General features: G+C 40.6%; 1 protein-coding gene and 1 long non-coding RNA gene across 16 annotated transcripts; one reads left to right on the forward strand and one right to left on the reverse strand.

Moving 5' to 3' along the window:
• Positions 1 to 12648: 12648 nt before the first annotated feature.
• Positions 12649 to 79982, forward strand: LOC112446717 (uncharacterized). Of its 6 annotated transcripts, none has more exons than XR_009494557.1 (7): positions 12649 to 12976; positions 17053 to 17234; positions 22151 to 22343; positions 31959 to 32082; positions 33607 to 33708; positions 33901 to 35359; positions 49372 to 50215. It is a non-coding gene; the product is annotated as an uncharacterized lncRNA (long non-coding RNA). The 6 variants fall into 6 exon arrangements; XR_009494560.1 differs by lacking the exons at positions 31959 to 32082; positions 33607 to 33708; positions 33901 to 35359; positions 49372 to 50215 and adding exons at positions 61028 to 61093; positions 63540 to 63699; positions 78790 to 78916; positions 79954 to 79982 and having other exon boundaries at positions 12665 to 12976; XR_009494556.1 differs by lacking the exon at positions 31959 to 32082 and having other exon boundaries at positions 12651 to 12976.
• Positions 25011 to 103048, reverse strand: IGF1 (insulin like growth factor 1). 10 transcript variants are annotated; one of them, XM_059886094.1, is made up of 5 exons: positions 102787 to 103033; positions 98155 to 98314; positions 46713 to 46894; positions 45035 to 45242; positions 31398 to 31483 (listed from the first exon to the last, which is right to left on the reverse strand). In XM_059886094.1, the coding sequence occupies exons 1-4, from the start codon at positions 102847 to 102849 to the stop codon at positions 45081 to 45083; spliced, it is 567 nt and encodes a 188-aa protein (XP_059742077.1). In that variant the 5' UTR covers positions 102850 to 103033; the 3' UTR covers positions 31398 to 31483; positions 45035 to 45080. The 10 variants fall into 10 exon arrangements, with proteins under 10 accessions (XP_005206554.1, XP_005206556.1, XP_005206557.1 ...); XM_024991342.2 differs by lacking the exon at positions 45035 to 45242 and adding an exon at positions 31575 to 31621 and having other exon boundaries at positions 31408 to 31483; XM_015471064.3 differs by lacking the exons at positions 31398 to 31483; positions 102787 to 103033 and adding exons at positions 31602 to 31621; positions 100966 to 101109 and having other exon boundaries at positions 98155 to 98311.
• Between the last annotated feature and the right edge of the window lie 18848 nt (positions 103049 to 121896).

Below are 121896 nucleotides of genomic sequence, written 5' to 3' on the forward strand. Positions count from 1 at the left end.
GCAGAATATTAGCTATATCCTAGGAGGAAAAGTCGGGAGAAATATCAATAACCTCATATATGCAGATGACACCACCCTTATGGCAGAAAAAGAGCCTCATGATGAAAGTGAAAGAGGAGAGTGAAAAGTTGACTTAAAGCTCAACATTCAGAAAACTAAGATCATGGCATCTGATCCCATCACTTCATGGCAAATAGATGGGGAAATAGTGGCAGACTTATTTTTTGGGGCTCCAAAGTGACTGCAGATGGTGACTGCAGCCATGAAATTAAAAGATGCTTACTCCTTGGAAGGAAAGGTATGACCAACCTAGACAGCATATTAAAAAGCAGAGACATTACTTTGCCAACAAAGGTCCATCTAGTCAAGGCTATGGTTTTTCCAGTAGTCATGTATAGATGTGAGAGTTGGACTACAAAGAAAGCTGAGTTCCAAAGAATTGATGCTCTTGAACTGTGGTGTTGGAGAAGACCTTTGAGAGTCCCTTGGACTGCAAGGAGATCCAACCAGTCCATCCTAAAGGAGATCAGTTCTGAATGTTCATTGAAAGGACTGATGTTGAAGCTGAAACTCCAATGCTTTGGCCACCCGATGCGAAGAACTGACTAATTTGAAAAGACCCTGATGCTGGGAAAGATCGAAGGCAGGAGGATGAGGTGGTTGGATGGCATCACTGACTCAATGGACATGAGTTTGAGTGAGCTCCAGGAGTTGGTGATGGACAGGGAGGCCTGGTGTGCTGCAGTCCATGGGGTCGCAAAGAGTTGGACATGGCTGAGTGCCTAAACTGAACTGAACTGAAGAGAAAATGTCAGAAGACTAGAGTTCTAATCAAGCTACCACTAAGTGGCTAAGTGAACTTTCTGGACCAGTTTTCCTCATTTGTGGATGAAGAAGTTGAACTAAAGCCATTTTTCCAACCTAAAGTTCAACAAGTAATGTACTAATCACACTCAATAAGCAATTGGAAGAGAGTAACAATCTTATATCTGTCAAGGAAGTCATAACAGCAATGTATAAGGATAGGGCGAGAGGTAGGAGGGAGGCAAGGAATATATGTATACCTAAATGGCAGCCCACTCCAGTGTTCTTGCCTGGAAAATCCCAGGGATGGGGGAGCCTGGTGGGCTGCGGTCTATGGGGTCGCACAGAATCGGACACGACTGAAGCAACTTAGCAGCATGGCTGATCCATGCTGATGTATGGCAGAAACCAAGACAATATTGTAATTATCCTTCAATTAAAAATAAATAAATTAAAGGACATATAAGGGACTCCTATAAATCAGTAAGCAAAAAAGATATACAACTCAACTAAGAACAGGAAATATGCTGTGTGTGTATGTGTGTGTGTGTGTGTGTGTGTGTGTGTGTGTGTGTTGCTGTTGTTACAATGGAGGAGAAATCTGTTGAATGGGAAATCTTGAGGTGCTATGATGATGTAAAAATTGTTTAGACACTCAGAAACATTTGTTATCTACATGCTGCAGAGGCTGATTTGTTAAAAAAAAAAAAAATCCTTTTGTATTGTTTTCTGTAAGGGAGACACCGTGTTTTATGTTAACGAATGCATGAAATGCACATAAAAGGCTTCATAAACTGTAAAGCTTTCTGCGAATGAAAGGCATTATTATTATTCCCAGATACAATATGAACGCAGCTGACATCAACCGCCATTCATCCCAGTTGCAGGTGTAATGACCAACACGAGTATTTTTCTTTGTTCCTTTGCCATGGCCATGGGAGAATGTCTGAACCCAACACACAAATAACAGCTGTGATTTTAATGGAGAGTTCTGAGAGGATAAGCAAGGTGTACATGGAACGCATAGCAACAGATAGATTTTCACTTGGGCAGCCACATTATTATTTCCTCAGACTTTGAAAAGGGAAAGTTTTAACAGACCTCTTGGAAGCGGCCCTTGTTTTCCCCCCACCTGTTCACAGTTACTGTCACAGCATGCGTCATCTCTCTCCCACGCGCACAGTGGGAAACAACTTTGCCATTCAGAGCAAAGGCAGTGTTTTGCTGTGTCAGGGATATGGCAGTCTGCATATGGTTCATTGTCCGTTTCTCGATTAGGCTCCCTCCCTGAGCACTGGAGTTTCCTACCCAGAGAGCCTACCTTGGATCCTTATCTTTTCAGCAGAAATAAGTCGGTGTGAGAGGCGATAGCAAACCAGAATTTTACCAGAATGCTTGTGGTCTCTGCCTTGCCCTTTTGAAAAATATTTTGCAACTCTGGTTTTGCCTTAGCAGGGCGGGAAATCATCCCAACAACGTAATCAGCCCAGATTGGTCAACCAAAGGGAATGCGGTTATTTGTTCACAAGTGCTGCCTGTATCTTCTTGGACCAGGTGGTCCCTGAGCTCTGCCCCTCAACTGGGGTGTCTAACTGTTGGTATTCTCTTTCCAGTATCACGCACAGATGTGTTTCAGACTTTGTATTTGCCCATGAACATTTCCCCTGTGATGGATTTAGCAGCTCTGTAGTAACATACACACACACACCCCTAATCTAAATACTGTAGTCAAACACACTGCTATACTTAAAATGGATAATCAAAAAGGTCTTACTGTATAAAAAGGGAACTCTGCTCAATGTTATGTGGCAGCTTGGATGGGAGGGGAGTTTGAAGGAAAATGGATACATGTGTAAGTATGGCTGAGTCCCTTTGCTGTCCACCTGAAACTATCACAACATTGTTAATTGGCTATACTTAATACAAAGTAAAAAGTTAAAAGATACTATAGTTGTGGGGGTCTTTCCTGGTGGATCAGATGGCAAAGAATCCAACTGCAAGGCAGGAGACCTGGGTTCGAACCATGGATCGGGAAGATCCCTTGGAGAAGGAAATGGCTACCCACTCCAGTATTCTTGCCTGGAGAATTCCATGGGCAGAGGACCCTGATGGGCTATGGCCCATGGAGTTTCAAAGAGTTGGACAAAGTTGTAGAGTGTAAAGGATCTTAGAGTCTAGAAAACCTTGGTTTGGATCCTGAACTTCTCATTACACCCGATGATAGGCCTTGGCTGCCTTATCTGTGAAATGGGGATAAAAATACTTCCCTTGTTTCCAGGATTCTTGTGATGTCAAAGGAGGCAATGCATGTACAGCTTCCCAGAGAGGTCTGGTCCATAGTAATTGTCTCATAAACGGTGGTTGAGATGAGTTTTCTGTAAATGTTGCTTCTGAGACTGTCACCCAGGACACAGAAGTGGCCAGCCCAAGTTTTGCAGTAAATTAATGGCGGGCACAGGACAGGAGCTAAGGCTCTTTTCCACTCCAGAGCAAAGGGGGCCATGTCCAAGAATTGCTTCTGCAGGTTTGGGGAGAAGACAAAACAAAACAAAACAAAATGGAATGAAATACACTTTAATGAGGTGAGTTATGAAGCTTTGGTGATTTCTTAAACTTAGTGGCCTGTAGTTGACTGTCTTGAAAGAGAAGTTTTTGGTTTTGTTTTTGAAATACTAATCTCTCTTTAAGTTTCAGTATGTTTTCCCTAATACAGCCAGTAATCTGTATTACTTTGAGGAGAGCTAGGATTCTTAGATCAGGAAAGCAAAAAGGAAGAAACTGGTAGGTTTCTAGTGGGCTGCACAGCTTATAACACAAGTGTGGATTTCAGTGCCAGAACTTTTGATTTTGAAGAATCAGGTTTTGAGAGAGGAAAGAGTCACTGAGAATCTGAGATAAAGGTTCTTAAGGAAACAGACTATTGAATCCATGACATAAAATTTGCTGACGTAGAGAATAGGGAAAGAACCAGGTTACTGGGCCCTGAGCCCCTGCTCTGAACTGGCAGGTGGTGGTCCGGTTAGCTGATTAGGAAAGGGAGAGGTGATGTGGGGGGCTGAGGGTTGGGAAGAGCCAGCTGTACCTGAGGGGACCAGGTAAAAGGGAGCTGGTGGGCACACATGGGTGGGGTGTCCTCCAGACTGTGCATGGCCATTTAAGGGAGGGCCATGTTGGCTGTTTCTTTAAGTCTTTTCTGTTGAGGACCTTCTGTATAAACAGCTGCTTGCACGGCACTCATGTATTGTCATCAGAAGTGATACCCCACGATCTCCCAAGATTTTGCTAAACTCCATATGAGTTACCTATTTGGACATGATTCTCTTTAAAGACCAAGGATACTAATAAAAGGCTGTGAAACACAGGCATAGTCCCCAGAAGATGGATGGAGATGTGGTGGGGAAACCCCGAGCACTCATCCCCAGCCATCTTTGTTAGATTTAATTTCTGTCCATGGAATTCTCCAGGCAAGAATACTAGAATGAGTAGCCACTCCCTTCTCTAGGGGATCTTCTCAACCTAGGGATCAAACCTGGATCTCCTCCATTGCACGTATATCCTTCACCATCTGAGCCACCAGAGACACCTCAGTTATTAGGATTGTGGTCTCTGGAGTCAGGCTGATTGCCTTATTTCCTGGTTCAATTCCCTGATTAGTTGGGAAATTTTGAAGAAATTTATGCAACTCTTGGCTTCCTCATCTGCTAGAGGACATAATCACAATGTCTGCTACATAGGTCTGCAGTGATCAAATGAATTAACACACACGGAAGACTTGGTTAGAACAATGTCTGATACATAGTAGGGTTCAATAATTGTCACTGACAGTTGTTCTCACTGTCCATGTTTAGCCACACCAGGGCAAATGTGTGTGTGCGTGTGTACGTGTGTGTGCGTGTGTTAAAGAGCTGGCAAACTCTGACAGTATTTTATAATAATCAAGAGAGAAGTTACATTTTAACTCTCTTGACTTTATCGGGTTGTTCACTTGATTTTCTGTGCATTCATTGTATATGCTTTCAAGAAATATTGGGTTGGCCAAAAAGTTCATTCGGGTTTTTCTGTAAGATGGTATGGAAAAACCCGAAGGCACTTTTTATCCAATCCAATATTTATTGAGCCCTTTCTATATGCCTGTCAGGCACTATGAAGGTGCTAATGATAAAATGATGTATCCTTCACATATCCTTGTCCTGTAATTTGTAACCCCAACTATTCTCTTTCAGTAACCCTTTTCCCGTCATCTGATCTGGGGGCCAGGGCAAGTTTCTTGAGCACAGTCCCTAGTGCTGGCAATCTGGGGTCCTGCAACAGGCCATAAAATGCATGGTATATGGGTTTAATAATGTCAAGGGAAATTTTCAGTTAATCCCTTGGACTGTGGGTACACTCAGGATTCAAAGGCCAGACCAAAACGGCACGAAGAGAAACAGAGAACTGGTAATTATCTGGTGAATTTGGGTCATGTGGAAAGCCAAACCAAATTACTTTAGCCAAGGAAAAAATGATTTTTTTTCTCCTCGCATGAATTAGTCGTTTTGGTAAGATTTTGCTGGGGTCTCCCTTCCCCTTTTTGCTTTATTCCACCAGATATTTCCTAGAAACCAACTCATTGTGGGAAATATACAAAGACGGGATTTAGAGGGAAATGACCACCATCCATTCACGGGAACCCTGGTTTTATTTCCAGTGCATTTGTAGATAGGAAGATTGAAGCAGGATTCTTTGTTGGACTAAGCTCTAAGTTGGCAGTGCTAGCATAAGCCCAGTCAACTGTTAGGTGCTCGAATTTTGAACTACATCTGACAGCTTCTCTCACTTTGTGAAACAAATGTTTTGAGTTAGACGCTCTCTTATGTCTCTTTTAGTTCCAAATTATCTTATATTATGAATTTGTGTTTTTAAGGCAAAAGTGAGTGAAGAGAACATGCTTTAATTTTTATGTTTCAAGTCATTTATTACCCTTTTAATAGAAGGTTTCAATGTAGTCCCCATCCAGGAAATGGTAATGGAAATTGCCTACTTCCAGGTGTAATCTATAAAATCTCGTTAAGTAGTATAAAGAGAATTTGTCACTTTGTCACCTAACTGACCTTTTACAATGCTGAGACCCACAGTGATGTGACACCCTCCCCAACTCAGATGAAATGCCCACATATTTTACTGCGTTCTCACCAAGAAAAGCCTTCAGCCAAAATTTCAGCTAGTCCAAGTCAATTTTCAAGCAAAGTGCATAACCAGAAATTGGCACAAACATTTGTGTATCATCCTTTCCATATTCAAAAGCTGTCTGAGACTCATTTGATTAAGCATAAAAATAACTCTGTGAATGTCATTAGAAAGGCTGATGAACATTCCATGTCTGGTCCCTTGAATTTGTATTCTGGAGATGTATTATTAAGTCACCACTAAATAGCTTCTCTTGTAAGAACCTGATCATGCTCTCTAGAGTCTGAAGGAATTATTTTCATATTGAGTTTAGAAGGTTTAATTTTTCTATTTCCACTCAACAGAAAGGAAACAGCTGGTAAATTAAGGAAGGCCAGTATAATTTATTTGGCTTTGTGGCCTCCACTGGCTTCTTCGGTTAACAGAGCATCTTTATTCCAATGAGGGTCCCCTTGCTGCCAAATCTCCTCATTAAACTGAGTTGTGATTAGAAAAGAATAAATGACATTTTATTTCATATGTGATTCCTTCCAAGCTTCCGTACTCCTCTTTAAGTTTTCCTCTTACACAACTCTTCCTTTGCCTGGCATTTCTTCTCCCTGGCAGCTCTTCAACACAGAATGTGCAGAGTTCTTGTCCAGTCCTGTAGATGGCTACTCAAGGCAGCATCTCCTCAGCCCTTCCTTGGGTTCAGTTGTTATCCATTCACTTATTTTTCCCATAAACATTAATTCTTACACACAATATGGCCTTGTATTCTTCAGATGCAAGCAGTCACCTCTGAAGATCAGGTATTGGTTCAGAAATGGGAATCTCATTTCACTTCCTCAGATTTCTTTCTCTGTCATGTGGTGGTGGTGGCGGAGTGCGTCTTTAAAAAGTCAGGAAACACCAAAATACACCTTGCATGTGGCAGTGTATGTTCCACATGTGGGCTGATGTTGACTGAAAAAGTGCCACTTGAGGAACTTGTTAAAAATGGGGATTGTAGGATCCTAATTTTCAGAAGTTCTGAACCAGTTTAGGTAGAGCTCTGAGAATTCTTATGTATAGCTGGCTTTGGTCCCTGTACTGTGTAGGGCCAAAGCAATAGAAGTGGTTATGGAACAAGAGGACACATTGCGAAAGGATGGTCCTAGAAGGTAGAATGAATGGGAGGGCTTGACGCTTACAGGTGGTGAAGGGGGTGAAGAAGAGAGAAGAGCCTTTATACATATTGTCCTCAGTTCATTTATAAAAACAAAAGGGTGCTTCTCATTTAAGAGATGGAGAAGCTTCCAGAGCAGTTTTAATGAAATCCTACCAAGGAGCATTCCCCATGTAATTCTTTGATCTCAAAAACAAAATACCAGTTAGAATGCACACTTTTTAAGAAGAATTTACTATTAATTGAAGTATAGAATACACATTTTTGACTGACTGTAAGGGGTTTACTGGTGGTTGAAGAAAGTAAAATTTAATGCTGTATTTAACAAAGAATTTGACCTTTTCCTCTAGTATATGCAACTGATAGCCACAGACAAGTGGTCACACTGGTATCGCTATATATTTGCAATCCTCACCCTCAAATAGACATTGTCTGCTAATGCGTTTCTCTCCTGTATGACCTTCTACCCTCTGCAACAGATAGATATCTCCTAATTACCCACCACAATGAATATATTTTTTACCTTTTATTCCCACCTCAGACTTCTACCTCCCCTGCCCCTTCTCCCATCCCACACTGCCCTCAATTTAAATGATGATCTTGAATCCTACTTCATGGAGAATGTAAACATCATCACATAGGCACACCTTTTTTTTTTCCTACAAATTTTTAAACCTGCCTGTAGCTCGACTTCTTTTTTTCTTTTTCCCCGCATTGTTTCCCTGTATTGTTATCATTGAGGAAGTATCCTTTCTCCAGTCAAAGACCATTTTTTAATTTTAATCTGTTGGGGTCTGGATCTCATCTTCATGTTTTCCCTTTGGTCTCTTTTCTTTTTTACTTTTACCTTGTTTACTGGGTCATTTCCATATGGCTGCCTCAAATTCATATGATGAAACCTTAATGCCAATATGATAGTATTAGGAATTGGGGCCTTTGGGAAGGGCTTAGGTCATGAAGCCCTCATGCATGGCATTAGTGCTTTTATCAAAGAGACTCCACAAGGCTCCCTACTCTCTTATGCCATGTGAGGACACAGTGTGCAATATGGAAGAGATCCCGCACTTGACCATGCTGGCACTCTTATCTCCGACTTCCAACTTCTAAGACTATCAGAAACAAATTTCTGTTGTTTGAAAGCCACTCAGTCTATGGCACTTTCTTATAGCAGCTCAAATGAACTCAGATATCTGTCTGTCTATCTATCTATCTCTCAGGTTGTTGCAAAAGTAATTGCAATTTTGCATTGCTGAAATTCACTGTTCAATATTGGAATATATTCTTAAATAAATGTGGTTATATTATACATCAATTTAATGCACATTTCTTGCTTTATGTTTTTTTCTGATGACTTATTACTTGCTGTTTGTTCTATATGTAATTTAGACTATGGAAATGATGTTAGGCAAAAAGCAAATTTGAGTAATTTTTTTTATTCGAGTTCAAAATGGGTCATAAAGCAGTGGAGATAACGCATACATACAACGCATTTGGCCTAGGAACTTCTAATGAATGTACAGTGCAGTGGTGATTCAAGAAGTTTTGCAAAGGAAATGAGAACCCTGAAGATGAGGAGTGTGGTCACCAGCCACCAGAACCTGACAATGACAAACTGAGAGCAGTCATCGAAGCTGATGCTCTTGCAACTACATGAGAAGTTGTTGAAGAACTCAGGGTTGACCATTCTTTGGTCATTTGGCATTTGAAGCAAATTGGAAAGGTGAAAAAGCTTGATAAGTGGATGCCTCATGAGCTGACCAAAAATCAAAAACATCATCATTCTGAAGTGTCTTGTCTTATTCTATTCAACAACAATGAACCGTTTCTCTATCAGATTGTGATGTGCAATGAAAAGTGGATTGTATACGACAACCAGCGATGACCAGCTCAGTGACTGGACTTAGAGGAAGCTCCAAAGAACTTCCCAAAGCAAAACTTGCTCCAAAGAAAGGTCATAGTCACTATTTGGTGTGTCTGATCCATTACAGCTTTCTGAATCCCAGCAAAATCTTTATACCTGAGAAGTATGCTCAGCAAATCGATGAGACACACTGAAAACTGCAACGCCTGCAGCCAGCACTGGTCAACAGAAAGGGCCCAATTCTTTTCCATGACAATGCACAACTGCACATTGCACAGCCAAGGCTTCAGAAGTTGAACAAATTGGGCTACGAAGTTTGCCTTCTTCTGCCATGGTCACTTGACCTCTCGCCAACTGACTACCACTTCTTCAAGCATCTCAACAACTTTTTGTAGGAAAAACGCTTCCACAACCAACAGGATGCAGAAAGTGCTTTCCAAGAGTTCACTGAATCCTGAAACATGGATTTTTTGCTATAGGAATAAGCAAATTTATTTCTCATTGGTAAAAATGTGTTGATTGTAATGGTTCCTATTTTGATTAATAAAGATGTGTTTGAGCCTAGTTATAATGATTTAAAATTCATGGTATGAAGCTGCAATTACATTTGTACCAACTTTAACATCTAACATCCATCAATCATTTCCATAGAAAATGTATTTTTTGCTATTGTATACATGATATGTTATTACACATATCTTTCTAAATCTTGCTTTTTTATTTAGCATTATGTCTTGAAAATCTGATCATATATTTCACAGAGATCTACCTTATTATTTTAACGGTTTCATAGTGTTCATGACCATGAATACATTCACTGTTATGTAATTGTTCCTCCTACTGTGGACACTGATATTATTTACAGATTTTCGCTCTAACGGACAACACTTCAGTGAATATCCTTGTTCTTTCCTTCATGTACCTACGGGTGAGAGGACTTCTCTAGGGCAGAAGTAAAATCGATGGATCACAGGATATGGGCATTTAAAATCTTAATTATTATTACCCACTTGCCCTTCAATGAATCAGCTTATACCATCCATAAGCAGGATACTCATGAGAATATCTGTTTTCCCATACTCTAGTCAATACTTGGTATTACCAAACTTAAAAATTTTGTCAATATGAGTAAAAATTCTATTTCATTGCTTAATTTTTTATTTTTCTGCTTATAAATGAAATTGAGCACTTTTTTTTCAAACACTTTTTTTTTCAACACAGAAAAGACAGCCATTTGTATGTTTATTTCCATGAGTTCTATGTTTATATCTTTTGCCCATTTTTCTACTAGGTTATTTGTATTTTTATATTGACTTCCAGGAATTTTATATAGATACTGGATACTTCTACTTTTTTACATTTCATATTTTATTTACTTATTTTTAAAATTAATTTTATTGGTGTATTGTTGCTTTACAATGTTGTGTTCATTTCTGTTGTGCAGCAAAGTGAATCAGATATACATATAAGAATACATTCTTTTTTGGATTTCCTTCCCATTTATGTAACTATAGAGCACTGAGTAGAGTTCCCTGTGCTATACAGTAGGTTTATATATAGTAGTGTATATATTAATGTTAGTCCTAGTCTCCCAATTTATCCCACCCTCTTCTTCCTCCCTTGGTAACCATAAGTTCTCTGCATCTGTGACTCTATTTATGCTTTGTGAATATGTTCATCTGTACCATTTTTCTAGATTCCACGTATGAGTGATATTATTAAACATTTGTTTTTCTCCTCTGACTTGCTTCATTCCGTATGATGATCTCTAAGTCCACCAACATCTCTGCAAATGACATTATTTCCTTCTTTTTTATGGCTGAGTAATATTCCACTGTTTATATGTATCACATCTTTGTTATCCATTCCTCTGTTGATGGACATTTAGGTTGCTTCCATGTCCTGACTATTGTAAATAGTGCTGCAATGATCGGGGTGTATGCATCCTTTGGAATTCTGGTTTTCTCCAGATATATGCCCAGGAGTGGAATTACTGGGCCATATGATGGCTCTACTTTTAGTTTTTAAGGAATCTCCATACTGTTCTTCATAACGGTACCAATTTACATTCCCACCAACAGTGTAGGAGGGTTCCCTTTTCTCCACACCTCTCCAGTGTTGATTATTTGTAGATTTTTAGATGATGTTCATTCTGACTGGTGTGAGATGATACTTCTTCATAGTTTTGATTTTCAGTTCTCTAATAATTAATGATATTGAGCATCTTTTCATGTATTTGTTGGCCATCTGTATGTCTTCTTTGGAGAAATGTCTATTTAGGTCTTCTGTCCATTTTTCAGTTGGATTGTTTATTTTTTAATACTGAGCTGCACAAGCTGTTTTATATTTTAAAACATATATAAAGATATATGGGGCTTCCCTGGTGGCTCAGTGGTAGAGAATCTACCTGCCAATGCAGGAGATATGGGTTCAATCCCTTGGTCAAGAAGATTCCCTGGAGAAGGAAATGGCAACGCACTCTAGTATTTTTCCTGTGAAATCCCATGGACAGAGGAGCCTGGCCAGCTACAGACCAGGTGTGTGTATGTGTGTTAGTTGCTCAGTCATGTCCGACTCTTTGTGACCCCATGGACTGTAGCCGGCCAGGCCCCTCTGTCCATGGAAATTTCCAGCAAGAATACTGGAATTGGTTGTTATTTTCTTATTTAGGGAATCTTCCTGACCCAGGGATTGAACCCACATATCCTGCATTGCAGGCAGACTTGTTACCATCTGAGCTACCAGAGAAGCCCATGGGGTTGCAAGAGTTGGACACAACTTAGTGACTAAACCACAACCACAACTACAACATGAGGATATATATATGCAGATAGTGAGAAAGCGAACTTGGGATATATTTGTACTGGAGAGGTAATGGGGTTTGCTGATGAATTTGATTGGAGCGTGCGAGACAGATATAAAAAAGGACTTAAGTTTTTTTACCTGAGCCCCTGGGTTAGTAGTGGTATCATTTCCTGATATGGAGTGAATAGCAAGTTTAGGGGAACAGGATTATGAAGACTTTCCCTATTCACTTTGATAATACAGCATAGAAATTAAGAGCAGGGCCTCTGGGGTCAGATAGGCCGGGGCTCACAACTGGGTGTTGTGTTTTGAAGCATTTACTTCATGTCTCTGGACCTTGGGATCCCTATCTGCAAAATGGGTGTATTAATAATATCTCCCACATAAGGTTGTTGGAATGATTAAATGTGACTGTACATGTACCGACTCAATGGACATGAGTTTGAGCAAGCTCCAGGTGTTGGTGATGAACAGGGAAGCCTGGTGTGCTGCAGTCCATGGGTTTGCAAAGAGTCGGACATGACTGAGTGACTGAACTGAACTGAACTCACTAATACATGTGAGGTACTTAAGTGTTCATGGCAAATAGGCAGTACTCCCTCTATAACACTTATCTATTCATTATTTTGAAAGGATCCCACAAGGATGCCCAGTGTTCCTTCAATTGTAACATTCTTTGATTCTGTTATCAGTGTGTTAGATTTGGAAAACTGATATAGTATCCATGTACAGGTTAGATGGGAATGGGGAGATTTGTTGTTGTTTATTTGCTAAGTGTGCTCTGATAAGTGTGTCACTCTTTGTGACCCCATGGACTGCAGCACACCAGGCTCCTCTGTCCTCCAGTATCTCCTAGAGTTTGCTCAAATTTATGTCCATTGAGTCCATGATGCTATGTAACCATCTTACCTGCCATCCCCTTCTTTTGCTTTCAATCTTTCCCAGCAACAGGCCTTTTCCAGTGAGTCAGAAATGGAGAGAGATGGAAGGCCTTAGCACACGGCTGTGGCTGTTCACGGTTACCGACCCCTCACCCGTTACCCGGCAACAGTTACCCAGTACCATTAGTAGTCCTGCTCTGCCATTGGTCCATGCCTGTCAGAAGACCCCTCCCACAAGCAACCAACTGTCAGTGAGCGACCATTAGTGGTCCCATTTGTTGGTGGAATAGTGGTCCTCAAGCAGAGAGTGAGGTAAGAGGCAGATCCCGACTTTCTCCCCTGGGGCCCCCAGCTCCCCGGGCCCTGGGCCAGCAGGTGAACTGGTGTTTCAGGGAGCAGGCTGGGGACTGCATGTTCCAGCAGCAGGCAGCCCACTGGCCTTGGCCCAGGTCTTGAGGGAGCGGTGAACTTCTCTTGCATCCCTGTCTCTGTGACCTAAGGGCAGCAGTAGTCTGTCTCGGTTGCAGTCTGTGGGATCTGGCCATCCCCCACCTCCCCTCCCTGTGGGGTGGCCTGTGGAGTCTGAGGGCCAGTTGGGTCCTAGGCGCTGTTACAGTTGGGCAGGGTCTGGGGACCTGGCCCTGAGGAAGCTGCCAATTGAGATCTGCCTTCTCTTAGGACTGGGACATTGTGGGGTGAAAGCTGTCCCTTGGAACCTTGCCCTTTCTTGTTAGAACAGAATAACATTTGTTTGGTGGAGGTTTACAGGAACATCATTACCTGATCATGACCTGACCTCAAGAACAAAGGATCTGACAGGCAGAAGTTTACAACTCATGTGCCTCCCTCACCTTTCCTAGAAAAGGGCTTTGCTGAAAGCTTGTGGGGAGTTCAGGGGTTTCTAAGGCATGAGCTACAAACCTCCTTGCAGGGCCTTGTTGTAAACTTTCTCTGCCCCAAAGTCGGATGTTTTGGTATTGCTTGGCCTCATTGTTCGTCGGGCACACGGACTTGTGTTTCAGTAACATGAGCAGCGTGCAAGCTAAGTTGCTTCAGTCGTGTCTAACTCTTTGTGACCCTATGGACTGTAGCCCACCAGGCTCCTCTGTCCATAGGGTTCTCCAGGAAAAATACTGGAGTGGGTTTCCATGCCCTCGTCCAGAGGATCGAACCCATGTCTCCTGCATCTCCTGCATTGCAGGCAGATTCTTTACTTCTGAGCCACAAGGGAAGCCCAACAGGAGCAGAAATTTTACTAAATTATTCTTTGAGAGGCATCAACAACAGTGGTATGAGAACAGAAGGGAGGGAGGAAATAGAGACTGTGCTAAAGAGGAAACATGACAAGATTTGGCAAATGATGAGCTGTGAAAAAAAGGATAAAGATACCTGACTTCCTAACTTGGAAAAGTTGGGACAGAATCATTAACAAAGGTAGGAAGGCCAACATATCAGCTTCCCAGGTGGCACTAGTGGTAAAAAATCCACCTGCCACTGCAGAAGATGCAAGAAATGAGAGTTCAATCTCTGGGTAGGCAAGATCCCCTGGAGAAGGAAATGGCGACCCACTCCAGTATTCTCCTTGCCTGGAAAATTCCAAGAGCAGAGGAGCCTGACAGGCTACAGTCCATGAGCCTGTGATACAAAACACATATAATACACAGGAAAGCCAACATACAGAGTACCTTGGGGAAAGGAAAAGACACCTTTAGTTTGAACTGAAGTACTAGCAATACTAGAAGTTAGGTATCAAATAGAATCATGCCTAGTATACAGTAAGTGCTCAATATCTTTTGAATGTTTCATAGATCTTCTGGGTAAGCACTGTCTGATAGAAATATGATGAAAGACACAAATGTAAGCCATGTGTCATTAAAACATTTTCTAGCAGTCACATTTAAAAAAGTAAAGAGAAACAGATGAAACTAATTCTGATAACATATTTTACTTAATGCCAAAATATTATTGTGCCAATACTTAGTTAATATAAAAATGCCAAAAATACTAGTATATTTTCATGCTCTTTGAAGTCTAGTACATATTTTATACCTACAGCATATCCCAATTTCAACCTGCTGTCCAGTGGCTGCTGTACTGGACAGTTCTAGGTGGAGGTGATTGTCAGGCAGTGGATTATAATGACTGATTTCCAGAAAAGAGATCAGTCTAGCATCATCTTCATGGTGGAGAAAACCAGATGACAGGATGGACTTTGTTAAGGGAGAGAATGCTAGAGGAAAAGTGAACCCAAAGCAAAAGGGGATAGTAATTTGTTTTGTAAGAATTCGACTTCTCCATTGAATTGCTTGGCCCCAGAAAATAGATGAATTAGTAATACTGATTCAATCCATGTTTTCTTGAATTGCTCTCTAGTTTTCTCTACTATTTGAAAGTATCTTTTTCATATATTTGTCTACTGTCCATCTTCCTCTTATAGTGTAAGTCTCTTTTGTTCATTATTATATTCCCAAGATAGTATTGCTCATACATTAAGGCTCAGTAAATACCTGTGGGTTAAAAGCCAAATCTCTGCTTTCAGAGATTTACAATATGATTGATAGACAAGTGTTCCATAGAAGAAGAAATAACATCATGATAGATTATTAGAGAATTAAAGTCCTAATGAATAGTACTGCTAATGTAGGATCCAAGAGTTCAAAAGAGATAGATCTATAGGGTTTCAAGTAGCCTAGAAAGCCAGAAGTGAAATATGCACTGTGTCTTTAATGGTGGCTAGCCTTTGGATACTTAGAAAAGAGGGGCATATGCAAAGATGGGGATGAATAGAAATAGTTTAGTTGTAATAGATTTTGGGAAAATATAAGATATCAAGTTGGAACAGTAGCCACTGAAGTTTCTGAGAAGGCGTACAAAGCAGAATTTTACAAATGGTATATAAAATGGATCAGGGAAGCAACAGCTGGTAGGCAGTTATCATAATATCCAGAAGGTGATGAGGTTTGGATTGTGGTGATGCTTCTGGGGATAGGCAGGAGAAGAGATATGAGAGATGTTTAAATAAAGGCCTTAATGAATTTTGTTTTGGACTAAATATGCATTGGATGATCAAATGTGTTGCTAAGGACAGCTCCAAGTTTCTGAACTTGGTTGACTGAGTGATGGTGCCATAAACTGAAAGTTCCAAATGGTAAATTCCTTTCAGGGGTGGGGGCTGAGGGAGGAAAATGGTTGAAGTCAAAATGATGGAAGATATCCAAGTGGAAATTTCCAGTAAGCCATCAGATGACTAAGGGATTCAGAAAACGTAGGCACTTTCCAAAACGTCTGTTCTTTTTGCCTATATACAAAGTGTTTACTTTATGTGTTTCCCTGTGGCTCTGTTGATTACATTCTTAAGTGTGGTTTGAAGTTCCTCTGGCTTCAAACTTGTATTTGTTTTGGGCATGGTTGTAGTAGAGTGCTAATGAGCACAAGGTCATAGGTTTGATCCCCAGAAGGGCCAGTTCATTTCACGGAGAGGAAAATTGTGTTCCATGGTTCACAGACCTTACCCTTAATCCTGTTTGCCTGTCTCTAAACTATGTAGCATGGGTCCCCAGGGGGCCCAGTGAGAAAGTGTGAGTGGTTGTTTGCAAGTCATTAAAACTACTGGAAGAATGGCTCCACGTGGGTTTATCTGGGGTGCTTCTTCAAAAAGCTTAGTCTTCCTTCCTCCCTCAGCTCATGGGACAGAGACCAAGTTTTCAGAGGCAATAGCCTGACCAAATGCACATGAAACTGTCCTGTTGATGGCCACCCACATCTGGTTCCCACATTCATTGACTTCTTAGGTGAAAAGCAGTGTACTGATCCAGGGATATGTGGTACTTCAGTGCAAGAGTTTACTTATGAGTTTTAGAGTTTTATCTGTTTGACTTTTAGAATTGGCTTATTAACACTATACAAATAAACCCTGGAGGGCTTAAACATGCCCCAGAGCCTCTAAGCAAACCTTTCACTGACTGATTTTCCTTATCTTATCCAGCTGCTTTTAGCTTGCTATGTACTCTTTCTGGGAAATACAACTCTACACTCAGAATTCTTGCAATGGTCATACAAGGATACAGCATAGAATGTGCTGTGTTTAAAAGAGTGATGGTCTCCACAGACAGCCGTTGGGCAAACCCACAGAAGGCATCTTCCACAGAAGTGTAGGGTTGCCAGCATTTGCTGGGATAGCATCTGAGGTCTGTTTCTGTGGATACTGCATTTTCAAAAATCAATCCCAGAGATTCTCAAGTTGCTTTTCCAGTGACTGATACACCCCTTGGGTCCTGCAGGAGTAACCCCAAAGAGGATTCGGAATAATGTTACACACACAATGAAAGATAAAAAGTAAATTCTTACAACTTAAGAAGAACTTAAAAATATATTGTCTTCTCTTTCAGGGATGTGTTTGCCTCATGAGGGATATTTCTATTATTTGATATTATGGAAAACTGAAAAAAACTGAGAAGAGACCAGACCATCAAACATCATTTAATAGCAATTGCTAAGAATAATCGTGATGACTTAGAAGAATATGGATTGGAACAAATATGACTAAAACTAAAAGGCAGAATAATTGAAGGTATGTGCTGAAAAAGCCAGTAAAACTGGTTGAGAAATTATTGAAAAATACAAAGCCAATGGAGATTTTGCATGATGACAAGTAACTGACTTATTTGCATTGTTTCTTTGAATTACTTATATTAAATGTTTTGGTATTATTTAGGAAGGGCCTGAAAATATCATATAATAGTTAAAAATCATTATATGGAAAATTTGTAGCTGTGCTGACTGGGATGGGCTGGGCTAGGGAGAGGAAAGACAAAGGATTAAAATGACAAGAAAGGATTAAAGTGACACAGCAAGAAAATGCTAGACTTGAACTTTTACATTTGCTTTTGTAGTATAAGGATTTTTTTTTTTTTTTTGGCTCAAACATTACTTTCCCCCTGAAATGCTAAGTCAGAGTAAAATTAGGGGAGGAGGTGGTCACTTGTTCAGAATACTTGGGGCCATGAGTCAGAGTGTACATGGAAAAGGGTGTGACAAAGCCAATGGAGAGAACTGTGCCTTGAATAACTTATATCCTTAATAAGTACTGTCATTCCGAATAATAATAATAGAAGTAGTGACAACAAAAGTATCAACAAGAACTGAGGAGCTGACTGTGCTGGACTGCGCCAGTGTTTTCAGCCATAGAGAAACCAAAAAGACGAAACGGATCCATTGAGATGATGTGATGAGTTTACCATAAAGATTATTTTATTACATTTAGGAGACTGCTCTTTAGCCTAAGATTATATTCATGTCATGTTTTCAAATGATTCCCTCTGAATCACATGGTGATAATGATTGGTTTTTTTAAATGTCCTTACTTTAACCAAATAAAGACTTTGCCATCCTATTTCAGTTTCTTGAAAATTCTACTCTTATTTTTGGAAATTTTACAATTTTGAGAAACCTAGAAACTGAGGAACGGCTGCATGATAGTGTTTAATCCTCAAATACCAGTAGGAGGTAGATATTGTTGTTGTTGTTGTTATTATTAATACCATTTTACAAAAGAGGAAACTGAGCCTCACAGAAGTTGTTTGTCTAGAGAACTCAGCTAGAAGGGTCAGAGCCACAACACACACCCACATCTGCCTGATTTTAGCACTCATGCTTCTTACCTCTATGTTTTTCCTGTGCCTTGGAGTAAAGAATGAAGCAGGGCAAAGGCTAATAGAGTTTTGCCAAGAAAATGCACTGGTCATGGCAAACACCCTCTTCCAACAACACAAGAGAAGACTCTACACATGGACATCACCAGATGGTCAACACTGAAATCCGATTGATTATATTCTTTGCAGCCAAAGATGGAGAAGCTCTATACAGTCAGCAAAAACAAGACCAGGAGCTGACTGTGGCTCAGATCATGAACTCCTTATTACCAAATTCAGACTGAAATTGAAGAAAGTAAGGAAAACCACTACACCATTCAGGTATGACCTAAATAAAATCCCTTATGACTATACAGTGGAAGTGAGAAATAGATTTAAGGGACTAGATCTGACAGACAGAGTGCCTGATGAACTATGGACGGAGGTTCGTGACATTGTACAGGAGACAGGAATCAAGACCATCCCCAAAAGACAAAGAGATGCAAAAAAGCAAAATGGCTGTCTGGGGAGGCCTTACAAATAGCTGTGAAAAGAAGAGAAGCGAAAAGCAAAGGAGAAGAGGAAAGATATAAACATCTGAATGCAGAGTTCCAAAGAAAGTAAGGAGAGATAAGAAAGCCTTCCTCAGTGATCATTGCAAAGAAATAGAGGAAAACAATAGAATGGGAAAGACTAGAGGTCTCTTCAAGATAATTAGAGATACCAAGGGACCATTTCATGCAAAGATAGGCTCAATAAAGGACAGAAATGGTAGGGACCTAACAGAAGCAGAAGATATTAAGAGGTGGCAAGAATACACAGAACTGTACAAAAAAAGAGCTTCATAACCCAAATAACCACGATGGTGTGATCACTGACCTAGAGCCAGACATCCTGGAATGTGAAGTCAAGTGGGTCTTAGGAAGCATCACTACGAACAAAGTTAGTGGAGGTGATGGAATTCCAGTTGCGCTATTTCAAATCCTGAAAGATGATGCTGTGAAAGTTCTGCACTCAATATGCCAGCAAATTTGGAAAACTCAGCAGTGGCCACAGGACTGGAAAATGTCAGTTTTCATTCCAATCCCAAAGAAAGGCAATGCCAAAGAATGCTCAAACTACCACACAATTGCACTCATCTCACACACTAGCAAAGTAATGCTCAAAATTCTCCAAGCCAGGCTTCAGCAATATGTGAACCATGAACTTCCAGATGTTCAAGCTGGTTTTAGAAAAGGCAGAGGAACCAGAGATCAAATTGCCAACATCCGCTGGATCATCAAAAAAGCAAGAGTTCCAAGAAAACATCTATTTCTGCTTTATTGACTATGCCAAAGCCTTTGACTCTGTGGATCACAATAAGCTGGAAAATTCTGAAAGAGATGGGAATACCAGACCATTTGACCTGCCTCTTGAGAAACCTACATGCAGGTCAGGAAGCAACAGTTAGAACTGGACATGGAAGAACAGACTAGTTCCAAATAGGAAAAGGAGTACGTCAAGGCTGTATATCATCACCCTGCTTATTTAACTTATATGCAGAGTACATAATGAGAAACGCTGGGCTGGAAGAAGCACAAGCTGGAATCAAGATTGCCAGGAGAAATATCAGTAACGTCAGATATGCAGATGACACCACCCTTATGGCAGAAAGTGAAGAAGAACTAAAGAGTCTCTTGATGAAAGTGAAAGAGGAGAGTGAAAAAGTTGGTTTAAAGCTCAACATTCAGAAAACTAAGATCATGGCATCCAGTCCCATCACTTCATGGCAGATAGATGGGGAGACAGTGGAAACAGTGAGAGACTTTATTTTTCTGGGCTCCAAAATCACTGTGGATGTTGATTGCAGTCATGAAATTAAAAGATGGCTACTCCTTAGAAGGAAAGTTATGACCAACCTAGACAGCATATTAAAGAGCAAAGACATTACTTTGCCAACAGAGGTCCGTCTAGTCAAGGCTATGGTTTTTCCAGTGGTCATGTATGGATGTGAAAGTTGGACTATAAAGAAAGCTGAGGGTTGAAGAATTGATGCTTTTGATCTGTGGTGTTGGAGAAGACTCTTGAGAGTCCCCTGGACTGCAAGGAGATCCAACCAGTCCATCCTAAAGGAGATCAGTCCTGGGTGTTCATTGGTAAGAGTGATTTGGAAGCTGAAACTCCAATATTTTGGCCACCTGGTGTGAAGAACTGACTTGTTGGAAAAGACCCTGATGCTGGGAAAGACTGAGGGCAGGAGGAGAAGGGGACGACAGAAGATGAGATGACTGGATGGCATCACCGACTCAGTGAACATGGGTTTAGGTGAACTCTGGGAGTTGGTGATGGACAGGGAGGCCTGGTGTGCTGCGGTTCATGGGGTCGCAGAGTCAGACATGACTGAGCAAATGAACTGAACTGAACTGATTAGTTAAGGTCCAGAGAAGGAAGCAGAAATGATTCTAGGTATTTTAATCAGAGGATATTTAATACAGGTGATGGGAGAAACAAGTAGTTAAATAAGAGAAGGGAGTCAATCCAGAGATCAACATCATCAGGAAGTCACTACCATCTCTAGAACTGGGGAGACACAGAGAGGAAGTCATGTTCCCATCTGAGAAAAGCCATGGATGGATTTAGGTCTACCTGGGGGACAGTGTGCTGCTCCAAGTGGGAGGCAGAGCCTGCAATTACTGCTGAAGATGCTACTTGAAGCAGAGAAAAAGGGAGGAAACACCCTGGCTTCTTCCTTCTTCCTGATCTCTCTTGCTGTTAGTGCCTCCTGTTAGCCAAACCTACCTGGAAATCAGAGAAACAGGAGCTAGAAAATGTAGCTCCTTGTGAAACAGAGCAGATAAATAGAACGTTGGGAAATGGATATGAGAGCAAATAGATGAACATCCAGTACATTCTAGCATAAATATATATTAAATTATTTCACTGTATCTTTTACTACCGCAATGAAGACTAGAGATACCAGAAAAAAACTTTTCAATATTAACTAAGAGAATGGCTCAGATGGTAAAGAATCTGCCTGCAATGCAAAAGACCCAAGTTCAGTCTCTGGGTCGGGAAGATTCTCTGGAGAAGGAAATGGTTACCCACTTCAGTATTCTTGCCTGGAGAATTCCACGGACAGAGGAGCCTGGCGGGCTACTGTCCATGGGGTCGCAAAGAGTCAGACCTGACTCAGCAACTAATACTTTCACTTTCACTTCAGGAAAGGAATGGAAATGTTTCCATTTCCAAAAGATCTTTAAAGGAGAGAGAGACAGAAAAAACAAAAAAATAGGGAGAGAATATTGGTCCTGGAGTAACCCTATCTGAATATTTTAGATTCTAGAAGAGTGGCTGAATTAGAAGATCTGTACAATCCTGACTATGATTTCTGCCTCTCTTACTGCTGTCTCCTTCCCTCTCTAGGGGGGCACTTTCTCCATCTCTGTTTGTCTATCACATCCTTTAGACACTTAGACTCGAGTTCTGTGTTTGTAGGATAGAATGGAGGATTCAGCCACAGCACTTATGTAGAGAAGTTGCTGTGATTACAGACTATGAATCCCCCAAATTTCCACTTGGAGAGCCTCTCCCCAGTGTTCCCTCAAGTGGAGGAGTTTGGGGACTAGTGGGAGCCACTGACTTCAATAAATGCAGTAGAGTTAGAAAGTCATAGGACAGTTACTTACTCTTAACTTACCTGGTAGTAACCATTATAAAGAGAAACCTCCCTTCTAGGCCACATTTCCGACCTTGCTTGAAATCCAAGGTCAAATTTTACTTCTGATGTATTGCTGCTATTGTCTCAAATCCAATTTACATATGTTTCTGTTTTCACTGATTGCTTTATTCTTTTCCAAATCATCTCATCCCATCACAGGGTGAAGGAAAGAACATTTAGAAAACAGATGTTGTATTAACCATAACCATTATCCTTTATTGGATCCCAAAGAGGTTTATCTCTATCCATAAACAGGTGAGGGAGATACAAGCTTTCAGCTCAGCTCTACACTTTAAATGCCTCCCTGGGAAGAAGGCAAAGGCTCTGCCATCCATCTGTCATCATGACTCAGGTAAGATCATAATTGTTGTATTCAGCCGTATCATACCCAAAGCTCCCCTTTTTATAGCAAACTTTTATGATATACTCTTTAATATCCCAAAATGAAATTCATAGATAATACATACACAAGTTCAACAAAAATAAAAGTGATGCCTGAACTGTAATATAAAGTAGAGTGAAAACAGTTTGTAGCAAAATAACATGCACTGCAAAATAGAAATGCTAAGGCTGAACTCTATTAGAAAACATAGTGAGTGGTCAGATATTCACCCCATGTGGAAAATTATGAACATGACAGCTGTAAGAGGACTGATACAGGTAGAGAATGAAGAGATTCAAATAGCACAGTTAGCACTGCCATCAATGATGCTTTTTCTGGAACAGTGGACAATGCTTGATAAAGTTACAAATGAAATAAGTTACCACCTTCCACTTAGTTTACAATGGTAGCATTCCTGGAAAATTCAATTTATGTTAAAATCATGCTTAGGTAATTATAAACAGGTTTATCATCTGCATGAAGTGTCTGGAACTCTAACCTCTGCCCAATAAATATCCATAATACCCCCTAATCACTGTGATTGACAACCCCAAATGTCCCTCAACATTTCCCAAATGCCATCTAGGGCTAGAACTATACCCACTGGGAATCCCTAGAGTGGGATAACCAAGGCCTTTTAGAAGGCCAGGGATATAGAAACTAGGAACATGGACTCTGGGAGTCCATATTTTTGTCTGTGGAAGCCTTGCTTCAACCATGTTTCTTGAGACCTCACTGACTTTGACAATCTGTCACGAGAACAATAGGTGTATTGTTGCCGGAGCTCTTGGCAAGATTCTTTGTGATCAGTTTCTGGTTTTACTTTTTTAGAAAGAGTTTATTTCTGAATTATGTAAGGACTCAAGACATACCTTTCCTGGCTGAGACTGATTCACCCTTGGGTATTACATGCATGATGGGAAGGGCTATCACAAAACGACACTGGGACGTGGACTGTAGAGGAATGGCCGTAAAGGTTAAAAGCCCGGTTAGATATATTGATTATTGAGCAGAAATGCTGATTCATCTTAAGTTCATATTCAAAAATAGTTTATCTCTCAAACATCCAATTAGCTCTATTTCTGCCTCATAAAACCAAATATGAACAAAAATGCATCAGTGTATCGAATTGTCTTTGCATCTGGATTGGGGCATGAATGATGAAGTAGTGAAAGCACATGTTTTGAGGTCTTCAAACCCAGCTTCGAGGCTGCTCTGCCTGTCTCTGACTTTCAGCAAGTTAAATAATGTCTTTGAACCTCCATTTCCTCGTGTGTATAATAGGGCTCATAATAGTGCCAGACTCATAGGGTTTTTATAAAGACTAATGATAAAATATAGGTGAACTACTTAGTGTAGTGACTGATCCATAGTTAGTGCTCAGAAAATATTAACCATTGTTGGGGTGGTGATAATTTATCACTCACACAGATCTTATAGGAAGGAAAAATATAATTTTTAAAAAGAGACTATAATTTGACCTTGATGATCTTGAAAGAAGACAATTCTTTGGGGACAGAATTGCTCTTTTGTTGAGGAAAGAAACAACTTTGGGGCATATGCAGTGATAAAAGGTGAGCTGGCCTGCCCCAGTTCCCACTACGGGCAAAGCTGTGGTGGAGAACTGTAGTAGAATTTTCTTGCAAGTTCTTTCAAGGGGAGAAGATGAAGGGTTGGAAAGGAAGTAATTTCTGAGAGAGTTTGCAGAAGAGAGGAAGGGAACTTACTAAGATGACAGTTATGTTTGACGTCTTTCTGCCCTCTTACTTCACCATCCACAAAACTTCTAATGAAAAGGCTGTACCCAGATGAGCCACACACGTCACATGCTGTACACAATGCACTTAGACGCTTATGGTCACAGGAGGCACAGTTCTGAGCACAAGCAGAATGAGGAAGTTTAGTCTTCGCTTTGGTCCTAGGAAGAACCATGGAGACTCTGAGTGAATGAAATTGGGTGTAAAGGTGAGCCCCATGTGGGAAAATGATACAGGAAACTTTAGTAATATTATTAGTTTCTTAAAATCAAGTGTAAAACTTGTGAGCCTTTTTTACATTTAGGTAAATTTCCCAATAATTCATGGAGGGTTTAAGTAAAGGAAAACAGAATGAGATGCTTTCAAACAACAAGAGGGAAATTATCAATACTAATTTCCACCTGGTGCTTCCACAAATGCTACTGTGAGCTTGATATTCACAGCGTCTATTCAGTGAAGAATGAGATTTATTGAAACAAAAATTCAGTGTTAGGAGATCACATTCTTATAACATCTCTCCATATGGGAGTGTATTAAATGCTGCTTGTATATTATGTACCCTGTGTGATAGAGAAGTTTTCCCCAAATGCTTGGTATTTATAACTCACTGTTGGATTCCAGTGAGTGGGATGGCTTACTTAAACTGCTTTATTGTTAATGCATCTATCGTACAATTCATACATCTCTGACATAGTTTGTACAAGTTCTTTGAAACATTTATTTTTAAATATAACCTGTAAATTTTGTAAGATATCTCCATTCTGGGTGTATGATTAGTTTTATTTTCTGGGTAAGTTTTCATGTTTTATTTGCTGCAATGATCTTAATAAAAACGCTACATTACAATATAGTTCTTAAGGAATGACACATTACACCAACATTGTCCAAAAGAACTAATTAATCAAACATGATTAATTTTAATGTAATTACTAAAGAAAGATATATCATTTTATTATGACGCTCTAGCCATACATTTTCAAAATATGCTTATTAAACAGTAAATGTCAGATAATGATTCAGTTAGTTACATTTTTAGAAGTCATTAGGATCGATATTCCTCTGCCATAAATGAATTGAATAATAATTTCAAATACAGAGTTAATTTAATAAAAAATATGTTTTGAACTAAGACAGATATAATGAACAATAACCAATCATTTTCTGGTTTCAGAGTAGCAGGGAAGATTAATTCAGTGTCTATAAGTTTCCTTATCACACTTGGCCTATAAATGTGATAAAAACAAATGAAGCAAAACACATGAAGTAATCCCAGGTTTCAGCTTCATTAGCTCTTTCAGCAAAAAGAGATCAGACATAGTACTTGGGGCCTTTGTATAAACTGAATACAAGCTGCATGATGTTTGAAAGTTTTTGATATTTGAATAGACATTTTAATAATACACAGACACAGATAAGAGATGTGAGTAGGTGGCTTGAGGTTTCAGAGTCCCTCCTGCAGTGTGTTTAGCAGCAGGTACAAGATAAATATCCAAAAAAATCAGATTAAGGGATTAACAGTAGTGATTTTGCTATGGGTAAGTGAGCAGGGCCAGTGGGTGGTTTGGAAGGGATTTTTGAGTTCTTCTTTCATTTTTCCTACTTTTACATCAGTGCATTTAGGCCTGGGCAATTTAAAAAAAAGGTATATCCTAAGGAGAGTGAAGGCCATTTGAAGGTGACAGGTGAGATTCAGCAGGGGTTAAATAGAAGAAACTATATCTTAATTTACATTTCAATTGGGCAGTGACATACGAAATTTTGTGTTCTCTTTTTAAGTGGTTTTTTCTTGAAAGACCTTATCAATGACAGTTGAAGAATGGGGAGAAATAGGGACCATGTTTAAGATCAATGTGGCTTCATAAATTAAGAAAACAGGTGAAATGTATATTTTGAAAGAGGTCCCTTTCATTTCAGGGTTTCAGTTTGGTCAGTCCTCTACAAAATTTTGAGACAGATACTAAATGAATAAGGACTAAGAGGAAAAAAAGAGTTTCAAAACTTCCCTGGGCCTCTGTCTCATCTATGAGAGGTTCTCTACAAAAAGTATTGCTCCAGATAGGATTTGATTGTTTAAATTTGTATCTTTATCCTGTACCACACGCACTTAAAGCTCAGACAGTCATCTCATCTCCTTTTTTTTTTTAAATAGAAATCACACAAAAAAGATATCTATGTATCAGTTTCTAATACCTAACAGAAAAGTCTTTTAAAATATTAACATAGCAATAAGCAAATATGTACTATAGGATTAAACACTAGCATCAAAAACAAACAAACCCAAAACAAAGAACCAACAAAATTTTCTCTTGTTTTTTGCCCCTTTCAGATTTTGGAGTTTATGAGCATTGCAGGAGAGGGGCATGAAGAATCACTTATTTTATTTTAAAATTTTAAAATAAATGATGCCATAATGTTGCATAAATCAGATTATTCTTTCAAAAACATCGATGGGAAAGCCCAGGTGATTTGAAGGGAAATGCTCTTTCTAATGAAGAGAGCCAAATAGGATCTGTCTCTAATAAATTAGTACAATCTTTTAAGATTAAAAATAGCAAACACATTTTTAAATAGTCTGATTATAGCTTCAACAAGTCAAACATACATTTCTATCTAGCCTATAGTTTTAAAAAGTCAGTCTATGTGGGTTTAACTTATCATCCCTTATTCCAATATAAAAAAAGAAGAAAAAAACAAGTCATTTTTGAACATTAAGATATTCATAAAGACTGTATAAAGTAAAAAACAAAAACAAAAAAATCTTCACAGATTGTTAGCCATCTCTTTCAACGATTTCTCATAAATTCTTCTCTGTCCTTATCAGTAGATAACCCCCATCTCAGAAGGAAATACTTTCCAACACTTCCCAATGAGATCAGTGATTGCTTTTATAAGAGCTACTGCTCTTTGAGATGTTTAGGTAAAGGGAGAATATCTTCTATTAAACCAGTCGACGCCAAATAACTACTCAAGGGGGATGTGGCAGAAGCTATTTTTAGCAGGTGAATCTATGCATTTTTCTCTTTGTTTTTATTTTCTCCACTTGCTGAGTATGTTTTAGAGCAGAGAGCACACACACACACACACACACACACACACAAAGCAATGAGTAACTCAATCATCTTTTCAATTCTGCCATTTGCCTATAAGGTCTTTTTTCTTTTTTCTTTCCCTTTTATGCTCCATGCTCCTGAATCAAAGTGTTCAGATTGGATAATATATTGCTAATTTTGTTGAGTTTGAGAGCCAACAAAACAATGGAGCCTTCTAACTTAAAACAATTTTCATCTTCTGCCTTTGCACCCCCAAACTCACAATTTGGTGAACAGTACACTACTTGCAAGTGATAAAAAGTTGAAAGGTGGTGGTGACTAGACCTAATGCTATTTTCTTATGCCATCTAGCTATAGAATTGTTGTTTTCATACTTTAAAAAAATATGTCTATGCTTTCTTTTTTTTCTTTTTTTCTTTTTTTTTTAGTCAAGTACTTTCTTAAAGAAACATTAGCACCACATTGGCATAGCTGGCCAAACAATAAATGGGAAAGCAAAATGTGCTACATCTTCCATTTTAAAGCATTCTCCCAAGTGCATAAACTAGTAACAGAAACCCTGAAGCCACAGTGCATGAGATGGTTTCATCTACACAAACATTGACATTCCAAGGAGGGGAAGGATCCTCAAGGGACACCAGGCTTTTTTTTTTTTTTTCCAAAGATTTTTCAAGGAAGTGATTTCTCCTCAATATTCCATTGGACTCTTAGGATGAGTGTGTGTGTGTGTGTGTGTGTGTGTGAGTAGGGTGAGTATTGGAAGAGTTTTTCCTTATCTCTAAATGAGTGGATTCTGATGGAAAGATGCTTTCACTTTTTTAGTGGGTCTTCCTCATTTTAAAATGTTCTAATAATACAATTATACTATTTGAGGAATTGGGAGTGGACATTTGACCTAGGTATTCAGTGTTGTCAATTAAACTGGAAATCAACCCATAAATTGGAAGCTCACTCTTACACGTATTTATAGTTCTTTTGTAAATATCTTGATATTGCCTCATCTTAAAATTCTAAAGTAAAGCTTACAAATTGAGTTGTAAGATTTTATGTGCTTCCTTCTGTCAATACTGGGTCATTCTGCTGTACTATATAGTGATCAGCTGGCTTTTGGAGTTGACAGCAATTTGACTTCTAGTTTTAAATCATTTGAAAATAAGATAGAGGGTTAGCATAATTAGCTAATTTTTAATTAGCTGATTTATGATACAGTTGAATAGGACTATGTGTTAGAAAAAATTAAGAAAAGTAATATGGCTTTCCATATTTAAACTTTCCTCACTGGGATATTTTTGGTTATGAATAGAATTATTAGTGAATCAAATAAGTCAAAAGACACTCTTAGAATTAACATATTCACCTATGTCTGGAAACATATAAGTCTGTAGAAGGTTGCATGTAACATGTTATTGGTAGCCAGTAATTTTAAAAGATATACATTAGGAATAAGAAATAAAAATCAAAAGTGCCATTTTGGGAAAATGGATCCATTATCTCAACCCACAGAACCCATATGTCTAGAAAACAGATGAAGAGCAAAACCACCTATGGTTTCTTTTACATTGTCCACAGTGATCAGAACATAGCTCAGCATGCTGGAGGTGCTGAATTCAAATAACACTGTGGACTGATGTTAAAATACCGGTTGGCTGAAAGGGACATCCATTAAAGAGGCCTCGTTTTGCATAAGTTTGGAGATACAAGAAATCTGTTTTTTTCTGGCCTCTGAACCTTGAGGTGAACCAGAGGGATGAAAACTAAAGATGCTATTTTTGTTTTGCATGAACACTCTCCAAGAATAAAAGGGATATAATTTACATGAAATAATCAAGTCTGCTTGCTTTTTACCAAAAAATTCTAAGGCAGATAAAAAGATATGAATGATGAATGATTTGTTGTTTTAGTAAGAAAACCTTGATATATAGACAGGAAATATTTTTCTAGGTCAGCATGGACTTGTTCTTATCATTGGGTTTTCTTGATACCAATTTTCAACTGAATGGATAAGATACATCCACGGAGGACTAGAAGCCACTCTTCTAAGCAGACATGAGTTATGAGCTAGAAAATTTCTAGCTGTGAAAGGAACTTTTGCCTCTCAATTTGCAACACTAGTTAAGCATATTTTTGTCAAAAAAATTTAAAAATATATGTTTATGGATATACTTCCAAGGATAGAACAAAATATATTCAGGAAAGTAAATTTGTGACTTTTTATTAGTTATTATTTCAGGATTTGAAATCTTGGGCTTAAAGAGAGGAAATAACTGTGGCTTTCAAAGTGAATAGTCTCATTTATGATATTAAAATAAGTATTATTAGATTTGGTTTCCCAGGTGGCTCTGTGGTAAAGAATCTGCCTGCCAAGCAGAAGATGTGGGTTCGATCCCTGGGTTGGGAAGATCCCCTGGAGGAGGTAGTGGCAAACCCACTCCAGTATTCTTGCCTGGGAAATCCCATGGACAGAGAAGCCTGGTGGGCTATGGTCCATGGGGTCGCTAAAGAGTAGAACTGATTGAGCGACTAAACAACAACAAATTATTCGATTATTAGTAAATGCCTGGAAGAGTCAGAACGTGCTAACAAAAGGAGTAACCATCCTTTCACTTGTAGAAATCTTTGTTTTTCTCCTTTCTTTTCCTTTCTCCGCTTTCACTTTATATTTATAAATCCAAATGCAGAATTCAAAATCAAATTGTAGATTCAAATGTTTCTAAGTTATTTTGCAAAGTGTTTTAAAAGAGATTGAACTGTTAGCTTTTAACAGATAGTTAGTTGGATAGCCTCACTGACAAGAACTGGCATGTCAAGAGCATTCAGCTTATCAATTTTCTAGCTATACTGTGAATGGGTTGTTTATAGAATTCTTTGCATCCTAGCAACTCAAGGGCTCTGATCTTGATGCCCTCATAGCAACTCAGGATAAAAATCTGGAGCTTTATCTTTTTAATCCTCATACCACCCCTGTGAGGTAGGTAGATTACATATTGCCCCCATTTTGCAGATGAGGAAACTGAGGCACAGAGAGGTGAAGTGACTTGCCCAAGGTCACACAGTGGTGAGTCCGTGGCAGAGTCGTCAGATGTTTGTTTCTTCAGCGAGAATAAGAAACCAGGATTATTAAATTCCTAGCCTTCTGCTTTTTTCTACTCCTCTCTGGACTCGCCAAACAAATTTGTATCAGTGGACTTTGTGTCTTATTTTTCTTGGAAGGCATAATTGGGGAGCTTTTCTTTCCCAAATGTTTGAGTTTTGAGTACCCATCCCCTCTGTGTCACCTTTGGCTCCAGGCTCCCTCTTTAGTTTTGCTTTCACCTTTTACCGTTTTGGCCAGACTCTTTCATATAACAAACTACAAAATAGCACCATTGTACTAAAAAACAGAGTTTTACATACTGTTTGATATATCTTGTATTATTGATATGCTAAATTTACATAGTGCTCTATATGGAAGAAATAAAAAGAGAGAAGTACTGATCAGGTCACACACTAACTCATCTCTTGAAGGAACCATTCAGAGTTTGAGACTTTCTATGCTTAAAACATACACCTAAAATGATTGGCCTCAAAGTTGTAACTACTTGCATCTTTTAGCAAGATGTGGAAAAAATAAAGCTTTGTGTCTAAAATAAATGCATCCAACTTATATTTGGTACAAATGCCACAGATGGAATCTTGTGGGTTAAAAACTGGTGTGCTACTTAACTGCTTGCTGCTGCTGTTTAGGAGGCCAAATTCAGCAAATATAAAGGTGATGGAGAAGGGAGTGGGATAGAGGAACAAGATTATCAGACACTGTAAAACAAACAGCCTGTGTTGCGTAGAAAGAAGTGCAAATAAAAAAATTAATAAACCACTTAGACAAGCCTGCTGAATGAATGTCTCTAGCAGCCAAGATTCAGAGATAAATTTAGTGCAACTGGATCTATACAACACCCATGCATTTGTGGCTCTTGAGAGGCAGGGACTAAGATCTATATATATATTTTCTCTATAGAACATTATTGATAAAGGATCAACAGCAATCTACCAACTCCAGGGTCATTTTTGCAAGGTGCAAAGCTTTGAACAATCACTCCTAAAGACAATGTTGGAATGTTTACTTATTTCATTGGGGGAAATGCCCATCTTTTGAAATGTTATCAAACTTATTTTTGGTAGGTCTTCTGGTGTTTAACAGGTAACTCGTGCAGAGCGAAGGATCCTGCCGGTGGCATGTCATTCTTCACTCTTTAGGAAGGTCTTCCTACATTCTGTAGTTCTTGTTTCCTGCACTCCCTCTACTTGTGTTCTTCAAATGTACTTCCTAAAAATAAGCGAGAAAAAGTGACATTAATTTGATGAATTTTTATGTATCCAACCCATCTCTTTCTAACATTGGATCTCAATCTTCATACCTTATGTCTCACCAGTCAGTTTAATAGACAACTTGGGCCAGGGTTTTCTGAGAAAGACATAAACAAGTGGATGACCATGAGTTTTTAATTTAGACAAACCTCACTAAAGCTACTTCTATTTTCCCTTGATGGCATGGGGACCACAAATTGCTTTGTAATCACACAAAAATATGTGTTTATTCATCTGCCACTATCACAGGTTCCTTGATAGGAAGGGGATCCTTTAAAATCCAGTCTTCTGGCTTGGAACGTCTTTTTCCTAGTGGAAAAAAAAAAAAAAATCACATCCTGGGATCATCCTCCATTGTTTTATTGCTTTTGGTTCTGTTTTAGTTTCTGTAAAAAGGAGATAACTTTTCATTTTTTTCTTTTTCTCCTCTGGAGAGAGGCAGAGGTTTTGAAGTAGAAGATTGGGAAGTTTTGTAGCTGATTGGAATCTACAAAATCACAGACATTCTGAGCTGTGCTCAAATCCTGGTTCTTCTGTTTTCTAGCCATATGAACTTGTGTAAGTGACAATCTCCTGTGTCTCAATTTCATCCATAAACTGGGATAATAATAGTTTCTACCTTTTAGGATTAAGGATTAAAAAATTAGGATATAAAATCACTTATAATAGGCCTGGAACACCGTGAACACTACCTAAGTATTACCAATTGTTATTTACTATTATTATTCAATCTTTATTGGAAAGGAACTATTCTTGGATTAAACATTCTGGGTTCCTTGTTTTGATGCTACCATTCACCCATCAACAACCAGTTCTGTTATCCAAGGAATACTGAGTTTTGCTTAGAATAGAAGCCCTATAATAATAGGGACATGTCTCTGCTCACTGTTACAGCTCCATGTCTACAGCAATGCCCAAAACATTTCAGGTGCTCAATAAATACCTATTGAATGAATATAATGAACCCTCTGATAATGTGCAGGATCAAGTCATTATACTTCTTCTGTAATTATTATTTTATCCTTGAACCTACTTAAATACCAACATTTATTTAGACAAATAAGCTGTAAAATAAAATCCAGAAGGAAATGACATATACATGCAGAAACATCAGGTGCTGCTTCTCTTGATTTTCCTTCTAGTCAGGAGGCCCTTAGAGAAGGATGTAATGGATAATTATTGGTACAGAATGAGGTTTAAGGATTCCTTTTTCCCAGGAACATTTTCCATCCAGACCAAAACCAAGGGTTCTCATCACGGGCACTGGAATCTCCAAATCCTTCCTTCTGGCTAAGGAAATGATCACTCTCACAATCACTGTAAGATGTTTAAAGACCCTTGTGAGGGAGCTTGCAGATCACTCAGACCTGAGAACTAGAGAGGGTGAGAAGCTGGGGCAGAGTCAACTACTAATCCCTGGAAATGATACCTATTGACTCAGACCCATAGGGATTTGATCATTTTTCTTACACATATTTTCAGCTCTACCTGGAACATTAGAGTGATCAACAAGTCCTTTATAAAAGCAAGTTAGTACTTTGCACGTTGATGGTGAAAATATCTTATACCTCCTGAAAAGAAGGAGGATGACATCATTGTGTAAAAATGTTTATTAAAATATCTAGCTCAGTGGCCACTGAAAAAATCTTTGTGGGAAGAAAATGGGCATTCATGTAGGAGAGCTTGAGATGCTATCTGTTTACAATCCTGGCACTTTCCCCTCTAATATCATACAACTTTTACCAGGTTCACTAGACATGCATTTGTTGCTCTACAAAGCATCAGCTGTTAAGCTACCGGTAAAGTTTTTATTTCTAACCTTACACCTTATTCTGCTTCTTAAAGGAGTTCTCTGGAAAATGGAAGAAAGACATATGCAGCTACAGAGTAGACATACTATTGTCCCAAACTCTTTGAAACATTTCTGTTCAGTTCTCAATAGACCCTGCTGATGGTATATGGCTCATCAAACCCCCTTAATCACTATTATTAAGGACACTATTGCTCTATCAAACTAGTAACCAAGTTAACAGGACTAAAAATACCCTAATTTGGGTTTTAACCTCTTTTTCTGTTTACAAGGTATGACAGCTTAGAAAAAGGATTTTAAAGAATCTGAATAAAGCCCATTCTAAGGAAATACTCCAGAATGAAATGGTTACAAGCAACAAGAAAGCACATGAGGTATTTAATCTCCAGTCTTCTTCTCAAGCCAAATTAATCTCAGGTTTCCAGATAAAAACTTCAGGTATCTTCTATACCTCTCTCTTCACATTCATGATCGCTGTAGCAAAAAGAACTGAGGTTAGTTTGGCCAATCATATAGATCTTATCCCTTTCCCCAATTCAGAGATTCTTTCTTTTCTCTCAAAGCAGAAGTGTAAGGTGTAAAGTCTGAGTGGAGGGATCTTCTGGACTCTCTTCTGGGACTGTCTCTGCATCACAGCAAAGTCCTGGGCAGAAACTCACTTGATAAAGCTGACACTGCTCCAAGTAGCATGGTTCCCATGCACACAGGCGTATGATGGAGGCCATTCAGAACCAGCTGGGATGTCGTCTGGTTTGCATTTGGCTCTCTTCCCAGGCTCTCACATGTGACTTCTTTGTTGCAGACAATGACAGTGACAAAACAAAAGCACTCAGGGATTTAGTCTCAGTTGCATCTGTTGCTTTGCTCATTGTTTTAATTTAATGACGCGGGCCACCCTTGACAATGGGTGGCAAGTGGAGGCCTGCTAGAAGCAGCCGTCGGAGCTGGCACCCTCCTTCAGTGCACTTCTTGAACGGGTTATGAAACTGTCCCACATTCAGTCAAGCAAAAACTTTTCACTTCAACAGCCTGTCCAAGACAAACAAACCAGCTAAAACTGTGTCTACTATGCAACTAGACAGATTTTTGAAAGGAAAACAGTAGTGAGTAAATACTGTTTCCTATTGACACCAGAGAAGGTAAGATTATTTACCAAAAAAAAAAAAGTTGGTCCTCAAGCTCACTGGGGTTGACTGAGGAAACATACCCTCTGAAGGAAGGGTTAACTGACTCATGAGGGAATAGGTTTGATAGGGGTTAATTTGTGATATACATTATTACACAGTGTATGCCATACACAGATATATAGGAAGCTGGAAAATGCCATGAAGGGATCATTCACATTCCCCCATTTTTCTCTTGGCGATCCTAGCTCTTAGTTTTCCAATGGAAAACTGTCCACAAACTTAAGTTCCCTGAGAGCTAACGACAATGGCAATAATAGTTATCTTGATTAAAATTTGCACACATTTTACAGTTTACACAGTAATCTCCATGAATCCTCCCAACAACCTCAGGAGATGACGTTGTTTGCATTGGTATCATTCACAATCTAAGGCTCCTGAAGATTTAGTGACTTGCTTGAGGTCACATAGGAACAAACTGATAGACCTAGAACTAATAGTAAAACCACCTATTATTTTCATAAAAGAATAACAGTTCCACCAGTTGAACATGTGTATGTGCTGGTCACTGTCTTGTAAGTGCTAATTGTAGACATTTTCTTATTTAATTCTCATAGTTCTCTCAGAGATGGGTACTACTGTCTTAGCCACTTTACCTTCATGAAATATGAATAAAAAACAACGTGCCTGATTTCTTACAGTGAAGATGTGACCATGTTTGGGATTTGTATCAGTCACTTCTGATCCTGGAGCTCACCAGATAGATACTCGACCATGATGCCTCCCAAAGAGGTAGACCAGTATCTGGTGATGCAAAACCCAAGTCTCTTTCCAGTAACAGTAATTGATCATGTCATGAGTTGCCCATGATCCCAGATGGTGGCAGATGCTGGTTTAGAAGGTAAGGCAAGACTGTAAACTAGGGAAGTAGGTACCCTCCCTTATCCCAGTGTGAGCTGAGTCCCATTTGTATGCTATTAATGGAGGTCTAGTAGCACAATATTCATTTAGCAAAAGCTAACCATGTGAATATGATAAGCCCTTATTTTCTCCCCGCCTATCTTTGTAAGACATTGCCTGAGAGGCAGAATCTAAAAGGATTATAATAGCCCCTTTAAATTTTAGGGAGGAAGCATTGATGTTTTCAATAGACTATGTTTCCATCTCCACCCACTACAAACAAGTTAAGAATTGTATGACATAAACTCTAAGAAAAGCCTGGAACCCCATAAAAAATGCTGGGAAAATACTGCCCATCATGGAATGTTAATAGCCTATTGTACAGCCTAAAGTTCTAACTCAGCATTGACTTTCTCCTAAAAAGGGCAAAATAGAAAAAAAAAAAAAAAAGGCAATGGATGATTGAAGAGATGGCCCAGATGTCAATTTGTTGAAAAGGATTTGCCCTGGCTATTTTGCTTGCTTAGCCTGGAGAAATGTGAAATATTGGATGATGATTTAAATGTCCTAATATCAACTTTGATATCTCATTATTTCGGGGGATTATAAGTCCGAATTCCAGGAGAGTGAGGTCAGTCTTTCATCTCTGGGAGCCAAGTAGAGTGAATGTCATGAGATCAACTCAGTGCTCTGGGATGTGACTTTTAAAACCGAAGGACAAGGTATACTTTTCAAGAGATGTATGCTCCTGGTAGAGTAACTGCCTCTTCAGCAAAGAGATAGGTGTAACAGTCTGGGCACAGTGTTGGTCTGCCCAGCCCCCTTTCTATTTATGTTTTTCTGGAAATGACTTCACCCTATCTTTTATGTGGTTAGAGTGGGAAAGGACATTTTTTCCAACATGATCGTCTCCTCTGACCATGCATGGTAGATGGGCCCCACAGCCCCCTCCCATAGCTCAAGAGTGTAGTGGGGACATCAGGGCAGACCCAATTTCTGGGAAACCCAAGACTTCTTTATTGGCCATCTTTGGCTCAAGGACTCCTCAGTGGCTTTGCTGACTTTTCTTTAGACAGTACAGCCATCTAGGATGCTTCTCCCCAGTCATCTCTCCTCCTCGGTTTCACTGAGGTCAGACTTGCACTTGCATTCTGCTGGCTTGCTCAGGCTTCCCTGATCCTCTCCTATTGCTTTTCACATGGGTATTTCCCCTCATCAAACCCTTGCTCCTTTAACCCAGTATCATATACATTTCTCAGAGAACCTGGATTTATATACCTAGCTTGGATCCCAGCTTCCAACACAGAACTGTGTGACCTTTGGCAATTGTTACGTTGTCCTCGCCTTCTCAGTTTCCTGCTGTAAAATGAAAGGGGGGAGTAAGAGCACCCACCTCATAATGTTGTGATGATTACATGTGATCACCCTTACACATCTACCTACCGTAGCTGTGTGCAAGAGAGCCAGCTGTTTCAAGGGCCCTTGGTTTAGCTCTCATTTGTGAACTTGATGGCAAGAGCTGTCCTGGCTTCTGTGCTGTCAGAATCCACTTTGGGTCTGCCTTTGTTGTGGAATAAATTATTTAAGTGTTTGCTTTCCCACTAAAAAGTAAACTCCTTGAGGGCAGGTAGCATAGTCCCTTCACCTCTATCTCCTCCTTGGATGTGTGAGCAAAGTGGCGAACCAGGAAAAGCTTGTTAAATTGATTTGCATCTCCTGCAGGAATGGTGGAATAGAGTTCAGGTTAACAGCAAGCCTTACATGGTTTCCTACTTCTTGCTGTGCACAGAGCCCCTGTCCTGTCTTGGAACTTACAGCGGGCAGATTGCAGTACAGTAAATATCAGTGAAGAAATGAAGAGAGATCACAGTGCATAGTTCACATGCTGGAGTCCATCTTGAGTTTGGATTCTGGTCTGACCACTTGTTAGGGCAAGACCTTGGCAAGACATTTAGCCCCCTTAGTCCAGGTTTTCTAATTGTACAGTGTGGGAGGGGGCATAATTATAACATTTACCCTTCAGGCTAATAGTGAAGATTAAGGAGGTGATTTGTGGCAGCCTTTAACTCAGGGCATGTGCCTAATAAATAACAGCTATTACTATTGTCTTTTTAGAAATAGTTCCTGTTGGGAAAGCACACCCCATGCTTGAGTACTGCCCTTTCTCTGACTGGGGGGGGGCGGTAATAGTTACTTACTGGGTGCCCAGGGCACCCTTGACTGCTGCACTAGAAGATGCATAACTCTTGTTTCTAGTGACAGGTCCATCCCTAGGAATCCCCCAGTTTAGGGAATGTGTTTATCCTATAATTATTCACAGATTATCCTGTCTTGGCAATTCCTTACTTTTCAAAGGATACCACCTGACTCTGTTTGAAGTATTTTTGTCTGTGATGTAACAAATCACTACCAAAATGGTTTAAAAGCCTGAAAAAAGAAAAAGGAAAGGGAAAAGAAAGCTGAAGGGTATTTTCCCTTACTGGCAAGAGTTATTTATGTTGCCTTTAATAGTCTTGAAGGATGTTGTAAAATACTCCAGGGCTGCTTAGGCTGTTGATTTTATGGGCAGCCTGTTTTGTTAGCTGTTTGTGTTACATTTTTAAATTAAAACAAAAACAAAAACAAAAACAACTACACTTTAAGCACACTATCTTTCCCAGAGGGAGTTGGTTTTGGAATTGCTGAAAGGTTCAACCACTGTGGTATTTAAAAAAGTGAAACACCAGATTCTAGCAATTTCACTGATATGTGCTAAAGATTCAGCATATTTTTACCTAAAAACTGGATTTGATTATTTTTTTCTCTTTAGCCTCCAAAATAGCATTGTTTCATCTGACATAAAACATACGTTGGAGTCCTTACACTCATGTATGCAGTAATTTATATTCCAATGTTCTGGGGCCATGTGGGGCTCAGGGTTGTTACCTTTTGGTATCATTTCAATGCAATAGTGATGAGTTCAGAGATTAGTAGGAAAGGGTGTTACCCTCTTTCACTCATGCTTTGTGTGTGTGACAAATCTGGGCAGAACATTCAAATACTGTGTTCTGAATTTTCCTCCTCTGAATTGAGAGAAATTTTGCAAGTTTGGAAGGCTTTTCTGAACTTTTAGGATGAATAAAATAACACTACGACAAGTTAAAGTGATTTGCATCTGTTTGAGATTGACGTGAGTCTTCAGCATATAAAAGTAAACACGCATGGTGCCAGCCAGTGCTTTTCCAAGACAGAAAACGGCGCAAGAACAATTCATGTGTGTATACAGTTTAAAAAAAAATCAGAATTGTGCCCAAAGTACTTTTACTTGCATCCTAGTGTTCTTTGAAGAAGGAAACAAGTATCATTATTGACAGAGACAAACCAGAGCATCCAGTAGTGGCCTTGGTCAATCAATACTGACAAAATAATGCTATGTATTTATTGATTCCTTTTATATTTTTCACTTTTCTCTAGTCCTCCAATGCCTCATGAATCATTCAAGTTTGCCACACTCAGACTGTGACATAAATATTACATATTCTCAAGTCTACAATAGGATTCTTTATCTAACCCGCAACCTGCCATGGTCTTACTCCTAATCATTTAGAATTTTTGTCTTGCCATAATTGTCATCTACAGCTGTGAAAATACCACATCATATTTTCATGGATGGCAGAGCTGGCTGGTCTTTGATTACATGACCTCTTGGAGCTGGCCAGACAGAAAGCTCCATGTGAATGTTTATATATTTTACAGAGAATTTTGTAAGAAATTCTGGCATGTGAATCCCACTGTGTGCACGCACACACACACACACACACACACAAAGTAAAGAAGAGAAAATAATCTTCTTTCTCCCAAAACTATTTGCTGTAGTTAACAACAGATTGTAAGTTACCACCAAGGATATTTGGAATTAAAGTTGGATTGGACCTTCAGCATTCTTATTTCTATCAAACCTTCACTTTTTCAAAAGACTTAGTTTTCTGACCAAATGGGTCTTAAAACTATAATCTCATCAGTGAATAATATAGATGGGAATGTTTGGAAATGTTTTCTAGCTCTTATTACTGATGGAGCAGTAGCCCATTGAGCTATGACTGAGTTCCTAGTGTGGTGAGAAGTTTCTTTGCTGCTGTCTATTAGTACCAGACATGAGCTCATATGCCCATTGTCCCACATCTCTCATAATTTCCTTGCTGTTCTCAATTTCCATTTCTCTCTACTTGAGTTTAAATGTAAGTCTATATTTCTAAACCATCTCTTTTGGTTGCAAGATAAAAACAAGGTGGCCCTAAGGGTATGAAAGTGTTAGTCACTCAATTGCGTCAGACTTTTTGTGACCCCATGGACTGTCGCCCACCAGCTCCTCTGTCCATGGAATTCTGCAGGCAAGAATACTGGAGTGGGTTGCCATGCCCTCCTCCAAGGGATCTTCCTGACCCAGGGATCAAACCTAGGTCTCCTGTATTGCAGGCAGATTCTTTACCATCTGAGCCCCCAGGGAAGCCCCCCTTAAGGGGGTTAAAGCAGTTCCATTAAAGAAGGAGTCTTAAATAGATGAGTATCAGGGAATGGTGCTCAGATTTCAGTTAGAGCTCTGAGGATGAAAAAACTGATTTTGACCTTGCAGATCTGGAAATTTAATGGCCACTGAAAAACTTATCCTAACCTTGCCTGGTCTTTCTTTAAAAATAGACTTATCTTGCCTAGGCCAATACATATTGTCACTGATTTTCAAAGGATTCAGGAGCTGGGCTTTCAATCACTGGAGAATTCTATAGTGGATATTTAAAAACTCATAAAGGCACTCTGCTTCTTTTAAAACAATTTATCTTTATTTTTATTTTTTATAATTATTTTCTATTGGAGTATAGTTGCTTTATAATGTGTTAGTTTCTACTGTACAGCCAAGTGAATCAGCTATATGTATGCATATACCCCCTCTGTTTTAGATTTCCGTCCCATTTAGGTCACCACAGATCACTGTAAATGATTTATCTTTTCATTGTCAGCAAAAGGCTTCCACTTTACCTCTAGACTATCAGTTTTGTCCTGGATTAAAAGTCAGCTCTCTGTTGTCTGATAAACATTGCTCAAAGCCCTATTCCCTTCATACAGGCAAGCAAAGAGAACAGACTTCATCTTCCTCCATGGTGTGTAAGTGGACTTGAGAAATGGCAAGCCTTATTAGTTAGGAAAACACTGTTTCCTGTCCGTGAGTGGTGGGAGGGAGAGGGTCAGGAGTTGGAAGGGAGAGGGAGGAGGGGCTCTCCCAGAGCTGCTTTCTCTGCCTCCTTTTCCACCCTTACATCCTAACAGCACGCACACGAGAAGCTGTATGAGGTTTTGTTTGTTTTCAAGAGATGTTTGAAAGAAGATCAAATGCTTGTGAGAGGCACTGAATCGGCAGCCCTAGAAACTGAAATGTCCCGGAAGCTGTGTGAGCCCGGAAATATCCCACATTTTTATTTATTTTGGCAATTTTACTTTAAACTAGTAAGGGCTGGAGTTCATGCTACAATTAAATTTTCCTCAGGCACTGTGAAATGAAAACACATATTACATTTGATTTTAACTGGTTGAGAAAAATGGTGGTTTTCTGAAAGTTCTTTTCTACAACTTCAGAATAAAAGTTAACAGTTCCTCATACAGGACAGTCGAGCTTCCACTGAAGTTGGAATAATTCATAGAACTGGGGTTCTCTGGGTTGGAAGGGGTCTTAGGTCACTGAATTCTCTTTCTCTTATCATGTGCTTGAAAGACACTACCACATCACTGGAAAGTGTTGGTAAGCTTAAGCTTGAAGTTTTTGGTGATAGGGGACTCACTTCCACTTGGTGAGACCTATTTCTTTTTCAGATGGCTCTAATTTTAAAAACTAAGAAAAATAATATCAACTAAAACTTTAATAGTGCTTACTATTTGCCAGGTACCATTTTAAATACTATAATTTATATTTGTACACATACACACAATCTCAATAAATTCTCACAACTCTTATGAGGTAGATTCAATTATTACTCCCATTTGGCAGATGAGGAATCTGAGGTACAGGTTAATTGCATTATTTTCCCAAGGACATGCAGCTGTTAAGTGAGATAGCCAGGGTCTGAAACCAGGCAGTCTGATTCTAGATTCTGTGCTCTTAACCACTATGTAGTATTGCCTCTCCTATCTTTATCATTCTCCTTCATGTACAGAGGTTTACATATCATGGGTACTCAGTAAAAATATTTTTCAACAATTTAAGGATCAGGAGTCCTTACATATTCCTTTTAGTTTTACACACAATCATCAATTTCCCCTAAAAGAAACAGTTGAAACAGAGGGCTTTTAAATTATTATGAATACTCTGCCTACATTCAAGAAAGCATTGAGGGGATGAATAGGGAACATAACATTCACTATAAAATACTCAACTGGTTTCCACCTTTAGCAATAAGTCCTTGAACGAATTCAATTTTGGCTCGAGTATAGGAAATTCCAAACACGCAAAACTTGTGCAAGCACAACTCCTCTGCCTTCCCTCTTTGACTCTGCACTTGCATCACTGTCTTAGGCAAGGACAAGAGGAATTATTTCATCTCAGCAGTGCTTCCCTGGTGGCTCAGACAGTAAAGAATCCACCTGCAATGCAAGAACCCTAGGATTCATCCCTGGGTTGGGAAGATTCCCTGGAGAAGGGAATGGCCACCCACTGCGGTATTCTTCCCTGGAGAATTCCATGGACAGAATTCCCGGAGATTCCATGTAGCCTAGTGGGCTACAGTCCACGGGTTTGCTAAGAGTCAGACATGACTGAGCATCTAACACACACACAGTGCTACTTAACTTTTATGGTCTATTTCCCTACCACTCTTCCCCTCCCCATCTCACTCATTTGTCCATCCATCCTTTCATTCATCATTATGTGCCATGTATCACTAGTGCTTATTTTCATAGTAGAAGGGATGAAAGACAGCAATAGATTCTTTCTGTTTACTTAATTTATGTTATTTAGAAATCACATGTAGGCATTCAAGATGACTGCTTTAGAGTTAATATAACCCACTGCAAAAAGAAAGAAAGAAAGTGAAGTCGCTCAGTTGTGTCCGACTCTTTGCAGCCCCATGGACTGTAGCCCACCAGACTCCTCCATCCATGGAATTTTCCAGGCAAGAGTACTGGAGTGGGTTGCCATTTCCTTGTCCAGGGGATCTTCCTGACCCAGGGATCGAACCCAGTTTCCCACAATGCAGGCAGATGTTTTACTGTCTGAGCCACCAAGGAAGTAGGGTTTTAACTAATAGTCTGATGGTGAAGCATTCTTTAACTGGAAAGTTCTATTGCTTTCTTTTCCTTTTAAAGTCTTTGCCTTTTTTCTTGAATGAAGTTCATTATTGGGTATAATTGTCATTTATCCCTGTGTTATAATGGTATTGATCCGATCATCAATGAAAAAGGGAAGGGATAATCCCACAGGACACTGTTACTTTTCTGCCAAACTGTGGTCCCTTGAAAAGCCATCTCAGTTTGCAGGTTACTCTCAGGTGGTACAAACAGTAGGTGTTGGCTTATGCTTGAGGCTTATACCTGAGGCTGGTTCCAAACCATAGATGTATTAACAGAAGAACTGGGAGTCTCCTGAAGAAGGTGGCTGGCCAGATGGGCTCAGGCTCCAGCCTGGCTTTTATCTGTTCTGATAAGCCAGGACCCACTTTGCAACCGTAACAACAGTGTCTTGGCTCCCACACGATACTCTGACAAGCTTGTGATCAAACTTTTTCCTCCTGGCTTGAGACTTGGGCACATCTATATATCATATATCCTGGGTTTTCAGTGAACCATGGACAAAGGATGATCCTAAAGTAGAAAGAATGGCTGGGGCATGAAGGACAAGTAGAAAGGATGTTCCTTTATACTTTGACATCTTCAAAGTGGGCTATTTGGATGAAATGCTTCACTCCTTGGTTTATCATCTTCTTACCCTGTGTTGTCTCTCTTGCATCCTCCCTTAGCTCTTTTAATTCACAATTTGAATGATCTTGAGACTTTTTGCTTTATTATCTATGAAGATACTAATCCTACTGCTTAAATCAAGGAAACTGAAGGAGGAAAATCTTTAAGACTCAGATTCTGTGATTCTACCTGGCATTTCTTTACCCTCAAGAAAATTGAGTGCATTTGTTCTCATTCACTCCCATCTTTGCCTTTCGGAATTCTTTCTTAGTCCATGTTGATTTTGTGCTGTTCTCTGCTGGCCAGAAAGAGGGTGTGGCTTAGAAACCAAGCCATTTTCAGCCATTTCAGCCATCCTTCAGCCATTTCTAGATCTCAGTATCCTTATCTTTAAAATGAAGGGACTGAAGCAAATTTTTGAGTCCTTTTGCAGCCCTAACATAGCATGGTCCTGGTATTTCATGGAACATAAACTCATAGGATTTCAGGTCTAAATATCTAGGAGGGTGGGGGGGTGAGGAGTGAGGGGGTGCATGCGTGAGAGAGATAAGTTTATAGGTGATGGAATCATAGGGCAGTAGTCAGACATCAGGAGTCTTTGGTTTAGGGCTGACTCCCCCCCGCCCCCGCCCCAAATTCACAAGTTGAAGTCCTAACCCCTAGTACCTCAGAATGTTACTGTATTTGGAGATGGGGTCTTTACACAGATAACTTAAGTGAAAATAAGATCATGATGAAATGGCAACCCACTCCAGTGTTCTTGCCTGGAGAATCCCAGGGACTGGGGGGAGCCTGGCGGGCTGCCGTCTATGGGGTCGCACAGACTCAGACACGACTGAAGCGACTTAGCAGATCATATTTTAATCCAATATAACTAGTGTGTGACTTAGCAGCAGCAGCAACTAGTGTCCTTATAAGAAGAGGAAATCTGGGCACAGAGATTTGTCCAGAGGGAAGATGATGTGAAAACACAGGGAAAAGAAGGCCAATTCCAAGTGGAGGAAAGAGACCTGAAACAGATCCTTCGCTCACAGCTCCCAGAAGGAACTGATCCTGCCAATACTCCGACTTTGGCCTTCCCGCCTCCAGGAATGTGTGAAAACGAATTTCTGTTGTGTAAGCCACCTAGTCTGTGGCGTGGTACTTTATTCTGGCAGCCCTAGCACATTAATACATCTTTCATATCTGATTCCAAAGTGCACACGCACAAAGTTCAGTGCCCTCCTTTCATAGGTAAGCTCTCAGGCCTCACGGGCCTTTAGGCAAATATTGGGTGCCCTTTGGCCCGAGCTTGACTAAGAAATGCAGCCTCCAGTCACACTGTAGGGAAGGAAATCTGGGAATGTTTATGACACAATTCAGTCTTGCTGAAAATTTGGGGCTAATATTTAACTCTGGGCATTTACTGACATGGAAATTCTTGTAAAATTCACAGAAAAAATTAAAATGCATACAAAAACCTTGATTTTTATTTTAATTCTTGTTTTTCCGTGGGGAAGGGAATATTGCTTTATTTCCCTCTTTCGTAATTTTTGTTCATGTTTTCATTCTTGCCACTGTCTTTATTTGGATTTTCTCAGGCATTATATGTTACTTTTCCCTTTCTCCATGTTTATCGGCCACTTCCTACAACAGCTTTCTTCTCCCCCTTCTGTTCCAAGTGTTCTCTAGCTCCAGCTGGCCTACTTTTCTTCCTTTCCTTTATGGCATCTCCCATTTCCTCTCTTTCTGTCTGCTTCTCTCTCGGCCTCCTCACCTCTGTCTTAGTCTTTCTTTCCTCCGTGTTCCTTTCTTGCCTGTGTTCAGTTTCTAGCTCCAGTCTCTCTCCTCTGCTCTTTCATCTTCCCTTGCATCTGCTGACTTGCTTCCGTCCCCTCCTTCTGTTCCCCTCCTGGGCGTTTCTTTGGCCCACCTTTCCTTCTCCTCTGAGACTTCATTTTCTTGTTGGTAGATGGGGGCTGATACTGTAAACATCACAAAAATAATTGCATTGAGAACAGGTGGTCCCCTTGGTGTCCCCGTAGACCAGAGCCTTTGAATGCCTTGGCTCCCTAGATGCAGAAGACAGCACTGGTGCTGGAGAGGTGTCTGGACCTCAGTCACTATTAAACCTGCCATTCCAGAACTTAGGGACTCATCTCTGACACCACCCACCCCCTCCCAAAGTAGAAATTGAAAGGCATTGGGTCACCTGGAAAGAGAAAGATTTAACCTGCCTCTGCTCACCTTGAGCACACTTCCCAGTCACATTCACCTAAAAGGTATGTAGGGCTTGCTCCCTGAGACATCGACTGGCTCCTGTGTTCTCTCTGAATCAGATTGTGCCAGTCCCTTTCCATCACTCAGGGTGGCTCCCTGGGGTCACATGTCTGCAAAGGCGCCTGTTCCAGCCTCAGCTGCAAATGAGGACCAGGAAGCAGCAAAGGTGTCATTAGGAGCTTCTTGATCGCTTATCATGTGCCCTCTGCACAATGCTAGTTTTGACTCCAAAGATTAAAACCAGTAGTTGGTTTTTTTTTTCAAAAGAGTCCCCAGAGAGCATTTAACTTTCCTTATTCATTCTTCCTCATTTTCTTCACCTTCTCTTTAGTTCTCATTCTTTCTACTTAGTGAAGGAAATGTAATCACCTACATACATTTGTTCACCCATTCATTCCCTCACTCAGCAAAGGTTTATCAAGTGATCAATGTGCATCAGATCAGATGATTTACATATTTTTGATGGCATAGACAGTACCTCTAAGGCTTGTTTAAAGTCTTGCTCTTAGTAACAGACACCTGCAGATTTTGATCATTAGAATTTTCTTGCTATTCTCAGAGCCAAACTGAAATTTCTATTTTTTTTCTTTGTATTTGCCACTAAATGTGAATTTCTATTAGTTCCAATTTTAGAGTGTTATTTTTCTTTGCATGTTTACAGAATATCAGGACTTGAAAGGTCACATGCTTTGTTCATACAGTTATGACAGAACTTAACACTTGTCTGACAGTTACTTTGTGCAGTGTGGAAAGCATTGCATGCACATTAATGACCTGAAGAGGTAAATGGTACTGCTATCCCATCTTTACTGATAGTTTCATCAGCAGAGGCTTGGGAGGCTGCACTACTTGGCCATGGGCTCTCAGCTGGTGATTGGCAAAGCTAGGATGTCAGTTTTGTCTGATGCCAAAGCCCAGGTTTAGTCACTCTTCTCTGTAATCTTCTAGTGATCAGATGGGCCACAGTAGTGGAAGGGAGAATTTACAATGTGGAGTGACAGAAAAGATGGACCTCTCAGGGGAGAATGGAGTTCTTTTGACCCTATGAACCAGAAGTCTATGAGGGTATGAATTACTCTTCGGATGCTGCTGCTGCTAAGTTGCTACAGGCTCAGCCTCATAACTCCGATCTCGCGAAGATGGCCGACCCTCACCGCCACCCCTGGCAGGCTTACCTTCTGAGCCTTGGGCATGTCGGTGTGGCGCTGGGCACGGACTGAGCGGGCCGACTTGGCGGGCTTGAGAGGCGCGCAGTACATCTCCAGCCTCCTCAGATCACAGCTCCGGAAGCAGCACTCATCCACGATTCCTGTCTGGGGCGCCCTCCGACTGCTCGAGCCATACCCCGTGGGCTTGTCTGTTCAGATCAAACAGAGAGAGGCCTAGCTTTAGAGTGGGATAATAGGCTGTGTTCACTGCTCCACCCAGCCCCTGAAAACTCCTCTCCCCACACCATGTCAACCCACACCTTTATAAGTTAGTCTTCTTTTGAAGCTCCTCCAACAACTCCTGACCCTCCCAGGTTTTTCCAGATTCCAGTATGTCTCCAGCAGTCAGTGCCACTCTCATTGGCAAGAGCTCATTCATCATTCATTTATTTGTATTAATTGTCCTCAAATTCTTAGCCACCTGTAGTCAAGGATCTTGTCTATGCCCAATCCTCACCTCTCCTTATATATTGGCTTAATTGGGAGGCTGCTAGGAAAATTAATTAAAAGATCATGTTTTCCATTTTCTTAATCTTTTTAGCAAATCTGCATGGTTTTTGTGCACAGGATGGCTCCAGTGTTTGTTCTTTGTCTTATCTGCTTCCATTATGACATCAGACGGAAAATCAAAGAGGTTTTAAATCTGGGAAGGTCTCATTACCTAACTGATGTGGAAACCTCGACTCAGAGTTGGGAGTGACATACACAAATGACAAGTCATTTACGTTTCCCGGGCCTCAGTTTACCCATTTGTAAAGGAGAGTTAATATGTTCTTTCTAATGATTGCTTGAGGATTACATAGCCTACTGTATGAAAAGTACTAAGTGCATTACTTGACACCTAGTGGATCCTAAATATATGTTAGCTTGCTTTGAGCATCACTTTCTAGGATCATATAGGGTCTGTGAAGAGACAGCATTGCTACTGACCGCATCCAGAAGCTCTGGAACTTGAACTGATAACAATACCAATGTGATAGGACTTCTTCTATCACCTTAGAGGGACCAGAACCATCAGCTCTGTTTTCTGATAGAATAATCACTAGACTAAGAATGAACTAAATGTCCACCTTTCATTTGATTCTGATTGCCCAGAGGGAACACCATGAATCAAATTTCTTTTGATATTTGCAAATCAATTAGGCCTCTTTACTTGGCAAGTAGGTTTTAGTTTGATTCTATTTTGTTTTGTTTTGACTTGGCCACACTTTCCCTGGCTCTAGAATTAAAAAGAGGGCAAAACAAGTTATATGAAACTAAATTAAAACATACTTGAATACTTTGTAAACTTTTTGTCATAGTAGGACTTTTGTTACAACAAATATTACTTATACATCAGTATACAAAATAGACAAAAGTGAAACTGCCATGGCTTATGCAAGAAAGCCATGGATCTTGACTTTCTCTGCCTCCCTTTCCTCCCTTGGGAGGTGGAGGGCCTCAGTCTTCTTCACTGATGTCCAGGCTTCGTGGAAGAAAATTTGTGAAACATTGACCCAGAAGGATCCAATTAGTCAATGTGATGTATGTTCAATCTCAATTTCTGACACAGAAGACAGCATTATATTTTAAACAGAAATTCTTACATTCATGTAATAATGATGCTGTACTTCAGGGTGGAGTTTTGAGAGTCAAAATCCCTATATATATTTTGAACTCCCTAGTTGAAGGAGATCAGACCCATGGTCATGGCCTGCTACCAAACTAGTTTGGCCGCCTTGCAGCCCGAGGGGCCAGCCATTCGTTGAATCTTCTAAGAATCCAAATGTGTTCCTGATGCTTGGCACTGTAAAGTGAGGATGCCTCCTCCCTTTAAGGCAGGTTTATTGTCATTCTTAGGGCAGCTGGGGATAGAAACTCAGGAGGGTTCAGTTGTGGTCTCTCTGGGTGGGGTGTGCTGTTTTTGCTCAGGGCAAACCCTGTGGGCTCCTCAGGGTTGAGGGATTTGGAAGGGACGGGGCAGCTGTGCCCAGTTGGAACCTCAATGGTGCTTTCACTTGCCATCGGAGGATTGCCCAGTGCAGAAGACTCTCTGCCTCTGCTCGCCAGCTGGGGCAAACCAGGACTCATATGGTCCCTTGAGCAATGTAAGCAATGCATTTTGCTATTGTTCTTGTTTTTTGTTTGTTTACATACTATTTTCCTGGAACTATAAATTAAAGACACAAATGGGCTTACATGGTTCTTTGTGACCCACAAAGGACTTCTACATACTTTTAACTCAGTGGCCATTTCAAGAGACTGAAGAGGTCAGCCAGTGGAGAGTAGCTGATACACTTTGGCTTTCTCTTGGGGTGGGAGAGAGGGCAAGGTGACTCAGCCTACTTTGAGGTAACTGTCCCCATCATCCACCACAGGTAACAATTGCTTTTTGCTGAAACAATACATTTCTTAATGGGATATAACTGAGATTCACTTGTTGAATTTGGAATGATAATTTGAGGTTTAGAGGTAAAGTGGCAGAAGTGGTTTCAGAAAACTTCAAACTTGGCTAACTTAGAAATGACTAATTTCAAAATTTATCCTTATGGGTTGAAGATGGGGAAGGATAATCTCTGTGATCCCAGGACCTACTTTGCACCTCTGTTTTAAGCATCCCTTCTGTTTTCCTCCTGACACGCCATAGGTTCTGGAGTTCCTTGCATGCCACTGGAGGAAGACTTTAACCATTAAACGTTGTGTATATTGCATATTACTTTCTTTGTGACTGTCGACAGGCATGAAACTCACCACAGGTTTATTTCCTCTTGTGAGACAGAAGGTAATCATCAGCACAGCAAAAAATAATAGTACACACCAGGCATCTGGTTTGTCACCTCTTAGATGAGCTCAGAGTTCAACATGGCTCAGTCTGTAAAATAGCTGTGCTTTTTAGTCAATAGATCAGTGAATTTAGGAACAGAGAAATTTAGGACTCTTCTGTAATGCTCTAAAAAGAAAGTTTACCTTATGTCTATATCTGTTTTTTAATATTGTTGAAATATTACAGACTTGGATTTTGACATAAACGTAACTACCAGTTATCTCTAGCCACCGCAATCCTAGAAAGATGCTTTGTCTATTCATAATGTCTACAATGGACTAATTGTACTTCATTGAAAATATATGAATATAACAAGTGTTTACCTTGCCTTTTAAAGTTTAATCGATCCTTTGAAGTATCTTATAGGCTTGATTTCTGGTTCTACATTAAGATATTTAATAACAACAAAAAAAAAATTTCTCACCAATTGAGAGGCCAGAGTTAGAGGGTCAAAGTTTTTCTCTTTATCTTCAAATGCCTCATATTTCTTATTTTTCCAGAGCCAAAATAAAGATATTTGTTGCTATGGGCTAGAACTGGGAGCCTGATGCAATGTGTTTTTCCAGGAAAGCAGTAAAATAATTTGCAACAATATCAGTTTTGAGAAAAACAGAGATTTTTAATGATCTCAAAATTGCACCTATTGTCATTATAGGCAATTTTTAAATGAGACAGAATGAACTGTTTTAAAGGAATCCTTACCTTTAAAAACTCCTCATTAAGCACTTGTTATCAATAATTGTGCTCCAGTGGGCAGAATTGTTAGGTGAACAGGAAACAAATGTTGGATTGATATAAGAAAAAAATGTTTAACAATTTAAACTCAAAAGTGTTAAAAAATGGGACTGACTTCTTTTAAAGGTAATGAATGTCCCATTGCTGGAATCAGTTATGTAAAGGCTGTATGAACACCTGTTAGAGATCCTAGGAGCATATTCCTGTATTGAACAGTGTCTGACTGCTATGGTCCTTTCTATTCCAAACATTCGGCAATATGTAAAGAAATGGAGAAAACTCATCGAGGCCAACTAAATGTTCAGTATGATTGGAAGCCACTTACATTGTCTTCAAGAAAGACGTCCAAATATTTTCTAAGTTAGAAGGTTAAAATGTGTTCTCCATTTCTCACTTGAGTTCCTGAAGATGCTCAAACCATTTTTCTGTACTCAATACTGTAACAAAAGACAGGTGACTGGGATAATAAATATTTTCTACAACTAAGTATACTCCCAGAGTTCTGTTATGCCAACATTATGAAAGGTCCATATACTTCCTCAACTGTTAGAGTGAACAAGTACGTATAGAATTTCACAGAATTTTCCTTGATGATGAAGTATTGACTTTGGAAGTCTATATATTTATGTATTTATTTTTCAGTAGATTTGCTTCAGAGCATGCAGACCAAAGGCTGCTTAGCAGACAAGTTGGCTACCACCTAACTAGGCCTGAGTCCTCCATAAACTGACACAAAGTACCATCACAGCGCTCTACTCTATCTTGAAAGTTGGCCAACAGACAGAATTCCAATGATTAAACAGCTGGCTCCTATAATTATAGCACTTCCTTTTAAATAATGCATGGTCAGTGGAGTAATTCAATAATCTTCAGGGCAAACTTGCTAGTTATAAGGGCTTGGGGCAGAATTGCGGCATCATCAAAACCCTCCCAATTAGCTGAGTGTCACATTTAGTCATGGATGCAAGATGCTTCCCTCCATCTCGGAAGGAGAAGGGGTAATACTGAGATTAAACTGGGGTCATCACTTCTGGAACAAAGAACTCTGGTCATTCATCATTGGTTAAAAAAAAAAACAAACAGTACTGCCTTTATTGGTGCTACATAAATTGGTGTTTCTTATAGCTTTCTGAGACTGTAGTTGGGACATCGTACTCAACTTTAATTTCCTTTAAAACTTCCCCTCTTGGTTATTGAGAAAGCTTTCCTTTAATTATTTTAACTATGTCATTGGAAAGAAGAGACACTGATTTGAAGAATCAGTATTTAAATAATGAAAAAAGCAAACATTTTCCGAATAGGGAGATATTCAATTCTGAAGACATACACTTGTTACTCTTTGAGTTCCAAGGACTAAAACTATTCTCTAGAAACTGCTAAAAGAGGGAAGTTGAAAAGTTGATTGTATTTTGAAAACAGGAAAAAAAGTAAGGCAGTTCACATACAGAGTGAAGCAAATCAGAAAATCAGATATTGTATATTAATGCATATATGTGGAATCTGAAAAAAATTGGCATAGATGATCTTAGTTACAAGGCAGAAATAGAGACAGACATAGAGGACAAACGTATGTATGCTGCTGCTGCTGCTAAGTCACTTCAGTCGTGTCCAACTCTGTGCGACCCCATAGACAGCAGCCCACCAGGCTCCCCCGTCCCTGGGATTCTCCAGGCAAGAACACTGGAGTGGGTTGCCATTTCCTTCTCCAATGCATGAGAGTGAAAAGTGAAAGTGAAGTCGCTCAGTCGTGTTCGACTCATAGCAACCCCATGGACTGCAGACTACCAGGCTCGTCTGTCCATGGGATTTTCCAGGCAAGAGTACTGGAGTGGGGTGCCATTGCCTTCTCCAAACATATGTATACCAAGGGAGAAAGTCGGGGTGGGATGAATTAGGAGATTGGAATTAAGATATATACATGACCGATACTATGTAGAAGACAGATAACTAATGAGAACCTACTACATAGCACAGAGAACTCCACTCAGTGCTCTGTGGTGACCTAAATGGGAAGAAAAGCCAAAAAAGAGGGGATTTATGTATAAGACATAGGTGATTCACTTTGCTCTACAGCAGAAAATAACACAACACTGTATAGCAACTATACTCCAAAAATTTTTTTAAAGAAAGAAGTAATACAAGTTGTATTTTCAGGGCTATTCCTAGAAAATTCACCTTTATGTGTCTGGTAGAAAACACACATGGATTATTAACTAATAAAAAACAAAATTGCATTTAACTTTGATCACACAATCAAATACTACAGTTAATATGTGTAGAAGTCAGACAGGTTTCCTACACCAACTATCTATCCAAAACCTCTAGATGTTTTGAAAACTTAGAAAATTCTAAATTTATACAATTTAGAATAACACAGAATGATTAGTTTCTTAGGCAGCAATGCTCCATGGAACCACCTTATCTAATAAAAATTCATCCAGTTGACATAATTCTACTTGGGGTGCTAGTTGGAAAGTTGGGTAAAATGTGAGTAATCTTAAATTTATCTCCATGTTAGCATTTTAACTGCTATTTGCATGTGTGGAAACATGAGATTGACTTCTCAGTCTTTCCTGTTTTATGGCTTTATGTGGGAAAACAACTCCTTTCATGAATTCCTAATGTAAGGAAAATTGTGATAGGGCCATTACCTAGATCCCGATTGAAATACATTGAATGGTCAGTATTTCCTGAGTTCATAGGATTTGCATTTAAATTAAAGCCTTTTGATGAGTCAATATTTGCCTTTAAAAATTCTATAGAAATTACACTTGACTTGAAACAAACATTGAGATATATGTGGTCATGCACTTAGTAAAGATATGGAAAGATGCCTTCAGTGCTGTTAAGACTATCCACATCATAATGCATTTAGAATAGCAAGGGTCTATACACACACAACTTTCATGCATTGGAGAAGGAAATGGCAACCCACTCCAGTGTTCTTGCCTGGAGAATCCCAGGGACTGGGGAGCCTGGTGGGCTGCCATCTATGGGGTTGCTAGGAGTCGGACATGACTGAGCGACTTCCCTTTCACTTTTCACTTCATGCATTGGAGAAGGAACTGGCAACCCACTCCAGTGCTCTGCCTAGAGAATCCCAGGGACAGGGGTGCCTGGTGGGCTGCCATCTATGGGGTCGCACAGAGTCGGACACGACTGGAGCAACTTACCAGCAGCAGCAACATACACATACATACTCAAACACATATTGGGGAATTAACTACCTGTCAGTATCAAGACTACTGTCAAACATTTTAAAATTAAGATTGTTTTTGAAGAAATTTTTCAAAATGTATACCTATTGCCTGCCTAATATGTTGCTTGTGGACTCTGTATATTTCTGCCATTTCTGCAGGTCTTTCCAAGTAGGTCTGGCCTTTGGCATTTATAAAAGTGAACACTGAGAAAATGTCCTCTTTTCTATGAACGGCATGTCATAAACTTTTCTTGAAAACCTATCAGATTTCGTCATTGATTTCACTTTGGCCTGTGTTAATTTTTAATTGCCAGTGTTTGCTGGTCCCACTACTTCTCAATTGGACGAGATCATCTTTTCTAGGAATTGTGGCCCTGTTCAACCTGCCACCACCCCCACAACTCAGCAACTCGTTCCCAGCTACTAAATCCCCATAACCCCAAAGACCAAAGTCTTCCATTACCCAATCAAGTCAATGTTTGTGTATCTCTGGGCAGGAAAGGAATGAAGCAGAGCTTGGTGAGGCTGCTCCTTTCTCCAAATCTGCTTTTCTTTTGGAAGCCCCAACTCAAGGGCAGGTGTGAAACTATTGTTGTTCAGTCTGCCTGTGTCCCAAAGGCCAGGGAGCTAAAGCGTAAGGCCTACGGGCAAGAAAACTAGAGATTCAAAGAAGAAACATTACTGTTTTAGGGCTCTTTGGAGAAATGGGCCGACAGAATGGGAAGCAACGTGATGTATTACTTTAGCCTGAGACAATGCCCTGGAGGGCGAGCGTCTTGCCAGGTCAGCAGAATTTACTAGTTTAGGTTTGATTCCAGGGTTTGGAGGAGACAGATGTAGCCAGCAAAATTATACTTTGGCAAGAGAAATGCTTTGCTGGACAGAAATGTTGTCCTAAGGGAATGGTTTGGTTTATCAATGTCTAAGGTAAAAGATAATCAAATGCCAGGAGGTCATTTTTATGTTTGAATTATTTCAGTTGGGCCTGCTATATAAATTAGCTACCATTTTCCAGTTACATAGTTTTCATTATTTAGGACATACTGCAGGATTTGAGTATGATCTGCCTGTGACATCTGTCATACCAGTGAAGGAGGCAACATGTGGCTAAAACACAGGTTTTGGAGTCAGACAAATCTGGAATCTGCCACTTATTCATCATTCACCTTGGGCAAGGCACCAAATCTTCTAAGACTCAGATCTTCTTATGTAAAAAAGACAGCTATGAAGGTTAAATGAGAATGTATGTAATCTATAATGTCTAGGTAGACTGTTATGAAAGCTAAATGAGAATGTATATAAAATGTTTTGTACAATGTCTAATAAACTCCATTAGTTCCTTTTTTTTTAATGAGGAACTGAGCCAGAGCAATTGTTTTTTTGATTTGTGTTTATTTATTTATGGCCACACGACACAGCATGTGAAATCAGGGATTGAACTTGCACGCTTTGCACTGAAAGTGCAGAATCTTAACCACTGGATGACCAGGGAATTCTCATAAATGTTAGCTGTTATAATTACTATTGTTATGGAGTTGAGTTGGTCAACAGGGCTAGCTGGGCAGGTATGCTCCCCCTTTCTTCCTCTTAAAAATGTGTCTTTCCAAAGTTTTGTGAAGAGATGGCTTTTCCAGATAAGATAGGACTGTTCTCCATTAAAGTGAATAGTTTTAATCTGGAATAGGCACTTTACAAGAACAAATCTTCCAACTGAGTCAAACAAGTTATATGGGCTTATCTTGAACTCTTGTTACCTTTGATTTCTCCCAAATAATCCACTCACTAAAATAATTGGTTTTTCAGCATTTGTAACTATTTACTTATTTCAAAACAATGCTGCAAGGCATGGGATAGGTGTAGACAAAATATATGGTCAGAAGTAGTTCCCCAATCACTTTCTTTTTTTTTTTTTTTTAACCTTTACAAATTTACTTATTCGGCTGGGCTGGGTCTTAGTTGTGGCATGTGGGATCTAATTTCCTGACCAGAGATTGAATCCAGGCTTCCCTGCATTGGGGAGTCTTAGCTACTGGACCACCAGGGAAGTCCCCCCAACACTTTCAACCAATGTATGTATTCCTCCCTTCTTTCTTTTCTCTTCTTCCTCTATATCTTCTCATCTTCTGCTATCGACAATCACTGACATGCTTTTTCTCACTGGTGCACTTTAGAGCCAAAGCTCATGTTATTCTGAGTTCACAGTAGGGTAAGAATTAGAGTTTAGTTCCCTCTCTGAAATGACTGAAATCTAAGGCTCCCTTTCCTGCCAACCATGCTTTGGAAATAAGCAGCCAGCAAGCATACAATGTCACCAATCCCACTTAATCTCTACTCCACCTTGGACCCATGCCTGAATGAGATGAAAACAGACCAAACAAGAGAAAGAATAAGAAGGGATGTTGAGGAATCACATATATGGACCTGAGTTATCTCACTTTTTTGAGAAAGACTGTGACGGAAATTGTAAGATGAATCTGGCTCCAAGGTAGAGATTGTAGCCGTGCCACCACCACGTTATCTCCCATACTTACAACTTACGGTCAGTTTACCCTTTCAGATGTGGGAAGAGAGGCCTCGCAGGCAAAACATAAGGCTTTCATGAGTAGAGGGCGACGCCCCTCTTTCTCGTGCCACAGGAAGGTGAATCAGCCAAAGGGGTATTAAAACACATTCTCTTTATTTTTAGTTTCACTCTAAAGTCTATCATTTCTCTTTTCTTTTCAGTTTGGCACCTGCCCTGTGTTCTCAGGGGCCCTACTCCCCATCCGTCTCCTCGCTCAGGCCTCTGTGTTTTGCACAGGGTACATCTGGAGATTTTCCCAGGGGTGGGTGTGACACGGTCAGCATGGCAGGTGAAGGGGTGACGGCTGCCAGGGCAGTCTGGCGTGTCTGAGGGAGAGTGTTGGGAGGTGGAGGCCCTGTGGGGAGAGGCATCCGGGCCTGCATCAGGGAGTGAGCTGTTGGAAAATAGCCTCCACAGCAGCAGAGACAGCCCTTGGCATCACTGCAGAGAAGCAACAGCCAGAGTCAGCGACAGGTTGAACACAGGAGAGAAGCAGGGAGGGAGAGAGGGAGGGAGAGATGGTTAGAGCATTACAGGATATAAATAACTGCACTGTGTGCACTTCAGTGCCAGTTGGGTTGTATGTGATGTCCCTTTCATGCTGGTGTGTCAACAGCGTTGTTCCTGAATTGAAAAGTCCTGGGGAGTGTTTCTATAGCACCTAGCACTGTGCCATATGCAGAGAGGAAATAAGAAAGCAGGCAATATGGTATACTGAAAACAACATTGGCTTCCAGCCGCAGATTTTTTGTGCAAACTCACAAGTCACACAGATTCTCTGAGATTCTGTTTTCTCACGTAGACAAAGTACTGGGTAACATCAAGCACTCCTAACAATGTGACTCTAAGGATTATCTAGATGACCCTGGGGCCCACTTTTTAATCAACAATGCATATATGGCGCATAAGTGTTTTTCCCTGAAAGTGAAAGTCATTCAGTTGTGTCCAACTCTTTACAAGCCCAGTCCATGGAATTCTCCAGGCCAGAGTACTGGAGTGGGTAGCCTATCCCTTTTCCAGCAGATCTTCCCAACCCAGGGAATCGAACCAGGGTCACCTGTATTGCAGGCAGATTCTTTACCAACTGAGCTATGAGGGAAGCCTGCTTTTCCTTAATGATAGAGAAGAATCTACTGAAGAAAAGTTTGATGAAAGAACTAGGACTTTCCTCTTTGTCAGGTTTAATTTTAGACTAAAACAAGATTGATATTTCAGATTAATTTAAGAAAAGTAGAGATCAGCATTGAGTATGATGGAGGAAAGCAGAGGAAATGTTCAATATAGAGGTGCGTTTGAGTAAGGGAAGGCGACAAGACCATGTAGGGGGACTGCAGAAGCCAGATCAAAGTCACGATACACGTATGAATTAGGAGGCTGAGAAAGGTCAGAGAGTCATCTGCTGGAGCTGTTTAAACAGAAACAGTTTCCATCTCAAAAACTGAGATCCTAAAGGTTTTGAGGCATGAGGAAGTGGCCTCTCTTGTGTGGGCACTTGGAAATCAGAATGAGTATGAGAATAGTCTTTCTAGAAATCACTGGACATGGTCGTTTAACATTTCACAAAGCTGTATCTTCTAAAGGTAAGTGATAAGTCCTAGAAGGGTTGTTCATATTGTTGACCAGAGCACTGAACTTCCTAGTATTCAGTATGGGTAACACTTTATTTCACTGGCTTCCTGAGTGTCTGTCTATGGTATATGAATCCTCTGTGTGATATTCAATTCCTTCCTGGGGGGACAGGTGCAGAGTCCCCAGAAAATTCCATCTACAATTGCATGTTATTTTATCTGGTAACATGAATGGGCATCCAGACAGGTCATCATCTCTGTCATTGGTATCCAACATCTGCCCAGAGGACAAAATAAAAAGAGGAGCATTATAAGCATGCTTTTACAAGTGCTAGACTTTTTTTTTATAAAATAAACTAATGCTGAGGTTGTTAAAATTTTGAAACCTGTACAGGGAGTTCTCAAGCAAGTGATAGCATTAATATGATTCATCAGAATATCAAGCAAGTATGCAGACTGAGGCTGAATGTTTCCTTTGGAGAGTGATTATATTATCTAGGGGCTTCCCTAGTAGCTCAGCTGGTAAAGAATCTGCTTGCAGTGCAGGAGACCTAGGTTAGATTCTGGGTCAGGAAGATCCTCTAGAGAAGGGATAGACTACTCACTCCAGTATTCTTGGGCTTCCTTGATGACTCAGCCAGTAATGAATCTGTGTGCAGTGAGGGAGACCTGGGTTAGATCCCTCAGTTGGGAAGATCCCTTGCAGAAGGGAAAGACTACCCACTCCAGTATTCTGTCCTGGAGAACTCCATGGATTGTACAGTCCATGGGTTCACAAAGAGTTGGACATGACTGAGTGATTTTCACTTCCACTTTCTTTCTGTCTATGTTATCTCAGAAACTTTCAGCTAAAATCTGGACTCATCCTACCATTCTGTATTTCTTTTTTTTTTCTATAGAATTTTGCTCTCATAATTTTCTTCCCTCCTCCTTAATGTTTACTTGCTTAAACATGACTAAGACTTCAACAGTTTTCCTCAAATTATTGTATTTTAGAAGTTCATATATCTTTGGATATGATAGCTGTCCTTGACGTTGACTTCAAGGTCAACTAAGAAGTATCTTAGTCATCTGACAATCAAAGAACTCAGTTTTAGCCACCCCACTCCTCCCAATCTCCTTCCCTACCCCCAAATATTATTTTTCTGAATTGAACAAGTGAAGTATGAATAAAGAGAGAGGTGTGGCTAGGTTGCGGCTCATCTCCAAGCTAAAAGGATTCTTCTTTACTTCTTCTGGGATCAATATCATGTCTGTTATCTCCAAACCTCATTCAATGCTTTTAGTAAATATTATTATCAATCAAGAAAAATCTCTGCTTCTCTTATTTATTTTACTAACGGAAAACATTTTCAGCTTGTAATTTTGGCTGGAGAAACCAAACTTTTTCATTTTTATTTTTTCTCACATACTCAAACACACTTGTGAATGACCACATTACTCTACTCTGGGACCCTACTCAGAGGCAATGGCCTCTTGGCCTTTGAGCCAGTCACTCACTTCTGTGAATTTTCTTTCTGAGAACTGGAGACAATTGCCCCAGAAGTCATTTCCCAATTTATCACAAAACCTGTCCGTGGTTGCAGAATTAGTTGGCCTCATTAGAAGCAAGCAACATGAGGCCTGATGTGTCCTACAGCTGCAGAGGCTCCTTCATGCAGGGACACTGGGCCAGGATAACTGCTTGTGGGATATTTTATTTCCCTCAACACTTGCCTTCTGTCTGCTCGCTTTGGCTCAGGTCTGGATTTGGGAAGCCTGCATGAAGGCACTGCTGATGCTAATATTTGGCATGATTGTTGTTGTTTAGTCGCTAAGTTATGTCCGACTTTTTTGCAACCCCAGACTGTAGTCCGCCAGGCTCCTCTGGCCATGGGACCTCCCAAGAAAGAATACTAGAGTGGGGGTGCCATTTCCTTCTCCAGAGGATCTTCTCAACCCAAGAATCAAACCTGTGTCTCCTGCATTGGCAGGCAGATTCTTTACCACTGAGCCACCATGATTAGCTCTGACCTAACTCTATTAGAAAGTCAGGGCCCAAGTTCAGGAGCAAAATGCATAGCTGTCCAACAGAGCAGCCTCTATTCTCTCTTTCCAGCCTTCAAGCAAGTACTTGCTTCCTTATAATCCTATAACTAGCCTCCCACATGTCTGAGAAAGGAGAATATAAAATCCAGTGACCTCTTAATGGGTATGGTCTCCATAATCACCACAATGTCAATTAAATACCTATTTGTATAACATTAATTGTATAATATTGTATAACTGCATGTATAAACCTTTAGGTTGATGAGAAGAAATGATTGTCAAGGTCTTGCAGCACCTTCTGTGTAATAGGGATGGGAGGAGAAGTGAAGCGTTTTGACTCTGAGCAGCAGGAATTCTGATAAGAGAATGTAGAGAGCATTACAAACATCCTCATTGTTGAGATATCAGTCCAAGTCTTCGATAATGATTTTCACAAGAAAGAGTGACAGGAAAAAGAGGGCTGTTGCTCTAGAAATATTTTAATCTACTTCTAAAGACTTACTAAATTTGTTAATTTTTCTTCTCAAGCAAGTTCTTGTCTTCCTCTTCCTCCTCCTTTGCTCCTGGTTCAGGATGATACTTTGAGAAAGGTGTTTGTGAAGTCCTAGTCTTCCTGTATCTTCTCAATGAACCAGTGCTCCCGCGGCCCACTGAGATCTGCCCTCTACAGGCATTTCCCGCGGTCAGACTATGAACCATCATAAATTCCTTGCATTCTTCAGAACATCTGTGCCTTCTTTTGCCACATCTTTTTTCCTGGTACTCAAGAGGCCACAAATCACCCTGGACTTCTTCTTCCAGGCTGTTGATGTCTTAACACTCTCCTTTCAAACCAAATTCCTCTCTTGTCCTTGGCTGTGGCTCTTGGCTTTCCAGCCTTCTCATCTCCCCCATCTGGGTTAGTCATCTGTGGCATCACCACCTGTGGTTCTTTCTTCTAGCCTTCTATCTAGCCTGAAATGATGCATTTCTTCAAGTGTCAGAGTTACTAGGCAGACCATACTACCTGGTTTGATGCTCAGTTAAGCTTCCTTTCCTTGATTTAAACACAGTGGTGCAGACAATATCTTCATGTGCAAGAACACTTGGGAACACTAAAACCTAGAAGCTATTGATTAGCTAGTGAGAAAGAAGGAGCTATCTATATTAAGACCTAAAGGTATAATAAAATGAGGTTTGAACCTTTTCCATTAAATGCAAGTTTCTCTGGAGATTGAAAGGGGCATTTCATTCTTCTGTCCATTTTATGTTTAAACTTATTTATTTCACATTTAGAACAGATGGATGCCTTTGCAATAATATATTACCAACAATTTCCCTTTGTTGAATGCTTTCTATTAAAATTGTATAGTAAATGTTACTTTTCTTGTCTTATTTCATTTACAGCATCTGCATGGAGTAGGCATTATTACTGTATCCATTTACAGATGAGGAAATGGAGATTTAGCAAGGGTAAGTAACTTGACCCAAATTATATAACTAGTAGATTGCCGAGCCAGTTCATCTCAACTGGGGATGCCTTGAAAGTGGGAGAATTCTCAGATGAGGAAAAATTCTGAAGCTGATACCATTACTGGGATCCTCAAAGGCACATAATGTTAAAATCCATGATGGCTATGGGGAAGGGTATCTAAATTAGCCCACCAACTCCAGGGTTAGAGCTAGTGTGTCAGACAGAGGTTTAGCCCAGGTATTCCAGAGAGTGCCAGAAGGAATGTCATGCATGGCTTTTACCCTCGAGAAAAAAGTCTGGGCAGCCCTGCAGTTTAAGGCATGGCTGGGTGTTCACATCTCACCCAGTACACTGCGATTCTTTCCACTTTCAAAAGGGGCAGTCAGCTCTGTCATGCAGCCAGACCATCTTATTTCCAACCCCCTTGAATTGCACAAAGTCATAACAACTTTAGCAGAAATTGAAAAGAGAATTGTTAACCAGACTCTTGCTATCCCAACAAATCAAATATCATAATTAAAAAATTTTTTTTAGTTCTCACCCAGATGCATGCATCAGTTTGACACAGGTACAGTCACAGCCTAAATTCAAGGTAGTATTTTTGTGTTTTTTCACTTAACATTATATTGTAGGCATTTTTCATACTGTTATATAATCTTTATAATTATAATTTTAAAGCTGAAGAATATTTGCTTGAGTAGATTTGCCACCATTTATTTTTTAAACCATTTTCCTGTTGTTAGACATTTAGGCTATGTCCAGTTTTATTACTATTTTAACTAATGCAACAATAAGTGTCTCTGTGCATATAACTTTCTACTTCTAGATCATTTGTAAGAATAAATTCCCAAATAATATCAGAAAATCCTGATTTGATGAAAGCCCACAGTTTCTTATAAGGACCAAAGCAGAGAATTATATCCAGATTTTCCCCCAGGATTATAAAAGAAACCATCAAGGTGGAGCATAAACAGGAATCTTACCTGCATCCTGTGAATTAGAATAAAAGAACCAATTTCTGTTTTCAATTACTAGTGCAGTAATTGAATTGCAGTTTCCTAGTGCGTCCAAAAGTTTGCCAAGTAGAAGAAATACCGGGAAAAATGAAATTGATGACAAGAGACCTTGGTTCTCAGTTTTCAAAATCATCAAGTACTTACGAGTTTTCTTCTCTGGGGTGGGGGGAGGGGATCCCCAGGAGCATAGCCGCTGACAGCATCACACCCCCATAAGGAGAGGAGGAGTTTGTGGTCTAAATAGCAAAGTCTCTGCTCTCATGATCCTTCTGAACTCAGGTCCTCTCTGGAATACCTTGTCCTGCCCAGCCTGGAGTCTCTCAACCTGCTTTCAGGGAGTAATACCCCTGACAGCCCATCTAACTCCAGATTTGACCACATCTGTCCTCCTTTTACTACGTTATTCCTCTCTTGCTTATAATCATTCCATCACAAATGTTCATTGAACATCTACTATATTCTAGACACTGCTCTCAGTCCTGAGGATAAGACACGAACAAAACCGATGAAAATGGGATCACAGGTCACCATGCCCTCCATGACCCTGATTCCTGTGACAACCTGAAAGGAAGCTGTAGTGCAGAGATGCTGGCCTCAACAGTTCAAAGACCACTGCCCAGAGTGGCTGGAGTCTGAGTCTAGCAAGCGAGTTTCCTTCCAGCCCCCGAGAGAACTCTTGTCTGAGGGTTTCATTCCCGCTAACCTCTTTGAAAATGCAAAATGATTATTTTGTGCGTCACAAACTAGCACTTAATCTATACATTAGTCTTTATTTTCTGTTTCATTTCAAATGGTAAACATTCTCCACCCACACAACTGCCTCCTAATCCCCACTGAAAAGACCAACTTCAGGTTCACATGCCTGTGGGGACTCTTGAAGCCACCTGGGCCCAAGGTGACTCAGACGTCACGCGGTGGGTGGTTACACAGCGATACGTATCAGTGCTTCTCAGGCTGTGCATCTATCAGTGTCATCCAGAATTCTGGTTAAACAACACTGTTGGGGGCCACCTTCAGTTTGTGTATCAGGAAGTGTGAGCTGGTGCCTGAAAACCTGCATTTCCAAGTCTTCAGATGATGCCCTTGTGTTTCTGGTCTCCGTGGGATACAGGCATCTAACATAAGGATGTCATATATGACTAAGTGGAGGAGCGCTGGTTAGGAGGAAAGGGCCAATGAGGACTGACATCCAGAGAAGGACCCCTTACCCTTTCAAGACTCCATAAAGACTTCCTACCTCTTTTGATAATTGGCCAATAAAGGTAACCATATGTTAGTCTAGTAGCAGATCTAGTTTTACGGCAAGAAGAAAAAAAAATCATAACCCTCCAAAGTAAGAAACTACTCTGAAACAAAAAACACATGTTGACCTTTTTCCCTTCCCTGCCTTTTTTATTTGCATGGTCTGTGTCATTCTGACTGTTGCTAGCACCTGAAGACAACAAGCCAGTTTGCAGGGAGGGAAATTAGAACCTAAACAAATTCCCTGGCCATGTGGAAAGCTGGAAACACAGGGACGTCCTCTGATATGGAAAGCTGCCTCTTCTAAGGACCAGGTTCAATTTATTTTTACACTTCCAAATTGTCAGGTGGGTATTCAAGCCAGTCTGCTCAATTGTAAAACTTATTTCTAGACAACAGACTTCCCAAGGATCCACATCTATCGTTTCTATGTCCTCACCCTTTAACCTCCCAGGCTACTGCAGAGAAGCCAAACAGGGGGGGTGGATTTTTGGCACACTCTCAGGACCACATCATCAAAACCTCTTTTCACGGGTCATTCAAAACTCATGGCAAAGGAGTGTGCAAGGGAAATACAGAACCAGGTGGTTATATCTACCAGAGGGCATCCATTTTTGCAAAAAAGGAAAAAATCATAATTTGTTATTTGTCAGTCAGGCTCCACATACGCATCAGCATTTCTTGAGCAAGTGTCAGGATCAACCCTGCTGAGGAAGCAGGGTTAATTAATCCAACTGCTTCCATGCAGAAGTGGCAGGAAGAGGACAAACGCTGCTCTATTTCTTTGCCGAGCTCTTCTCATGAGAGCGTCTGTGAGGCTCCCATAGCTTTAAATCAAATGCTGCCCCGCAGGCAGGAAATCCATATCGGGAGCAGGGGGAGGAAAGCAGGGGCCACTGCTGGCTTGGCAATTATAACCTTCCTCCAGGTCCCTGTTTCCATTTCCCTTTAAAGAAGAAGTTGGGTTTTTAATGATTCCCTTTCTAGTCACTTCCTTCCCATTGCCTTGCGAGGTCATTTCAGTGCACGCCTTCTTCACAGATCTATTTCTGGAAAACATCAGAGGGAAAATGACCTCATTCACTAATTGGGAAGCCAATTGGGTATCCCCAGGGTTGGCTGGTACTTCTGTGTTGAGGGGTCTCCCCACCCTCCCTGGCTGTTACTTATTAGCATCCTTTGTGTACTGAGCATTCCATCAAGGCTGAAGGAGCTTGGGAAGAGGGAGAACAGTTGGTGTAACCCCAAGAAACTCAGAAGTTAATAAGAAACATGAACCAACAGGTCAACATGAGAGCAGAAACTTAGTAGAACTTTAGCACCAAACAGGTCCTTAGAAATCCTCTAGTCCAGAGATGAGTTTTGGTAAGAAGCCTGTCAATCCTCTACATGGTGTGTAATTATGTGTGTTTGTGGATTTTCCTGGAAAGTGGAAATTCAGACACTCTGAAGGTCCCATGATCTGAGGAAAGTAGGGAAATACAGGCCCAGGCTTGCAGAGAAGCCAGTCGTGTTCCTATTTTACCTTTCACAAACATCCAGCTGGCCTGCACAGCATATACCAAGTGCTATAGTCAATGTCAAAAGACACCATAGGATCTAAGACCCCTCTTCAGCCCAGTGTTCACCAAAGAGCCACGCAAAAAGCTTAGGAAACAGCTATATGTATTATCCCATTTTAGAGAGTCTGAAAGTTCACCAGCCTGTTCAAGTTTGTGAGAGATTCGATAGTGAAAAAATCTATCTGATAGTACTGAAGTCCACTCTCCCTATATTTAATGGACCTTGGACTCCTATTTTCCAGAAATGTCTATCAAATTCCTAGGGAACTAAGGCAACTGTATCCTGAAATTCCTTCCATTTATCACTTCTTTTGATTAAAGCACATGAAAGAGTCCTTTGGAAATGTCAATAATTTACTAAGGAATAATGCATTATCAGGCTTCCTTTGTGGCTCAGCTGGTAAAGAATCCGCCTGTAATATAGGAGACCTGGGTTCGATCCCTGAGTTGAGAAGATCCCCTGGAAAAGGGAAAGGCTATCCACTCCAGTATTCTGGCTTAGAGAATTCCATGGACCATACTCATGGGGTTGCAAAGAGTCGGACATGACTGAGTGACTTTCACTTCACTTCAATACATTATCAGCCATCGACATCCCAGCAAAAGTGAAGTCTAGGTCTAGGAGAATAGACTATAAAGAGGGTTGGTTTGCTAAGGGGGATTGGTTCAGAATAGCAGACCCCTGCTAAATTGTAACAGAGAAGGCAATGGCACCCCACTCCAGTCCTCTTGCCTGGAAAATCCCATAGATGGAGGAGCCTGGTAGGCTGCAGTCCATGGGGTTGCTAAGAGTCGGACACGACTGAGTGACTTCACTTTCACTTTTCACTTTCATGCATTGGAGAAGGCAATGGCAACCCACTCCAGTGTTCTTGCCTGGAGAATCCCAGGGACTGGGGAGCCTGGTGGGCTGCCGTCTATGGGGTCACACAGAGTTGAACACCACTGAAGCGACTTAGCAGCAGCAGCAGCTAAATTGTAAGATGTTCAGAGCCACCCCCACCCCTTGGGAAGCTTTCTCCTTGGGGAATCTACCACACTGAAGAGAGCCACCATCTGGACATCTATCATTCCATTGTTTCTTTCAGAACATTTATCAAGATTTGATTGGGTTCTGTGTATTTATTGCCTGACTTGTATCTTGTCTCCTTCCTCCCCACCCCCACTGGAATGCAAGATCCATAATATTCTGTTCACTGCTGTAGCCTCAACACCCACTGCAGGCCTGCAAACAGTGCGAGCTTAATGAATACATTTTGGTGGTATACACTGGTATGGCATGCTACTAAGTGAATAGAGAAATTGTGATTTGTTCACTGCTGTATCCCTAGTGCCTTTCATTAAGGCTCAAAAAGATGTTGAGTCAAATGGATGGAGAGAAGTGGTTTGCATTGCTTATCATGCTCAAACCATGCTTGTGGGTATTGGGAGAAGTGAGTGATATTCAGATTCATATAGGATTGATGTAAATTGAGATTCCTTTCTCAGTGACTGAAATAATATACTTAGAATGTTTTTCAGATTGCACGAAGGCAGGGAAAGATTCTCAAGCATTAGGAGGTAGGATTACAATTTAAAGTGACCTTTAATAGTTTAGAAGGGGGTGGTCATTAAAAACAGGAAGATGTTTAAAGTGAACAAAAATGGGCTTCAATTGGCAGAGACAAGTACTACGGCAAGATACCTGTGGACTCTGAGTGAGAAAGTTCAGCAACAAAATGGTAATATAATGTAGACGTATGTCGAGATTATGAAATGAAATCCTGGAGAGTAATCTTTCCACAAAACTTGGCATTGCTGAGGTTTTAATTAGAGTGGGAACTCAGATTTCATTCTCCTATTTTAAGACTCATTTGGAGAATCTGGAAAGGATCCAGATAGGAGTAAAAAAAATGATTAACTAGGTGGAAAATAGAATGAAAATTCAGCCCCAAAAAGGAAAGACTAAGAGGTGACTTAATCTTCACCAGCAGGTATAATAAGGGTTATTACATGGAGTATTCCTTCTCATCTCCACTGAGGACTAGACAGGGGTAAACAGACTTGTGCTGCTTTGAAAATGTTTCTACTTTAGCATCAGGAAGAATTTCTTGATTGTAAGGGGGAAACACGCTGACCCAGTGTGCTGTGGGAAGCTGCCCTGGAGATCTTTAAATGTAGGATGACAACCATCTGCCTTGGAAGGCTTAGATAGAAGCAGGGGACTGGACCTAAGGACCTCTTGGCTTTCCTTCCATCTTTGATTCTGTGTTAAGAATCCCAGCCACTAAGCACCCCATTCTACACTAATCCTCCATTCCCGTCATAAGACAGACCCCACACTGTCAAAATCCGAAAGGCTTCCCCCCGGGAGGAGCTCAATTGTTCTCTTCTGAATAGGAAGGAAACTGATAGTGTTGCTTCAGCTGCTTCCCTTCTCCAGCCCCCACAGAGAGAGGCCAGCTCTTGTCCTGATGGGCCTCCCCAAATACTGGGATGGGTCTGCTCTCCATCTTGTGTGGGACTGGAAGATGTGCATCCAGTTGGAGACAGTTGATACCTCCAAGAATCAAGGAACATCAGAGCCGCAAGACATTTCAGAGCTAATCCAGTCTAATCACCTGCTGCTCAAATGAGGAGACTTCAAAAGCTGCAATGACTGTCTTCAGGTCATGCAGCCAGTTCTCTCTGCTTGGGACTAAAATATACACCTTGTTTTTCCTTATGCCTCAGTGGCTCCACTCTAATTGTTTGTACATTAGTTGGAAGGAATATTTTAAATGCAGATAGAATGTCTAAAACCATATCTGCAGTAGCTTAACCGTAGGTGAAAAGATAGGAAAGGAAGAGCAGAAACTCCTCTGGCAGGTTATGAATACCTGGGAGTATCATTCAATTGGAATGAGTATATACAAGTCACCCTTACTCTCTAGTAGGTCACCATCTCCTGTCAGTGAGGTCAGTGGACCAGGAATATTTTAAGGCTTATTCCAATACACTATGTTATGATTATGTGATTTAAAGTTTTGGTTACAAAATAATAGTGAACTGAAACTCAGTTGCTGGGCTAAAGGAATGAATTTGGGGGGGGGCGGAGATTATTTGTGATGTAATCAGATAGCTGCTCAGTTTATTTGAGACTCCAAAATGGCAGTTTTCTTTCTTTTTATTTAAAAAATAACAATATTTTTACATTGGGGTGGGGGATGGTCAGGCTTCAGCTGTCACCTGTGCAAAGAAATTTCCAAACCTGTTCGTCTGGACTATCCTCTCTGAGCTTTGGACTACCACCACTCATGAGCCTGGGGATTATCTTCTGAATGCCCCATTATTATTCAGTATCTCTAGAATCAAAGTGAAATTCCTTGCCTTAACAAAAGTCAACCCAAGTCAAATATTCCTCTGGACTTGCCCGTGTCTGCACCATCATCCACTTGCTTATCCAGACCCGAAATCCTACAATCATCTTTGACTACTTTCTCTCCTTTTTCCTTTTGTCCAGAGAGGCAACATTTTGTATCAAGTCTTCCTTTATCATAGCTGACAGATTTCCCAATTTCTGCCCATACCCACTATTCCTGGAAAATTCCAGGCACTCATGACTGTTCTGTCTCCAGCTTTTTTCTGCTTTTGTTTATCTTTCAGATGAGCTAGGGCATATGAGGCAGGTGACAGCAGACTGCAGTTTCAGAAGTCAAGAGAGAGAACTGGGCGTGGGAAATAGTTGGAAAACAGACTATGGTGTGAACTGACTTGGGAGAAGCTTGGCACCACAAATCCTCAGAGGTTGGGCAATATATGGATTTCCCACGGAATGTGGAAAGGAGGTCACAAGACATTTTGTATAGATATTAGATAAAACTGTAACCCAAGTAGACTAGAAAACTTGGGGACATCTGGTTTATCATTTAATTCTTGAAACAATTCTATAAGATAATAATTCTGTAATAATTCTATTCTTCCCATCTTACCAGTGAAAATAGTGAGTGTTAGAAAAGTTTATTGATTTGTCTCAAGACCATTTATGGCACCCCACTCCAGTACTCTTGCCTGGAAAATCCCATGGACGGAGGAGCCTGGTAGGCTGCAGTCCATGGGGTCGCTAAGAGTCAGACACAACTGAGCGACTTCACTTTCACTTTTCACTTTTCACTTTCCTGCATTGGAGAAGGAAATGGCAACCCACTCCAGTGTTCTTGCCTGGAGAATCCCAGGGACGGGGAGCCTGGTGGGCTGTCATCTCTGGGGTCACACAGAGTCAGACATGACTGAAGCGACTTAGCAGCAGCAAGACCATTTACCTACTAAGTGGCCAAGCCAGAATTCAAACTCAGGTCTGTCCAAGCACTAAATCATTCTACCACAGTAATCCTGCCTAGAGCATCTTAGAGCATTCTCAAAGAGGCACTGAATATGAAACACTAGAAAATAAAGCCTAGTATACCTCTTAATCCATTTACTTGATACAGCAGCATGGATAGTACCAAAAGAGATATATTTTTATTTACCCTTTTCCAGAGTGCTTCTAACATTATTTTGTTTGGCTTAGTAAATAAAGTTATGTGAAAACAAATGATCTTTGCATTATGAAAAATATACCTCCTCCCTCTATTATTTTAGGCTCCTTTTTAAGTTCTGCTGATCCTAATTGTCATCTCTTAAGGTGCTGAAAATCTTGTTAATTGCTTTTGTCTTGTTCAACATCATCTAACAAAAGCAGAAAGGAAAGGACAACTGAGGATAAAGTCATTCTCTTGGGTAGCCATTCATTTGCTCTAATACAACTGGTTAATAGATAGGGCATGAAATTGCTCAAGAAACATGGCCACCAGGAGTTTTGTTAATATTTTCTATATCCAAGTTTGAAAGTGAAACGTGAAAGTGAAGTCGCTCAGTCGTGTCTGACTCTTTTCGACCCCATGGACACCTGGCTCCTCCATCCATGGGATTTTCTAGGCAAGAGTACTGCAGTGGGTTGCCATTTCCTTCTCCAGGGAATTTCCTGACCCAGGGATCGAACCCAGGTCTCCCACATTGTAGATAGATGCTTTATACCCAAGTTTAAATAGTTTAAAATCTGGAGCGAAGCCAGCCTCATATGCAAGCAGAATGATAAAAATAATAATAAATGTTAGCTGAGCATCTACTATGTGCCAGGTGCTAGTCTAAGCACCACTGGTCACCTCATATCATCTTATAGGAACAAAGAGAGTGTCCCTATACCTGTGCTTGATAGCATGGAAAATAGTCCAGAGATCACAGAGCTCATCAAGTAATGCTGCCAGGACTGGCATCTGGATCTGGCTGATACTAGATCAACTTTTGGTTCTGTGCTGCGTACGTGAGCACCTAGCGGTATGACTTGTATTTTGGGGTGGTCCTTCTGGCAGGGATTCCTACTCATTGCTCAATACACATTTTCCCTCATTCCATAATAACAGAAATCCGAATTTTCAGTTAACCATGTTTCTCAGACTCCCTTGCAGCTATGTATGGCCATTTGCTGAAATTCTAGACAATGGCACATAAGTGAAAGTGTTATGTGACAGATTCTAGAATCCTTCCTTAAAAGACCACCAAATTTTTTTTTTTTACCTTTTGAAAATCTTGCTGACTGGAATGCTATTCCTAGCTGCTCCAGGAGCTAGTGTGGGCCATACAGATGGGGCCAAAATGTAAGGATGATGACATAGAAAGCTATTAATAGAAGGAGCCTAGATCCTTTAGGATTTTGGGGAACAGAGCTGATGTTCAACAGCCCTGATCTATGTATCTTGGGATGTCTGCGTGAGAGACAAATAAACTTCCATGTTGTTTAAGTCAGTATAATCCTAGAACTCTGTTACTTGCGGAGTATCTTAATGATAACCACTTCTTGAATGAACAAAATTCACTGGTCACCGAATGACTCCTGCTGCCTCGAATGTCATTATAGCTTTGTTCATTTGGATTAGGGTATACTTGTACTGGGCTTCTCGGAGAAGGCAATGGCACCCCACTCCAGTACTCTTGCTTGGAAAATCCTATGGACAGAGGAGCCTGGTAGGCTGCAGTCCATGGGGTCACTAAGAGTCAGACACGACTGAGCAACTTCACTTTCACTTTTCACTTTCGTGCATTGGAGAAGGAGATGGCAACCCACTCCAGTGTTCTTGCCTGGAGAATCCCAGGGACGGGGGTGCCTGGTGGGCTGCCGTCTATGGGGTCACACAGAATCGGACACGACTGAAGTGACTTAGCAGCAGCAGCAGCAGACTGAAACAGGAGAGTTATGGTCATACAAATAAAGTGTTCTCCCAACACTGCCTCAGTTTCACAGGGATAAGAGGGCAGCCTCTGTAAGTAGTTATTCATGGATGTATTCACTCAGAAATTCATGCAACAGATGTATTTACTGAATACCATTTGGTAGGCGTACTTTTGATGGATTAAATATTAGAAAATATTAAGGAAATTCAAATCTATGGTGACAAAATAATTTATAATCTAAATAGTCTTCTGCAAAGTTAAAATCCAGTTTAAATACAAATCACTTTAAAAAGCAAACAAAACTGTTAATAACCTACCATATTTAAGGCACCGTCCTAAGTGTTGTAGAGTATGTGACAATGGCTGGGTAAGGCAAAGCCCTGGCCTTCACAGAGTTTCTGATTCTGCAGGGGGATGAGATAGCCCATCATAAAAAGCAGAATGAGTATAAGTGACATAGCAGGTACAGATACAATGAAGGTCAGAGAAGAAACTCTGCTGAATCTCCACTCATGAGAGAGACGGCTATCTCATGGATTCCTTTAGCACTCCATTGCTATGGTTTTCTGCTTGCAGAATAGAGGAGGCAGTGGAGTTGTTCTACCGCTGATGTCCACACTATTGCGAGATTTCAGCAGAGGCATTCTGTCAGGACATTGACGATGGGATTGCTTTCTCAGAAGAGAGATTTTATGAGTTGAAAGGTCTTTTCCAACCCTATAATTCCGTGGTTCTTCTATCTCCATTCTTAACAGAAACTCTTACTGTCTGGACTACCTAGAGTTTCTAGGTTTTGTCATATTATATGTACTTTGCAGAAGGAAAATATGAACATGGGTAGTACAGAGACCTCCAAGAGATGCTACCTCATGAATTCTCTTTTTCATCTCTTCCAGTAGAATAGATAGAGGTGCCCAGAAGAAAATGTTCAACAGCATTGAATGGGGGTTGTGAGATGAAGACTTAAGCATTTTGGTAAAGTGATGGATTCTCAGAACTAAGAAAATCCATCCAGAGTGTATCTGGATGTTATACCTGTGTTACAGTTGTGTGTGAGTTTTACACAGTAGAGTCTTTAAAGAGGAGGCACTTTTTCGCAGGGCTTTTACATTATTCTCCTATCACTGTTTCTTTCCCTCACCAAATTTCATGCTTTTCTTGCCCGTTTCACTCATTTGTTGCTCAAAGCTGAAAAATCTCCTTATTTTTACACAATTCTCATAGAAATTGCTCCATTACAAACAGTAAAGGAGTAGCACAAAAAGCTAAGTGAAACATTTTGGTTGTGACAGGAACCTTATTTGCCTTTTGGCCCCGCTTTCTGGCTTTCTTTGTGAAGTCCCTCTTGCTCTGATGGCCCCAGCAGCTTTTCACCATAAGCGGAAACATAGCCACCAGGCAATGCTCCACTTGGAGACAAATGGACTCCTGATAGCTCTAGGACTAAATTAGATCTGATAAAATACTGTCTTTTTTTTTTTTTTTTGACTCCTCAATCTATTTTCACCCCTCATTTGAAGGTCAAGGGAATGTGCCGTCTAATTTGGAGACTATAATTATTACCATATGTTGGCAAACACAGATAAAGGACACATTTTCTTTCTCTTAAACTCATTTTGGTGCCCTTAAATTCTATTGATATTTTAAATTTCATTTTCTCAGAATCTACATGCTGCTTGTCAGTATTATGTTATTCTATCTGTGGATCTAGTTTTGATTCATTATTTCCAATTTGAGTAAGGCTGTAATAATAAATTGGGTAGATTTTCAGAAGAAGGGTCTTGGGTTATTTCTCCTAATCTCCTATTTATTGCAGGCTTTGGGATCTAGGGATACAAAATTGCTGAGAGTTAGCCTTAAAAGAAGCTTCCTATCATCTTCTTGTACAAAGTTAGTCTACTAGTGCTAGAGGAGAGCAAAGAAAAGGATTTTCGAAAATGAGAAATGTTACTGGCAAGAAAATAAGCTAATGTCAAAATATACATCCTAATGCCATATCAAGTCAGTTTCATATCTGGAATTTGATCAGTGGTTCCCCACACGTAGTCTAGTTTCTATATTCTGAGAACTCTTTCAGGGAGACCAGTTGGCTCCTAGATAGGGGATTGGGTTCATTAACGAAGTTTGATCAAAAACAGCTCCTTACAGACTTGAGCTTCAAGAGTCAGAGAGACCATTGCTTTCCCTTCTACATGATCAATTGTATATTTCTCAAGCAAATAACTGGAATACTGCCTTTTTAAAAAAAAAAAACAAAACCATTTTCTATTTTGTTTGTTTGTAGAGTTGGTAATAAATTTCTGGAAGTTTGAGAGCAAGATACCAAGTTATAGTCCCATGGAGATTTTATGATGTCCTTTCCTTAATACCTTCCCAGGACAAGAGACTGCAGTGTACCCGGAATTTCTCAATACGTGTAGGAAAACAGAGGGCACCAATGAGTCTGACTCCAGATGGAAACCAACATGTCACACAATTCAAGTTGCCTCTCTTGGTTGGCTGGGTTAAGAGGGAAGATTAAGAGCTCAAACTGAACCGAACAGTGAGACTTTCTTGACAGAAGAAATCTAAAACCAGGGACTATATCAGTGGCAATGCATGCTGTCAAGAGAAATAAGAAAATAAGAAAAGGGGGAAAGGAGAAGATGGGAGCTTGAGTAGAAAGACAGTCCTACAGTTGGTAAGGAAAGAAAACTTGGTACTGTAGAGTCTCCTCCAGACAAATTCAAGGCACAAGGATCTCACCAAGCCTCATTCTCCCTTAGCACTAGCATCCTGTATCTTTCTGGCAAAACTCTAAGCACCTAAGGCAGAAGCCCTGACAGTCTGGTTCCACACTATATTCCTAGAACCTGCTCCAGAGTCTTGTGTGTAATAGTTGCTCAGGAACTATCTCTGCATTGAGCACATTTTATTTTAGCACTCAAATCTGCATAAATATAATGCTCAATATGCATAATGCTCTTGCCAATTAGAAAATTGTAGATCATTCTACGTGCTTGTTTGTTTGACATCCTTCCAGAAGGCAGAGTGCTGTGCTTGTTGTTGTTCAGTCACTCAGTTGTGTCCGACTCTTTGTGACCCCATGGACTGCAGCATGCCAGGCTTCCCTGTCTTTCAGTATCTGTTGTCACTGACTATCTGAGTTTCAAGGTAATTAAGGACACACATTAAAAGTATAATTTTAAAAGACAATAAGACCTTCTCTTCCTATTGGCTATGGGAGAACAACATCTTGCAGGCCAGAGAAGAGTTGGGTGAAGGAGGAAGAGCATAGGCTAGAATCTGCCAGAGCAGTTTGGCCCTCAGGTATATCTAAGCAGCAAAGCAATTTAAGGACATGGGCCCTAAAAAAGAAAACAGCACCTGCCTTGCTGAACAGTCTAGTTTGGAAATTGCTAGGTTAGCAACACGTTGCACCCTGTGAAAACTTGTGACTTCAATGTGAAAAAAAAAGAGGTTTTAATTAAATTGGATGTTTTTGAGTCTCCTGTAGGGAGCTGGGATTGGGGGGTTGAGAAGCTGAGAACTTTATTAGGATAGAGGGAGCCTTCTCAGAAACCCTGGAACCCCACAGCCCTTGGTGAGAGACTTCATCCATGGGTGGCTGCGTTTTTGTCTTTAGAAGTTCTGTTACCATTAGCCTTCTTTTGCAGCCAAGCAGGACTGAACCTGGAATTGTGTTCTTGGTCTGTGGCCTAAGATAGTCCACATCGTGCTTTTCCAAATGTTTTTTTAATGAGTTGTAGGTTTTCAGGAGTGAGAGAGTTCCCTGTGAGGCCTAAGATGTCTTAGGATTTTTTTAAAAATTGTTTTGAATTTGGAAAGATGATCTTAAGGAGGTGTGGTGGGATTAGGGGACATTTGGGGCCTCAGCCAGTGGACTCTGATACTCAGTTCAATTCAGGCAATGTGAATTGAGCACTCGATACATGCAAAGCACTGTTTCAGGTTCTGAGGATTCTAAGGGGAATAAGATGTCAAATCTGGCCTGAAGAAGTTCACAAATGAGAACATCCTGAATTCTAATGTAGAAAAGATTGGAAAAAAATCATTGTAGGTAAAAGAGAGAAGCCAGGAATAGGGAAAGATAAATTCTTGCTGACAAAGTTAGAAGAGGTCTCACTAAGGAAGGAATATATGAACTTGGCCTTAGAGGTTAGCCAGTATCTCCACAGCTAGGGAAGAAGGAATGAGGGGGAAAAGCAAAGAATAAAGGCATGCTGTAGGTAGGCAGCTGAAAAGGCAGCCATGGACCATGGGTCCTGGAATTAGCTGCCTGAAAACACTTCAGTTTTGTCTTACTCAAAAGCTATGTGGGAACTTCCCTAGTGGTCCAGTGGTTAAGACTTCACCTTCTAATTCAGGGGCTGGGGGTTCGATTCCTGGTAAGGGATTAGGATCTCACATACCTTGCAGCCAAAAAAATCCCTCCAAAAAACAAAAAATAAAACAGAAGCAATATTGTAAAAAATTCAATAAAAACTTTAAAAATGGTCCACATAAAAAAAAATCTTAAAAAAAAAAAAGCTATGTGCCCTTAAATACGTTATATACCTCTGGGTGCCTCAGTGGCCTCACTTGTAAAGTGAGGAGAATGATAAAATTCACATCACAGGTTTCTGTGAGGATGAAAAGAGTTAATACATATCAGTGCTTAGAATAGAATGGTGCACACAGTAAGAGCTCAGAAAGTGCTATTATTATTCTTTAATACAAATGCTGCTCTAAGCTATCTTTTGGGGCTTATCCTGAGTGACTGTCCCCTAGCACATGACCCCCAACTGGATAGTGTCTGCTCCTGCAAGAATCCTCTACATTCTGTTTATATGCTTTTCCACTGACTTGGTTTCTCTACCCAGTGTTTCCCCATCTATCAAAACCCTATCTATTCAAGGTCTACGTGAAATACCAGATATGACTTCCAGACAAAAGGGAGTAAACTCATTACATTTTACAGGCACTGTGGCCAATTTTTGGAAGCTCCCTTTCTGAAACTTGTCATTAACCGAGGCTATTACTGACCCTCTAGAGTGACTCCTGAGGTCTGGGAAATGTCAAGGTTTTCCCTCCTGTCTCCCTAGAGAGGAGTGCATGTACTCGGGGAAGGGCCAGTTTGTTCTTCTGCTAGTCCTAGATTTCCCTGAAAGGGGACAGCCACGCAGGAGCAAGTTAAAGCTGGCCACCTGCACGTGCCAGCGTTTCATTAACCCAATCTGAAGGCCACTGCCACCTTTGTAAATAAGCCAGGACTTAGAGCTCTTCATGATGCTCCTGAGAACATTCTAGGCCAGCCTATTTTAGAATGGGAAAGAGTCTTGCCTTCTCAATTTTGAAATTTGTTCCATAGTTGAGGCTGAGAAATCACCCAACTGGTTAAAACATTTCCCATCAAGGGGTCAACCGAGTCAGAGGTCAACATTAGCCATTGAGTTGGGCTGTTGGACAGAACCCCAAATATTCGATGGGGAATGCCAGGATACGTGGGAAGAAGCCTTTCCTATTTTCTGTTTACCTAGCAGTCTGGGAACAAATTGATGTTCAGTCTCATGTTTCCACATCCCACTGTGTCAGAGAATCCAGCACAATGCAGTGCTCAGCAGAGAGGTTCAGGACTGAGAGCTTCTTTTCTATTCCTTTCTCTCTAGCCTGGAGAATCCTGCCTGAAGGGGTGGGGGAAGGGAACTAGAGGAAGGGAGAACATGGCCCCAGCCACCCACCGTGCGATTCCTGGGTTTTGATGAAAGAAATGATTGGCTCTGACACTCTTGAGTTGCAAGATCCAAATGTATTTTGACTTTTTAGAAGAACCGAGGACTCAGGTTTCACAGGAATGATCCCACTCAGAACTTCTGACTTACAACCTAACGCTGCTTGGCTTCTCAGTGGTGAACGCACAGCAAGTGCCGTGAGCAAAGTGACATTGTGATGCCTGGGAGTTGCACAACTGCATGATGTCAGCCTTCTGATGGGATCTGGGCTGTTGAGCAATGCCACTTGGAAGAGAGTGGTCACACACAGAAACCTGTCCAACGGTTCTAAGAATTTTATATCTTTAAAAATATTCAATAGATGTCTTTATGTGTTGGAAGCCAGGCTTTCAAAATCCCTGATTAGTGTTTTTCCAGAAATCTCCCCCTGAATCTTGGGTCAGGCAAAGAATTTCCAGTTGACAAGCTAAGTTCTCTTTAAAATATGCCACAGTGAAACCAGAATTGGGCATTTGAAGTAGAGGAGGAATCTCCCAGACTGGTCCCTGCTTATTACATCTGCCCTTTCCTCCCAGTTATCTCTACCTATATATAGCCTCTTTCTTTCTTTTTATCAGGTATAACTGCTTTACAATGTTGTGCTAGTTTTCACTGTACAGCAAAGTGAATCAGCCAGGCTTATTCATAAATCCCCTCTTTCTTGGATTTTCTTCCCATTTAAGTCACCACACAGCACTAAGTAGAGTTCCCTACAGCCTCTTTCTTAATGCTGAGTCTGGATAGCTGGCATCAAGACCTTGCATGAGGCAAGGTGGGTGGACTCAGGTAAGACTTTTTCCATCGCCTCACCCTAGCAGGCGGGAGACATGCAGTCTATTGCATTCCACTGCGCCTGGTACAGGATGGAGGTACCCTGCTGCTCCATCCACAAACCCTCGTCCCAGGATGAACCTGGCAGACAGCTTGGATGGGAAGCTGCCATTTCTCTCCCTGGCCCTGGAAAGAGATGAGTCATAGACATAAGCAGAGGACAAGGAGCTGGCTAAGTAGGCCTGCAGAGCTGGGATCCCTCTGCATGTTCTTCCCTCCAGAATGAGAGAAAATGACCGCATATCTGACCATGTGCTCAGTAACTGCAACCTGTGGTTTGGGACCCTTCATAGACTGATCTTTTACTTTACCCCTTTAGTCATTATGCTCACTGCTAATATGTTAATAGCTGAGGAACTACATGTACACAGTAACTCGGGAAAGAGTCTCCTTTGTGAAAAGGAGAACTTTGGTAATAGAGCGTGGTGACCTTCTTGAGAGGTGTCTGGGGGACGAGTTTTGCCCTTTTTGAATTCCTAACTTTGATAGTCAATTTTTCCATTTTTTAAAAAAGGTGTGTGTGTGTGTGTATGTGTGTGTGTGTGTGTGTGTGTTCTAATCAGGATGGTAAGGAGAGATCCTGAGGAGCTGCTAAAGTATGAACAAATGTAGTTCAAAGACTAACAACTAAATTCTAAACTCAAATGAGAAGAGAGTCTTCATTTAGGGAAAATCAGAGAAAATACCACAGGGAGGAAAAGGTATCAAATCTAACTGTTAGCGTGTCATAATATTTTGTCAGGAGTTTTTCCCTCATTTCTGTTCAACTACCGACTTTCAGCTAGCATTAATCTTCTAATCAAAAGGGAGCAAATCTATTTATAATTGACATAAATGATAGTCCTATTTATAGTTCTCTTTGGCGTTCTATGTTTCTCTGTGGGAGATTTTCTCTGAAACAAAAGCCTACTTTCTGAAGCAACTGTGTTCCAGGGACAGCCTTGATCATTTCTGTTGCCCGAGAGATATATTTAATTAACCTCTTATCCTTACTCACGGGATGGTGGATTATGAGAAGCACTGACCAATAATACAGCTATTCCTGCTTCTGCCCTTGTAATTCCAGTGCACAGAAAGCACACATGCCCCAAAAAGGAATGGCTGCAGAGGAAGCTCTCAAGGAGGATGCAGGAATTGAATGCCATCCTGGCTAACCCACTTGCAACCTCAGTATGTACTCCAGTCTAGATCAGGTAGGTATTTCGCTCAGCTGTGTCCAGCTCTTTGTGACCCTATGGACTGTAGCCTGCCAGGCTTCTCTGTCCATGGAATTTTCCAAACAAGAATACTGGAGTGGATTGCCATTCCTTCTCCAGGGGATCTTCCTGACCCAGGGATTGAACCTAGGTTTTCCACACTGCAGGCCATCAGGAAAGCCATTCAAACAACACTTCCTTCAAATTATCTCTGGAAGCTTATAGCTGGCCTTGATTCCCTGAGCATTTTGTGATGACTCCATGGGTATTATCTAAACTGATACTCACAAAAACCCTTTTGGGAGGCAGGGAAGGGCTGACTGTACCCATTTTACAAGCAAGAGAACTGCCCAAAGGTACCCAGGTTATACTCAACAAAGCCAAGTCTCTTCAGGGTCTCTTCACCTCGAATTCAGAGCTTCTTCTAATACCTAATATCTCTTTGGTAACAGAAGAAATATTCAAGTATACCCAGGCATTCATAGTTGAATTTCTGTTTAATTCAGAAAATCCCTGCTTTGAGGATTTCTTGTGCTGAAAGAAAAGGAATCAGTGGTGCCCATGTTCTTTAGGTCAGATCCTATCTGGACTAGGGGATACAGAGGATCAGGTGGGAGGGGGAAACTCATGACTCCAGGTAGAATTTGCGTGGAACTTGTAATGGAACTGTCATTGGGTTGTCACTGGACATCAGTTGGAAAGAACTCCACAAAAGGAAGTGTTCTTCCATGAGCTTTCCATCAACTCAAAGTCAAAGCACTTTGTTTGCCCTTATTTCTGGCCTCTCTCTGGCAATATAACTCATTCATACGTCTACCTAGTCAAGAACCCAGGCAGATAGAAGGTACATAAAAGTGAAAAATTCCACCTTACTTTTAAATATCAGTGGAAAACCTCATAAGATGGTAGATAGGGAGAGGAAAATGAAAATCCTTGGTCTTCATTTGTAGACATGATTTGAAATCGGCCATGTTCTGGAGGAATAGGAAAAAAAATGCCATGTTTGTATTTATTATTTATTTTATTGCTTTCAGATTTGTTTGATGATGACTCCTACACATGGGTAAGTGCTACATTCTTAAGCAGGTTGAAGACAACCTTAAGGCTGGTTTGATGTCATACTTTGAGAATTTCATAAGTTAAAATTAGTTGTCCATTAATTATTAGCCCATTTATATTGGTTGTCTCTACTGGCTTCCTTGTTTCAGTTTTCTTGATTTCTAGCACTATCTTGGGTACACAGTTGTCCAGAAGACACTGCTGAATTAAATTACGCTTAAGAAGAGTGGCTTTCTTATTTTTTAGTCCACAGTTTACAACTGATCATTTTGATGAAAATGGTTGGATCCATTGCTGAAGTCACTGAGTTTTGACTTCATAATCTTGTAACTTGTTGACAGCCCTTCTGCCAAGGCAAGCAGGACTGAGAACACCTTTCTAGGCATTCAGTAACTTTAGAAATAGACATTTCAGTGTGTAGTATGCAGAGGTCTTTCTATTTCGTTTTTGTTGTTTTTTGTTTTTTTCCTGGGGCATTTGTTCTCTACCTGGCGCTGGCTCAATTCACTCTTTCAGCCAGGCCCCCAGGAATGGATGGACTCCTGTAATTCTGACACAAAATGAGCATACAAAAGGTTTGCTGAAGTTCCTTGTGAGACATGTGATAGTGATTTAATTTGAAGATCACAGCAGCTTCCAATGAAAAGGATCATGTTCTGTTTACCTACATTCCCTCAGTAGTTCCCCTTAGAGACAGTGTTTCTCACTCCCTACTTGAAAATGCCTAAAAGTCCACAGGAGTCTTCCAACTCAGCCATGCCTGCCTGTCAACTGGGTTACTGCCTTCTTATGGGTACACACAACTACTACAGGCTTGACAGGCCAAAGGAAAATGGACAACTTAATTAATTCCGTGCAAACGCAGCCTGTGCCATCTGTGTGCAGGGGGGTAGGTGGGACTCAATGGCTTTCACCTTTGAGGCACTTTTAGTTAACTAGACGGCATAAAGCATGAATACTCAATAAAAAAACCCCACACAACATAGGCTAGATTATGTGTTGTTAGAGGAATATTATTGCTATTCAGAGGAAAGGGAGTTAACATCTGGTAGAAAATGTTACAGAGGAGGTGACATTTAAGACAGGAACAGGAGGAAATCTCAGGAAAATAAAACGTGTGGTAGTAAATCATCTAGGTCGGATGTTGGAATATGTGGGGGGCATATGTAAACTCAGATGCCTATCAGAGCCACACAAGTCATATAAAGGAGTGAAGTGGACCAGAATAAGGTAATAGAGAATGGTGAGGATTTTGGTAAAGCTGAAAATATGTGCCAATCTAGAGGAAAGAGTCATCTAGTAAATATTGACAGATAATTCAGTTTCATGAAAACACTGTATTTGCCACACAAAATACTTTTGGAGACTAGATATCACTTACAGACTGCCAGTTTGTGAACACTGCTGTAGGGAAACACTAGATAGACATTAGAAACAAAACATTACAAACAAAAATACATTTGGGAAGTTAGATAGAGGCCTTGTATAAAATGCGTTACCATCAAGCTGTGGAGTTTGGATTCAATTTACTTAGCCACGAATGGTCACTGGAAATTGTTTAGAAGAGGGATAAAGTGATTAGGACTGGGCTTTAGGAAGATTAATCTCATGGGTGGGATGGCTGGTGTCAAGCACTATTGGACACAAAGCCATCACTGAGGAAGCTGTTGCAATAGTTTTGGTGAGTGATGAGGGGGACCTCAACAGTGATGGGAATGGAAGGAGGCACACATGTGTAATCTTCCAGCGAATTGGTAACAGCTGTTCTGGATCTTGGTGCAAAACAAACTACAATGCTACAACTCGCTTTGTCTGAAGAGTTGGGTTTGATGGTCTCCACTGTCCTAAACACTCCGAGTGATTGTGCAACTTGTCCATCGCTCTGGCTGGGAACCTGGCCTTTCCTGCTTTACAAGGTCACTGACCAAAAACTCCACTTGCTCTTGAAGAAATATCTCTTTGATGATCTCTAAATTATTGAATGTCCAGTTTTTCAGATTTAGGTTTTTTCTTTACCAGGAGGATTTTCTTGTCTTTTCAATGCTACCTGAACTGTACTCTTGCTATGTTTGAGGAGAGCTGCAGAGTTTGTTAAAAATAAGACGTGTATCTTATTCATATGCATTGGCAGTGGCTATCTTAGTGCCTGGGTGACAGTATACAAGCAAGAATTGAGTGTTGAATTGAATAAAAAGAAGGATATATGATTGGTATCCAAGGAAATCTTGTATATCCGGAACATGAGTGTCAGGGATCGATGTATGCTGAGGCCATATGGGTACATAGATGAATAAATCAAGCCTGTAAGGCAGTGGTCCCCAACCTTTTTGGCACCAGGAACTGGTTTCCTGGAAGACCATTTTTCCATGGACCAGGGGATGGAGATGGTTTCGAGATGATTCAAGTGTGTCACCTTTATTGTGCACTTTATTTCTATTATTATTACATCGGCTCCACCCTGTATCATCAGGCAGTAGATTCCAGAGGTTGGGGATCCCTGCCCTAAGGAATTGTGATCAGCTGGAGGGGCACATACTCCACTTAGAAGGCTCTAGCCTATAGCTGCCACTCAGGAACACCAGACAGCAAAGTTAGATCACCCAGTTTTTCAAGGGAAGCTGTTAATCTTCATCTCTATTTAAAATCTCTTGATCTTTAAAATTTCAAAATTTGAAAAACGTATCAAGTAGATCAAAGAGAACGTGTTTGTTGACTAGGTTCAGGTGGGGTGGGGGTAGGGTCTGGGACCATTTGGTGACATCTGTTCTAGAGTATTAACTCTATGAGGGTAGAGGCAGTGCTTACTCATTCCTTTCATCATTTCATGTTTTGCTAACTAGAAAGCACTCAGTGAGTCAAGTGGACTGGAATAAAGTAGGGGAGAATTATTCCTGTCTGAGTCAAGCTTGGGGTTGTCTGATTGATATAATTTTTTAAGTTGCTTACTAGGACTTTATTTAAGATCCTTTTACAATGCTGATTTCCTGTGCAATTTAATCTGGAGTTGTCATGATATTAAGTATCTCATAATAAGTTCAATGAAATTCTGCAGGGACCCAATTATGGTGCCATGATAATGAGAGATGAGAATGAGAAAATGCATAAAGGTCCAAGTCCAGAAAGAATCCACTGTGATACCAATTTGATAGCACAATGAATATGATAGAAAAACTATTACAGTGCAAGTCTTTGCAGAACCACATTGAGGGATGTGATTATAAATGGATGCCAGTACATATTTTTTACTTGATATATAATGAGTCCTTATTTGCTATTATGAAACTTCTTTGAAGGCATGGCTATATCCTCCCCTGGGTATTGCTTAGGACAGAGCACATGACTAGCCAATGATGCTATAATGGAATTGATTAGTTAGTGCTATAATTTTACATCCATACATTTTACTAAAGTACTGAACAACAGCAATGAAAGAAGAATGCTAATAAGGCAATATACATGATTAACATCCAGTTAGATCCCTTAAAGATTTTTACACATTTCCACGAAATAACAATAAATGTCAGTTCTGGAAAGGTCTTAGAAATTATCTTGTCAACATTCTTTCAATGGGTAGAGTGCCAAAGAGTCAGCAATATTGTTGTGTTAAAATGCTGTGGGTTTAAGTCTAAATGAATTCAATATATATATGTGTGAGCTAAGTCAAATACCACCTTATCCTAGAGTTGAATACAGTGAAGACGTGGCAGGTACTTAAATTTTAAGAAAAATGTTTGTGAAAAAATATGAACATTCTATCCATGGCTTATTCCCCTCCCCCACTCCTGGAAAATTGTGAAAAGAGATCCCAATAATCCCATTTCAGAAGCAGACTGTCTTGGTTCATCCTAATATCATTGTTCCAGTGGAGACAGGTTTGAAGACTCGTGGGACTAATCACCAAATTTATCAAGCTATTTCCTGGAAGAGCTCTGAGTAAATCCAATATTCCTTGACTCTTCGGTGCAAATACTCCCTTTCTTTTAGTGTCATTCAAGGAAGAGAAGTTACAAACTGGCTTTCTCTCACTTCTACCTACCCAGCTGAGGCATCGTGTCTTTCTGAGGAAGCCATGTCTTTCAAATAACCAGACCTTCACTAACGGGCTCATCCTGGGGAAACAGCCCAGCTCCAGAACGGGTCTACTGAAGGCTATCAACTGGGGAACCAGCTGTCCCTTTGAAAAGCAGATTTAAAGTTTACCCCTCACCTCTCAGTAAGTGACAGAAACCCACTTTTTCTTAGTTTAAAACTATTTCTCTTACATCCCAATGGGAGTCCTAATGGAACTAATCAACTTGAAGTTAGAAGAAATAATGCTAGAACCTGGCTGAGGATGACAAAGGCAGCAATACGATATGAGTAAAACACACATTTCTCCCCTCCATGCAATTAGAAATATTTTTTTAAAGGACTCTTGCTTGGCTGTTCTTAAAAATGTAACTATTGAAAAAGAAACTGGCAAGATCTTAAGGCCTGGACCTCAGTTCCTGGCCCCAGTGATGGGTTTGGAAACTGCAGCCACAGCAATTAGGAGTTCCAATTTCCAGTTCACAGAAGGTCAGGCCGTGGGGTTATGCGTGGAGCAGTTCTATATTTCCTCTGAGGAAAGGCTCCACCAACTTCAGAGGATTAGGACTTGATACTGTCGAATCAGCATATACATTGCTAACCATCACAAGCAAGTTTGGCCCCAACACCATTCTTCAACTCCTTAGTGAAAGTCCAGATCTGAATATTTTGTGTTCTCTCTCTTAGACGAGAGAGAGAGCTATCAGTCAGCAGGTATTTGCTATTTCCTGTGATTCGGTAGACCAGGGCTCCTCAAACCCTTATGTGCATAAAATCTCTTGGGTATTTGCTAAAATGCAGGTTTTCTTTCAATTAGTTGAGGGTAGGGCCCCTGGTTCTGAATTTCTAACTAGCTCTCAGTTGGCTTTGAGTAGCAAGACTCTAGATCCAGCTACACTAACCTGTAGTTTTACTATGTGACACTGTAACATTTGTTACTTAAACCCAATTTTCCCATCATTAATAAGAGATTATTTCTTGTCACAAAACACTTTCCCTGGCCTTCAGTGAAGTCTGGCTTATTCTAAGAAATAGACTGTTTTGTTCATTATGTTAGCTATTTTTGCAGGGCAGCATTGAAATCATTTTTATTGATTGAAACCAATTACCCATGGAATGACTTTAAGACACTAAGTGATCAGTGCCTACTTCAGAACCAGCCAGAAATAAGTCCTTCTGTATCTTTAGCCATTTTTGATGGTGGTTGAGAGCAACATTACTGAATCCTTGTCTGATTTCTCTGGTAAGGGAGATCTCCATAATTGCATGCAAAGTACTGGTAATCTGCAGAAATGCCAGCCAGATTTGTGGCACTAATACTTTTACAAGTCTTATGATTCATATGTTTCAGGGCTCTCAGGATGTCTCTCTTAAAGTAACCCTGAAATAATGCCTACAGAGGGAGTAGGTCATTGATCTTCTCAAAATCTATCCCCAAATATCTGTTCTATAGTGAGAAGCAGGACTCAGAGAAGGACACTTTGGAGAGCCAAAAGCATCTCTATACCAAATGGAGACAGTGGAATTATTAGGTGAATGAAATTAGCTGGCAGTGGCATCTATGCCTAAAACATAACCATCCCTTTAATAGAGAACATTTGCTGTGCTTGACGAACTCAGAGTGAAATGGTTGGATCCATAGGAAGGAACATGCTGAAAATGGTTTCAATATGATCCTGCTTTTTCACTCAATAGCCATTGATTGAGGGTGTCCAGCCAAAAACAATGAGAAAATGAGCCAACAATAGTCTTACCCTTTGACCATATTAGATATAGTTGCAGCTGAAATTTGTTACATGTTTCAGGAATAACAAAGCATCCATATGGAACAAATATTTGGCAGTATGGCAGCTGATGAAACCAGGAAAAATTAGACAAATTATCAATTGCTCACTCCCAAATTACCCAAAAAAAGAAATTAGATCCATTTCAGTAGCTTTGCTTTCAAATTTCTTCATTCCATGAGTCACCACTACCTTCTGCCAAACTAAATATGTCTATGAACGGCTGGAAACTTTAATGGAAAGAAACATAAAACTCAAAATACGTAGGAAAATTTAAGCTTCTTCATGGAAGGCCTTCATGGAAGACTAGCAAGTCAGGAATGTTTAGAGACAGAAATAATGCATCAAGAATACCTTTTGTTTTGGGTAGCTTCTGAGTTAACAAGCAACACAAAATGCATCAACCAATCAACTTGCTAATGTGACTTTAAAATGGCCTCTAAAACGGAAATTCATTCTTTCCCTTTTTGTTTGTTTTAAGCCTGCAAACCATCAAACTACTAGAGTCTATGAAGATCCATAGTCCTACAGTCAGATTGATCAGATTTGGGATAAAAAGACTTGATAATATTATCCAAATGGGTGATAGAAATTGGGGAAAAGTTCTTGTGAGTGGTTAAGGGCTTAACTTTTCAAAGACTCTTCCGATGCGTGACACCAGAAGAATATGACATAGCTGTTCACTTTGAGTTTATGAACTGTGGTTACTAGTGCTACCTTCATATGGGTTTACCAAGGTTAAGTTTAAAACATCCAGCTATGCAAAGAGCCCTAAACAGAAGGGTGAGGTGACTGAATTACAGTCCTGGCTTTCCCATCAGCATGCTTTGTGACCTCATGCACATCATGTTTTTTCTGGATTTTTGTTTCCCTCATCCGGGAAGTGAGAACACTGAACCAGATTGCTCTATATGGTTCTTCCTAGCTCTCCAGTTCTTCAGTTATACTTTGGTAAGGAGAAAGCACTTGTGTTCTCTGAAGGCTGGTGCTCTTGTTGTTATACCTACCTTAGGATTTATTTGCCAGGAATATACCATTTGTTACATATCTTCCCTTGCCTGCCACTTCTCCTTTTAGTATGCTTACCTCAGTTCTCAAAACCATTCTCATAGGTGAAATCTATTTGTGCGGAATCCTATGATAGCTCTTAAAAATTCCCTGTTGACTAGAATTAGCTTACTGTTGATCTAGAAGTTTCCACTGGGGCCACAGTTAAGGAATCCCAAGGGGTGACACCTCAGGTAGATTTTTCCTTCTATACCTTCAGTCTCAGATCCACAATGGTGGCAGTAGCAAATGCAAAGTCATGGGGTATACCCTGGGGACTGGTAGAAGGAGATAGCTTTTGGAATGCCTTTTTAAACATCAAGTCAAGGAGTTTCATTAAGTGCCCTGCATGCTGCAAAGGACAGAAAAAAACTTTTAAAACTTAGTCTCTGGGTTTTTTTTTTTTTGAAAGAACTCAAAAGAAAGGATAATTCATGGCAGCAGTAACCAGTATTTGACTGTGGGTTTCTACATCAAATGTTGTGTCTCTAGGAGTGGCTGTATGTAAAGCCTCTGGGCTAGAAGAACCACATGTTCACAGGTCCATATGGTGATCAGACTCAGAACTTTTATTTCACCAAAGCCATGCTCAAACAAAAAATTCAATTCTTCTAAGTCAGACTGTGATAAGGAAGCAGTTGAGGTGGACAAAGATACTGCGAGTACAAAGATACTTTTCTGATTACTGAGTATATTCCCTCTGCTGAGCATTGCTTCTTTGAGGGTAAGCAAAAATCACCAGTAGCTGACTTGGGAGAATGGAAATCTTTTTTGCTTACATGTGGTACCTCAGTGACTACCTAACCACTATCTGGAAACTAACTCTTTGAGCAAGCTCAGTGTGGTAAAGTGATAGGTCCCATTTTTGTTTGTTTGTTTTGTTTGTTTTTTTAAATACTTTCTCCAATAAGGATATAAACAGTAATACTGAGTAAGCATTCTGAAGATCCATTAATAGACTTTTGGGTGGTCTAAATTCAAAGTGATAGGTAATAGAAGATACCAGCATGCTTTTATTTTTAATTAATTAGGTTGAGAAGATATACTACCAAATGAACTTTTCTCCACTGTAATTATTGCAGAACCATTGAACTAATGGTTCAAAGTCACTAAAGGCTAAAGTCAAACCACTATTCAATTCGGTCCACTAACAGTGACATATTTGGATTCTCTCTCAGTTTCCAAAGCCCCTCTATAGATGAGCCCTAAAAGAACTCTGTGGTAGAGTATTTTTATTCTTATTTTAAAAGTGATGAATATAAGACCCAAGGAAATTAAGTGGCTTCTCCAAGAGCATACAGCTGTTAAGTAAGGGGGCTGGGTGAGCCCCAAATGTGGAACCTCTGATTTCCAAAGCAATACTTTATTGATCTGTTTCTGCTTTCTGGTGGGTCTGTTTATAGATAATAAAATGACTATAATGATACTCAAATAGGAAAGATACAGGCAGGGAAAAGGAACCAGGCTTTTAAACTCTGAATTGAAAGCCTATGACCAAGAAGGGAACAGCCACAAATACTGAAGTCAAAGAAAAACCACTTTTTTTTTTCATTTACTCCAAGTTGTCATACTCAAACTTCTAAGCACACAATGTTTCTCATTTCTGCCTTCCCATACTGCTGTTACTAAAATAAATGAGTTCCATAGCTATCAGACGAAAAGGAGGGCTTGCAAACACCTTTTTTTATTGGTAGCCTATAGGAAGAGAGCTTTATTTTCAGAGAGAAGCTTTCAAAACTCCAGTAATTCTTCTTGTTGCTCTACTCTGGGCAATGAACCACAGACCCCATTAGCCAATGACTGATAATTAGTTTGTGTGTCTCTTGCACTCATGGCTTTCCCATCTCTCTGGCTGCTCTTCTTCTGGAGCCAGCTCTAGTCCAGTAGTCTTCAACAAGGTGTAATTTTGCACCACCTGCCTCCCCAGGGGATTTTGGTAACACCTGCACAGATTTTTGATTATCACAATTTGGAGGATGGGACTTCTGGCATCTAGAAGGTAGAAGTCAATCAAACATGGTGCTAAATATTTTACAATGCACAGGACAGTCCCTTTCCACCAGCAAAAAATTATCTGGCCTAAAATGTCAATAGTGCTGAGGCTGAGAAATCCTGTTGCCCATGGCACTGCTGGGGGAGGTGAGTAGGGAGCGGGAGAATAAAGTAGCATGTTAAGACATGCCACTTGGTCTTACAAAAGGGCTGGGGCTGGAGGCAGGAAGGAAGGAGGAGTGAGGAGGCTGAAATATATATAGTGTCCCAAGTCAGCTGAATCCAGAATTCCCACCCTTCGTGCTCCTTTCCCTAGTTTCACAGATTATCAAGAGTAGGTTGCATGTAGGTTGGCTCAGCACAGACTTTCTTCATCACTTGCCTCTGATGAAAGACGCATTTCATCAGGGTAAATGGCACAGAGGTAGGACCATCTTCTCAGAAACACTCACAGAATTGACTCTATGACTAACCCATCTGAAAGCTTAAAAGACCCTTCCAACAGCCTTTCTAGGACCTCAGCTAGACTACAGGTGAAAGAAGAAAAATCTGAAGAGATTCATAGAGGATTTGCTTGGAAATGTGAAAAAAAAAAATCAGGTGTAAATTTCTTTTGGCTTAGGGCCGTCAGAGAAATCTCCAGAAAAGAAGCTGATCCAATGACTCGTCAGGCTGTTTCAGATTTTCCAGGAGCACAGCTTTGCTAAGTCATTCCAAAGCAGTTCTACCCAAGTTGACATTGGAGAGAGTGACCAAAGAGTCAGAATAATATAATATATAATAATACTCTAAATCATGACCTGAAGTGGATTTGGAATGCCCCAGGCACATTGAAAGGCCAAGTGTATGGTATAGGAAAAAGGCAGGGGATACCTTTGGTTTGTACACATTTCCACAGCAAGGGAGTAACAGTCTCTCACTCTCTGAACTCTCTAACTTCAATCTCAGGAAATTTATTGGAATGAGAGCATCACCAAGATCTATGTTCATTTGGGTGAGACTGATTGAAGGCATTGAAATTTATCGGGTAACTTAGACATAAGCATGGTCCATCACAGATAAAGGTGGAACACAGCATGAAATCAGGAAACAGAATCAAGAGTATCTCCTCCTTCTTACTTCTGCACTAATTAGCAGGGGCATGACCTTGGACTTGTCCCTTCTCTCTGAGTTTAACTTCTCGTGTTTGACTAGATTATTTTTCAAGGCCTTCCAAGCTTACAGCAATCTTCGATTTTACTTTCTGTGAACAATTTGGTAGTTTTATTACAGAGATATATACTTAATCAAGAATCAGGTTCTTGGGTATCTTCCCGGGGACTTCAGCATGCCCATTCTCTCTCTCTCTTTTTTTTGGCATGGAAACCCTTATCCCTGCACAACGCCCGAGCATTTAATGCAAAAAAGATTTTCATTTAAAAGACTGTGTGGTCTCTGCTGATTGCACAACTTCTCTTTGTGTCCATGCTGCTGCTGATCAAATATTGCAAAGCCATTAATTACCTTTGGACAAATGCAGAGGGCCATGTGCAAAAGTTCTTGCCAATTGCATAAAGTAATATGCCAGATGTAAAGTAAGTGAAGGGTTTTTCGTGGCATTTAAGGTTCAGTGAAAAAGTAAGAGGGGCAGCTATGCCAAGAATGAAAGGCCAGAGCTTGCCAAGTGCTTCTTTAAGGGGCTTTAGCCAATGTGAGACTAAACAATGCATTAAATAAGCATACAACTTACTGCACTTAAAGAATCACACGTCAAATAACAGCTCTTTGCTATGTTTTAAACATGATCTCACATATAGATAAAGACAAGTGAAATGTTCTGTTGTCATCTCCTTAGTCTAACAGCTAATAAGGCCTGGGGACTTGAACTTTCCAGGCAACCAAAAGTAATTCTTTGTGATGTAAGAGCTTGCTGATGTTCCATGGAGAGGTGTAGGATGGAGCTCTGCCAGGGCAGCAGCTCAGTACAGGAATGATTTTTTGCCACCATGGTTGTCAAAGACTCTGGCTGCATAAAAGGGCAAAGGTTTCGTAGCCCATTATGAAGAACAATGAGCAATCTCCTTGGGAAAAATTGCCTGCCTGTTTGCAGAGTGTCTGATTCTTTGGTGTAGGCTCTGAAATCAGAAGAAAGTCAGCTAGAGGCTTGAGGTTGGCTCTTTACAGAGGCCCTGAGAAATACTGGCATGGTCCATGATGTCTGGACTAAGTATACAGAGACCCAGCTGTTTGGAAAACACCAACACTCTTCTGGATCCAAAATGGAGCTATGAGCCTACCAGCCAGGAACATCTGAGACCTTCCAATACTGATAGTCTTCAAGTAACTGGTTGAGAGGCACCTGCACTGGTGCAAGCCTCCCATCCAAACCTTCCCCAGCTCCTTTCATGGTCAAGTTGGGGAAGACACTTCTGCCTGGCTCACTCTCGGGCTTATGTTGCCTTATGACCACTTCTCCTTTACCACCTCTCTTATAAAACCCAGAGGGAGATGGCTGGTCCAACAAACAGTTCTTCTTCAGTAGGTCTTTGAGGAAAAACAGCAGAACTCATAGCCACTAGGAAAGAAGCACTGGAGGTCTGGTGGCCAAGAAAGAAGAAAAGTTGAAGTTGGCCAGAGGAAGGAGTCCCCTGGATCATAAGACATATCCATGTGCTCAATGGGGAGCTGCAGTGTGCCATCTGAGTGGAGTCCAGTCTGTGAAGGCAAGGGACTCAAATGGCAGCAGCTTCTAATCAAAGAAACTTTTCTTGTGCAGCCTGAAGAAATTCTATAAGTATTTCCTAAGTTTTTCTAGAAGGTAAACTGTAGGGTCATTCCATGGATGTCTCCTTTGAGTCTCCTTTCAAAGAAGTTCAAAATCAACTGCGCCCCCAGGGGTTCTGTTCCTGCTCTCCCAGAAGATGCCAAGGCTTTTTGGAAGCGTATCTCTACACTGCAACACTTTGGACCTTTAAACAATGTGAATGGGCAGATGTACGTGCTTCTTGGACGCAGGAGACCTTGCTTTGGTTCTGGATCTACCCAGTAAGGTAAACCACAAACTCTCTATGTCTCACATTTCTCACTTGTCCAGTGAAGCAATGATTTTTACCATCTAAGACTGGGGTAAAGACAAAGTGAGAGAGCTGCTACAATTGGATTTTGAAAAAATGCAAATACTAGTCAAGCATAAGACATCCTTTGTGCTACTGATACTACTGTAAGTGTTACTATTAACAACAGGTTTTATCGGCTGCCCCTATAGAGAGAAATAGGTTTCTCTGGTGGCTCAGATGGTAAAGAATCTGCCTGCAGTGCAGGAGACCCGGGTTTGATCCCTGGGTTGGGAAGATCCCCCGGAGGAGGAAATGACAATGCATCCCAGTATTCTTGTCTGGAGAATCCCATGGACAGAGGAGTCTGGCAGGCTACAGTCTATAGGATTTCACAGAGTTGGACATGACTGAAGCAACTTAGCACACATCAAGAGAAATGAATGTGTAATGAATTGGGCTGCCCAGACATTTGCAGTAGACTCTGTAACTGATCCCAGAAGAGAATAAATAAGTATAATTGCTAATGTGTTTATGATGCCTACCATGTGCCAGGCACTATTCTAATTTAATATGTTCTAATAGATTAACCAGTTCTGTGAGGTAGTCCTTGTTTTGGAGATGAGGAAATTGAAGAACAAAGAGGTTAAGTGACTTGCTCAATGCCACCCACCAAGTAAGTTACAGAGCTAGAATTCACATCCTGGATTCTTGACAGTAGAGACCACACTTGGCCTTGACTCCTTCCCTCTCTTGCTTCTTGTAGCTGTTCATCAGGGAGAAGATGGTCTTGAGGTGCTTGACCATATCAGAAAAATGCAAATTATTGCATTTGCAATATTGCAATATTTTCTAAATTTGCACAGAAATCATCACTTTCTTAGAAGTCCCTTGGTTGCCCAGACTAGTCCTCTTGGGCATATTTAAAGAGTAGTAGCCACTAGTGAAGGTCAATATGAAAACTCACTGTTTCTCTTTAAGAATATTTGTGGCCTGTTAGCTTAGTGGTGCTAATGAGACCAGTGAAGGTGAAAGTGAAGTCGCTCAGTCATGTCCGCCTCTTTGTGACCCAGTGGACTGTAGCCCACCAAGCTCCTCCGACCATGGGATTCTCCAGGCAAGAATACTGGAGTGGGTTGCCATTTCCTTCTCCAGGGGATCTTCCCGTCCGGACCTGGGGATCAAACCCAGGTCTCCCGCATTGCAGGCAAACGCTTTAACCTCTGCGCCACCAGGGAAGCCCAGGGCCAAGGTCAAATCCCACATGTTCCAATTAGCTTCAAAGAGAAAGTCACAGCCAGTGACTGTACCTCTAACTTTGACCAGCTGTCACACAAGTGCATAGCTGGAGGTCTAAGGGGTGCCAAGCCAAGGAATGCAAATGGTGTAGCTCAAATCCAGCCCCACTCAAAGCTAATGCTAATGCCCCACTCAATGCTAATGGTGGCTGAGTGTGTCTTTGGGTGTTCCCAGTGCTGTACTCTCTTCTTTAATTGGATAGGCAGTCTTAAAAGCCCGGGAAAAGGCTTTTAGTCAAGGTTTAGAAGACTATAGATTCAATCTGCACCTCTAATTTATAAAGAGCAGTTAAAAACTGACCTACTTAACTGTCCTTACTTTCAGGAGACTGAAAAAACGTGAAGATGAGAACTGTCAGTTAGTCCTTCCTAGCAAAGAAAAATGGCAATCTGTTTTCACGAGATGTGTGCTTCTTTGGCCAGATGACTTGCATGTATTTGGTCATGTCTGAGCTTGTATTCCATCCCTGAGGGGTTGGAACTCAGCTTAAAACAAAAATAAAACAAAGGCACTGGCTTCTCTTGCTTTAAGTAGGTGGGGTCCCCTATCTGGAGATGAACAGAAACTATGTGAAGAAGATAAAGGAGTCTAAAATGTTCTTTGGTCACTATTTGAATCCAAGATTCTCCTTTCTTGAATAGTACCAAATCCTTGTTAATTACAACCTAGACTATGAGTCTGTTAAAAGTTAGAAGAGGTCATTTACTTGAACAAAATCCCCTTGTTTTATAGACAAGGACATTTTGGCCCAGGAAGTTTAAATGCCTGCCAAAGTCATACAGCTAATGAATGACAGGTCTGGGAGCAGTTTTCTGAGCACTATATTTCAAATGAAAGAAGCTTGAGTTAATAATAATAACCTCAATCTAGGAAGGTTGTTGCAATCAATAACAATGAAATTCATTGCAAAGTCTTACTTAAACTCTTTATAAAACAGTATGGTTTAACACATGAAGAATGCCATTCATTTATTCAGACCTGTTCTTAATAAGTATGCATTGGAAGTATATTTTACAAAAGCTATAAATCTGGACTAACCAAAAGGGTATCCAACTTTCCTTTCTAATTGATTTACTTCTCCTTTTTCCCAGACCGTGGAGATAAAGCATATACAGTTTATTTAAGGGACTGTTTATAGACTCTTAAAACTAAAAAGGACCCCAGAAACTCGCTTTCTTTTAGTTGCTCTTAATTGAAACCATTCCAGGTGGTTGGTTGTCTGTCAATTTTTAAAGTATCTTCAAGGAGAGAAATTCCACAAGCCTCTAAAGCATATGTTAAAATGGTTAATCACCATGACTGTCAAAAATAGTATCTATGGCAAGCTGAACTTTTCCTATTTTCCTTGAAGCTCTTTTCCTCTTGCTCTGGTCCATGCACAGCAAGGTTGTGACAAACTGCTCTCTGTGAGCCTCCTCCATCAATCTGGAAAGATAATAGCTAGCTCTTTCCCAATGTGCCAACTCCATTAGGCCACCATTTTTCTCCCAAGACTATGAAAGTACAAGACTGGTTGACATGCTCTCTTACTATGATATATAGGGAAGAATCAGTACTTAGCTCTTCTTTGCAACTTTCATTGCATGTAATGTCTGGTGAAGCTGTGTTAATTATAGAGGAACTTTTGCACTTATGCTGGGAAGATGTTTACAAAACAGATAACTGAGAAGGTGGCATGCTCTGTGCTCTAGTGGAGCTTAGGCTTGTAGAGAAATAGGAACTCATTTAGAACATTGGGTTGATCGACACAAAATAAGTGTTACCGCGCCCCCGCCCCCGCCTCCCCGCCAAAAGAAAAAGTTATTCAGGACAGTTCTGCCTCTTAATAGGGTTAAAAATTCCCCTTGTTAAATATTCTGGCCCAGTAAAAAAGATAGTTTTGGAGGTAACATTTTTTTAAATGTTTGCATTTCAAACTAAGATCAGAAACCCCCTTCCACAGTTAGAAAAAATCCATACATTCAAAATGGATTTGAAGCAGCTTAAAATGAAGCACACAGCCACAACAAAACTTTGAAAGGGGTAAAAACAATAATAAGAGTCAATTGACAGTGGGTAGAGGTAGGGAAGACTGCTTTCCTCTAGAAAGTATTTCAAAGGCTGTAAATGCTTAAAGCTGACTTCTTCACACACAGTAAATCTCAAGGGACAAAAAGGAAACTCAATAAAATTTGTTGACAACAGTTAATGCCTTGAAGAATAATTGGCTCAGACATGAAACAGACCATCAATGTAGCTTAGGGAGGATCTAAATGTCTCGTCTAAGTCATTGTTGGTATACATTGTATTCAGTTGAAAAGATATAAAGTTTTATCGAATAGTTGGGTAAATATGAGGCAGAAAGGATTGTCCAAAGTACCTGACAAACTTAATTCTTGATGATTCTAAAGACTAAGATCCCTAACAAGTCATGCCATTACATTCAATGGGATTCAATTCAATTCAGTCCTGCCAGTTCAACAGTCAAACTTGAGCCGCAGCTGTATCAGCCAGGCATTGAGCTAGATACTGGGATTCAATGGTAAACAATCTGGCCTTTGGTATCAAGGAGCCCATTGAGAGGGTAGATCTTGGTCACCTGATTTTAAAAATGGGAAAAGTATTTAGGAAAAGCATAAAGGATTGCATTTTTCTTCCATGATTATTTTCCTCTATGATACTTGATAATACTTTTTTTTTTTTTTTTAACCTCCTAACTAGACTGTGAGTTCCTTGAAGGCAAAGTTAATCTCTCATTCATTTCTAGGTATCTCACTCATGCCTGTACTGTGTCTTACACATAGCAGAGGTTCCATCAATGTTCTGAATTAAATGATTTAAAGGGGTTAACTTCTCTTGGGCAAAAAGGCTAGTCCAGTTGACTAGAAAATTAACAAGAATAATTTTGTGCATGACAGTTTATGTCAGACAAATAATTTACATTGTCACAGAGTGCTATAAACCAGAACTTAGGAAACCTAGACTCTCAATAATAAAACACAATTTATAAAACCACCTTCTATCCAAAGTTATATTCTATACATTAAGAGTTGCCATGTAGAACCTTCCCCTTTCAAATTATTAAGATAGAATTAAAACACATTTGTAAAATCTGATCATTTGAGTAATAGAATGCCTTCCAGTGAGTTGAAATCAGTTTCCATCATAGTTGTCCAATACCCTTAATTCTTTGTGTGAACATATATAAGTATCAAAGGGTAACTTGGGATCAAATTATTTTTTTTCTTTCTCATTTTTTTTGTCATTTAACTGTAAGCATCACAGTCATAGAAAGATCCAGTTTCCATGCACTGTGCATGGAAATCCTGGAGCATGTCACATCAAATGTGGCAATTCAATCTGGCACATAACCCAAGACACTTGGGGGCTCGGCCATCACCTAGTGAACTGGATAAAAGGAAATGGCACAAATGGATTATCAAAGCAAAAAAAAAGGTCCTCTTGGGCATAATAACTGAGACCCACTTATCCATTTTTTAAAATGTGGATCAGTAGTAGCAAAGTAAAGAGTAGTGACAAGCCATCGCTGGGTGATGTTGATGTGACACATTTGCCTTCTGCCAGATATTCTGAAGGTAAAACAGGTCTGCTATTCGAAAAGCACTCACCAAATGAACTCATTCGTCTGCACAGAAACAGAGAATGGGATAGAATTGCTTTATTGCCAGAAAAATAAATGAACTCACTCAAAGCGTTGGCTGGAAACAGAGAGTGGGAATTTGCCCATTTAAAGAGTAGAAAGCACGTCTCACTCTCTGTCACTAGTTGTTGAAAAGCCATTTGTCACCGAATCTACAATGAGTACAGACCATCAACATGCCTATCAACTTCTTCCTTCCCTTTCTCCCTACCCATCCCAGACTGCTACACTCACAGACACCTCCTTCCAGTCTCTCTCTCTCACACACACACCTTCCTGGGAAGAAGAGAGAGACTGGAAGTGTGTGAGTCATCACAGGAGCTATTCAAAGCCTAGTGGGTAACTGAGGTAAGCTGTCTACACTTAAGCCACATGAACCTCTAAGAATGATTCACGGTCTTGAAGACCTGAGTGTCAGTTTCCTGAAACTCTCTAAACTTGCAAAGAATTAAACAGAATGAGCATCTGGCTTTCCATCACTCAGTGTCCTGTAACATACATGAGCCAGATGCCTCTGAGGTGTGTTCTCTAAGTGATCCATTCCCTCAAGCAGCAGGGACTCCCGTGTGTGTTTATTATTTATCCGCAAGCATGGACTTGCTGTCTACTTTTTATTGACTGTTGACTTTTTAATCACCTGAGACCTACTTATGGGATAAGTGACCTTGCACTTGTCAGAAACCCTTTTCCAGATGGAGACATCACTGGAGAGCCCCAGAGAAGGGTGACATCAAAGGAAGGCAACAACAAAGCCTCAAGGTCAGTGTGAACGGAGGGCAAATGAACTCAGCATTTCAGTTTGCATTGAGCAAGAGCCTGTGTCTTTGCAAATGTGCCTTTCAGCGACTTTCACCTTCTGTCTGTTCGGGGTGATTTCATGTCACATGGAGACATCTGGGATGTGCCCCTTTGCCAAGTCCACCTTCCTAGTTTCCTCCAAGTGACCTGGCACTTAAAACATCCCTACACGTTCACATACGTTGCTATGTGCACCCACAGATCTGGAAAACCAAAACCTCAACCCCCCAGGGCCATTTTGTCCTGTCTTTTCCCCGGAAGGAATGGAATAGTGAGGGCAGAGCAGAATAGTTGCGAGAAAGCCTAGCGGGAAGTAGTTAAAAGACAAACTGCTAAAGAGGAAAATTCCATCCAAAATCTGCAAAACGTGCCATGGCCCCGCTGAAACACTAGGCTCGCATTAAGGTGAGGAATCTCGGAGGCTGAGGACGGCTGCCAGCCACAGGCAGTCATTCAGTTCTTCGCACACTCCCGGCAGTTGTAAATCCACAGAGCAGCGAGAGGGAGGCTACTTACTGAAATAAAAGCCCCTGTCTCCGCACACGAACTGGAGAGCATCCACCAACTCAGCCCCGCAGAGGGTCTCGGGTCCCGCCGTGGCAGAGCTGGTGAAGGCGAGCAAGCACAGGGCCAGATAGAAGAGATGCGAGGAGGATGTGATGGGCATCTTCACCTGCTGAAAAAGCAGAAGGAGGGTCATCTTCCTCCTGGGTCCTTGCCAGGGGAGTGGGGGCAAGTCAAGGGTGCCTTTACCCCAGCTCTGCATTCCTGTTATTAATCAAAACTATGCCCTCAGGAGTGCAACAAGGTGTGTGAGTGACCTCTGAGCAGGTCTTGGCATCATGCTATCTGAGTTTAATCCTCTTGCTACTGTGAAACCTTGGGGAAGTCCTTCTTGAACCCTTTCTTTATGGGTTCCTATTACAATTCAATGAGATAAATGTCCTGAAACATTTAATGTGTGAAGGTGAAAGATGCTTTTATTGCACACCACTCAGAGATCCTGGTAAACCGCTGGAATCATCAAAGGTTAATTTGTGCTCAGTCCAGACTTGGCACCAGATATGTTTTATTAATTTAAATTCTCTCAAATTGGCCATCCACAGATGGCATGTGCATCCATTACTGACCAGAATATTAAATTAACCAGAACGTCATTCCCCAGCTACTGATTAAAGAGAATTTACTGCAGCTGAAAAAGAACTTGTGAAAATACTATATATCATTATAGCTTTTTTTTTCTACTTAAGAGAGGCAGAGACAGAATCAGAGGGAGAGAAAGAGAGACTGAGAGATTTCTTACCTGAAGAACATCAGCAGTTAACAACTACAAGTAAAAGTTAAAAACCAGGAACAGGAAACATCTGAGAATTTCAGAATGAAACTGGTGTATGGCAAGTAAACCCGACTCCTTTTGCATTCTAAAGCCCCTTGTGTCAAGCTCAATGTCAGATCAACACACGTGTAGGCAGTGCCTTCCACGAACAGGGAACTGGGCTCAAAACCTGCAAAAGTCTTTTTTTTTTTTTTTAAGTCTCAGGAATTCTGACTTCATCTGTTGGAGGGACTTAAGTGTCACTGTATCCTTTTTATAGCAGAGACCCCTGGTTGGCTTGACTTAGCCAGTGACAGACAGCCAACTGTCAGCCCTGCCAGAGGCAGGATTCCTGTGGCTCAAGTCTCCATCCTTGCTCTCAGCAGTGAAACAATGCAAAGGTGATCGTTAAGTTTTTCCACATTGCTACTTGTGGCACAAAGATGTGGTTTCTTCTAGGAAGCCTCCCAAGGTGAGTAGCTTTATCCCTCTCAGATGCATTTACTTTCAGCAGCATCAGCAGAGTCAGTGACAGGATGTTAAATCAGGGACCCTATCAAAAGGTCATAGAGTTAAACTGGAAACTATCATTATGAAAAGAGGCTTTTCTGAACCTCCCAGTGGTGGCAGGTCCATTCAACTCCATCACTTTCAAAGAAACAGGATCAGTCATTTATTTTCCGACCACCTTCCTTGCCCTCCCTGGACTCTTAATGGCTCTCTACATCAGTGGCAAAGTTTGCTCCATCACTGTAATTAAGATTTCCATTTTTGTGGCCAGACTTTAAGTTCAGCAATTGGGGAAAAACCTAAACCCCTGATTCTCGTTAACACAATGTAAATATTTAGTTAATGCTTGTGAAACAGTTGAAGATGAAAAGCGTCCTCTATTTGCAAATCATCATAAATAATAGACATAAAATAGAAGAGGAGGTGAAAGCTTGATGGAGAATTTCTTCCATTTTCTCCATAGGACCTGTTCATGGAAACCCTCCACCCCCACATAGCCAAAGCCACAGGGACTGCTAGAAACAAGTTGTCATCCAATCCTCATCTTTCTTAGTTATAAAATAATTGGTGGGAGTTTTCCCTTTCAGTATTTCCAGTGGAAATCTCAACAAGTCCAAGCCAACTGGACTTCCTTGCCCTTTTCAAAAGAGAACACTCATAATTGATCTTACAGAACATGCCCCACGCTCTGGCAACCAGCCAGTTCTAGAACGTATGTTATTTTGCCAGTCCTATTTCTCCATTGCTCCCTTCTCTATTGAGGTAATGGTGAAGCTTAAGGCAAAGCACCTGCAACTGTAGATGCATTCAGGTTCTTCAGTTGTTGTGAAATCCAGGGAAAAAGGAACTCAACTTAAAGCCTTAGGGAATTGAGAACTTCGTTAGATGTCAACATTATACTTTTAATAGCTATTTCTTTTGTGTAACACATTTAAACTCAGCAATACCTATCAGTCTCTAGCATTTAAGAATTTAATATTTATTTTTTACAGATTTCCCTCTTTTGTTTCTTCCTTTTTTCTCCTTTTTGCTGAGTTATGTTCTCAGATAAATATCAGCACTTATAGTTCTAGGACAAGATAGAACCTCTAGTGCATTTTCTTTTAGTTCAGGAAACAGTCCATCACACCCACAGAGAACCAGAGAATTTATCACATTATGTTCCCCCAAAAGAAAACAATAAAGAACTTGCTTAGGAATTAAAAAGTTTGAAATGAGTGGCCCCATATGTTCATCATTTCCTTGGCCTTTTATTTTTCTAAACACGAAATGAAGAGAGAGAAAGGAGAGATCTGAAAGAAAGAAATGAAAGAAGAACTAGAAAGAGAAGAGAGAGAAAAAAAATTCCAGAGCACTCTTTCTCAAAAATCATTTACAAATCCAAAATTCTAAAAACCTTTCTTTTTATCTTAAATAAATGGAATATCAATTGGTTCCAGATGTCTGGGTTATAATAAAAATGCCCAGCAAAATTTGAGGGCAATAGTCAAGAAAATACTCACTGTAGGTGTAACCATTTTTGTTTGTTCCAGATCTTTTACAGCAGGTCAGGGTGGGTATTATGAGACTGATGTGAATAGAAAACTGAGGACTTAAAAACATGTGCTGCTTTGTGGGTGGGGTTTGTGAAAGCATCTAGTTACATTTGGACACCCAGGCAGGTATGCTATGAGCCTGGGTAAACTGCCTTTTGTCCATTCAGACAATAAACAAATTGCACGGCTGGGATTTGAGTCAATCTTCTCTTCCCAATCAAGCCACCGATTTCCATCGTGTGCCTATTGTAGCCGTCCTGGACAGGGGCCGAAACTCCAGTCCTCCCCTGTGCCCTCTTCCCTCTGACTCAAACACTTGGAAATATCTTGAGACTCACAGTACAATCAGCTTGTGAGCTCTGCCTGGCAGACACCTTTACTCATTGAATTACATTTGAAAGAACCACGTAGCTCCCTGAAACCACTTCCTGCTCCAAGTACAGGAAAAAGCAACAACTTATGGCTAGCTAGCTCTACTTCTGAAAAGTTCAGCATACACAGCATGGAAAGTTCATTTGGAGTTTTCCAAACTTGTAATTAATGCAGAGATAACACCACACAGCCCCTTTTAGGATAGTCTAAGTAGGGAGACAAAATCCCCAGCTGTCAGACCATATAGCATATGTGTATACTGACTTCATTTCTTTTAAAAGCAAGGTAGCCAGTGTGCATCTTGGCATCTCAAGGGCGGCAGGATCAGGTGCCCGACAAGGATGTATTCTTAACTCCTAAGCCACTGACTTGACTAAGAAAAGTCGTAGTGGTGGAGTACTTGAAAGCGGCAAACGAGTGCTGGACTAAGCGGTAGGGACGTATCATGAATTGAGCCCACAGGCAATTGCATCGGGGAGCCAGTGACAGCAGCTTAAAAATGCTTGCAAATTGGAAAAATACAAGTCTTGAAAGATATAATTTTGCTGAGAATGGAAACTTGAACTAGGGCCAGTTATTGGAAAGGCGAAGTCAGTGCATTGACAACGCTAGCCAAATTTACCTAAAGAGACTTTACAATCCCAAATACAAAATCCGCGTTTTACAACACAAAACCCCAAGTCCAAACTTCGCCCCTGAGAGTCCTCTTCAAAAGAAAAAACTTGGAATAGCAGTTGCTAGAAAGTTTCCGCTTTCCATATACAGTGTGCATTTGTTTAAATTATCCGAATATGCAAGGTCAGCAGGAGTTCTTAAGGAGTTCTTTTTCAGAAGAGCAAATGAAACTTCACTCTAACTTTGACTCTCTGGGCATAAGTGCAGAGAGTTCCGGGACCTTAGCTCCAAAGATCATATTTAAAAGCTTTAATATCATTTAAAACGTAACTCTTTGTATGTGGCATGCCTTGTAATCAAAAGTCCTGGCAAGTTACACACACACACACACACACACACAACCACACACAGTCCTACATACACATGAACATGGTCTTAAAAATAAAACATCTGCACCTGCAAAAAAAATCCAAAAGTTCATATCCATGCCCTATAGCCCTTAACCATAGACAGGATTTAAAGGAATCTTCTATAATGACACCACTCAAGCCCTGAAGAAGTGGAGGATTTAGCATAAGTACCTTGCAATAGTTTTTACTCATACAGATATCTGTGCAAAGGCATTTATCTCCCGGAGCTATTTTTTCAGATCCCACAGAATTGCATATTCAGCAATTTATAAATAACTCCCAGTGCCGAAACAATGAAAATTCTAAAGTGAAGAACATTTCTAAGCAGAAGCAAACAGTACACAATTTAAAGAAAATTCCCCAATGACTTCAAAGAGTAAGAAATATTTACCTTCAAGAAATCACAAAAGCAGCACTTAAATAATTGGGTTGGAAGACTGCTGATTTTTCCCATTGCTTCTGAAGTGCAAAGTCTGGAAATGAATTGGTTAGCAGGAATAATGAGGCAAAAAGAAATCCAGGGAGATGGGAGATGTTGAGAGCAATGTCACATTTCAATTTTGAGGACTTTATTCCATTGCGCAGGCTCTATCTGCTCTGAATTTAGCAGTGACAGTGAGATTTAGCAAACAGAAGAGGGATTTAGAGAAAATCCTCACATTTATCTACAAAACACAGACACTGTAGACAGGAAACAGCTGGGGGAACGCTTGCCTTCTCTCTCTCTCCCTCTTCTGGCAAAGTTATCGAGTAAGGACTTTTTTGGGCATGGTGACAAATAACATCATACCTTTGCATTTTAAAACTAGAGCACAGAAGCATTTTTTTCCCTTAAAAGAATGTGTGTTAGTGACAAGAGGAGCAGACATTAAAATACTGATGCTGTCCTCTGATTAACTTTCTACCGGGCGTGAAGACACACACATCTGCTAATACACCTTACCCGTATGAAAGGAATATTCGTGGAGGATGGGCGAGCAATTTTATATTCCAGAGCCAACACAAAATTTAAAAAACAAGAAATGAAAAAAAGACCATCTCAAGCCTACTCTATGATTTTAACCCTCAAACGACTGGGGTAAACTAGAATGGAAGACAGCGCTGGGATGACCCCTCGTCCTGGTTGCCAAGTGAGGGGAATGATCTCATTTCCTAGAACCTGGAAAGGGGCAGGCAGCTTTGTAATTGGCTCCCCTCAGGACACTGTCTCATGCTTTTTGCCCACGACAGGGCAAAGATTTTGCTGAGCTGTAAAGCCAACTGAAAAAATAAAATCAAATCTTTTTCTTCCTTCCTTCTACTCTGCTGCTTGGCCCCCACCCCGACCCCCACCCCACCCCAGGGGAAGGGCATCTGAGGGGCAAATGATTTTTCCATTGTTCATATTTTTCTGCATAACTTGAACCTGTGTGTGTGTGTGTGTGTGTGTATTTGTGTGTGTGTGCACATGAGTGCATTTTCTTTCCCCCATTTTTGTGTATTCTAAATAACACCAGCTGGCTAGCAATACCCTCTCAAGGGTTATGATGTCATTCAAATCTCTCAGCTGGATGAGTGGCCAGCAACATGGTCCAAGCCAGCTGTTTTGCTATTTATAATGTATATTTGCCTTTGCCATTGAGGATCAAGTTGTGATCTTTTGTCGATAGAGTTTGTACCAATTTCTCATCAGTTTTGTGAAGGAGGAGATAAGAAAGTGGATTATGAAATAAGATTGCAAAAGCCCAGGTTAGACATCCCACTTTTCCTGGGGTCTATTGGGGCATGGTTTTCTGGAATGGTGGGAATAGCCTGGATGTTGTATTTCTCCCTCTTGATTCTCAGGGGACACAGTGATCCTGACACTTCGACTAAAAACAAAGGTTTGCTTGAAACTCTTCTCTGGGTCTTTATGGCCATGGCCAGGAAGTTGTTTGCAGAGGTGGGTGCCCTCAAAGGAAAACCTGATTGGTTTTGAAAGGGGGTTGAGTTTACTCAAGCCTTCTCTGTGATTAAACGTGGGGCAGTGTGTACCTTTGAGAAAGACAAGTTAGACATGAGAAGTGATGCCGTTTCAATGCACTATATTCAGCATTCAGTGAGTACGTTCCTACTGTGTGCCCAGTTACACACATCACAGGGGCTTTCAACCAAGTGGCAGAGACAGAGAGGAAAACAGCACTGTCATGTGGTGGGATGTGTGCTTTTAAAAATATGAAAAGTGCACACTCTCTCTGGAAAGACAGGGAAGTGAAACTACTGAGGATCCAGGATGGGGGAGGAGGCGTGTGTCATGAGAGGCTTTGAAATGCAAAGTTGGGAAGTTTCAGGGGATGTGTTTTGACCTGAAGAGTCTAGAGATATGCATCATCAAGAGGTAGGCTGGGGAGAATCTCAGGTGTGGGGGCAAGTCCTGTACTTTGAGAAGAATCCAAGACCTCCTTTAATGAGCCCCGCTTCATGCATTTAACTTAGGAATTGCTCACTAAAAATCTGGGGTTTGGGTTATTTTTTTAATTTCCTTCACCTTTAGCACATCACACCTTTTGTGAAAAAAGCCCAGCCTCCTCTCATAGACTTTGAAGATGCAGATTGCCTCACAGGTTGAAAGATCTCCGATTTCCATGCCTGCAGAGTCTTGGCAACGAGTGCCTCGCTCCACTGCTGGGCATCTTCACCTGTAGAAGGCCATGGCGTTCCCATTTAGTTTTCACTTGTTTGAATCATTCCAAGGTGTCCTGGGAGCTCACTACCCTCTCCAAGGCTTCCCCCTGGTCTGATGTGCTATCCTGGAATGCCGTGTGCACAGATCACCTTATCCCCAACCATTTCGTGGGAAAGGCTGCTTCGGGAGACAGAACACACGCCATTCCATCTGACACAGGTCTCCTGCGCTACCGACACACTGACTCACAGTCTCTTGGTTTTATAACCCCAATTACCCTTAAAGGATAATTGGGTTTTAATTTATGTCCTAGTTTTTATGTCACAATCAAAAGAAAACTGAAATTTCAGTGAGTCGTAATTATCATCAGCTGTACTGTGGAAACATTCCGATGTGAGCTCTCAGTTTCCAATAGGGAAAGCAATTTCCTGAAGTGATTATTGTACACTTCAGTGCAGAGAATGGTCTAGATTTCTGGGTAGGGTGAGCCAGCAACAGAGCAATCATTCCTAAGGAAATGACCATTTTCTTGGCTAATTCCAGGAGTCAACCTGAAAGCCAAAGGGCAATAAATGTGTCACGTGATGACTCTTTAACGACTGAGTCTGCACCTGTTTAGGAGAAAAAGAGATGAAGGCACCTATTACCAGAGGGTCCAAAGTGGTAGTAAATCTAATCCTCAGGAAGAGTTCAGATCAAGAGGCCCTACTGGAGAGAAACATACAGGGTTGTTCTAAAATTACTGAATGATTATGTCGTCTCCCGCCTGGAACAACCTGACAGTTAGATATGGGAATGGTGTGCCACCAAAATAGCAAGGATGTGCTCATATCATGAGAACATCCACTCCTGGAAATGCAGAGATTCACAGCTTCACCTTTTGCATTGTGCAATGCCTGTGGGCTATAAATAACTCTCCCCTAAAGCCTTCTTCTTGAGTAGTATATTTGCATAAAGCTGCAATCTCAGAAGACTTCTGACACCTTTCTTTAAAAAAAAAAAGTTGTTCATCTCCTTAAAGCACAGGCTGACTGAGATTCACAGAAACGGGAGGTGCTGGACCCTCCACACTTTTTGCTTGAGCCACGTTTCCAGTCTTCCCCATGTCATCTGCAGAGCTGCCCATTCAAAAAGTAATCTCCTATCCACGTGCAATGGGGAAGACTTACAGCTTTTTTCATGGATGTCTGTGCTGACTCCTGAGAAAAGCTCAGGATGGGTATCTGGAGGTAAGAGGACTTTGGAACCAAATAAAGGGTGAGGTGTAAGGTTCTGGGGCCATCCAGCAGGCAGAGAACTTGGGGTCAACTGCTGGACCTATCTCTTGGCTCACGGATTGTGTGGCAGGTTGGTCTGGGAGTGTATGGTCCAGTTTCTGAGATCAAGATCTTGTCAATTCAGAATGTAAAACTCCGAGGAAAAGGCTGGGCCTCAAAAATACAACATGCTGCTGAACAAGGGGACTAATGTCAGCACCAGAACTGCTCAGAAGCAGCTCTGTGAGCCCGCAGAAAAATCTTCAGCTCAAAGGAACTGCTTTAAATCCTTAGAGGCGCTTTTCCCCCACAGCTAGGGAAAACAGTAATAGGGAGAAGAAATCCTCCCACTAGAGAAATCAATGCTTTCTTTTCAACATCAAACTTGGATCTTATTTCTTCTAAAATGTCAAAAGGGCAAATGCTGAGAACAGTCAGAAGCAAAACTTCTGTGGTTTGGGGAGCAAAAGAATTCTCCGTAATGGCAGACGAGGAGTCACTGCATGGGGCGAGGATGGCCTGGTGGAGGGAGAGAACCAAGGGCTCACCACAACTGCCCCAAGTTGAAAAGAAAGTAAGGAAAGGAGACACCAGTTCCAAATTTCTGGGGCAAGTACCCAAAGAGCGCTTTCTTTTGGAATCGAAAAATGTGCGCGCCCTCTAGTGGACTGTGGAGAAACTGCTACCGCAATCTTAACCGTTGATGCGTGGAGTTTGGTAGGCGTGGGGCGTTTTGAAAAGTTCTGGGTTCAAATATACTTTAAATTGCACTAATCTTTTGAAACAAATAAGCTAGGTATTTAATTCACTCTAGTTTTTTAAAAGATAAGGGTACTAAGAGAAGAAGAAAAGATGATAAACTTTATGAGAGCACGGATGCCATCTCCTTGACTCTACTCCCAGTGCTTACTCTTGGGCTCCAAATAAGATTTGTTGGTTGAATCCAAGTCTGGAAAATAATGATAATGAAGGTAAACTATTTCACATAAACAGGCAATAAACTCTCTGAGAGCGAAATAACCAATTTCTCCATTTTATAAATAAGAAAAATGAGGGGTGGGGGAGTGGTGAATAGAAAAGAGACTTGTAACAAATTTAGATTGCACGCTGGGCTCAAATCCAGCCCCTTAGTCTGTCCTCCGCTGTTTCTTCCAAGCAGGGTTCAAAATGTGCGTTTAACACTGATGGTCAAAGACATGGCATTAAAGAATCACGTAAGAGTGGAAGTGGTTCCTTTTTTAGTTCTCTTTCTAGCTTGAATTTGCTGAGGGAAAAGTCTCAGTTTGGTAGGTATCTGTCTTCAGTGCCTGACAGTTACAAATCACTTTTTTTTTTTTGACAAAACAACAGACAAAACAAACAAAAAAAAAGAATCTTAAGTCACAAGTCTTTGCATGCAGTGGTGTTATTCAGAATTTAATAATACTGTTTTGTTTTATGTTGTTCCTTTTCAATAATACTTTCTATTTAGGACTAGTGGTGCTGGTTTTGAAGTAGGTATTTTAAAGCTTAGTTTTAAAATATGTATTTCTAGGTCTTAAAAAGTCAAGTTAAGAAAATATATTTTTAAAGTAAGTAAATTATGTTACAAATGGCAGACAGTTACGATAAAAAATGGTGTACTTGGTGTTTGAATTCCGATGTTTGGGCATCATTGTTGTGTAACGTGCTATGTATTAGGAAAAAACAAAAAGCAACATAGCCACAGTGAAAAAAGCAGGGAACAGAAACCCTGTATATAAAACATGCCACCCTATAAATGTATTAATTATGTTTCCTGAGGTATGAGTTCATGTCCAAGGTAATAAAAACAGTAAAGTCTCTTTCAGGCAGAGGAAACATGTTCCATGGAAGTGAGGAGATTCTCAGTGTTGTTGTAAATATGCATTTATTTATTCGACTGCACTGGGTCTTGGTTGCAGCCTGAGAACTCTTAGCTGCAGTATGTGGGCTCTAGCTCCCTGACCAGGGATTGAACCTGGGCCCCCTGCATTGGGAATGCAAAATATTAGTCACTGGACCGTGAGTGACAACCCTCCTAGTGTTGTGATGTGGGAGCTAAGGCTGAGGGCATGCTCTCAGACTCCTGCATTGTGGAGGCCTTTTTGGTCTCTCCTTTCCCCATCAGTAGCCTTCACAGACCCGCAAGAATAGAAAACAGTCTAATTCCCTCATGATTCCCTTGTAAACAAAGATCTGTATGTAACTGAATCTGTGATTAATTCTGGGAATGGCACAGTGCCTCAAAGTAAATAGGCACCAGCAGACCCGGGTTACATTATAACCCAGGTCAATCTGAGTAGTGCTGGGTAAAGGGGAACGAAGGTGGAGACTGATCACCCAATAGTCTTGCCAGAGATTCCATTTTGAATGGTTTAACTGTGGTGTTTATCTTTGATAAGCAGATTTTAATGGAAAAAATGAAATGATTACACTTGATAAAGATTCTCCACAAGAAAGGTTGAGGCAAAAAGATCTTACTTCTGGTGAACCCTGAACTTCCTGGAAAAGCTGGTTCATTAGAGCATCCCACTCTTTGGGTCAATTAAGGCAGTTTTATCATCCCCTTTGAGAGCAGGCCACACAGCCTCCAGCCTCGATTCTTTACTTAAAGGTGGCTGCTGAGAAATGTTTCAGATTGCTTCCTGTGAGTGTTCCTGAGTAAACAGAAGTGTGAGTAATCAATTGAGGAGGAGACACAGAATCCAGGGGAACCCTTGGAAATGACCCATTTGGGGAGCATATATCCTTGGAGACTGTACCTCATCCTCTGCCCAACACAGACCCTTGAGGGTTCAGTGCCGTAGAAACGCACACTTTACTCCTTTTTATAACACCTTGGTAAAGCCCTCAGCTTCTTCCAGAGCTCAGAATAAATCTTTAAACCCAGTTACATTACTCAGAGTTCTCCAGAACAACAGAATAAATAGGATCTATCTACATATCTATCTGTCTCCTCTCTCTTTTTAAATTTAATTTTTATTGATGCTAAAGGTAAAGAACCTGCCTGCCCATGCAGGAGACATAAGAGACGCAGGTTTGATCCCTGGGTTGGGAAGATCCCCTGGAGAAGGGTATGGCAACCCACTCCAGTATTCTTACCTGGAGAATCCCATGGACAAAAGGAGCCCGGCCCGGGATACAGTCCATAGGGTCGCAAAGAGACGCAATTGAAGCAACTTGGCACCGCACAGCACAGAGTGGATTTACAAAGTTGTGTTAGTTCCAGGTGTACAGCAAAGTGACTCAGTTATACATATATCCATTGTTTTTCAGATTATTTTCCCATTTAGGTTATTATGGAATACTGAATAGAGTTTCCTGTGCTATAGAGTAGGTCCTTGTTGATTATCTGTTTTATGTATAATAGTGTGTATTTATTAACCCTTCTCTTGATCAATATATTTTAAGGAATTGGCTCATGTGATTGAGGAGGTTTAGCAAGTCCAAACTCTTCAGGATAGGCCAGAAGGTTTGAGATTCAGGAAAGAATTCCAGTTTGAGTCCTAAGGTGGTCTGCTGGCAGAATTCCCTCTTCTTTCAGGGTGATTGGTCTTTTTCTATTAATAAAGTGACTAACTAGATGAGGCCCATTTTTATGGAAGATAATTTGCTTTACTCAAAGTCTACTGATTTAAATGTTAATCTTATCTAAAAACATCTTCACAGAAACATCTAGAATGTTTGCTCACACATCTGGGTACTGTGGGCTGGCCAAATAGACCCGTATAGTTAACCATCACATAAGTGGTTCTCAAAATGTACACTCACTAGCCCTCCCGCACAAAAACTGAGCCGTCAGGATAGTTACAGAAAAGAAAACTCAATCAATTTCATCTCCCAATCCTCAGTTTTCCTCCCATACATTAAACTTCACATCTTGAGCTTACTGTTCTTTGGTGGTTGCCAAAAAGAAGTCACAGCAACCTTGCCTTGACTATATCATTAATATTTTATGACTCTGTTCATTGGTGACAAGTTTTGTTTTTTCCTCCCGCTAAGGGAACAAGTGTACACGTGACGCTCGTGCACATCCACACTCCGGCCACTCAAACACATGCATAGTCACACATGTGAACATCTGCACTTAACTTCTCCAGATAAGAAGTGTGTTCATTCCCTTACTTGAAAAATTGTAGTTTTGATCAACAGAAAGAAGTTTCAGGCATAAGGTGGTGTTTGAAGTAGGGTGATGTCCTGCTTTTTGGCAAATGGAAGAAGTTTCTTTCCCACATGCTTTTGTCCTGAGAGACCCACTCTATGCCTGGTCTAATGGGGGTCACATGACCCTTTGAGTAGCAGGATGACAAGTGATTTTAACTTTTTATTTCATACTTTTCTGCATTTTCTAGTTATTATTTCTATTTAGCAGGTATTACTTTTATAGTCGACAGTTGTTAAAAACATCATTGAATAGTGCTATCTGTCCTTAGTATTAACTGAAAATGTAGCTTATACATGTATGTTTATGTGGATGTATGTTTAGTGACTTAGTTACCTCTTTATTCTTCAAAGCTTAAACCTCTATGCTTAACAGCTCTGACTTGGATTGTTTATGTGGCATCCGCACACACTTGCTCATCAAACCTCACCCTCATTTCCCCCACTTTCCTTTGTCATATCTTTGTCTTTGAAGTTCAGCTCTTCCTCTCAATTTGCCCAGCATTGTTCTAGATTGGATTGATGAATCCCTGGATTATTGCATGGGCTTCTAACCAGCCTTCCCTCATTGAAAGAAAGTGAAAGTGATAGTCTCTTAGTCGTGTCCTACTCTTTGCAAACCCGTGGACAGGCTCCTCTGTCCATGGGATTCTCCAGGCAAGAATACTGGAGTGGGTTGCCACTCCCTTCTCCAGGGGATCTTCCCAACCCAGGAATTGAACCCTGGTCTCCTGCGTTGTAGGCAGATTCTTTACCATCTGAGCCACCGACGAAATCTAGCCAATTCAGTTAGCTAGAATCATCTTCTTCAAACACCACTTTCATGTTACACCTCCTGAGAGTCCCTTGGTCACATCTAAGTCCCCTCCTGCCATTCAAAACTCAGCCATTCTTACTCAGCAGTCTTCTCTCTTGCTAATACCCATCATGGCTTCTTCACAGCCCTGTGATTGTTCACCTGTACATCCCTTGCCCCAGCCTAGTGTTTGGTCTTTAACTGGTTCTTACTAAATATTTGTTAATTAATAATGATAAATGGAAACAGTGACAGGCTGTATTTTCTTAGGCTCCAAAATTACTGCAGACATTTACTGCAGCCACGACATTGAAAGACACTTGCTACTTGGAAGAAAAGCTATGACAAACCTAGACAGCATATTAAAAAGAAAAGACATCACTTTGCTGACAAAGATCTATCTAGCTAAAGCTATGATTTTTCCAGTAGTCATGTATGGATGTGAAAGTTGGACCATAAAGAAGGCTGAGTGCTAAAGAATTGATGCTATCGAACTGTGGTCCTAGAGAAGACTTGAGAGTGCCTCGGACTGCAAGGAGATCAAATCAATCAATCCTAAAGGAAATCAGTCCTGAATATTCATTGGAAGGACTGATGCTGAAGCTCCAATACTTTGGCTACCTGATGCGAAGAGCCGACTCATTTGAAAAGACCCTGATCCTGGGAAAGATTGAGGGCAGGAAGAGAAGTGGGCAACAGAGGATGAGATGGTTGGATGGCATCACTGACTCAATGGACATGAGCTTGAACAAACTCTGGGAGATGGTGAAGGACAGGGAAGCCTGGTGTTCTGTAGTCTATGGGGTCCCAAAAGTCAGACCCCTCTGAGAAACTGAAGAACAACAACAAATTATTGAGTATATATTATATTCAATTCTTTATTTTATATTATTTAATGATTTCACTTAATTCTCACATACCTCAATTTCCACTTTTGTTTTAAAGTGCCTGCTGCTGTTTTGGAAGCATGTCAGATTCTCAAAAATATTTGTTGGGTGAATGAAGAGAAAATTGAGCTGGGAAAAGTTAAATGATTTACCTGATGTCTAATGGTTAGTAAATTACAGAGCCAGGATTCAAATTCAGTTTGGTCTAATACACATCACTGCATGGTAGATGGGTAAGCTCTTTCAATATTTTATTGTACTCCCTCCAACATTCCCCACAGTACAATGTTGGACTTTCACCTGTATTCACTAAGGGAATGATTAATTCTAAACATGAGCTTAGAATAATTGTGAAGTTCACTTTCAAAACAGGCAACCTGAAAATTTCAGAGATGAGCACTTAGGATGGAGTCTGGTTACAGCCATGTTTGGAGCATTTTAGGGTTGCAGCTATGTTAGGAACATTTTAGGGGGAACTATCAATGAGAGACTATACTTACTGGTCCTCATTCCTACCATTTCTAGCCTTCACTACTACCTCAGAATACATAGAGAGGAAATCAATTCCCTGCAGATTTTTCTCTGTACCTTGCTGCTTTTAATAAAGCAAAGTAAGCAACCAAAGCTGCAGGAAGAGACAGTTACTCTCCAGAAACAAGATATACAAGAGTCTAAGCCAGAAGCAGGCAGAGCCTGTTTCATAAGTGGAAAGCCACTTATCCTCTTCAATCACAGTGAGAACAAAGGACAGATTTTCTGGGGTGTAGTGTTCCTAGAGTTTGCGATGTGGGCAATGGCAGTAAAATCAATTCACACTTTGCAAACATCAATCAACTGAACCGCACTGTGATTTAGATAAACTTTGTTCTGATGAGACATAAAGACTTTGACCTTTCCCACTCTGTGACAATTTATGCTCTACTTCTTAGAGTCCTGGAGGCTAGGGCAAGCTCAGTCTTTGGTGTCTATACTTCCTCAGGTTAAGGAAGACTCTACAGGTTGTTGTGGAAGAAATGACATATAAATCCACTCTCAATTTGCCTTAGAACTGGGACAGCTTGGGGGTTCTCAAAAGCTATTGCTTTGCCTGTCTGGCAATTCCCAAATGGAACTATGATAGACTGGGGACAGTTCCTAAAGTCTTACTGACTTTGCTCCAATTCAAGATAGGATGGTTTGACCAGATTATATTCTCACTGACTAGTATTTTAGCCTTTTGCTCTCAGTCATCCTTTGCATTCGTTTTGTTTTACTGCTCCCTTCTTTCCCTGGCTATTGGATGCTTGCTGAACTAATTCCTTTTAATCAACTGCTCTCTGGCTTTACATCCAAGATTCTTCACAAGGAAAATGGTGACTTCAGATTTGGACCTTGCTGGGGCTAGAGCACTGCCAACTCAACTGGCAGGCTCCTTTTCAGCTTGGGTTCCCATCAAGGTAGCAATCCCACATTCTGGACTGCCTAACTTCTCTGCAAGGTGCCAAATTTGTTAAACTCACTCCACTGCTTTGGAGAGCAAGAGATAATCCAGAGGCAATTATAGCATCTGCAAAGTTTGGAGAGAGACTGGGACTGTTAAATGAGGATATCTGTTGTTCCCAAGGGGCTATAGAGGTCAAGTCTTCCACTATCTGAACTTCTCTGACCTACTATCTTTTATGGATTTTGAAAATAAAACAAAGATTTTCAAACTGCAGGCAATTTGCCAGGTGTTGCCCCTCTGGACAGCCTCGTTGGGGCAGGGATCTTGTGATCTAAACCCAAGTGACTCTCAAGAACCAGACACAAAACAGACAAAACATAAACCTCCAAACTCCTGGCAGAATGAAAGGAATCTGTTCAGTGGGAGAGAAGAACCAAGAACAGACAGTAAGTGCAGTCAGGAATAACCAGACAATAGCAATCATCAGCAGTTAGCACCAGTGCTGATAAATCTGCACTTTTATGCTTTATAAATAACAATTCCACAGGATCTTCACTGAGTCCTTTGAAAAATTTCAGCAGCAACCATGTCCCAAACAGGCCAAACCCAGACTGTGTGATCCTACATAAGAGAGAATTTTCTCTGTGAAGGAAGGGAAGCCATTCCTGAAACACATGACTGAAAGATACAATTCATGAGTTGGGGCAGTCCAACAACCCATGCTAAACCTGGGGTCACTTTCGACCAGAGGAAACATCATTCTCTTAGAACTACTAAATCGCTGCCTGGGGAGTAAGTTTACACAGCTCAGTGTCAAGCAATTTGGTTAAGTCCAGAAAATGGGCAGGAAATGCCAGGGCTGGGCTAACATGGGTGCCCTGAGCTAAAGCATGACCTTAAATGGGTCTATTATTTACTTTCTTAAATACATATCATGTGGCAAAATCTTGCCTTATACAAACCAGCTGAAGTGTGTGATGTAACCGTGTTAACACGTTTTTATAGTCCTGGAAGAATGCGACAGGATTGGGTCTATCAGTAATCATGTAAAGAAGCCAAGTATACATTCCAGATGTTCATTATGTCCTAATCATTCGCTAGGAGCAAAGTAGAGGCTTTCTCCTTGCTCAGGAAGTCTGATTTTAGTAATTAAGAGAGAGACACACTGGAAATCTGATACATTTGGAATTATAAGGCTAAATCCCAAGTTCCAGTTGGATAGATGGAAGTGTGCAAAACAAAACAAACATGTAAAGTAGAGTAGGAAGAAAGAGAACAAGAAAAATAGCAAGCCAAGGCAATTCTATAGGACCTTGCCATCTGAGGTCTGTCTTTTCTCGGTTAGCCTCACAGGGCTATGCTCATTTCTACTGTCAAACAGCCTTCGCTGGAAAGGTCCAGGGGGTACGGAAAGTGGATGCAGATGTAGATCAGCTTGAATGGATCACTGAGTAACTGACCTTTGAAGAATCAGACCGTTCAGTGTCCTGCATGGTCCGAATCTCCTCCAGAAGGAATTCGTTCTAAGCAAGCTCTACTGCATCCTCTTAAAAAAGTGTTCAGACTTTTAGACCAGAGCTATCTGCCTCACAGTGTGCTTTATCCTGGAGGGTAGTGTATTGAATCACACTAACTTTTTGGCTGAAGTTATTATGGAGTCAGTACAATTCCCAAGCCCTTTACAATCCAGCTTGAACTGATCTTTGTGAACAAATGTACCTCATCATCACGTAACTTCGTCTGCCCCTCTGGCCAAATTGAGGCCTTCTTACTACACATGCTTTGCCCCATTTGAACCTTTAGTTCCTGATAAAGTATCTTCACCCTCACCTCAATGCTAGCTCTTTAGGTTGAAAATTTCAGCACATTCGTCTTTCTCAATCTTTCTGCCATCTCTTCGCACCTCCACTCCTGCACCAGCTAGAGGTAATGATTCATCCCATTAACTTCCATATCTTTTTGTCCCATATCTTTTTTTCTCTTATATGCACTTGTCATATGAAGGTTTTTATTCATATATTTACTCCTTCATTCATGAAATAGTTACTGAGCATAATACGCAACGGGCTAAGATCTAAAAATACAATCTATGTTTTTCTACATGGATTTTCTACATGCATTCTTCTACCCAGCACCTGGATTAATTGATTGTGACCTTGACCCACTTTGAAAAAAATGCCTCTTAGAAACACAAAAAGTGAGTGTATTGTGGGTGCTAATTGTGGGCTTTAACTAAACAACATGAGCCCAAAATAAATTTTTTAATGCAGGGTGACTTGAGAGATGGTAGTTAATTTAATGTTGAACTAAGACTAGAAATATAAGAATCTAGAGGCTGTTCTTTTTTTAAAAAAAATGAGCATGCAAAAATTACCTGTTACAGCAATCATGGTTTAAAGCAGCAATAATAAAAACTAACATCTCAAGTTGCTTCAAATCTCTTAGCTGGCAGAATAAGCTTAGTGTTATAAGCTGAATCAAATGTTCTCCTCATTTGAAACTGTAGTTTCTATAAATTGAAAGCACAGAGGTAGGAAACAAATATCCAAATGTTCTTGAAAAATGAGCAAGCAAATGGATTAAGAATAAACCTCAGTTAACTCATCTAAATGCTACAGATAAAGATTTTACTGTATTTGCCTTGAGCCAGTTAAGGTTTCATCATGCTTGCCTGGCAACATTATAATAAACACAAGTAAGTCTTCCAAAGCGACCTCTGTGGTCTGAAGTCCACGTGGAGCAGACAGCTCTCCAGTGTGGATATTTGTATCCCAGTTGATGCCCTCCTAGTTAATGACCACCCCAAGTCAAAATCTCTTATGTTATAAAGGTCAAGGAACTCAAAATCAAGCATCCTAAAACACATTCCCTTTCTGTGTTAGCATCAGGATTGTAAGCTTTACCACACCATGTCAGTTTCTGATCCTATATAGGTAGCAGATGTGGTTCTAATTGAATGTGGTGAGTATTCATGAAACCTCTGCTCTGTGCCCACTCCCTTGGGAGTCACTATAAAGACACAAATACATGATATGATCAATGACTTTGAGGAGCTTGCTATCTTACTTTAGAGACAGTAAACACACACACAAATCAAAGATGATATAGCCATGAAGTGTTAAACACATGATCAATTTCTAAATTATGTGATTATGGTTACATGTGTGTTACTGTGGTGGGCAGAGAGAGGAAAATGGACCCTGGACCTTCCCTGGTGAGCTTACTCCATTTCTCTTGTCTGTTCCCTCACCTCCTTTTGTAGGTAACTGTGTCAGATCGTCTCTCCTTACCCTAATTCTCTACAACCTCCTCACTCTTAGTTGAAGACCTTACTTCATGTTTCATCAAAGACATAGGAACAATTATAAGAGATTTTGGCAAGCTCATCCCATAATACCTATTCTTTTTTTTTGGTCATATACTCTTCTCTTTCCTGTTAGTAGACATAAAGTTCCATGGTCATATACTCTTCTCTTTCCTGTTAGTAGACATAAAGTTCCATGCTTATAGTTGAGGCCAACCTCTGCTTGCATTCCCTCTTGCCTGTGCAAGGACCTCACTCTAGAAATCCCTGCCCCCTCCTGTATTTCTTCTCTCTCTCTCTCTCCTGCCTCCTTCTCATCAGCACATAAATATTCTGGCCCTTCTCCCATCTTGATTCTACGTCCCCATCTAGTTGCCACCTCATTTCTCTCCTTCTTTTTACCACAAGCATTATTTTGTTGAACTTTTTCCCACTTAATTTTTAAAAATTATTGTCATGGAGAGCAGGGGAAATCACAGTTTATTAGCACTCAGGATTCCTAAAGGTCTGGTTCCAACTGGATAGAAATAAAACATTTAGGGAAAAAGAAGACAGCTCTTAAAATTAGGTAGAGTAAAAGGAAAATTGAGATAAAATCAATGACTTGTGTACCACAATGAGACATCATAGCCAATAGTCTAGCAAATAGATTAGTGTCCCTAAACTTCAATTTCTTCATTCAGCTCAGACTTCTTGGAGTGGATGAACATTGAGAACACAAATTATTGGTGAATTAGGTACTGTGCCTATGAAACTGATTTATAACAATAATTTTAGTCTATTTTTAGGGAATAATTTATGCTGTAGAACTGAACCAAAATTATGGTAGATGTAGGTAGATAGCTATTCAAGAAAACTCATGGAAAATCAGAAGCTGCAGTAGACAAAGGTCAACTAGTAAACTGTCAAGATGATTTTTTAAAACAGTTGATCTGTAAACATTAAATGAACATGAACTACTTGATAAATATATATCTATCATCAGCCTCCAAGACAAAGGCAATCAATGTCATCTTTTCATCTTACTACTGAGTACTTAGAACTTTTAAGGGCCAGCGACAGAAAACCATGACCATCTTCTCCCTTCAAGATCAAACCTTGTTACTTGTCATAAAAGAAGAAACTACAGAAATGGAAATCCAACATTTAAAATAATCACTATGCATATTTTTGCTGGGAGGGATAGGAGAGGAGCAACAAGAACATTAGAGCTTTATGTTCCATGTTTCAAGAGAAGAATCAGGAGTACAGTATTGATAGACTCATGGAACTTTAGAATTGGGAGGGACCTTAGAGACCATCTCAGGTCCAACTGCTTATTCATTTAATATCTCATTGAAATGAAAGTAAGATCTGAGGGGGGATAGTGTACAGAATGATGAGGTACAGTGATCCAAACTGGGCAAGAGAACAAGAATGAAAAAATGTGTATTTTTGCTACATATGTTCACTAGTATGTCCAACTGTCACAAGTAGTCATGTATGGGTATGAGAGTTGGACAATAAAGAAGGCTGACCACTGAAGATTGATGCTTTTGAATTGTGGTGTTGGAGAAGACTGTTGGGAATCCCCTGGACTGCAAGATCAAACTAGTCCATCCTAAAGGAGATCAACCCTGAATACTCATTGGAAGAACTGATGCTGAAGCTGAAGCTCCAATATGTTGGCCACCTGATGTGAAGAGCTGACTCATTAGAAAAGACACTTGTGCTGGCATCAGTCTTTTCTAAAGATTGAAGGCAGGAGGAGAAGGGGCTGACAGAGGACAGGGTGGTTGGAGGGTATCACCGACTCGATGGGCATGAGTTTGAGCAGCTCCAGGGGTTGGAGATGCACATGGAAGCCTGGTGTGCTGCAGCCCATGGGGTCACAGAGTCAGACATGACTGAGTGACTGACCAACAACAAACATGTTCACTAATATGGCACTTTGTAGAAAAGTCAAAGGGTAAAGAGAAAGGCTTCTTGGACATATCAATGGGCACCTGCCTGGAAAAAGCATTTCTTCTGGATTTGTGTGCCTCAGAAAAGAAAGGAAACACTAAAAGAAAGGAAGCTTAGAAACATATTTTTGGATGGATAGGCCAAGCTTAAAGATGGTGTAGATGGGGAGTAGAAGCATCATGTGAGAAAGAGTAAATAAACATCCCCCAAAGTAAGTGTCACCAAAGTTGAGACAAGACCTGGGTTTAAATCATAGGAATATCATTGAATAATTCTATGGCCTTGGCAAGTTATTCATCCTCCCTGAGCATCCCTTTCTACAATCCCAGGATGAGACAGACTGGGATGTGAATCCTAGAAGCATCACTGATTGTATGTGTGACCTTGGGCAAATTATTCATTCTTTGGCCTACTACTTACTTATAAAATTGGTATATGAATACCTACTTCCCAGATTGAGCACACAGAAAGTGCCAATAGACTAGATGTTATCAGTGCGAGGATGTTTGTACATATTTACTATTAACAATTGGCTTGTAAAATTGTCCAACTTGGAAAATATTTTGTGTTATCTGCATACAGAGTTTGTCTAATGACCTCTCCTTGGAAGAAAAGTTGGGTCAAGGTCAAGGTGACCTGTTTCAAACTGCTTTGGGTAGTCCCAAATTTATTTAAGACTTGAGGAATAATCCAGCTAACATGAATAATGCAAAGTTCTTAGGAAGTATCACCTACTATGAAATTTACCACCTCTTTCATCAAGCCATAGTGGAAACCAAATCTAAAAACTCAACCTAAATAGCTACCCAGAAGAATTTCTGACTCTGAAAGTGTATTCAAACTACAAGTAATTACATTGATCTTTCTGTCATATCTACCAGCTGTGAATTCGAGAGACATGACATCAGATATAAGTATTTATCTGATTTTAGTGGTTTAATGATGGGAGAGTTGCAGTTATAACCTTTGTTCTGCCATATTACCTCTCTAGACAATTAGCTGAGGTGAAGTGGGGAGCATGCATAAAGGTTGGTCAGAGGAGTCAAGGTGCAGAGGCTCAAAACCTCTTTTTTTCATCTGCTAGAGGAAAACAACTTCCCTTGAAAATATAAACAACCGTGGAAAGATTACCATTTACCCAGAGCTTAATGGGAATTGCTTTGGTGTTCCAAATAAGGCTAATGCAGGTCCTCATACTTTTTGGCAAGAACAAGTGTTGCTTTTCAACACTTCCCAAGTCATCACTGAAACCTGCTTCAGAGACCAGTGTCAGAAAGAAGGCTACTAACTTTCTTCTAAAAGACCACACGGACTGACTTCCTTATGCTTTTGATCCCAGGTCTCGTGTCACCATGGGGAGTCTCTATACTTCTCTATACATCTCTTAATGTGACTACTCTTCTATGCCTTTTCTGCTGTTTCCTCTGAAACTCATGACATGTCATCAGTAAAATCCCCCATTTCTTCATCATCTTCTGCTTCCGCTTTTTGTTCTAACAGACTCCAACCTGCCTCACCAGGACAGTGTTTTTTTTTTCCCTAGCCTTTTCTTGGGACCATTTTCTTTTTTTCATGTATTTCATGAACAACAGGGACACAACGTGATGGATTGGGTGTCCCTTGGGCTTCCCAGGTAGCACTAGTGGTGAAGACCCTGCCCGCCAGTGCAGGAGACATGAGACTCAGATTCAGTCCCAGGGTTGGGAAGATGCCCTGGAGGAGGGCATGGCAACCCACTCCAGTATTATCGCTTGGAAAGTCCCAGGGACAGAGGATACTGGAGGGCTACAGTCCATAGGGTCTCAAAGAGTCAGACATGACTGGAGTGACTTAGCACAGCACAACATGGATACTTCATTTTTGCTGTCTCTTCCCTAAGCTATTCCACTTCCAGTTCCTCTGGACCACAAGCTATCAGAATATGCCACCTTCTTTCCCACCTTGTTGCTATTATCCAGTCTTCCTGATCATTCCCTTTCTTTTGCTGAAGATTTATTCTCTATATTGTTGAGTTCCTTTCCACCAATGTTCTGACGCCATTCTTGAGGACTTCAGCATTCATATGCACAGACTATTTGACAACTTGGCCTCTGAAGTCCTTGACTTCCTTGCACCCAATCATCTTTTCCTCCAGGTTCATACCTTAATCATTGTTAACTGAATTTCTTCTAGCCTGGATAACTCAGTCCATAGAATGTTAGACTTTCAATCTGAGGGCCCAGGGTTCAAGTCCTGGTTTGGCAGTCAGTTGTGGTTTTGCCCCTTACTTAGGTTACCAAATATTATCTCATAAAAATCTCAATGCTGAAGTGTGCTTGCTTCTACCTTAACCCAAAGTTCACTTCAATTTTACATTGATTTTTGGAATACACTAGATAAGCATGGTCTCAGGGAAGAAAAAAAGATTCGTCTCCAAAATCTTCATTCCAAGTACCTCACTCCCTATGAAACATTTTCTGCCTTTCCAGCTCACTTATTTTAGTCCTCTTACTCTAACCATTGTTTCTCCCGTTGGGATCTCTAGCCCTTTCATTCTACCATGCTTTCCTGTCTATTGTCTCCTCATGCCTTTGCTTCCCTCTTTACTCAACTTAAATTCCACGACACATCACTTGAATCCGTTCTCTTGTGTTCATATACTTTGTCCATCTCTCCTCCCATTGTACTTGTCTGGCAAAATACTAACTCCAAATCTCTGTCAACTGCACCATACCTGCACCTGGGCAGCTGAATGTGGCCAAAGAAAACACATAATCAGGTGAACAGCCTCACTTAGATTTTTTTGACCTCAAACATCAAATCAACCTTCAGAACTGAACTGCCTGGAAATCCATGACATTTCCAGAAATGATGTGGAGAATACTACATGCAAAAAACTGGGTAGAATTTGGATGAGAGATTCAGAAGAGATGATGGGCTGTGGGCTAAGGAGGTGGTCACAGGCATGGAGGTCAGAGCATACTCTCCAGAAATATTTAGGAGGTAGAACTGGCATGATTTGGTGAGTGAAACTGAACTTGGGCAGTTAGGTAATCAGCTTTGTTCACATCATGAGTCATTGGGCAGAAATTAGAAGCAATGCACAA

This window comes from Bos taurus, chromosome 5 (assembly GCF_002263795.3).
Source record: "Bos taurus isolate L1 Dominette 01449 registration number 42190680 breed Hereford chromosome 5, ARS-UCD2.0, whole genome shotgun sequence".
Classification (NCBI taxonomy): Eukaryota; Metazoa; Chordata; class Mammalia; order Artiodactyla; family Bovidae; genus Bos; species Bos taurus.

What these genes read in the sequence shown, in the direction of transcription:
- IGF1 (XM_059886094.1), bottom strand. Translation starts at nt 102,849, where the DNA reads ATGGGAAAAATCAGCAGTCTTCCAACCCAATTATTTAAGTGCTGCTTT. An exon ending in GCTTTTGTGATTTCTTGAAG is followed by an intron (nt 98,315 to 102,786) that starts GTAAATATTTCT and finishes CTGCTTTTTCAG; the next exon opens with CAGGTGAAGATGCCCATCAC. An exon ending in ACATGCCCAAGGCTCAGAAG is followed by an intron (nt 45,243 to 46,712) that starts GTAAGCCTGCCA and finishes TGATGTTTACAG; the next exon opens with TATCAGCCCCCATCTACCAA.